The following is a 116,186-nucleotide window of genomic DNA, read 5'->3' as shown; positions in this document are numbered from 1 at the left end:
ATAACAGATAGCTTTAGATTAGGGGACGCAAGCGGCTTGCGTATGCAAGAACCGGGGGCCACGGTACTGCGCATGCGCAGACCAAGTAGTAGTCTGCGCATGCCCAGTACCGTGGGCCCTAGTTCTTGCGTACGCAAGCCGCCATCGCCCCCCTAATCGAGAACCAACACCGTCGCCGCACGTCGTGTGCTGTATGTGCGAGAGAAAGCACGCGAGGGAAGCCGTCGATCGCGGCTCAATCTATCGCGCGCGAAAGGAGAAAGCCATGAAGAAGGAGTAAAACCCCTTAAACTTCGTAAAGTAGCGCCACGCTTTGAAGAATGCCGCCTCCTCCTCGCGCGCTCTGGCCGTGGCGGCGCCGCGTCGCTATTGGCCTAATAACATCACGTGGGCCCACGCGCCTTGCTTCAGCGCCATTTTTGCTCGAGAAGCGTCTACGGAGTGGCGAGGAGAGCATGTTGGCGCCGTTGCTACGCTCGAGCATTGTAGGTGGCGCCACGGTCGAGGAGGGAGCGCGAAAGAGAGGAGAAACGAGGAGGAGTGAAGGCGGAGGAGGAGAGCGGCACTACTTTACGAAGTTTAAGGGGCTTTAAGAAGGAGGGCAAACGCGCCGTCTTGCGTCGCGCGAATGGCCGTTGGGGCACGGGAGGGAGGGAGAGGGCACGCTGTGCTCCGGCAGCAATTGCGCATCTGGTGACCGGGCGTCTGGGAAACTCACGATCGCGGCTCAACCTCGCGCGCCGTATATGGAGGAAAGCGCGTACGCAGCGCGGGAGGTAGGGGGCGCTGGCTTCGACTCTGCCAACTAAGTGCGTGCTTAGCACGGCTGTGAGAGCGGTTGCGCGCGCCGTATCTTGAAAGGCATCTCCCGACTGCTCATACCTTTGTGCGCACTGCGTTCTCGTTGCTCTGGTGTTGAAGCAATAGACCGCCCAAAGGTCACTTCGCTCGCTCCGGCTGCCGCGCTTGCTCACACCAGCGTTTTGACAGGAGTGTCCACGCTAATCGAGTGTGATGTGTGCATGTTTGCTTGTGCGCGCTGACACCGAGCTTGTTAATAAATTGGTAAGCGAATGTTTTCATGTTTATATTGCCGATAAGGCTACTATCCTTACTTCGTATTGCTGTCTACTAATTTGCTATCGCATCGATGGTTCGCCTTTCGGGCGTAGCTTCGACTATATGCAATACGAAGACATTTCTTCTCACACCATAGTGGGAACGACTACAACGTGCCAGCTAGGTTTCATTTTCGTTTCAGTTGACGTGCTCACGCCAAAAGCATGAAGTACACCAGAAATTGGATGGGCCAGTAGTCGAAGTTATACTGGAGGCCCATGATCACACAAAACGGCAGCACAGCACATTTTTTTTTTTAATTTAGGTCATACTGCAGGCCTTGTGTTCCGAGCAGGAGGGGCAAGGTACACTGGTAAGTGTAATATGCACACAAAAGGCTATATAATACGCTAATATAACATAGCAAGAAAAAAAAAGAAACCCTCTGAAATTTTTTTTTATTTACGCAAGTGTCTGTACATATATAGGTGAAGCGCCCCAGTGAGGATGCAAGATATTCAAGTAATGATTAAAGCAACCAAATTACATTTATGTAATCGGTCCAATAACTTCTGCGCAGAAATACACAAAAGAAATATGAAAACGTGCGTAAAGAACAAAAACAAACATCAATAAAGGTGACATATAATTAAACAGCACGTTTGTAATAATTTACACACAATATAGGAGCGCTGTTTAAGCATAGTTGAAGCAGAAGGGAAATAGCGACGAACAATGAAACAACATTAATGACGTCAAATGCTTGCGAAATGGAACACTTCAACTGATAGAGAAACGTTGTTAGCTGTTTTAATCTTCAAGTGGTCTTGCGTCACATATTTTTCACCAGTTAGAGAAGGGGTCCAACTTGGCAAAGTCTAACTGCTCATCCGTGCCGTTGCAGCGTCTTTATCACTTCTTAAAGCATGAAATGCTTTTAGCTCCCGTTGTCAGCGACCTTCAAGTGACCTTGCGCCCATAGAGTTAGTAGAACAACTCTAGAGGAAAAGCTGGGCCGGAAAAGTGGGAACCTCTAGGGCGCCGCCCTGTTGCTACTGGTCAATGTGGCCAGCGCAATTACTATTGAAAGAGCTGAGAACAAGTGCAGGTCACCTTATGCTTTGTCATCTAAAAACGCATACCTGATGGCTTTATGGAGGTGGTACGTTAATATTAAGTTTACAGAAAGCAATCACTAAGTCCGTGACCTATGTAAATCACGATGTACGCATTCATGCAATAAAGGATGACGCGAATTTCGGTTTCGAATATGTTTTTTGGATGCGTAGTAGTTTCGTTTAGGTTTGACATGCGATCGCGCGTCGACATAGGATGCTATGGCACACTCGTGCCTTATGTGCCACCGAAGCCCCGAAGTAGTCTGGCATATACCTTCACATGTAAGTAAACGAATTTATCCCCTTGTTGAGAATATCACGCGAGTAGGCAGCTCTTGTGGTGCATCACAATCGTTTGAGAAGCGTCACAGTATAGCATTTTTCTGCATGCGGAGCGGTGTTTTTATTTGCAGGTTTCCCTTCAGTAGGAAATTGCTGGACAGGCGGACCAGCGCACTGGAATTGTACTGGCGAAGCCACAAGCAACTCAAAGAATCTGTTTATTTGTTGCACTTTGAACAATCATGCTTGTACAAAGGCCATAGCAGAAAGCCTGATGCCGAGTATTTCTGTGCCACGAATTATTCAAGAGGCGAGTGCCTAATGCGGATGAAATCGAGTGCATCGAGACTTAGAATGACAGAAAGCTGAGCTAGTTGGTAAGGATTTATTATGCAAAACAGAAGTGAGGCGTGCAGACAGGACACAAGAGTAGAGAAGTGGACGGCGCTCGTGTTGCTTGCTTGCAAATACTCTACTCTTGTGTCCTGTCTGCACTCCTCACGTCCGTTTTGCATAACGAGTGCATCTACCCACATAATAATAGCGTAGGCGTTTTAGTAACTGTGCAATATTTTCAACACTTCCTTGCATGCCATTTCATGTGGAATATATTTTCTGGTCACAAATTTGTGCAGCGAATCTATTTGCATGATCGACTCCGGGCCTGTGGGACCGTTCACTTGCACTTGATGCTGTCTTTTACATGTATCCATAAACTGCAGATATGCATATCAGATCCCTGCGAGCATTTTCAAAATTCAATTATTTTCGACAACAGGCACATGTGCAATACTGACATAATCCCGAATACCACTAAGCAGCTGGGACACATTTTTGTTGACCATACTCGCAGGTAAAATAAGTACATCATGTGGACAGCTCCAGCTCATTTTCCTTAAAGGGCCCCTGAAACGGTTCGGACAAATTTTGTAGGCGCGTAGGGTACAGCTTAAGTAGAACATTCGCACCACAATTTAAGTGAAGCGTTACGTATTAATGGAGCTGCAAGCGATTAGAAGTTACCCTCCTCCCTAGCTATGCTTTTCCTCCTCAACTCGCTCGCCGAGCGAGCGGCGCTAAGCTCCGCCTTCACTGGTTCAGCGTCACGATGCGACGTCACATCGCTCACTTCCGGTTGTTTAGGAGCACGCCCCCTCCCGCGCGAGACCTCTCCGCTAGCCGCTTGGCCGTCGACCGAGAGCTATCGAAGCAGCGTGCGTTGCGAGCATTCTGTCGTAGCGCCGAACGTGTCCGGTACTCCGCTAAAAACAGGCAAGCTGGTCATTTCGGCAAATGACTGGAGGCATAAACTCAAGCTGATGAAGGAACTTTAGCGTAGACGTACGTGAGCAGCCTGATCGGTCTGCACGGTCCAGACACTTGCTGGCGCAGCGCTTAACCAGTCAAACAAAGCGCTAATATTGCTCTAACCAAGTGTAAAGCATTTTAAACATTTATAAATCAACGTGTTGATGATTACACTCTTGCGAAAAATACACACCAGCAGCAAAGAATACACTTCGTTGCTGCTACTGTGTATGGTTGAGCTCTGTGCCACCAGGTGGCTGCACCGTGCAGACCGTTCACATTTGCCCTTCTGCTGCTTCTGCTCATCTCGTGGCTCATCCCGGCACAGTCAAGCGGCCAGACCCTGTCCCCTTGCGCTTGCGTTTGCCCTAATACTGGACTCGCGGTTTGCAGGTCGCTAGGTTTGCAGTCCACAAGGCAAAAAAGTCGAATCATAGTGCTCGCGAAAAGACTGAGACCGACTCTGACCGCGGAGCTCTCGTCAAAATGGAGTACGTTGTAACACAAGCAGACACCGTGCAAGCAGACGACACTTGCTGTGTGCCGGAAGTGCTGAAGTGTACTAAAAAACTATTCTTGTGTATTCTCTTTAAGTTATTTTCTTTTTACAAAAACAAAGTAACTAACATTCCAACTATTACGAGCATCATTTGTTCACCATAAAGTTGGAAAAATTATCGACCACGCACCCTGGTCAGCCAATCAGATAGCTCGCCCATGTGACGTAATATGGGTTATTTGCATCATATGGGTAGGGGCGGCTTATAATGCCGCCGAGCAGTGCGCTGCGATCGGCAGCGATGTGTATTTTTAAAACCTTATAATAAATTACACGCTTTACGCAGAGCACTTAGATGCATCAATTAATGATCAGAAGAACCTACTCTAACGACTCAGTACGTTTGTAGAAAATCGCCAAAATCGTTTCAGGGTCCCTTTAAGTCAGTGTGTACAAGGGTTATGCAAAAATACTTTTTTCTCGCGCACCGATTATTTTGCTGTATAAGCAAGAGAACCCACCACGTTAGTGTAACGTATCTTGTGCATCACACTAATATGTGCTTTCATTTACCAAGTGAGATGAGTTACTTTTATGGCTCATTCAGTCATATCACACTGCAAGCTGCATTCATCAATCTTCAATTGGATTTTGCAAATGTGTAATGAAACATGTGTCCCTTTTATGCAGATATGCAATGGCAACCTCTTCCATGTGTTCCAAAAGTAAAATTTAAGCTCTAAATTAAAGAAGATATTTCTAGTCAGAAACAAGCAAAAATGGTGACTGCAGAGTATCAGAAGCCCAAGGTACAGAAATTATGAGAAGTGTCGAATGATTTTAAGGAAAGAGTCGTATTTGAAAATGCAAGACTCTTTAGTGGAGGTCAAGCAAGTCAATATAGGTAGAATACTCTGCAGAATTATGCGAGTGAGGGGAAGTCAAACAATGGGTCAGGAAATGCATTGTTTTTCTGCAAAACAAAAGCTGATTGCTATTACATACCTAAGTCACTTTAGCATCATGATAAATTCAGAAATAAACCAAAAAACAAGACACGCAAAAATAAAAAAAACATTTAATGATATTCCAGCAGAACTTTTTGTTGGGCTAGTTGGTGCATATTACTGAAGTACTATAGCGCCAAACAGACGACACAAGAAGAAGAGACACGGACATAAGCGCTCGTCCGTGTCTCTTCTTCTTGTGTCGTCTGTTTGGTGCTATAGTACTTCAGCCATTTAATGATGCTCTTTCCACACGGATAAATAAAAACAAACACATCACATTTAATGTGGACATATCAGATGCCTTGTGAAACACTAAAGGAACAATTCAGTTTCGAGCTATGGCACTTGCCGCATAGATGTGGGGGAGCCTTGCACCAATAGTGATAGTTACCACTGCATTTAGAAATTGAAAGCATTCGTGCAGACAAGGATGATTCTTTATGTTTTCGGCTACCACTTCAAATGCCTCCACCAAGTGTTACAATACTGCACGCAGCCATACTAAGGATCTCGCAGCAACACCTGCAGGTAAAAAGCAGAAGCAGTCAAAGTGCTGGTGTGTTCTGGACACTATGTTTGGAAACTTTTAGGCAAGAAGAGTGCAAGAAGCAGACATAACAACTGCATTTATTTCCATAATTCCCCATTTAAATGGCCTTTTCTTTTTGCTTAGACAATGCCTACGCCTAGCCACAGCAGCTCCCTCATACAGACTCCGCAAGCCAAGAGGCCGTGGAGGCAAATGCAGGTAAGAGGCAATAAGCAATAGCACTGGTATCGACATTCATCTAATTTCTTTTTATTTCGTTTAGGCAGCCAGCACACCTCGAACAGCCACCTTGACTGCGGGTGTGTCACCCTAGTCGCCAAGGAGACATTTGAGGGAAAGTGACAGGCAATGTGAACAGCCACTTTTCCATGTAAACAATACTCTTTCTCTTGGATGACTCCTACGCCTCGCCACGCCAGCACACTTGTGCACAAAGATGCCGCAGAGACACGTGCAGGTCAGAGGCAAGAAGCAGTGGCACTGGTGTCGACATTTACCCAATTTCTTTTTCTTACACTGAGGCAGCCAGCACACCTCGAACAGCCACCTTGACTGCGGGTGTGTTAGTAGATTCCCGTTGTACATATGCTCATAATAAACTTCAGTAAACTTGAACTTCATAATAAACTTGAAGGCAAATGGGACATTGACGCATTGTATGTTTGAACATTTATTGTACACATACAATATATGTTATACTTTGCAGTGCTACAGAGCGTATTTTGAAGCTTCCCCCGATATTTTGCACCTTTAATTACGTATGTGTTGTGTGGCCCTCAATGCAGTTCATGTTGTAGCAGCTGCTTTGTCTGTGTATCGCACATTGGCTTAAGCTCGTGATATCCACATACTTCTCTCACATATACAAAATAAAGTTCTATGTAGTCCTCAGTGTTACAACAAAAAATGAATGTAAACAATCCGATCGTGGAATTGTGTTTATTACAGTGGTTCCTACGACAGTTACTGACAAGTTGACAACTTGAACTGGTCAATCGGTCCGTAGCCTCCTCTATTTTTCAAAAATAAAGGAGGCTATGATCTGTCATGGCAAGGAATTGTATGTATACATAAAAAAGGGGGTATGTGTGTGTTTGGAGTGGGGGTATAGGATTAGGGCGGTACGAAAAAATGTACCAACACCGTGCTCTAGACCCATTCCGTTAAGGTACCGTAACAAAGCGTATTATGCATAAAGTTCATACAACCAACTCTGATATTACAGACGCCAGGCGACGCGAGCTACATTTGTCATGATGCATTCGCGACTGCACCGGATGCCCTCCACATTATTCTCGTTAATCGTGCTCACTGCGCCGAGGCAAAAGAAAGATCATGGGCGCAGGTGCCTTTAAAGTATCTCGACCTTGCGAGGCACGGCTGCGCGTGCCAGGGGAGCTGTCCGTGCGAACACTCCCTGGCGCACACCTGCCTCGGCGGCCCCAACCTATGTACCGTTCTGCTTCGAGCTTTGATCCCCCCCACTGTCCCTCGGGTGCCCTGGAGTTCCTGCGCCGCCTGCTCTACTATCATCTCAGGTGCTCTCCTGAGACTTCCGTTTGTCGGTTACATGTGCCCTACAGCTGGATCATTACTTATAATAATTAATAAAAACCGATCTATCGTCACGACGATAGATCGCGAAAGCGGCTTTTGCAACATACCGCGCCCGTGCGAAGAGAATTACGGAACGCCAACGAGGAATCTGACCACAGCTTCGAGCTCGTAACCTCGTCGAGTGACACTCCTGCAACAGGCGTGACCGCTGAAAACCGCATACCGCCGGAAACTTGAACAGGATCATCCCTCGGTTGCATAACTGCCAGCTGTACGGCCAACATGGACCACACCCACACCATCCCGCAACATAGAATAAAGAACCGACTTATAAAGCCCAAACACTCGGCTGCACGCACACATCACAACACTACAAGCGAGACGCCATGCTGCTACGCTGCTACTGTTGCCGGATTAAAACCGACTACTGTCACCAAGTCTAGCAAGCGTCTCAGGAGCTGGCAACCTCGGCGCGTAGCAACATGGCGGCGCTCTTGAGGTTCCCGATTTTAATAATGGGCCCTATGGGTAGCTTGTCCTCTAGAGTCAGTATAGTAACTCTATGCTTGCGCCAAAAACCAGAACCGTCATCCGTGCACTGAAACGAGAACATCCGGGCAATTAAGTTACGAGAGCAAAACGGGGTCTTCACACCCTTTGTACTGGACCACATTACAAACAACTTTTTAAAGAATATTGCTTCCAAGTTCTTCCTAATGTTTGTTCACTCAAGCTGTAACTTCCAGTACGTTGAAGCCTTATTTGTCATTTCCAATACCAACGTTTCAAAAGGCAGATACAGGGCGCTAAACAATTGAGTGTCATCTTTTGGCACTGCGACAGAGTTGTCCGTACTCTTTTCAACGCCAGCAGTTCGTGAGGCCCGCGGCGCGTCCCGGTAGTGCCCATGCTCGTTGCGTGCGGCGCAAAGCGGATGGCTGTTCGACCGAGACGACACTTGCAACGAGGTTCTGTATGTGACAGGAGGCTGTCGCGCACACGTGGGCCAGTGCACAGTGTGGCAAGTTGGTTCTTTATTCTATGGTGTGGTGTAGTGGGGTGTGCCGTATGCGAACGTGCGGTACACCCACTGTAAGATTGTGGCTAGTATCACCTTCACCCGATCTGCTTTGCCGGTTGCCATTTCATGCTAACACCTACTCTCGATTAAGGGAGAGCCGGTAATTTTTATTCGCGATTCGCGAACAGCTTGTTTCGCGCCGGACGCAAGTTTCGTCGTGCGCCATTGGAATAAGAAGCGACGTAGAAGACGGGTTGTTGCGATCAGTCAGGAAGTGGAAGATGGCGACAGCTCGATCGCTCTGCTCCAAACGTTTTAGACGTTGCATATCTGTAAGCATTCTTGTCGGCCAGCGTTTTGCTGCTTCAGAAGTGTTCTCCTGTTGCAGGGGGACCGAGCTGCGACAACGTCGACGATGTCCCGGAGCTGAATTCTGGCCCAACGATGCACTCGGAGCCCGCTGTCACTTCGCATTCTCAAATGGTTCGTCTGGCTGCGAGCAAACTTTTCACGTTGCGATTGTGTGGCGGTGTGCTGAACTGTTTTTCTTGACTACCTTTAGTCGCAATCGTTACGCTCGCATTGCGTGGTCTTGCTGCCAAGGCTTTCGTGTTCTTAGTAACATAAAAAAAAAGTAATTGTAGTAATGGTAGTTTTGACAGCACACCGCCGCTAGTCGTATTGCCGTTTCTTTTTCACTTTGCCGCTCCTCGTATTCACGTTGCCTACTGTTACGAACTTCCAACCGGTGCCACCAGTGTTACGACATCCAACCGGTGCCAGCAGTGTTACGAACTTTGCACCGCTGCACCACGATTACGGCTTTGTGGTCCCGTAGCGCTCGTCACCCGTTTCGTGACAGAGCGTTGGTAGCGAAGACTCCGAGCCTGGCGTCGATGAGAATAACAAAAGGGACTTTATACATCATATACAGGTTATCATACAGGACATGAACGGGGTCGGCACTGGGGCCGAGTGCTCACAACAAACGCGACTGTTCTCGCACGACGACGTCCGGCGAAAACGCGTGACACATCTCACCCCAGTCGGGAGCGACACTCTCTCCCGGTGGGGTCGGCGGATCCTGTTTTCGAGGTGGCGCGTCGCTTCTTTTATAATCCCCGAGGAACCATTGTTACTCAAACGGCCCAATACAAAGTCAGCACACGACGGGCGTCTGAGGGGTCCAACCAGCGACCGCGCTGGCCACCCGGTTCAAAGTTCGCGCGCGCGGTGACCTCCAGGCAAAGGGAGGCGCGGCGCCGGGCTGTCTGGCACACGCTGACACGTCCAAACTTGCGGCTTGCCGAGGCTTCTCCGCTTCTCCCGCAGGACCCGCTGCCTGACGGCTCAGCATCTTGACTGGTGAAGGGAGAATTAGGGCGCTCGCAGGATAGATTCTGCATCTTGCAGATTCGGAATCCGGGCTTGTGGTGATGGCACAACAGCATCCCCGCCCTCAGATAAGGCGCCGGGAAGACGAGCTGCCTCCACGTGGCTCGGATGCCAGGCGCGCACGTTCGTCAGGCTCGTCCAAGTTCACGTCCAGTGTCGGGACGCCAGGTAACTTCACGTGCCCAGGTCCGACTCGCCAGGACAGGAGCTCTGCTCACCGCGTCGTCGCCAAGGCACCTTGACCAGCTCCGCTCGGGTCGTTCCTAAGACCTTGCTTCTCGCCACTGGTCCCGCTTGGTCGTTCTGCAGCTTGCAAAACCGACCGGCAAAAGGCAACACCCAACACGAACAAGTGCCCTCTGTCTCCCGTCAAACACCAGACAAGGCCATAATCCAAATCAACCTAACTAAATAGCTATCCCCCTTTTGCTCCCGCTGCAACAGGAGGCAGGTGTACGATCTAGTACACAAGGCTCAAACAACCAGTTTTCAAATTAACAACGCAAGAAAATAGAAACAATTAATAATCAGCAATAATAATGACAAATAGAATGGTCCCCTTGAAATCACTTGGACCGAAAGCATACTTCTGAGGAAGCAAATGAGGTCATTCATTTTTCCCGGCGATATTTTCGCGGAATCCAAAGCTGCTTATATTTGCGACCCTGCTTATCCGTGTAGCGGCGGTACAATAAGCCAGATTCCTTGCCAAATGAAACCCTCTTTTTTTTCACTCCCCGTTTGACGCTCTTCCTCAGATCGGCTAATGAACAGTCTTCCTGTTGCTCGCGAATCAGACTTTCTCTTTCAACTGCAGCCTGCTCCTGCCGGCTGGCGGAAACCGGAGCGAGTGTGGAGCCCGCGTCGCCTAATTGCGGCGTCGCGTCTATATCGCGGCTAGCACTGTACGCGTCACTCCCACTCACTTCCAGGACCCGCTCGTCTAGGCCAGCCTCCGAGCTCTGCCTCTCCCGTGACTGCTCGCCACTCAAGTTACCGTGATCGGTCCGTGTGCCGCACCGCCTTTCGCTCACCGACGCTAAGTCAAGTTCCCTCGACAGCGGGCGCGCTTTGGATCGCGTGGGGGCCATGTACGCCACGTCGGCAAAGAATGATTTGCCCTGATCCCTCAGCAGCTGCTCCGAGCTATTTGAGAAGAGGTAGGAAAATTGCTCCGGGAGGGCGGCTGACACAGCGGCTTCGGTGTTAAGTTTCCCAAATTCTCCTTCAATGATAACCGTTGCGATCGGTAAACAGACACTCTCCTTCTCGGCCACTTGCCGTATCCTAACGCACTCTCCCGTAAAATCACTCGAGGAGACGAAAGACGGGTGAACAACGTCCATAGTTGCTGCAGAGTCCCGAAGTGCACGGCACTTCTTGCCGTTTACCTTAATTTCCTGCACATAGGGCTCCAATAGACGTATGTTTTTGTGAGTTTCCTGTATCGTTGCAAAAGCAATTCTCTCTGGGCAGCTTGCAGCGATGTGCCCTTGCTTTTTGCAATTGTAGCAGGTTAACGGTTTCCGTTTTTCAAAAAAACGCGTCGTATCATTTCGCTGTTTTGTTGCAAAAGCAATTTTCTCTGGGCAGTTCGCAGCGATGTGCCCTTGCTTTTTGCAATTGTAACATTTCCGTTTTTCGGGCTTTCCGGAAAACCCAACTCTCCCATCTGCCTTTTCTACGCGCACTGCCTTGCTGTGCAAGCTGCGGCGGGTGTAATACTCTTCCGCTAACTCTGCTGCCTTGTTTAGCTTAACCTCCTTTAGCCAATCTTGCAGCCAGAGCCGGACCTCCTCATCAATGCAACGGTAGAACTGCTCCAACGCGATGCATTCGACAATTTTGTCGCGGTCGTCGTAAACCTCTTCGCCCTTCAGCCATTCCACCAAGTCGGCTTTTAGACGAAACGCGAAGTCAACATTCGACTCCTTGCCCTTTTTTGCATACCGGAACCTCTGCCGGAAAGCTTCGGGCGACAATTTGTACTTCCGCAGTAGCGCTTCCTTCACATCACTGTAGCTCTCAAACGCCTCTTTCGATAAGCAAGTTATTACGTCTGATGCCTCCCCAGGAAGCAACGCTAACAGATTCTGTGCCCAAAGGGATCGCTCAATGCTATTCCGTTCGCACACGTGCTCAAATTTCACGAGGTATTTGGCCATATCCTCTCCGACGACAAAGGGTGGAAGTTGATCGCGTATTCTTGGAACATTAGAAGTGAGACTAGGCGCCGGCGAGTTATTTCGGATCTCCAACTCTTTCATTTTAAGCTCGTGCTCACGTCGCTCCCTCTCTCTCCTTTCCTCCTTTTCCTCCTCGCGAAGTTCCTTTTCTCTCCTTTCCTGCTTTTCCTCCTCGCGGCGTTCCTTTTCTCTCCTTTCCTGCTCGCAACGTTCCTTCTCCTCCCTTTCCCGACGTTCATTGATATCCGCCCAGGCCTCTGCGGCTTCCTCAGCCGTTACGTCCCCAGTCCTCATGACCTCAAGGATCGCATTCTTTCTTTTGGTTGAGCCCAACTCAATGCCCAACTCCTCACAAATTTCGAGAAGTTCCTTCACCTTGTACTTCTCCATCGTTCACACTGTCCTCCTGCTGTTTACCCTTTTTGAATATACCTGCCGTACGCTACTATAACACTACTAGTAAGACATATGCAAGTATTTCACACACTGCCCTGTTTACCCCCTCAGCATCCCCTGGTTTTCAAAACACTCTTACTAGGCTTGAAACACACAAGGTTATCACAATGCAACACCAAATCCTTCCCTAAGCTACTATAACCTGTGTCAGAGAAAGTCTGGTGTTTGAGGTAAACTTCAGGCACTCACCGCGCCGAGGTAGCTGATGCCGGTCAATCCCGTAGCTGCCATCCAGTGTTACGAACTTCCAACCGGTGCCACCAGTGTTACGACATCCAACCGGTGCCAGCAGTGTTACGAACTTTGCACCGCTGCACCACGATTACGGCTTTGTGGTCCCGTAGCGCTCGTCACCCGTTTCGTGACAGAGCGTTGGTAGCGAAGACTCCGAGCCTGGCGTCGATGAGAATAACAAAAGGGACTTTATACATTATATACAGGTTATCATACAGGACATGAACGGGGTCGGCACTGGGGCCGAGTGCTCACAACAAACGCGACTGTTCTCGCACGACGACGTCCGGCGAAAACGCGTGACACATCTCACCCCAGTCGGGAGCGACACTCTCTCCCGGTGGGGTCGGCGGATCCTGTTTTCGAGGTGGCGCGTCGCTTCTTTTATAATCCCCGAGGAACCATTGTTACTCAAATGGCCCAATACAAAGTCAGCACACGACGGGCGTCCGAGGGGTCCAACCAGCGACCGCGCTGACCACCCGGTTCAAAGTTCGCGCGCGCGGTGACCAGGCAAAGGGAGGCGCGGCGCCGGGCTGTCTGGCACACGCTGACACGTCCAAACTTGCGGCTTGCCGAGGCTTCTCCGCTTCTCCCGCAGGACCCGCTGCCTGACGGCTCAGCATCTTGACTGGTGAAGGGAGAATTAGGGCGCTCGCAGGATAGATTCTGCATCTTGCAGATTCGGAATCCGGGCTTGTGGTGATGGCACAACACTACCCATAGCAGTGCTGCAGCAACATTGAAATCAGTTGCTAGGATGGTTCCTTTATACACGGAAGGCTAGTGTCACTACTCCCCACGTCGCAAGTTGATGTCGCCGCTGAAGCTTGTGCAACAATAATCTACCGGGAAACGTATGCGAGGAGCGGTACGTGCTCTGCATTAACATCACTAGCGCCTTAAAACCAATTATGTGGCTCGGATGCTTGTTTCGTGCTTCTTGTGTATTGAAACGAATGCTGTTCTGCGTGCCGTATGCGTGAGTCCAAAGAATGCACGCACTTTTCGCTCCACTTTGCCGAGTGCTCGAAGCCTGCTTCACCTATACGTCGCGGGTCGGCCGGTCGGTCGGTCCAGTATTGCACTACCCCCGGAACCGCACCCACTCTTTTGCCCGCGGACAGGGACACGAAAAATGCCGACCGGCGAGAGGCTAACAGCTTCGCTGTAAAACGGTGCTCGTAGGTCGACGACAATAGGTCGACGTACGGCGCATGAGGTGGGAGTCGCCAACCTGTCTGACGGGGGATGTAACGTGGCAGACGCGCGCCGGCGCACCATAATTGGAATGCGACGGCGATTGGACGTGGTCGGGGTATTTGACTGATGCCAGTGAAAGGGCCCGTATTCAACAATGGTTTTGGGAAAGAGTTAGCTGGAACGCCTATAGGCGTTCCAGCTAACTCTTTCTAACTAACTCTATAGGCGTTCCAGCTAACGAAATATGTATACATATTTCGTAGCGCTTTAGGGCAGCTTATTTCGAAAGTGTTACTAGACTTGCTCAGCTTCACTTCCGAAATTGTAGCATATATGCCCTGAAGTTAAATACGAGAAATGTAATTAGTGAATATTCTTAATTAGCTACATCGGCATTGTGATTGGACGCGGTCGGGGTATTTGACTGATGCCAGTGAAAGGGCCCGTATTCAACAATGGTTTTGGGAAAGAGTTAGCTGGAACGCCTATAGGCGTTCCAGCTAACTCTTTCTAGCTAACTCTATAGGCGTTCCAGCTAACGAAATATGTATACATATTTCGTAGCGCTTTAGGGCAGCTTATTTCGAAAGTGTTACTAGACTTGCTCAGCTTCACTTCCGAAATTGTAGCATATATGCCCTGAAGTTAAATACGAGAAATGTAATTAGTGAATATTCTTAATTAGCTACATCGGCATTGTGATCCGTCGCGTAAGTAACGTCCGCCTCTTCCTTAAATACACCTGAAAAGGCGGAACAGCGCTGTGACAGTTTTTTTTTTTTGTCTGTCTGAATTAAAGGTGGAAAAATGTGTCATATGTGAACGCTTCCTTCCATATTTTGAGCATCAATGCACACTGACACAGGACAGAGGATTTAAAAAGGAGGTTCCATTGTTCCCTTTTGCGAATCAGTTGTTCAACATAAGTGAATACAAGAAAAGTGCATCACACTTATACGCGGTTTCGTCGGCGGTCGTCGGCTCCTCCCTTGAAATTGCAGAACGTGAACACGAACCTTGAGTACTCGGCGGTAGCGGCTTTTCAAGGTGCAATGGTTTTGCTATATCGCGCAAAGCCCGCGCAGTGCGCAATTTAGAGCCGCTGAACCAGCCCAAGCCGCGCACATTCTTTCGTGTCGCTTCAGCGCGGCAGCGTGCTCGTAGTGCCACCGAGTGGCAGCCACCACAGCTACAGTGTACTAGACACGACCTACTAAACTGCAGACCTTCACAGATGTCCCTCGCCCGGCACGCCTGGTCTAGTTCAACTGTTTTGCCGCTAGGGATAGCACGTACGGGAGGAGTGGCGCTAGTTATAACCTGTTCGCTGTCGTCTGCTTCTGCGATCTGTTCCAATGCCTGTGCTGCCATTTCGGCAGGCACAAAGAGCTTGCATTAGTGGTGAGTGAATGAATTCGCAAATGTAAAAGGAAAGCAAAATTTGCGAATCTTTTGCGTTTGAGTAGTGACGTTAGAGGAGGAGCAGCGGTGCAAGAATGGTAAATAACGAGCACAGGTGGAAGCTGCAATGCTAGACGGCATAACATTCCCTTTCCTAACTTCCGTAAGAGTTTGAAAAAAGTTGTTTTAAAGGATTCATTGGATAAGCTAGCTTTCTTGAGTTGATAACAGATAGCCCAATGTCAGAGATTACATTATAATTTACTGCTGTGTGCCGGTGACGAAAGGCAGGGTAAAGGTTTTCACAAGTAATTGCTTCGCCAAATGTACGTGTGCATCGCGTCTGTTTCAAGATATTTTTTTTATATTACTTGGTATCTAGGCGAGTTGAAATCTTGCAAAATGGGTCCCAGTGTTTTAAAACGTTCTACGCTGCAGGCCTTGTGTCCCGGAACTCTTTCTAAATTGCACGGAAAGCTTTCCTCCGTGGTACGGCGGCAGCATAATGGTGGTGCGTAATATATGTACGCACTGAATTCGAAGCTGTATGTGTAATTCTATTTTTGAACTCATGACACACTGTAAAAATGAGTGGTTGTTGTTTTGTCGTCGAACGCTACGGTGGTTCCAATTTTCTAAAAAGCGCGAAAGCGAAATTTACAATGGATACGGTCAAAATGTTGTGTATTTTACGAACTCTAGAAACAATATTACTTAATATGCAAGATATGTACGCTTTGGAACTGCATGACAAGGCAATAGGAGCGGCTATTTAACGCTATTTTAGAGAGCAGCGTACTACACGCACCGACATTTTTCAGGTTCGGGCAGTCAACATTGGAACGAAGTGACCCATAAAAGCCTTGTGACATCGCTGTCACTGTATTCGCAAAAATAATCAACTATGCAAGCAGTTCGTCACAACACAACAGCCGCCGTTCTAATTACAACGCCGCCCCAGTCAACCGTATACTAGCAGACGAACAGGTCATAAAAGCGACACCAACGGGCGAACGAAAGTAGGCGCGGCGACGCCCATAGAAGTCATTTATCTGTACAGGTCTGGCTGGAGTTACAGTAGGTCGTAGTACTAGGACGAGTGAGTGGATCCAGCGGCCACCGACCGGCAAGCGCCGAGGGTGATGCAAAAGAACGCGGAATTTGCGGCGACGCTGCTGTCGCTTCATCCGAAAGCTCTGGTTGTTTCGGCAACGCACAATTGTGGCAAGCTCCCGGGCGCAGTAGCTGTCGTCTGCTCGACGCACCCTCATTGTTGAGTCGTTTGCATCATTTCCGTCGGTCTTTCTCCATTTTATTGACTGCAAGTAGATGGTAAAGCTCCATCGAGCTGCGGTAGGGTTTCCGACGTGACAATCATCCAGCCGGCGCGCGGCGCCGCTCATTCAGGGGAAGGCGATGGTAGCGCTACAAGCTTTTCAACAAAAAAAAAGCCTCAATGGGAGCCCTCACTGGATCCACTGCTCTTATCTAGTACACTCCAGCCACGGTGGGCGGAGACGGTGGATTAGGGACTACCTGTACAACGTCGCTTCTGTTATGCAACCGTATCTGGTTGAAATAAAATGTGACCTAAATCAAAGTTATGCGACTCCATAGTTCATTGCAATTTGATTTTGTGTCTCGCGAGATTTCGTTAGTACCGCTTCAGCGGCTGCCGCACTGTGAGAATTCCTCATTTATTAAACGGGAAGTCCGAGTTATGGGCGTGAGACGTTGCACACCTACGGCGCTCACCTAAACGTCTATGCAGACTCGTAGCATCGTCTCCACTAAGCTTATAAACGTTATGGTTGGAAAAGAATACGTTCTTCCGTGTTAGGTGCAGAGCTAAACACGCACATACACACAGACGAGCCTTGGTCGATGAGCAACGCAACTGAAATGTTGCACGGCTTCGGCGCTCGCCTCGAAACAGCGTCGCTTCATCGCAGCTTAACGCAAGCATTCGCGCTGAAATAAATGTTGCGAGAAAAAAGATGATTGCGGTTTGGCTCAGCGGGGCAGCGTTATTACCTCGAGAGTTCATATTCCAATCAACGACGACGCTATCCCAGCGTATGGCGGTGCCTTGGAAGTGCCGGAAGTAGTTGCAACCTTTGAAGAGAGACATTTTAAACTAGACGCACTGCGTCGAAACAAACTCCAATCAACGACGACGGTATCGCAGTGCGTGGCGATGCCTTGGAAGTCTCGGAAGTAGCTGCAACCCTTGAACAGCAAGAAGCAGTGGATGGTTGCGCGGGCGTGTAGAGACGCCGCACGGATTCACGGCGCTCGCCTGCCTCCTAGAGAGTTTTTTCTTGCCTGTAATCGTATACTTTGGTGATAACGCGTGCGCCCATTCGGAATTGGCTCTGCTAGATATGATAAATATTCCCGATAAAGCTGGCGATACGAACTTGTCGCGTTGGCGGCTGACGCGCACAGGGGGGAAGTCGCGAACGGGGAAGCCATGGGTGAAGCCATGTTGAATGTGACGTCGTCGCGCCTTGCTACCAGTAATGTTTTTCGTCGATTTTGTCGACTTGGCTATGTGTAGGATTTTGTCGCAAAAAATATAATTTGGGAGAAAAAAGTGATTGCTTTTTGGGCTATCTGTATGCAACTTCACATTATCGACCGTTATGCTGTCCTACGTCACCGTGCTGTCGAGAGTATCTGCACGCGCATATTGTTGAATCTGGTGCTTGTTATTCCAATTAACTAATAAATTAAATAACATGGCGATATCTTAAACTAGAAGTACTGCGGCGAAAGAATCCTAGCATTCCCCAAAGCGATCATCTCAGATTGTGTGCCGCAAAAGAGGCGTTTTACTTGCACGTGCTGATGAGAACACTAGAGTTTGCTTTTGGGTTTGAAATGGTGTGTTCAGACCTCGGTCCGGTGCTTTTTATCGCTTCTCGGCCTTTTGGCTAAGATCAAAGTGTAGTATCAGGTGCTTTTTCACGTGCGTATCATCAGCCTGGGCACCACGCATTGCGTCGTGGTTGCTTAGGTGAATCAGCCATGGACAGACCAGCGCCTGCCCAACGCCCACCGAAAGCCCAGTGCTTTCTCTTCAATGTACCGGTTTCGACGCCGGTTGACGCCATCATCGACTCCATCGAAGAAGTCGTAGGTGCCGGAGGGTTGCAGTATCTGCAACATCACGGCGGCAACAAGTTCTTGGCAGCTGTCCGCTCCGCGGCCCAGGCAGCCAAGATGGCGGCAAAAGGTTCCCTGCTGCTCGCCAACAAAGTCGTACCGCTGGAACGCATGGGCACTCCAGTGGTTTATGTGACGGTCTACCGTCTTCCACCCTGTGTCAGTGACGACGCCCTGATTGCTGCACTTGCACCATATGGGAAGTGCCGCGGCGTTTCCGACGTCGTTTTCAAGGACAGGACGGACATCAGCAATGGCAGCCGACTGGTCAAGCTCGAGATGGTAAAACCTCCACCGAATTTCATCACGGTGACTGGCTTTCGGGTAATGCTAGAATACAAAGGCATGAAGAGAGTGTGCTCCAAGTGCGGAGCAGAAGGTCATTTTGGGGCCACCTGCACATCAGCTCGATGCGCCCGATGTGCCATTTTCGGCCATACGACTGCAACGTGCAACGCGCCGTGCAGACGTTGTAATGGCGAGCACGCCACTGTTGACTGTGTGTTGCCGCGTTCGTATGCTGCTGCAGTGAAACCAGTGACGCCCGCCCAGCCAGGACCGGGCGAGAATACCTCTGAAGAGGCAGCACAGACGCAAGCCACAGATCAACCAGGAAAAGAAAGTGCCCCAGAGGCGTCGACGCCAGCGTCCCCCGATGCCAGCGACGCTGCTTCTTCTCCCTCTACTGACGAAGAGAGCAACGAGACGCCACCAGCCACAATGGCGTCGTCTGCCACGGAAGACGATGAAGAGCCTACGTTAGACGCCCAGTCTACGCTGTCACAGCGGGAACGGCTCCTTGCATGTGCTCCAACACCGAACGCTAGCGGGAACGCGGCTGGACGCCATCGCGGCCTCCCCGAAGTCTCGGCCGGTCCGTCGAGGTTCACGCCGGTTGCCAAGACAACGGCCGTGCTTGCGAGTGGTGCTAGTACAGCGGTGAATGAGAGACGCACGCGCTCGCAAATAGCGTCTGAAGACGCCAAGAGAATGCTCTCTTCAGAGAGCTCTACGTCATCAGAACCAATGGCGACACCCTCCAAGAAATGCAAGAAAATGCCACGAGACACCACTACCATGGACGTTGTCTCCGATCCGGAGACGTACTAACAATGGCGCCCTGCACTGCATCTGCTGCCCGTAAGGGCTGCTTTTTCTTTACTCCTCGCTACGAAGCTCAGGCAGTGTTGACGGAACGATGTTTGGCGCAGACATCGCGTTTCCGCCCCTGTGTGAGCGTCTGCAACCTCGGTTTTTTAGTAATCAGCTTGCTGCCGACAAACTTGTGTGAAGAACGTGAACAGTGCCCGTTTCGCTTACGCCGCTGTGTTACTCCTAAGTCATTGCTGACTTTGCCGTGTTCTGGCTGTTGCACTGATGTACGACGCCGATTCAGTTCGCAACTAGTTGTGGTAAGCCATTTGTCTTAGTCTATTTCAGTATGCAACTAACTCACCATGTATTTGCACATAATGACACTTAACGCACAAGGATTTCGTAGCATAAATAAGCAGAGGGAAGTAATTCATTTTGCTCGCGAGGAAAAAGTCGACCTCCTGTTTCTTCAGGAGTGTAACTTGAGAAACAAGCAGGACGTTAAAAGATTTTGCGATGAATTTTCTGTTAAAGCTTATTTTTCATATAGCCCCGGGAGATGTCGCGGTGTAGGAGTGGTGGTTTTTCGTAGGGTGCTTCTACATGGAAGTCACCGCCTTTTTGACTTGGAAGGTCGTGTAATAGCTTTTGATTTTTTCTGGGGTGAGAGGAAAGTTCGGGCATTGAATGTCTATGGACCCGCCGTATGGTCAGACCGCAATGACTTCTTTGCGAGACTCTCCCCCTTTTTGTTAGACAACCACCCATTCTTTATCGTTGGCGATTTCAACTGTGTGCTCGACCCCATGCGCGACTCACGAGGGCCACGACAATACGCTTCCAACGCGCACGCAACTGAATTATCTCGTATAGTGAAAGAATACAATTTATCGGATGCCTGGGTCCATATGCATGGCGGAAGTTTTGGCGCCACATGGCAGCAAAGGCAATCGCAATGTCGTCTAGATCGAATGTATTTCCCCCCTGAATTAACAACGCAAATTGTCCAGTGCAGCATCCTCGATCTCCCCGCGGACGCTGGGCACATTTCAGATCATCGCCCTTTCGCTGTCATATTGAACCTCGAGGGAAGGCCAGGTGAACGCACTGACATGTGGAGACTAGACATTGCTTCTTTGCGTGACCAGGCGACTCTAACCGAATTAAAAGCGTCAGTAGCTACAGCAGTTTGCGATTGTGAATGCAATATCGAAGCGTGGGATACTTTAAAGGAAAGGTGGAGGTCAGTATGCATAGCAGCTAGCAGGAAACGGAAAAGAAAAGAGACCGAGCAGCTTTGTGAGTGCCTGAGAAGGATAAGAATAGTACGAGACGGTAACTCCCAAACACAGTTAATCCGCGAATACCTAGATCTTCAGCGTGAACGCTACCATAGACTTCTGAGCTGGTACTCTCGCACCTCTGCAAAGGCGTGGATGACCAACAGACCAATTTCCGACCCTGAGGTACTGCGGCTGGCTAGTGCGTCCAGCAGAAGGCAGAATGGCAGCTCTTTCATTGAAAGAGTTATAATAGAAGATGGCACAGAGAGTGGTGCGAGGCGAGATATCGAAAGAATTTTTTGGAACTGGTTCTCAGACGCATTTTCATCGGAAAAGATTTATGATGCAGAGCTATTGAGTGAAGAAATTTCAGACGTTTGCGCTAACCTACCTCAAGTAGAAGATACAGAAGGCCAGAATTTATTGTCTCCAACAAATCTGCAAGAAGTTTTTGATGTTATACGATCTATGAACAGCGGATCAACACCCGGTCCAGATGGCTTACCAGTCGAATTTTACCGATCTTGCTGGGAGGAAGTAGGCACTGCCTTAGTGTCGCTCCTTAACGGCATTCTTGCACGGGAAGGTATTCCTAAATCGTTTAATCGGGGTCGCGTAATGCTCTTGCCAAAGCCAGACTCCAACCTTGCAGAACCCTCATCCTGGAGGCCTATAACGCTGCTCAACACAGACTATAAAATATTCACAACCCTTCTTGTAAATCGCATGAAAATATTATTGCCGAAAATAGTCAGTGTACATCAAACATGTTCCGTGCCGGGTCGGAGTATATTTTCATCTCTCAACTTAACACGTGATATCATACAATACACAACAGCGCGTGAAGCTTCAGGAGTATTAGTAAGCTTGGACCAAGCCAAAGCGTTCGACCGCTTAGAACACCAGTACTTATTTGAGGTTTTACGATGCTATAACTTCCCTGACGAGTTTGTAGACATCCTGCGGATGTTGTATTCGCGAACAACAGCTGAGCTACTGCTTAACAGCATTTTAACACCTAGATTTGATGTGACAAGGGGAGTGCGGCAGGGTTGTCCTTTGTCACCCATATTGTTTGTGCTTGCGATTGACCCGTTGTTGAGGCGGTTTAGCGAGAGCCCGCTCATAAGAGGTCTTCCTATGCCGGGATCCGGGTGCATAAAAGTATCGGCGTATGCGGACGACATCACTTTGTTTTTACGGGATGGGGACAGTCTTGTAGAGGTATTTCGTATTTATAATCAATATGCTTCTCTGTCAGGGGGCAAAATAAATATGAGGAAATGTGAAGCATTAAATTTAGGTCGCGGCGAAATAACGCTACCTGGAGACATTAAACAGACCGAGCATATGCAAATACTAGGTATCAAATTTTGTACAAGTGGTGTTTCACCTCACACGTGGCGAGAAATTGTCAGCTCCATTAAAGAACAGTCAGAAGCAGTGACTGCGTCGCCACTGCCGCTGGCAGAAAGAGCTTTCTTCATTAAGAACGTATTGTGCAGTAAACTCTGGTTTGCTGCAAGGGTAGCTCTCCCGCCGTCACCAACAGTTCGAGTAGTAAACTCACTTATTTTCTCATGGTTCTGGCTAAACAAGACGCAATACGTAGCGCAGCAATTTTTGCGTCTGCCAAAATCCAGTGGAGGATGGAGCTTGCCGTGCATAGTTACATTCGGTAGGCTGTTGTGCACTAGGTGTACATGTGATCTACTTGATGATGATGAGTACCCTGGTAGGCCACTGCTCCTTTATTGGCTGGGCCATTACCGTCGAACGCTTATGCCACAGAGTACAGGCAACTTGCTTCCGACGGCGGTAACGCCGGCACCGCAGTATGCGGCGGCTGCGCGCTTGCAAAGCCAGCTTGTACAACTAAGAATCACAAAGTGGCGTGCGACACCAGTTTCCAGGCTTTGTGAAATGTTGTGTGAGACGGCTGTATCCCCACGGACAGCTACTACACAAACATGGACAGCTGTGCTTTCACCTGATTTGCCCTCTCAGGTGAAGGACTTTCATTGGCAATATCAGTGGGGCATTCTGCCTACAAAAGACAGGCTTAAACGCTGGCATATGGTAGCGAATGATAAATGCATATATTGCGCACAAACAGAGACCAACGCGCATGCAGTAAAGGACTGCGTTGTGGCACGCACCTTCTGGAAGCTAGTTGCAAGAATGTTCGGAATATCCATCGTGCGGCCACCACAGCGCCGAGATCGGTTTGCGAGTCTCGTCTACTACAGCGCTAGCTACATCTTGTGGTGCTTCCGTAACATCGCAGAACGATCTCGGCAGACAAATAGAGCAATGTACCCCAGATTGCGGAAACTACGGGTGTTAATATGGGGTCATCTTGAAGAACAGTTGTTCAAACTCGGTGAAGTCGAGTTTCTTCGCCGCTGGTCTACGCGGTACATAACCGTCTCCCGAGGCAAAGTCTCTCTACAGCCAGAATAATGCTCAATTCGGTTGCCCGAGTTCAGGCTGTGTCAGTATGTGCCCCGAGTGCCTTTCATAAATTCGAGGCCGACAACAATGCTTTTACGTGGAGGTGGTAATGAGTTTTGTTGTTGTTGTTGTTGTTGTGTGTGGCAAAGCCAGTGTCAAGAAGACACCATTTATTATTTCATTTGTGAATCTTTTTTGTTTACATCAAGTATGATGTATTACATGTGATGTCCCTCATACTGTACTTTTCGTTCCTACCACTGTTGTAAATGTGCCTACGGGTGAATAAATTTCCTTTTCAATCTGTTCTTATCAGCTTAATATCTGATACGGGTCCTATTTGGACCCAAGATATTAAACTTATTTTTGGAATGGGGCGGAGTGCTTGAAGCTTGCTTCACCTCCGCCACGGGTTGGCCCGGTATTGCACTGCCTCCGGGATCGGCCCACTCACCCCTACGGGGGTGGGAAACCCTTATTCAATCCAAAATCAGACTTGAGCAATAATACGCAGGACGTGAGCTGCTACATCGGAGGTAACAAAAGATGTTATTGCCCCCCGTCATTTTTGAAAAGCTCAGCCGCTGGGCGACCAAGCGATGCGGGAAAGTGAACTTGTAGTAGTAGCTTCTCGGCCTTTTGGCTAAGATAATGTAGTAGTAGCTTCTTGGCCTTTTGGCTAAGATAAAGTGTAGTAGCTTCTCGGCCTTTTGGCTAAGATAAAGTAGTAGCTTCTCGGCCTTTTGGCTAAGATAAAGTAGTAGTAGCAGGCCCCGTACACTCTCAAGTTCAACAAATGGCCACAGAGGGCGAAAAATCAATCGAGGCGCGTTTCAGCGTAAGCGCGCAAGTGGAGTTACTGTAATTTGGTCGAATACTTTAATTTGTGCTTTCTCTGCTAGGGGCGCTAAGCGTGGTGAATTTTTTACTTTACACAAACCATTGACATAAACAATCGAGGTGTCTAAAGATGTTTTGTTACCTCAGGCAAATAGGCAGTTGACTTTTTTAAAATTTGATTGTTGAAGCTGCTTTTTAGTCATAGCGTCAAGGTTTTTGTACTTGATTAACCACCGACAGCCGACAGCCTATTGGCATCGATGTGTTTCCTGGCCGTTGGCGTTCGAATACTACGGCGGTAAAACATTTTCGAAAGCATGCTGGTTTCGTCTGCGAGTCATTACATAGACTTGCTGTAAAGAAGTCTACTCTTGGCAAAAAATAGTGCCTGATTTTGTTTAGGCGTTGATTATCATGATGAATGCGGCGGAGGTTGAGGGAGTACGCTTGAAGGTACGTTTTTATGCCGTTGATCTCCATAACACCGTAAATACGCAAAGCGATGTCACAGAACACCCGATCATTGTGTGTCCTCCGTCATCGCTTGTTTGCTGTACGCCTACTAATTCTTCATTTCTTCAAGTGTTGTATCCTCCTTTTGTCCTTGTTCTCTTGTGCTTCACTTACAGTATGTCGTTCCGTCAGCTGTAATGCGCATTTGCAAAACCAATACGATTGATAAGACGCAGTGGTTGTCATAATTTCACTACACATGTATTAAGCTGGCACATATATGGTTCAGATACAGATGCCTGTATGCGGACTTGCACGACGTTGATGCGGAGATTAGGATAATTATGACAGAGGCAGCTGACGGCCGTAAGCTATTGCATTCTTTCCGCCAAACTACCCGGCCTGGTATAGTGCTGTAAAGATGCTGTATAAAAGTGACACGCGGTGACAGGGAAATTATTATACTAAGCAGCCGACCGTACGTTTTGTAGCTTAGGTCTTCTTTCTGGTGCGTTTGTGCTACCCTTATTAATGAGCCATTTCTTGCCTATGTTCTTGACTATGTAACCGCGTTTGTGTGGATGCGTAGACGTGTGCTTTTTTTTGTTGTTGTACTTGTAAAATGCAAATAAAATATTTTCAGGCTTACTCAATCTTTGGTGTCGTGTGCGTTTATTCCAGTGGAGGCCATCGTGCCACCTGGAAACCGCATTTTGTCAGTAGCCCTACACGAAATGCAACAGCTGGAGCGCGGCGGCACAACTCGGCGTAACGGCGGCGTAATAAACGAAAAACAGCTCGGGATGCCCTTAAAAGTCAGTTCAGAGTGTGCCTTAACTCGATATGACTCAGCGCTACATGTATTCTGCGCCTCGATCGTGCTCCCGCCAGTTTGGTTGTTGTGTGGCAAACGTAGCGCCTACTTAATATAGGCGCTACGTTTGCTACACAGCAACTAAACTGGCGGGAGCACGATCGAGGCGCAGAAGCCAGAAACCCAGTAAAGCCACAGAACACCTGGTAAAGCGTGTGCAAAACCCCGTTTCCGTTTCCTGTTGTACAGCGCCACCCGTGGTCACATACTTTAGTTCACGACGCCACCGCTACGCTTATTTCCGTAGCACTGTGGAAGGTACAGTTTCCCTTCTCTAAATTTGTATAGGTGTTCTGTGGTAGTAGCTTCTCGGCCTTTCGGCTAAGATAAAGTAGTATAGTAGCTTCTCGGCCTTTTGGCTAAGATAAAGTAGTAGTAGCTTCTCGGCCTCTTGGCTAAGATCAACGTGTAGTAGCTCCTCAGCCTTTTGGCTAAGATCAACGTGTAGTGGCTTCTCGGCCTTTTGGCTAAGATCAACTTGTAGTAGCTTGTAGGCTGGAGGTGTCATGGCCCCCTGTCATTTTTGAAAAGCTCAGCCGCTGGACGACCAAGCTATGCGGGAAAGTGAACGTGTAGTAGCTTCTCGGCCTTTTGGTTAAGATCAACGTGTACCGCAGCTGGCTTGCCCGGCCCTTACTACCTTCTGGAAGCGCCGGAACCTGCCCGGTTACAGCAGCGTCTTTCGCTCCCCTGAACTACTTTGTTCTTGATCATCCCTGCTGCTCTTGGATACCCCGGATCCTTGGATGGACCTGCTGTTTGCGTGTCAACATTGCCTGATTCGCTGCTTGCCTTCTTCTGTCTAACTTTTTCCTTTTTCTTGTTCGTTGATAAACTTAAATTCGATAGCGTTTTCCTTAAATTTCTGCATGCCATAACTCCTAGCCCAGTCGTAGCTCCCTTTATTCCCCTTTCTCTCCCTCCGCGGCACTCGCGCCGTAAAGGCTGCGTGCCTTCCTTTGCCTGTGCAACCTTTATCTCTCTTTCCATTATCTTGTTCACTTAAATTCGATAGCACTTTCCCTAAATTTCTCTGCATGCCATAACTCCTAGCCCAGTCGTAGCTCCCTTTTTCCCATTTCTCTCCCTCCCCGGCACTCGCGCAGTACAGGCTGCGTGCCTTCCTTTACCTGCGCGACTTTCATCTCTTTTTTCCTTTCTCTTGTTCGTTTGTAAACAAATTCGATAGCGTTTCCCTAAATTTCTGCATGCCATAACTCCTAGCCCAGTCGTAGCTCCCTTTCTCTCCCTCCGCGGCACTCGCCCGCGCCCCAGAAGGCTTATGCCTTCGATGTTGTGGTCCCTGAGGAGACAAGTCCCGAAGACGACGTCGACGCGACGGCTTCGATAGTATCCTTGGAGGAAGTGTATTGCGTCCAACATTTCGGCGGACGCAACTATCAAGTCACCCTGAAGAGCGAAGCCGCCATGGCTAAAATCGTCGACGCTGCCAGCCTCGTCATTGGGGATGAACGCGTCTCACTCGTTCCCCTGAGCCCGCAAGTCACCCAAGTGGCCGTCATGTTTCTACCGTGCCGCGTTTCCAGCGAAACGCTGGCTCAAGCGCTGTCGCCGTTCGGCAAAGTACTGCACGTCAACCGAGGTGTGATGGGCTCGCGTCCCACTGTCACCACTGGAACGCGCTACGTCCGTATTGAGATGAAGCCCGGCTCACCAGTCCCCAACTACCTGAAAGTGGCAGGCCACCGCGTGACCTGCGACTACAAAGGTATGCAGCGCGTCTGTCGGCCTTGTGGGTCTTCGGGCCATTTCCGTGTGCAGTGCACGGCGCCCCTCTGCGCAAGGTGCGGCATCTATGGCCACATCGGTAAGGGCTGCATTTTACCGTGTCGCCGCTGCGGGGATCCACATGCAACAGTCGCCTGCTCCCTGCGGCGAACCTACTCGGAGGCGGCGTCGAAGAACTTCCCGCCGCTCCAGTCGAGTACTCACGCACCTGATCCACCGACCGATTCGCCAGCCGCGTTGACTCCCGCCCAGGAAGATGCGCTACAAGCAGCACCAGCTGACACGCCGACAACGTCCGCCGCGAGCCCCGAACCGGAGAACTGCGAGAGCGTTCCGGAACCGGTCATACCTCTGTGCACCCAGGAGATAGCCGGAGAACACCGAGTCGAACCCCTAACATCGCGAGCGCCCACAGAGGACAACGCCCCAGAGGCTGTGTTGTGGCCTTGTCTGTCAGTAGAATCGGCGGCGTGCAGCCTTGTGATCGATGAAACGCCTGGCGAGGATGACGACGACGCGTCTCTGGGCGACGCATCTACCAGTTCCTCGAGTGCGTCGTCGTCTACAAGAATTGAAGACGACTGTACTGCTAGTGACGTGAACGGCAGCAGCCCGGACATTTTCGTGCCACCCTCCCTCCCCACCACTGGCACGAAGAGGCACCGCGGCTCAACCACCGACTCGGACATTCCGTCGCGTGACAGGAGCCCATTGAGGGCTTCCTCTCGACCCCGGAAGCCTCGCGCTTCTGCCGGGTCGCCAGCGCGGAAGAAATGAGACTCTCTGCGCCGATTTCGGCGCAATTGAACTCGCCCCCGACAGTTGAAGGTACCCCACCCTTTATCTACCAATATGGATCTTCTACTCAGAGTGATGACTTTTAATGTGCATGGGTTCCGTAACGTTCAAAAGCAGGCAGAGGTGGTCGCTTTTGCCCGTTCATCGGCTTGCTACCTCCTCTTCCTGCAAGAAACAAATTTCTTTAAATTAAGCGATGTCTTGATGTTCAAGCGCGCTTTCAATATTGACTGCTTCTTCTCGTACGCCACCACGCGTTAGAGCGGCGTTGGAGTAGTTGTTCTTAACCGTAATCTGTTGCGCGACCATCACGTAACCTTCGACGCGCTCGGACGCGTGCTGGCGTTCGACTGCACATTTCACTCTGCACGTATCCGATTTCTATGTATCCATGGGCCGGCGCAATCTGCGAATTCTAACGCGCTTTTCAAATCATTGGATGTATATTTCCTAGATTCGCGTCCGGTTATTCTTTTGGGCGATTTCAATTGTGTGCTGGATTCGGACGCAGATGTCCAGGGCCCTGGCAGGGGCAGGCCTAACGGCAACGCCAGGGAGCTAGGTCGGCTGGTGCACTGCGCTCCTCGACGCGTATGAACTGCTCCACGGTAGTACGTACGTTTGGACGTGGCGCCGCGGGGCATCGTCGAGTAGACTAGACAGAGCCTATGTACCGCGGCGTCTTACCAGCTACGTCCATGTCGCCGAGGTGCGCCCACTCCCTACGTCGCCTGTGTATGTAAGCGATCACCGCCCCTTCGAGCTGGTATTAGAGCTGCCCTCAGGGTCTCCGTCAGCTCGAGGCCCATGGCGTCTCGACTGCCGCGTCCTGCACGACCTTGACTCCAAAGCCGGTTTACTGCGAGCTGTTAGGGCGTCCCTCATCGGAGCCGTCCCAGATGACAGGGATACGTTAAAAGAGCAGTGGCGTCACCACTGCAGTGCGTCGGGCCGAGCCCTCCGGGCTCGCGTCTCCGGGGAAATGACGGCGTTGGTGACGAAGTTGCGCATCGCTCAGCGCAGCCCGTTTCCGACGGCAGTTATGTGCGCGTGGAAGAATGAGCTCGTCGAGCGCTACCAGCGGCTAGTGCGCGCTTCCTCGCTGTCGGCTGCCGCGTGGCGCTGTAGGCGTGCGCCGTGCGCGCACCCCGAAGTCCTCAGGTACGCTCGCCGCGCATTTATTCGTCCGGCGGGATTACCGGCCCATTCTCTGGATTCGGACGCCCCCCCGCCTGATGCCGGTTCCCGCGACTTTTACGACTTCGTCGCGCACCTCAGAAACGTGGCACAAAAGACTCTTTCCATCGACGCTGCCCGAGCGTCCGCTCATCCCCTGCTGAGCGCACTGCCACGCGTTGACAGCCAATCGTGTGAAGCCCTCCTTGCTCCGCCATCCAGTGACGAGATTAAGGGAACGCTGGATACAATGAAGCGTGGGTCGGCCCCAGGCCCAGACGGTCTCCCTGTGGAGTTTTATTCGGAGTTCTGGGACGCCATTGGACCATTGTTCACGCGAGTATTAGGACGGTGCTTTGAAGATTGCACCTTGCCGCTTTCCTTTGGTAAAGGTCGCATTTCACTGATCCCCAAGAAAGAACCCACATCAATGCACCCCGACGATTGGCGTCCCATCACTCTGCTAAACGTTGATTACAAAATTTTAGCCTGTGTAATTGTCCGCCGACTTAAAAATCTCCTCCCGTCGCTTCTCGCGTGGCACCAGGCGTGCTCAATACCGGGCCGCGCAATACATGCTCACTCGTGTGTTACACGTGACATAATTCAGTACATGATTGGTCGCCATAGTCAAGATCTGTTGGTCCCTCTGGACCAAGAAAAAGCATTCGACTACTTAGAACACGAATATATATTTGGCACATTAGACGCTTTCGGTTTCCCCCCAAGTTTTATTCATCTGATCCGAGCAATGTTCACCAATATAGAAAGCACATTGTTCTTAGACTCATGTGAAAATATGCCCTTTCCTGTTACGAGAGGGGTCCATCAGGGTTGCCCTATTTCTCCAGTTTTGTTTATTTTATCCTTGGAACCTTACTTAATAGCCCTAGAACGTCATCCGCACATTAGAGGCCTGCCGCTACCCGGTAGCTCATCCGTCAAGGTAACGGCATATGCGGACGACATTACACTGTATGTCCACAGCGAACAGTCCCTCCTTTATGCCCTGAACACATTTCAAGACTACGGTTCAATATCTGGTGCAAGGCTAAATTATTCCAAAGCAATAATTATTTCATTGGGTCCCCAAACTCACGTCTCCACATCGCCTCGCCATTACAGTGGCATCCTAAAATAAAGATTTTGGGTTTGTTTTTCGATACATCAGGCATTTGGGATGGCATGTGGTTGCCTGTCATAAATACATTAAAGAACAACGTTCAGGCAGCCCGTGATTTCGACTTGCCTCTTCTCGAACGGCGTTACCTCGTACAGTCGATCTTCTTGGGGAATTTTTGGTACTTGTGCCACGTTGCTAAGCCCCCCCCCCCCCCTTCATGTCTTGAGGAGTGTGCAAAGCAGTGCCAACTCGTTTTTTTGGGCGGGTGGCACTGAGCTTTTGGCACGGCCGGCGTTAGCCCAGCCCCGCGATCGCGGCGGCTTATCCTTCCCGAATGTTTCAGTGACAGCCTCCGTACTATTACTGCGGACTTTAATGCGGACCCTGGCCAATGATGGCTCCCCCGCGCAGACCCTTGCAAGGTACTTCCTTAGCACCTCACTGCGGGTTTTACTGCCTACGAGCCCCGTGAATCGTGGACCGCAGTCGGCGGAAGCTCCTGCAGTGTACAGGACAAGCGTAGCCTTCCGCAGGCATCTGTCAGCCACGTGTCCGGACGTCGACCCCTGCTCTGACAGGGTTGTAGAAATAATGGGCGCTGTCCTACTTCCTTTGGTGCCCCCTGACTGACGTCCCATAGCGCATTGTCTTCAGTGGAAGCGCATTGCCACGGCTACGCTGCCTGGCCACCTTCGCGATCTTATTTGGAGACTCGGCTGGGGACTGCTCCCAACCCGGGATAGGTTAGAACGCTGGGGCGTGGTGCGTGTCTCCACATGTCCAAACTGCACGTCGGTGGAGACAAACAGACACGCAACAATCGAGTGCGTTGTCGCACGCGTATTTTGGCGCGCCGTCCATGCGGGGTTTCGAGGCCAGGGCGTCCGGGATTTTGTGTCGAGCGGAAGGTTTTCGCGCGGGCGTTTCGCCGGCCTTCTTCTCGTGGCAGCCTTCTTCAGTCTGTGGCGTAACCGCTGTGAAGCTGTGGCAGGAAACTGTCGCCGAAGAGCACTGTGGACTATAATGGGCCGCTTGAGGAGAGAGGTGTTCTCTTTCCTCTCGGACGAACTGTTCTTCCTCGGGGAACAGGAGTTTCTCCGCCACTGGTCGTGCCCGTTTGTTTATGTTCGGAACGGCCAAGTGCATCTAGTCTTCCGTCCGGAGTGGCGATAAATATGCCACTTCAATTTCAACTTCATGTTACTATTTTCAATTTCATTTCTTTGTATTATATACAATGTTCCTTATCATCATACTATATGTAAAGTGTGTGTTTCACAGTGTGTAGTTCTGTATTGTCATTTTACATAGTGTTGATTGTATGATTCCTTTTATGCTGTCTTGTAAATAGTGTAAATAAACTTTTTCTAAACAGTATCTGTTCTTATCGGCTTAATATCTGATACGGGTCCTATTTGGACCCAAGATATTAAACTTTTTTTTGGAATGGGGCGGAGTGCTTGAAGCTTGCTTCACCTCCGCCACGTGTTGACCCGGTATTGCACTGCCTCTGGGATCGGCCCACTCACCCCCACGGGGTGGGAAAACCTTATTCAATCTAAAATCAGAAATAACGACAGTAAGCAACCTCATGAGGTGTCACATTAGTGACACACTGCGTAAGTTGAGGTGTTATTTACCCACGGTAATTTTTGAATCGCTCAGCCACTAGACACCCAAGTCGTGCGGGAAAGCCACCTTCCATTCCGAAGGGGCAGGTTATTAGCTCCGGGAACAACCTAGAGGGCCGCTCGCCTGTCGTATGCTGCAGTTCGGGCGGTGTCCGGACGCCTTCTGCAGTGTTTCCGTTTGTTCGCTGTCGTTCCCAATGCTTGTATGCTTATGACGGGCCTCTCACATATCTATTTTACGATGTTTTCGTTCGCGAAAATGTAATCAAGGAGCTTATTTCCTAGACGACAATACATTTCTCGAAGGCAACGCTATAGTGCCACACGAGGGAGCTCAGACGAGCCTATTGCGGGCTTTTTTGCGCGGATCTACACTTTCCAGTAGTAGCTCACGTGAATAATAATAGCATAGACGCAAAAGCACAGCACATAAGGCTCTAGTTAAGATTCCATACCCACCATGGTGCAATATGCGTGTATGCGCAGACGTTTCTTGCGCGACAAATCGCAATGTCCAGGTTGCTAACTGCAAAGATCCAGCAACTATTTATTTATTCACTCAAGCAAACGCCTTCCGATTGTGAAACTCAAGCCGTGCAGTATCGAAGAAGCCATGCATGTGCAGCAGAAATCTTGAGACAAAGACTGTTTTCGATCCAGATATCCGCCTCCGAGGTGTGCGAAATATTAATTAGCGTTGCACTTAAGATTCACTTGAACTGTAAGAAGTATGGTTTTGGGAAACTGTTAACCGGAACGCCCACATATTTCGTAGTTGTAAAGGATGTTGACAAACGGCATGGAGGCTGAGAAGTAATTTCGCTTCAGAATTGTCGAAGATCGCCGCTTTTGGGCCTCGCCGAGAGCAAGAGGCGCTCTTTGGCGGCAAAGAGCCCGCGTCGCCACCTCGGGCCATCTTAACCGGTTGCACGTGTAGTCTGGAAACGTGGGGAAGGGTGTGACGTTGGGGGCTGTTTGGCCCGGAAGCGAGGACGGAGGCCTGGGACGGACCACGGGCAAAGCGTCGTTAGGGCGTCAATGGGCATGCCGGGAGGACAAAGCGGCGACTTCAAAGCCAGAGGGATCGGTGACCCGACGTGCGGTCTCTTGAAAGGCTGGCGCCGCAGACACAATCCCTCTCTGCACTTAGTTTTATGGGCCCGCCTGAGGAGACGAACCACGCCGAAGACGGCATGGTGAATCGGTGGGTGCGCTTCGGCAGCGGTGCCCTTTGCGGCACGCAGTGCGCGATGGTTTTAATTAAGACGCGAGGACGGGGCGACGCAGATGTTCGTTCCCCGCAAGTGTACTTCAATATGTCGGGAGACTTTCCCATACATGTCGCAGAGCAGGACGGCTGCGATGCTATTTGTTTATTTGTTGTTTGGCGGTTTCTTTCTCTCCCTCTATCTCTGAATGTTCCAAGAAATGCAGACAGAGGGTGGGAGAGAGAGAGTGACCAGTGAATGACAGCCCAGTTGACCCAATCAGGTCACTGGGGTGTTGTGATTTGCCGTCAGGGGATACGGGAGGAGCAGCTGAAGGGTTAAAACCTGGCTTCCGGGCGCAGGAAAGGTGCTCTGCACTTTTGGCTCTGCCGATTTAAGGCGCTGGTCCCAGCAGGCACGTACCCAGGATTTTTTTTCGGGGGGGGCCCACCACCTCCTCCTCCATCATCATCATCATCATCATCATCATCAGCCTGTTTTAAGTCCACTGCAGGACGAAGACCTCTCCCTGCGATCTCCAATTACCCCTGTCCTGCGCCAACCGATTCCAACTAGCGCCCGCGAATTTCCTAATTTCATCGCTCCACCTAGTGTTTTGTCCTCCTCGATTGCGTTTCCCTTCTCTTGGTACCCATTCTGCAACCCTAATGGTCCAACGGTTATCTAACTGGCGCATTACATGACTTGCCCAGCTACATATTTTCCTCTTGATGTCAATTAGAAAATTGTCTATACCCGTTCGCTCTCTGATCCTAACCACTCTCTTTCTCTCTTAACGTTATGCCTAGCAATCTTCGTTCGATCGCAATTTGCGTGGTCCTTAACTTGCTCTCAAGTCTCTGCCCCATATGCACTGGCAAAATGCACTGGGAAATGCACTGGAAAATGCATTGACACTGGACATATTGCACTGGCAATATGCACTGATTGCACACCTTATTTTGCAATAATAATGGTAAGCTTCCAATCAGGAGCTGGCAATGTCAGCTGTATGCGATCCAACCTATATTGATTCTTCTGTGAATTTCCTTCTCATGATCAGTGTTCCTTCTGATTAATTGACCTAAGTAATCGTACTCCTTCACAGTCTCTAGTGGCCGACTGGCCATCCTGATCTCTGCTTCCTTTGCCCGGCTATTTATCATTATTTTCATCTTCTGCATAATAATATTCAACCCCACTCTTACACTCTCTCTGTTAAGGTCTCCAATCATTTGTTGTAACTCGTCTGCATTGTTGTTGAATACAACAATGTCATCGGCAAACCGAAGGTTGCCGAGATATTTGCCGTCGATCTTTACTCCTAAGCCTTCCCAGTTTAATAGCTTGAATTCTTCTACGCACGCAGAAAATAGCGTTGGAGAAATTGTGTCTCCCTGTCGGACCCCTGCTTTTCTTGTGTAGAATTAAGGTAGCTGTAGAACCTCGTAGATATTCTAACGCGAAAGACGAGTCAGTAAGACGAGAAACTATTTACAGATTATATTTAGAACAACGGTTGCAGCGCTGACCGGTTAGATTCACAGCGCGAGCCCAGTTCGTTCTTCCTCCTCTTTTCTGGAGTGATGGCGCCTTCGCGCCCAGTTCAAACAAACAAATACCTCACGCATGTAGCAATATTTTGCAAGCTTTTTACGTAAGCGTTCTGTACTCCTTGATTACGTAGTGCCTCTACAATTGCTGGTATCTCTACTGAAACAAATGCCTTTTCGTAATTTATATAAGCCACGTAGAGAGGCTTATTGTACTCTGCAGATTTCGCGATAACCTGGTTGATGACATGGATGTGATCCATTGTAATGTATCTCTTCCTGAAGCCAGCCTGTTCCCTTGGTTGACAAAATCCAATGTTAACCTCATTCTATTGGAGATTATTTTGGTAAAGATTTTATATAATACTGGGAGCAAGCTAATAGTCTCATAATTGTTCAATTCTTTAACGTCTCCTTTTTTTGTGGATTAGTATAATGTCTGCATTCTTCCAGTTTTCTGGGACCCTTGCAGTCGATAGACACGTCGTATAAAGAGCCGCCAGTTTTCCAAGCATTATGTCTCCTCCCTCTTTGATTAAATCGACTTTTATTCCACCTTATCCTCCCGCACTTCATCGTTTCATGTCTTGCAGGGCCCTTCTGACCTCATCGCTAGTTATAGGAGAGTTTCTGTATCCTGTTCATAACTGTTTCTAAGTGAACAATCGTGGCTCCTCTGGGTACTGTATACAGGTAAGCTTAGAATTTTCCGTTGCTTTTAATATATCTTCGAGATTGCTGATGATATTATCCTCCTTATCTTTTAGTGCATACATCATGGTTTGTCGTATGCCGGGTTTCTTCTTTACTGATTTCAGGCTGCGTCCATTTTTTACTTCTTCTTCAGTCTTTCTCATGTTATAGTTTATAATATAAATTATTTTCGCCTTGTTGATCAATTTTGACAGTTCCGCGAATTGCGTAACGCTGTGCGGCCGCCAGTCCCATACAACCGCGTCGAGCGCAGGACTCTGCGATTCTAGACGTACTGCGCTCACCGCGAAAGGTTAGAAAAACACCCACATAAGCACAGCAGAGAAGTGGCTACGTGAGGCGGTTCGACCGATAACTGTAGAAGCGTCATTCAAAACAAGTAATTGTACTCCACTTCCGGCGGCGTTTTCTCTACTTCGTTTTTAAGTAAAAAGATGTTGATCCATAAATATTCTCATTAACAACGGTTAACTTTTTTATTATTCGCTTTTGCTTGCAGTTTGGTTGTTGCTTTGGCTCTCTCCCTTAGTAGATCGCTGAATTTCTCAACTTCTTGCGATTTTTGTTTCCAGTTGCCAATTTTGCGCGAAAAGTGCTATACAGTTAGGGAAAAACAGACGAGGTAACGGGCGACAGTCATCTTGCTTATGGGTTTAAGGGCTATTGCAGGGTTTCATGATGGATGCTCTTTCACATTATTTTATTTCTCACCTTATCTAACCCATGTCACGTGTATATGGTTCCGGGCATCTCCCAGCGTCGCGGCGAGCCGTAACTCAAGGAAACAATGAAGCAAAGGGATAAGTTAAATGCAATTGGCGTTATCTCCGGCCGCAACTCGTTCCATGAGAGTACAGACCAGCCGATTTACAGCCGCATCCCTCTCCTGGTCCCAGGATCAGCCTAAACAAAGAAGGTTGAACTAACAAAAGCAACAGCTATGCGCGTGACGTTTGAATAGATGGTGACAGCTGAACGCATCTCGAGTTAATCGCGCGGGTGCGGAATCTACGAGAAAACTGTCCTTCACATAACAAGGGATGCCGATAACTACCGCCATCTAAAAGGAGTGAAAAAGGCAGCATAATGCTGACCAATGAACAGCTGCGAAGTCTCAACATTGATCTGGCGGCGCTTTAGGAATGTGTGAGGAGTGTTGGCGTGGGTGGGGAGGGGGGGGGAGGTGTATGCCACTTGATTTCGGGGGGGGCCCGGGCCCCCCCGGGCCCCCCCCTGGGTACGTGCCTGGGTCCCAGTGTAACTGAAGGGTCTTGACGTACGAACGGTGTTATGCACTATCGGCTATGTCGAGTTGTTACGTCAGACTCACTGTAAATAAATGTCGATGTAAATATTGTGTACATAAAGTCTTTTCTCTAAGTGCAAACGTCTATGGCGTCCCATACCTGATGGAAGAGGAGAAACGACGACGACGGCAGCTGAAGAGAAGTTTCTCTATGCTCGGCTTCAATTTCGAAATTGTAGCATACATGCCTTGAAGCTAAAAAACGAGAAAGTTAATTCGCGAATATTCTGATTTATATACACCGACATTGTGATTTCTCACCTAACGTTCGGCGTCGGCTCCTCCCTTTATGTTGCAGAAGTGAACACGAACATTGAGTACTCTGCTGTAACAGTTTTTCTCGGGTGCAACGGTCTCGCTATCTCGCGCAGAAAGCCCGACGGCATGCGCATTTTACAGCGGCCGAACGAGCCCAAGTCGCCCGCATTCCATCGCTTCCATCCATTTCGCGACAGGCGCTGCGACGCTGCGAGTGCTCGTGGCGCAACCTAGTGGCAGCCGCTAGCAGTCGCCACGGCGACCGGAAACGGCGGACGCGGGGAATACCTGCGCACCGCCGCTTCCGTTATGCTACACCGTGTCTCGTCGAAATCAAATTTGCTCGAAATGAAAGTTTATGCGACTGTTATATAATACACCACAACTTGATTTTCCCCTTTCGGTCTCGAACCGGTTCGGCGGCTGCTGCGCTAAGAGAATTTCTCGGCCTTTTGGCTAAGTTCAAAGTGTAGTGGCTTCTCGGCCTTTTGGCTAAGATCAAGGTGTTGTGACTTCTCGGCCTTTTGGCTAAGATCAATGTGTAGTGGCTTCTCGGCCTTTTGGCTATGATCAAAGTCTACTGGCTTCTCGGCCTTTTGGCTAAGATCAAAGTGTAGTGGCTTTTCGGCCTTTTGGCTAAGATCAAAGTGTTGTGACTTCTCGGCCTTTTGGCTAAGATCAAAGTGTTGTGACTTCTCGGCCTTTTGGCTAAGATCAAAGTCTACTGGCTTCTCAGCCTTTTGGCTAAGATCGAAGTGTAGTGGCTTCTCGGCCTTTTGGCTAAGATCGAAGTGTAGTGGCTTCTCGGCCTTTTGGCTAAGATCAAGGTGTAGTGGCTTCTCGGCCTTTTGGCTAAGATCAAAGTGTAGTGGCTTCTCGGCCTTTTGGCTAAGATCAAGGTGTTGTGACTTCTTGGCCTTTTGGCTAAGATCAAAGTGTAGTGGCTTCTCGGCCTTTTGGCTAAGATCAAGGTGTAGTGGCTTCTCGGCCTTTTGGCTAAGATCAAAGTGTAGTGGCTTCTCGGCCTTTTGGCTATGATCAAAGTGTAATGGCTTCTCGGCCTTTTGGCTAAGATCAAGGTGTAGTGACATCTCGGCCGTATGGCTAAGATCAAAGTATAGTGGCTTCTCGGCCTTTTGGCTAAGATCAAGGTGTAGTGGCTTCTCGGCCTTTTGGCTAAGATCAAAGTGTGGTGGCTTCTCGGCCTTTCGGCTAAGATCTTAGTCTAGCTTCTCGGCCTTATGGCTAAGATCAAAGTGTAGTGGCTTCTCGGCCTTTGGCTAAGATCAAGGTGTAGTGGCTTCTCGGCCTTTTGGCTAAGATCAAAGTGTGGTGGCTTCTCGGCCTTTTGGCTAAGATCAAGGTGTAGTGACTTCTCGGCCTTATGGCTAAGATCAAAGTGTAGTGGCTTCTCGACCTTTTGGCTAAGATCAAAGTGTAGTGGCTTCTCGGCCTTTTGGCTAAGATCAAAGTGTAGTGGCTTCTCGGCCTTTTGGCTAAGATAAAGGTGTAGTGGCTTCTCGGCCTTTTGGCTAAGATCGAAGTGTAGTGGCTTCCCGGCCTTTTGGCTAAGATCAAAGTGTAGTGGCTTCTCGACCTTTTGGCTAAGATCAAAGTCTAATAGCTTCTCGGCATTATGGCTAAGGTCAAAGTGAAGTATCTTCTCGGCCGTTTGATGAGACGCCAGGCCAGGACGACGACGCAGCGTCCCTGTGCGACGCATCTACCAGCTCTTCGTGCGCGTCGTCTACAAAAATTGAGGAGGACAGTGCTCCTAGTGACTTTAGCGGCAGCAGCCCGGACATTTTCGTACCGCCCTTCCTCACTACTACTGGCACGAAAAGGCACCACGGCTCGACCAGCGACTCGAACATTCCGTCCCGTGACAGGAGCCCATCGAGGGCTTCTTCTCGACCCCGGAAGCCTCTTGCTTCCGCTGGATCGCCAGCGCGGAAGAAGTGAGACTTTCTGCGCCGATTTCCGCGCAACTGAACTCGCCCCTGACAGTTAAAGGTACCCTAACCATTATCTGGCAGTATGAATCTTCACCTCAAAGTGATCACATTTTGTAGCGTCCAAAAGCAGGCAGAGGTGGTCGCCTTTGCTCGTTCGTGCGTTGTCGCACGTGTATTTTGGCGCGCCGTCCATGCGGGGTTTCGAGGCCAGGGCGTCCGGGAATTTGTATCGAGCGGAACGTTTCCGCGCGGGCGTTTCGAAAGCCTTCTGCTCGTGGCAGCCCTGTTCAGCCTTTGGCGTAACCGCTGTGAAGCGGGGGCAGACAACTGTCGCCGTCGAGCAATGTTGCCTATACTAGGCCGCCTGAAGCAGGAGATGTTAGCTTTCCTCTAGGACGAACTTTCTTCCTCGGGGAGCAGGAGTTTCTCCGCCATTGCTCGTGCCTTTTTGTTTGGGTTCAGAACGGCCGAGTGCATCTAGTCTACCGTTAGGAGTGCCGAGTGCCGGACCCACAAGAGCTAGCGGCTCTTGTGGGTCCGGCGGCAGCATGGAATGCACTCGCTTCAAAATCTTATGTTCTGCCTTGCAGATTGCTGCATGCACCGGAATCTTCTACGTTCAGGACGGCCCGTCCTGTTCAAGCCATCTCGATAGCCTACCTTCTTTGCCGGTCAGCAGATGCTTTGTCAATGCCTCGTGCGGTGAAGATGCTTGCAGGGATACTGCGAAGAAGCCTGATTTCCACCATATCTGCTGGACTGTCAATGCGTGGTCGAACTGCGCGTGGCGCGGTACCAGGACAACTACGAACACACTGGAGCCTATAAAAGCGTCGCATCGTGTGCTACTCTTCAGTGGGTCCGGCGGCAGCATGGAATGCACTCGCTTCAAAATCTTATGTTCTGCCTTGCAGGTAAGCTTGAAGTACAATTTCAAGAGCTATAGAAGTGACAATCGTTTTCTATTGCTGCTGCCGGACCCCCCTGCAGTCCTCGTAAATATGTTTCTTTCGCTCATAAATTCCTTAAAAATGCTGTTACTATTGTGCGGTGACGTGGAAACTAACCCTGGCCCCGATATTGAAAAAATGTTGCTCGAATTACTCTCGGGACAAACAAAAATTAGCCAAGAGCTAGCGGCTCTTTCCTCTAGGGTTGTTTCCTTCGAAGATCGGTTAACTGGTATAGAGCAGTCTATTGCACCAATTGCTGAAGTTGCATCGCGGGTATCTGAGCTTGAAAAGGCTGTAACTGACCTTCGAGTGATCGTTAATAAATTAAATCGCAAAAACGACGATTTAGAAAACAGGTCCCGCAGAAATAACTTGCTTATGTTCGGTCTTGCTGAAAGCTTCCGCGAATCTTCAGAGGAGTTGCTGAAAGCGGTAACTGAACTGATTACATCGAAACTAGAAATTAAGTGCAGCGATATCGAACGCTGTCATAGGGTGGGAATGCGAAAGAGCAATAATCCAAGACCTGTAATTATTAAGCTGCTGGATTTTAGAACTAAGGTTGCTATATTAAGAAACGCGAAAAAGTTGAAGGGCACAAACATATTTATAAATGAAGACTTCTCTGTTCGCGTGAGGCAGGTGCGGAGGGAGCTCTGGCAGAATTCCGCTGACATAAGGAAAAATGCGCAAAAAGCCCGGTTGCACTACGATCATCTGTTGGTGGACAATGTTCGGTACTCTTGGGATGATAGCAAAAAAGTTATCGTTAGAGAAAGCCGTCGCTTGACCGCTATAGACAACGATTGACAGTTCCGAGAGCAATGCTTCACGCTTTTGAATTTAAATGCACGTAGCCTCATTAACAAAATTGAAAACTTTAACTGGCTAATAGAATGTCATACTCCATCAATTATATGTGTGACTGAGACTTGGCTAAACGAATCCATTCTTGACCATGAGTTCTTGCCTCCTAGTTACACGGTTCTGAGAAAAGACAGGCCTTCTGGCCGTGGTGGCGGAGTAGCACTTTTTATTAAGAGTGGTATTGAATTCTCTTTACTACCTCAACTTCCAGATGTTGAATCAATATGGTGTAAATTAAAAATTGATGGTCTCGCTATTGTTATCGGTGCTATCTACCGTCCGCCAAATTCCGCCCCTGACATTTTTTCGGCTATCAGTGATTATATTGTCCGACATAAGCTTAACTGTTCTAAACTGGTACTAACCGGTGACTTTAACGCACCCGCTATAGATTGGCATTCGTTATCATCAACCGGCCGTGATAGGATAATTTGTGATTCGTTAATTGACATGTCAGTAGCTTTCGATCTATCGCAGCTGGTTGTCGATACAACGCGCGAAGATGCTGTCTTAGATCTTGTTTTTGTCAATGATGACCTGGTAAAGAATGGATATCAGTGCCATGTTGTTGACGGAATTTCCGACCATAAGGCTGTTATTGTTCGCCTAAATGTTGCTTGTGTACCAGTACGACCAACGTTTAAAACTGTCCTGAATTTTGAGCGTGCTGACGACACTTCTATTATTGCTAAACTTGCATCATGTTTTGATAATTTTGTGTCTTGTAGTGAACACTACAGTGTTGATATGTTGACTAACCAATTTTATGGTATAGCTAAAGAGTGTATAGCGCAATTTGTTCCTCAAAAAAGTATAAACGGCATGCTACACACCCGTGGTATACCAGACCAATTATACAACTCAAACGTCGCATTAAGCGACTGCGAAAACGACGCAATGCACAAAATAATGACGGGGAGTCCCTAAATAAATTACTTAAATCTGAACTAAAATCCAAAATGAGTGAGGCTAGAAGGTTCTATTTCAATACCACATTATCCTCTTTTATGAAAAATAATCCACTTAAGTTTTGCAAAACCATCAACCCTGCTACCTCCTGCCCGTCATCCTTCGTAATAAATGATGTGTCCTGTTCGGACCCTTCGACAATCTCGGAGGCGTTTAATGGCTATTTCAAATCTGTGTTTGGAGATGACAACGGTACCACCCCCGACATTAGTATTATCCAGGAAATGCCTCCGTTTCCAGTAATTGAAATGAGCTATACCGGTATTTATAACCTTCTCTTGAACATCGACGTCACTAAGGGTGCCGGACCGGATGGTATACCAAACATGTTTTTGAAGCGCTATGCAGAATGGAATGCTCATTACCTAACCATAATTTATTGTAAGTCATTAGAGACATGTACTGTACCGGCCATTTGGAAAATCGCCAACGTAATTCCTGTGTTCAAATCGGGTAATAAGCAACTAATTTCCAACTACAGGCCTATCTCGTTAACAAGCACTTGTTGCAAACTCTTAGAGCACATAATTCACAAACATGTCCTTCAGTATTTAACTACTAATAATATATTGTCGCAGAATCAACACGGTTTCCGCTCTGGTTTTTCTACAACTACTCAACTCATTGAATTCACTCATGACATCGCTTCGGCTCTAAATAATCGAGGTCAGGTTGATGCCATATTCATAGATTATAGCAAAGCGTTTGATATGGTGTGCCACAGACAACTTCTTCTTAGGCTCAGTAAAATTATTAACGATGATAAAATACTTGGCTGGATAGCTGATTGGCTACATTTAAGATCTCAGTATGTTACTTTTAATCACGCGCAGTCATCGTCGGCCACAGTCACTTCCGGGGTACCACAGGGCTCAGTCCTTGGGCCCCTGCTGTTCATTATTTATATTAATGATGTCACACAGGTCATTAGGGACACACCAGTGAAACTGCGATTGTACGCCGACGACTGCGTGCTCTATACCACAGTAACTAACAGACGAGATCAAGAGGTTCTCAACAATGTATTTTCGTCCTTTTGTGGTTGGAGCAATGCGTGGCACATGAGTATTAATTACCAAAAAACTGTACAAATGACTTTCACTAATAAAAAGCAGCCGTTCAATTTCAGGTATAGCTGTAATGGGCACTACCTAAATTCTGTGAATACCTTCAAATATCTTGGAGTTACCTTCACTCAAAACTTAAAATGGCAGCTTCATATTGAAACAATTTGCGCTAGGGCACTTAGGAAACTGGGATATTTAAAGCGAACCCTCAAATTCTCAACTAAGGACTGCAAATTAACAGCTTATAAATGCCTCGTCAGACCATTACTAGAGTACGCCTCAGTGGTTTGGGCACCATACACTGCACTTGACATTAGTAAGCTTGAAGCTATACAAAAGAAAGCAATACGGTTCATTTTTAGCCGATATGACCGCAACTTTTCTCCCTCATCTCACGCATGCGCATTATCAATAGAACCCTTGGCCCATCGACGCACACTTGAACGTATCACTTTGCTACACAAGATTGTACACGGTCAAAGTTGCATTGATGCCCCGATTTCATTCAGTCATCCCACTGGGCGTGCCACGCGCCGTTCACACCCACTTAATATTGTTCCTTTCCAGTCTTTTGTAAATTGTTTTAAGTATTCGTTTTTTCCAAGCACTGTTGAAATTTGGAACAACCTAGCTGGTTCCTTGCGGGAAAAACTTAATGAAGAGTTTGTGAAGAGTTTGTGAATTTGTGAAGAATTATCTAACCATATTTTGTAATTACGTTTCAAGTTCATTGTATGTTGTGTTGATCGAATCTCTGATGTATCCACTCCTGCTATGTCTCATGTATTGAGACAGCAGTATCTGCAAATAAATAAAATAAAATAAATGAAACTTCAGGTTACTATCTTCAGTTTCATTTCCCTGCATTATACACAATGTTCCTTATCATCATTTATGTAAAGTGTCTGTTTCGCAGTGTGATGAGCAAAACGAGAAGAAGGTGAAAGCGGAAGCCAAGCTTTCTACAAGTGGACTACTCTGTTTCAAGGCCGCTTGTCGAAATGATGGCTCCCGCTTTCACCTTGTTCTCGTTTTGCTCATCGTCTTGAAATTCCATCTCCCGCCTTCTCCCTGTTTTCCCTGTTTCACAATGTGTAGTTCTCTATTATCTGTGTACATAGTTCTATACATATGGCTTATTTTGTACTATCTGGTAAATAGTGTAAATAAACTTTTTCTAAACAGTATCTGTTCTTATCAGTCTGATATTTGACGCGGGTCCTAATTGGACCCAAGATATTAAACTTATTTTTGGAATGGGGCGGAGTGCTTAATTTCCCCTCTGCCACGGGTTGGCTCGGTATTGTACTGCCTCCGGGATCGGTCCACCCACCCCTACGGGGGTCATCAAACCTTACTTAACCTAAAATCATACTTAAACAACATTTTTCGCCTCACAAGGTATCGGCACACTGGTTCAGACGCGGCTTCCGAAATTGTTGCCCCCAGGATATTAAAAACCTCAGCCACTGGACGACTAAGTCATGCGGAAAAGTCACCTTAGGCTTCATCAGGATCACGGTAACGTCTAGTAAAGGGACATATTGTCAATTTCGTGGCCTTATAGAAATTTATAGTAACCTTTACTAAAGGTGCACATTTGTGTACCTATAAACCAAGAATAAGATTGTTACCTTTAGTCAAGTAACGTTTTATACAGGGGTGCATTCTCACAATTTCGTGCACCTATAAATTCAACGGTATATAATGCTTGAACAATAAGCGGCCTTTTATACAATCTGCCTATCGACTTCATTGGTCCCAGGGAACTGGAAGAATGTCAACATTATATTAATCCACAAATAGGGATACGTTAATGAGTTGAAAAATTATAAACCCATTAGCTTACTTCCAACATTACATAAAATATTCGCCAAGATAATCTGCAACAGAGTAAGAGCGACACTGGACTTTAGTCAACCAAGGAAACACGGAGGTTTCAAGAAGAGATACACTACAATGGATCACATTCATCTCATCAATCAGGTAATCGAGAAATCCGCAGAGTACAATCAGCCTCTCTGTATGGCTTTCATATATTACAAAAAGGTATCTGATTCAGTCGAGACACCAGCAGTCATAGAGGCATTGTATAAGCAAGGAGCACAGGAAGCTTACGTAAATATATTGGAATGTAACTACAGAGATTCCACAGCTACCTTAATTCTCTACAAGAAAAATAGGAAGACACCTATACAGAAAGTGGTCAGACAAGGAGACACAATCTCTCCAATGCTATTCACTGCGTGCTTGGAGGAAGTATTTAAGCTATTAAAATGAGAAGGCTTAGGAGTAAGGATCAACGGCGAATATCTCAGCAACCTTAGATTTGCAGATGACATTGTCCTGTTCAGCAACACTGGGGACGAGTTACAACAAATGATTGAGGACCTGAACAAAGAGAGTATAAGAGTGGGGATGAAGATTAATAAGCACAAGACAAGAGTTCAGGATTGCCAGTAAGCCTCTAGAATCTGTGAAGGTGTACGTTTACCTAGGTCAATTACTCACAGGAGACCCTGATCATTAGAAGAAAATTTACAGAAGAATAAAAATGGGTTGGAGCGCATTCGGCAGACATTGTCAGAGCCTGACTGGAAGCTAACCATTATCATTAAAAAGAAAGGTGTACAATCAGTGCATTCTACCGGTGCTGACACATGGGGCAGAAACCTGGAGACTGACAAAGCTCGAAAATAAATTAAGGATGGCGAAAAGAGCGATAGAAAGAAGAATGTTAGGCGTAACGTTAAGAGATAGGAAGAGAACGGTGTGGATCAGAGAGCAAACAGGGATAGCCGACATTCTAATTGTCATTAAGAGAAAGAAATGGAGCTGGGCAAGTCATGTAATGCGTAGGTTAGATAACCGGTGGACCATTATGGTTGCAGAATGAGTGCCAAAAGAAGGGAAGCGCAGTCGAGGACGGCAGAATACTAGGTGGGGTGATGAAATTAAGAAATTCGCAGGCGCTAGTTGGATTCGGTTGGCGCAGGACAGGGGTAATTGGAGATCGGAGGGAGGCGCCTTTGTCTTTGCAGTGGACATAAAATAGGCTTATGATGATGCTGGTGATGATGATGATTATATTAACTTTTTATATAGGTGCGCGTAGTCTTTTTGTATTGTAACCTTTATGTATTGTAACGACTCTTCGGCCATCCGTCAAACTTGCCCGCAATGCACTAGCCTAATTCACTGAACAGCGCTTTATTAAAATTCTATTTCAGAAGAGCGGCCGAATTTCAACAACTTTCACTTAACAACGTCAGGAGGATACTCTCCTGAAAATATGGGCATTTAAGGCACATAGTCGCAGCAACTACGACTAAGTGCCGTGAAAGCGTATGTTACCAGAAAAAAAATATTTCGAAGTAGGTAACGGAAGTTTCTTCAACTTCGGCTGACCGTCTGATATACCATTTTTTTTAAGCGTTACTCAATGAGTTACGTTAGTGCACTGCAGTGAAGTTCAATGAATGGCCAAAGGAGCCATGTACAAAATTCATGGGCATGCATATGCATATGCATATGCAAATTCATGGGCATATATATATGTATATATATATATATATATATATATATATATATATATATATATATATATATATATGGAGGTTGTACACCAGGCGATGACAAACTCGCTCCCCGAACAAACAAGAATGTTTTACCAACGAGGATGCAAATTTCGCAGACACTTCGCATCACATTATGCTATCATCCTTATGCTATCTTAAAAACATGATAATAAAGGAACTTAAATTTCGTTTACGAATTGATGCATTTATATAATGTATGTCGATGACCTAGCTGGTAAATGACTTGGAAAAACGAACAGCGCTAAAAACGGGGCCATACAAAAAAACAAGACAGCGCAGTACCGTGCGTCTTCTCGTTTGCAGGCCAGTCTTGTTGCAGCCCAGGTAACAGTGAAGATCACCGTTGTTTTCCAGCCAGATATTCAAGTGGATGGTACGGCGACGGCTACGTACGGGAGAGGGCGGGCACTAGATTTTTTTTTCTCTCTCTCTCGAAAGATTGCCCGCTCTGGGGGTGGTTCAGGGCGTGTATGTACATGGAAGGAGCGTGGAAGAGAGGAAAGAAGACGTGAGAAGCTCGTTTGGCCCTTTGGACCGCGTCGAATATGCACAATGCCCTCTGGAGCTCCCTGGGCGGCGATCGCCACATTAGCCTCTTGACAACTGTAATTATCCGGGACCGTGACCCCCCGCAAATTGCAGCGCTTAGCTTTCTACTATACCCAAGTCTACATAGAAGCTAGAAAGGATGATAGAGAGGAGGGGGCAGAGGAGGCAGAGAACGGGTAGAAGCGACGCAGTCCCGAAACGAGTGATTAACAGCCTTGGCATTCTTCGCTCGCAGTTTCCATACAAGGGGTGAGGGGTTGGGGATACAAAAAACGTGACGTGAGAAGGCAAGGAAACGCTGACACGATAGCGGTTGTGGGCAAACTGGATAAACTTAAGTTCTAGGTGCGGTGACATGACTATCTCCTCCTCTTCCTTCGGACTTTCCCTTTCATCTATGTTGCTCTTACGGAGCCCACCTCCTGAAACTTTCTGTTCCGTGAGAAAGGGTGGGGGGGGGGAGGTCTCGTTAGAAAATTTCGTGGACGGGGGGGGTGTTATCGACACCCCCTCCCAGGCTACACCAATGGCTCGTTTTCGGTCGTAGGTATCATCATTCCCTTGCATGGCTGACTTCGAAGCCGAGAAGTTCCTGGGACGTCCGGTCGGCTTCCGGATACTCTCCGACGACATCGCCATCGTTGACCACGCAATCCAGAGGGCCACGGCACTTCTGCCTTCCTTGCTGGCCCCCTGGCAGTGCCTGGACGCTGCCCGGACGTTCGTACTCCCGGTGATCAACTTCAAGATGCGCTGCGGTAGCCTCGGCAAGGACGACTGGCAGCGTCCACTCCTCAAGACTTATCTACTGGTCAACGCGGCAAGCAAGCACATTTACGGCTGTCCTCACTCGAGAGCGGCAGCAAATTGCAATGGTTCTAGTGCTGTTGAACATATTACGCTCTTAAAGGCGAGTAACAGCACTGATGACATCACTTCTAGAGTTGGCATTCCATTGTGCATTCAACATACGAAATAAGAAAAGATTATCCACGAGACACATTTTCTGTTATCGACATCATCAAACAAAAGGTACATCAATTGCCTCGAAAGGTACTTTAGAGTACGCAACAGACATTTCTCGTCCTCTTGTTTATTTAGTTATTGATACTTTTCTACAGTTGCATGCGCATTGCCATATAGATGCACATGAACTTTTACACACTTTTCCAAGCTCCTCCTGCACCAGGAATGTGACTGAATATATGTTTTCTTTTTAAGGTTCATCATCATCAGCCTGGTTACGCCCACTGCAGGGAAAAGGCCTCTCCCATATTTCTCCAACAACCCCGGTCATGTACTAATTGTGGCCATGCCGTCCCTGCAAACTTCTTAATCTCATGCGCCCACCTAACTTTCTGCCGTCCCCTGCTACGCTTCCCTTCCCTTGGAATCCAGTCCGTAACCCTTAATGACCACCGGTTATCTTCCCTCCTCATTACATGTCCTGCCCATGCCCACTTCTTTTTCTTGATTTCAAATAAGATGTCATTAACTCGCGTTTTTTCCCTCACCCAATCTGCTCTTTTCTTATCCCTTAACGTTACACCTATCATTCTTTCCATAGCTCGTTGCGTCGTCCTCAATTTGAGTAGAACCCTTTTCGTAAGCCTCCAGGTTTCTGCCCCGTAGGTGAGTACTGGTAAGACACAGCTATTATACACTTTTCTCTTGAGGGATAATGGCAACCTGCTGTTCATGATCTGAGAATGCCTGCCAAACGCACCCCAGCCCATTCTTATTCTTCTGATTATTTCTGTCTCATGATCCGGATCCGCAGTCACTACCTGCCCTAAGTAGATGTATTCCCTTACGACTTCCAGTGCCTCGCTGCCTATTGTAAACTGCTGTTCTCTTCCGAGACTGTTAAACATTACTTTAGTTTTCTGCAGATTAATTTTTAGACCCACTCTTCTACTTTGCCTCTCCAGGTCAGTGAGCATGCATTGCAGTTGGTCCCCTGAGTTACTAAGCAAGGCAATATCATCAGCGAATCGCAAGTTACTAAGGTATTCTCCATTAACTTTTACCCCCATTTCTTCCCAATCCAGGTCTCTGAATACCTCCTGTAAACACGCTGTGAATAGCATTGGAGAGATCGTATCTCCCTGCCTGACATATATATACACACATTCACTTTTGCTCACGGGTGTACGTAGGCGTACATGTGCAATTACGTCCGCTCTCCGACTGGGAGCATGGTGACCGCGAGGAGAAGGGCAGAGGCCGGCATTCGGTTTGAAATTGCAGCGCTTTCCGCGGCGCATAGCGATGTAATAGCAGACACGATCGTTAGTGCACATAGTATGCACGGCGCCTGTCAGCTCAAAATGGCCAGGCCTGGTGAGGGGCCCTTTAAGGGCTGAAATCGCCACAGGCACATCCGAAAAATGTTGGAAGGCCAGCCAGTATACTAAAGGCATATCGGTACTCGTCCTGTGGCAGGAAATGGCAGGTGCACGCGTGTATAATTAAGGAATACGTGCTCTGGCCCTTTACAATTGCCCCCTTACCACGCTCGTGCTTCACCGCGTAATATTTCTGTACTGAGGCGAAGCTGACTTTCGGGAACCGGCATTATGCAACGCTTTGTGCTTTCCGAGCTTCGAAACAAATCGCGAGGACCACAAAGGCGGAGTGGGCGCCGTTGCGAACAGCTGCGAATTCTTTCAATGAAAAAAAAAATATGCAGATCCCACACACGGTGGGAATCGATGTAAGGGAAGATTCCCGCGCTGGATATGCGTTGATCGACGATAATTAGCGGCTAAAGCTTAATTTCTTCAACGCTTAGGCTAACAGAAGAGTGGTGAGTTGGTGTTAAACGTTACCTTGCGTGCATAACTGCCGTTTGCGTAGTATACAGAACACACAGGGAGAGGAGTTTGCTTGAGGCGTTGTTGTACGCCATATTTTATAACCTCCGAGAGGGTTGAGCGCTGTCATTTCCTCACATGGCGCATCACATTGCGGCAGAAGTAATAAACTGGAATTAGATTATTGGGCTGTACGTGCCAAAATCACACTCAGATTAAGAGGTAAGCCGCAGTGGCGGACTCCGGATTAATTTTGACACTGTGATGTTCTTTAACGTGTCCCAACATCTAAGTGCTCGTGCGTTTTCTATTTGTCCCATGTCGAAATGCGGCTGCCGCGGTTGGGATCAAATCCACGGCCTCTAGCAATGCTATAGCCGCAAAGCTAACGTGGCGGGCACAGAAGTCTAGATTTGACGGTCGACCGCTTCCGTAGTGTCTTCTCGACCCTGCCGTGCGCTTTAATTAATGCGGCTCTGCTTCTGCACGCCCTGCGTAAGTTGCCCGCTTGACATATTTGCATGGCGTTTATTTCTCAGAAATAGCAGCAACGTACTGTACCATACCTTGAACTTAAGCCTGTCCTGTTTCCCCACGCACCGCTGTCATGGGGTTTCCTTGCCTTCTCATGTCACCCCCCCCCCCCACTCGTATATGGGTACTGCCTCTTCTCCTCCTCCCTCTCCTTCTTCTCTCTACAGTTCTATCTGCGTTCCTTCTGGCCTCACGTAATTAATAGAAAGGGAAGCGCTGCAGTTTCTGCAGTGCTTCTGAGGGGAGTCTCGGATAATTACAGCTGTCAAGCGGCTAAAGTGACGAATGCCAGGGAGCTCCAGAGGGAATTCTGCACATTCGACGCGGTGGAGTGAAAACGAGTTTCGCCCGTCGCCTTTCCACTCTTACTCGCGCTTATCATCTTTATACACGCTCTGAACCCCCCTCCCCCCAGGCGGTGTGCGCGACAGCAGCAGCCCACAGCAGCAGCAGAGGGAAAGTCGAAAGAGACAAAGAAATCTTCGCTTTAAAACACACCACAGAACGGCAAGAAGCTTAATAGCGAACGTCGATGCAGCTCGGCCTAGCGTTGCCGCGGTGATGGCTACGGCTGCCAGCAGATCTGCTTGCGAGAGCGCCGGTTCGAGGCGGCAAGGTAATCAAAATGGCGGCGATGGTGGTGGCTTTGATTAACGCAGTTTCGGACCGGCGGTCACGGCAAAAAGTCCGAAAATTCGGACGGCGAAGAGTTGTCGCGTCCGAAATTTCAGACGTTCTTATACATTGACTCTATGCGGGACGCGGTGGCGACGCAAAGCCGTCCAAATTATCAGGTGTCCGGAAAGTCGGTCGTTGACGGTACACTGGCAACTCCTCCAGCGGACGACACGGCGTGAAAGATAATTCGTTACGATTCCTGTTACTCGTGCCAGCATTACCGCGACTTTCGTTCCCTTTGAACAAAATTACTGCTCATTTTCCCTGGTAGAATTCCCTGAGTATTTCCAGACTATTCAAAATCCCTGGTTTTTCCCCTGAACATGTTGGATGGACACAGTAGCTTAAATTTTTTTAACTTGCTATACCTTGCTATGCTTATAACTTGCTACTGATGGGGCTTAGACAAAAAAAAAACATGTAAGACAAACACGGTGCTACTTCTAACTGGCATTTAATGAAGGCTTACAATATGTATTAAAATAAACAAGATAAAAGAAATAATGTTGCCATCAATGTTATAAAGGTGCACGTGCAAGAAACCATAGTTATTTGTTCGATGAGGACAGTAACGTGCTTTAGCAATTTAGAAATGAATTACCAACTTGCCCACGTTCACGCCTTCTTAACAGAAAACAATGTGTGCACTGTGTGGAGAATCGTGGTCTGCAGTGATTTTTATCGTCGTGCAGAAGGCTGGCAAAGAGGGGCACTTGCCCTCCTTTGCCCCCCCAATTTTGAAAGCAGGCACTGGAACTGGCTGCACACTGGAAAGCCCATTAAAATACAGCTGAACTACATTTTCTTTCTTAGTAAAGTGACCATATTAGTAATATCCCTGCTTGGACAACGACGACCATCTTTTGTGCCTTCTCGGGACGTCCTGTAGACGACACCTGGCGCTGGGCAGTTCCCACTCTAATAAACTATCAGCTTGAGCAGCTCGCATCATGCCCAGTTTTTTCTGGACGGCTACATCCATATTCCAAAACCCAATCAGGTTGTTACATTGAGTCTGTGGGCGAAGGGGGAGGTCCGGATAAAGTATTGTAATCAGCCGTCCCCAACGACTGGTGTGCCTATGGCCTGACTTCGTTGGATTATCAAACGCTGGAACTACTTAATCTCCGTCCGTAGCAGCGCTGCAGTCCCAGTTTCTTATCACCATCAGAAATCTAATCAAATATCTTACAGGCATAACTGTCGAATTTTATTGTGTAATCATGACTTATTGTAGATATGCTCGTAAAAATTAACTTGGTCGAACTCGCAGAGCCATTTCAATACCAATAGAACAGTGACTCAATTTTTTTTTTCTAAAGACATGCGTCACATCTGGCTGACGATTCCGTTTTCAGGCTCTTCTACATAAGAGCTCCACTATTACTTGTTTCCCGGCAGGAGCAAACATAGCAGATATTTAGTATTTTGAAAAAATGAGAGCCACTTTTTGCTGATGTGTACCTAAAATCTATACTGTGTAGGTTGCTTATGTACTCTGGAAACAGTGACTGACTGGTTGCTTTATCCCAATTTTTATGTGTTATGCATGGCATTTGGTTGTTTTTGCCCAGTATCCTCGGTAAAATATGCAGGGCAAGGTGTTTCTTCGACGTATGAAACAATGTTCCGAGTGACAAGCGATATATGTTTATTCTGTGTAGGTTCATTACAGCCTTTGTAGAAAGTTATTCATTGAAACGTTCCAGAATGTCATACTGCCGCTAATCTGGGTGTTTCCTAGACTCCCGAAATGACACATCAGATACGCACGTGAAATTCTGTGAAAATAAGAAAATTTTAGGCGCAATGCATTGTGAAACTTCCCATTTTGTGCTTTAAATGCAAATGTTGCAGATAATTACTAAACACTCTTGTTTTCTTCATATATTTTCGTGAAATGCCTTCAGTCACGAATTACGATTGACTGCCGATAAATCTGTGAAATTTACATAATTTTATCCCAAGGTGCTGGACACTCCATATAGAAAGCAAGTCAAGGGGGGAGAATGACTCTGCATTTTATAATGACCCATCATAGTTAAATAGTCATTAAATATTCATTTATTGTACAGTCAGTAATGCTACATTTTTTCATTAAATGTATTGAGTCATGGCTATAACGACATGTTTTTGAGGACAGGACACAGAAAGAGTGCACACAGGACAGTCGCCGAACTTCAACCATACTGTGTACATTCTTTCTGTGTCCTGTCCTCAAAAACGCGCCGTTATAACCATGTTCCATCAACCCAGCAACCAATTAGCCCATATAAGTCTGTTAACATTGAATCACCTGCTTCAATTACATGTGCAGGTTAACTTTTTGGCCTAACTATTACAAGGGAAGAAACATGCTTTTGCAATTACTACTGTTACGAACTTGCACCGCTGCACCACGAATACGGCTTTGTGGTCCCGTAGCGCTCGTCACCCGTTTCGTGACAGAGCGTTGGTAGCGAAGACTCCGAGCCTGGCGTCGATGAGAATAACAAAAGGGACTTTATACATTATATACAGGTTATCATACAGGACATGAACGGGTCGGCACTGGGGCCGAGTGCTCACAACAAACGCGACTGTTCTCGCACGACGACGTCCGGCGAAAACGCGTTACACATCTCACCCCAGTCGGGAGCGACCCTCTCTCCAGGTGGGGTCGGCGGATCCTGTTTTCGAGCGGCGTGTCGCTGCTTTTATAATCCCCGAGGCCCATTGTCACTCAAACGGCCCAATACAAAGTCAGCACACGACGGTCGTCCGAGGGGTCCAACCAGCGACCGCGCTGGCCACTCGGTTCAAAGTTCGCGCGCGCGGTGACCTCCAGGCAAGGGAGGTGCGGCGCCGGGCCATCGGGCACACGCGGACACGTCAAAACACGCTGCTCCGCCGAGGCTTCTCCCGCACGAAGGCGCAGCATCTTGACTTGTGAAGGGAGAATTATGGCGCTCGCAGGATAGATTCTGCATCTTGCAGATTCGGGATCCGGGCTTGTGGTAATGGCACAACAGCATCCCCGCCCTCAGATAAGGCGCCGGGAAGACGAGCTGCCTCCACGTGGCTCGGATGCCAGGCGCGCACGTTCGTCAGGCTCGTCCAAGTTCACGTCCAGTGTCGGGACGCCAGGTAACCTCACGTGCCCAGGTCCGACTCGCCAGGACAGGAGCTCTGCTCACCACGTCGTCGCCAAGGCACCTTGACCAGCTCCGCTCGGGTCGTTCCTAAGACCTTGCTTCTCGCCACTGGTCCCGCTTGGTCGTTCTGCAGCTTGCAAAACCGACCGGCAAAAGGCAACACCCAACACGAACAAGTGCCCTCTGTCTCCCGTCAAACACCAGACAAGGCCATAATTCAAATCAACCTAACTAAATTGCTATCCCTCTTTTTGCTCCCGCTGCAACAAGAGGCAGGTGTACGATCTAGCACACAAGGCTCAAACAATCAGTTTTCAAATCAACAACTCAACAAAATAGAAACAATTATTAATCAGCAATAATAATTACAAATAGAATGGTCCCCTTGAAATCACTTGGACCGAAAACATACTTCTGAGGAAGCAAATGAGGTCATTCATTTTTCCCGGCGATATTTTCGCGGAATCCGAAGCTGCTTATATTTGCGACCCTGCTTATCCGTGTAGCGGCGGTACAATAAGCCAGATTCCTTGCCAAATGAAACCTCCTTTTTTTTCACTCCCCGTTTGACGCTCTTCCTCAGATCGGCTAGTGAACAATCTTCCTGTTGTTCGCGAATCCGAGTTTCCCTTTCAACTGCAGCCTGCTCCTGCCAGCTGGCGGAAACCGGAGCGAGTGTGGAGCCCGCGTCGCCTAATTGCGGCGTCGCGTCTCTATCGCGGCTAGCACTGCACGCGTCACTCCCACTCACCTCCAGGACCCGCTCGCCTAGGCCAGCCTCCGAGCTCTGCCTCTCCCGTGACTGCTCGCCACTCAAGTTACCGTGATCGGTCCGTGTGCCGCACCGCCTTTCGCTCACCGACGCTAAGTCAAGTTCCCTCGACAGCGGGCGCGCTTTGGATCGCGTGGGGGCCATGTACGCCACGTCGGCAAAGAATGATTTGCCCTGATCCCTCAGCAGCTGCTCCGAGCTATTTGAGAAGAGGTAGGAAAATTGCTCCGGGAGGGCGGCTGACACAGCGGCTTCGGTGTTAAGTTTTCCAAACTCTCCTTCAATGATAACCGTTGCGATCGGTAAACAGACACTCTCCTTCTCGGCCACTTGCCGTATCCTAACGCACTCTCCCGTAAAATCACTAGAGGAGACGAAAGACGGGTGAACAACGTCCATAGTTGCTGCAGAGTCCCGCAGTGCTCGGCACTTCTTGCCGTTTACCTTAATTTCCTGCACATAGGGCTCCAATAGACGTATGTTCTTGTGAGTTTCCTGTATCGTTGCAAAAGCAATTCTCTCTGGGCAGCTTGCAGCGATGTGCCCTTGCTTTTTGCAATTGTAGCAGGTTAACGGTTTTCGCTTTTCAAAAGAACGCGTCATTTCGTTTCGCTGTTTCGGACCATCGTCATCATTCTGAGATGTATTCTGCCCTTCCCTTACAGTTTCTTTGGTAAGGGATTCGTCGTCCCGAAACTCGCGACGCGTGATTTGCTTCCGTTCGTCGGGCTTCCCGGAAAACCAATCTCTCCTATCAGCTTTTTCTACGCGCACTGCCTTGCTGTGCAAGCTGCGGCGTGTGTAATACTCTTCCGCTAACTCTGCTGCCTTGTTTAGCTTAACATCCTTTAGCCTATCTTGCAGCCAGAGCCGGACATCCTCATCAATGCAACGGTAGAACTGCTCCAACGCGATGCATTCGACAATTTTGTCGCGGTCGTCGAAAACCTCTTCGCCCTTCAGCCATTCCACCAGGTCGGCTTTTAGACGAAACGCGAAGTCAACATTCGACTCCTTACCCTTTTTTGCATACCGGAACCTCTGCCGGAAAGCTTCGGGCGACAATTTGTACTTCCGCAGTAGCGCTTCCTTCACATCACTGTAGCTCTCAAACGCCTCTTTCGATAAGCAAGTTATTACGTCTGATGCCTCCCCAGGAAGCAACGCTAACAGATTCTGTGCCCAGAGGGATCGCTCAATGCTATTCCGTTCGCACACGTGCTCAAATTTCACGAGGTATTTGGCCATATCCTCTCCGACGACAAAGGGTGGAAGTTGATCGCGTATTCTTGGAACGTTAGAAGTGAGACTAGGCGCTGGCGAGCTATTTCGGGTCTCCAACTCTTTCATTTTAAGCTCGTGCTCACGAATCTCTCTCCTTTCCTCCTTTTCCTCCTCGCGACGTTGCTGTTCTCTCCTTTCCTCCTCCTCGCGACGTTGCTGTTCTCTCCTTTCCTCCTCGCGACGTTGCTGTTCTCTCCTTTCCTGCTCGCAACGTTCCTTCTCCTCCCTTTCCCGACGTTCATTGATACCCGCCAAGGCCTCAGCGGCTTCCTCAGCCGTTACGTCCCCAGTCCTCATGACCTCAAGGATCGCATTCTTTCTTTTGGTTGAGCCCAACTCAATGCCCAACTCCTCACAAATTTCGAGAAGTTCCTTCACCTTGTACTTCTCCATCGTTCACACTGTCCTCCTGCTGTTTACCCTTTTTGAATATACCTGCCGTACGCTACTATAACACTACTAGTAAGACATATGCAAGTATATCACACACTGCCCTGTTTACCCCCTCAGCATCCCCTGGTTTTCAAAACACTCTTACTAGGCTTGAAACACACAAGGTTATCACAATGCAACACCAAATCCTTCCCTAAGCTACTATAACCTGTGTCAGAGAAAGTCTGGTGTTTGAGGTAAACTTCAGGCACTCACCGCGCCGAGGTAGCTGATGCCGGTCAATCCCGTAGCTGCCATCCAGTGTTACGGACATCCAACCGGTGCCACCAGTGTTACGAACTTGCACCGCTGCACCACGAATACGGCTTTGTGGTCCCGTAGCGCTCGTCACCCGTTTCGTGACAGAGCGTTGGTAGCGAAGACTCCGAGCCTGGCGTCGATGAGAATAACAAAAGGGACTTTATACATTATATACAGGTTATCATACAGGACATGAACGGGTCGGCACTGGGGCCGAGTGCTCACAACAAACGCGACTGTTCTCGCACGACGACGTCCGGCGAAAACGCGTTACACATCTCACCCCAGTCGGGAGCGACCCTCTCTCCAGGTGGGGTCGGCGGATCCTGTTTTCGAGCGGCGTGTCGCTGCTTTTATAATCCCCGAGGCCCATTGTCACTCAAACGGCCCAATACAAAGTCAGCACACGACGGTCGTCCGAGGGGTCCAACCAGCGACCGCGCTGGCCACTCGGTTCAAAGTTCGCGCGCGCGGTGACCTCCAGGCAAGGGAGGTGCGGCGCCGGGCCGTCGGGCACACGCGGACACGTCAAAACACGCTGCTCCGCCGAGGCTTCTCCCGCACGAAGGCGCAGCATCTTGACTTGTGAAGGGAGAATTATGGCGCTCGCAGGATAGATTCTGCATCTTGCAGATTCGGGATCCGGGCTTGTGGTAATGGCACAACACTACCAAAACACTCCACTCCAAGTGTCCCATCAAAGACAGTGGAGTGCCTTCATGAAAGCAGTCATGTGAAGCGATACATTTCACTCAGAAGTGAAATGGGTATACTTTAAGAAAGCAGAATGTTCCATTTACTCAAAGGTTAATGCTCGTTGTCTATTCGTTGCAATCACTACACAGTAATGGGCAAATATAAGTCGCGCTCAGAAAGGTGCATGCCGTGGCTGAAGGGGATATTACGAGATTCTTAGTTTGTTTCTCCGGTGTCCTCGATGAGCTGAACAAGGCATCTCGTTTATATCTAAGGGAGAACTAGGGGCACGGTATGAATAACGTGCAGGCAATGTTCCCAAATGGGCGGGTTAAATGCGCATTTTCCGGTTGGATACGTATGCAAGTGCTCCATAGTGTTATTGGTTTGTCTTGGGAGTGGTGTAAAACTTGGACGGCTGCACTGCCGTACAGCGACAACTGAGGTCAAATTTTGTGAACATAAGGAGAACAATACGCCAAGTTTATGTGCGATGGTAAATATCTGTTAAACAAATACAGTATTAAAAAGTTATAAGAAAGTGTTTGAAAGTATCATGCTAAGTACTGTCATTAGCTAGGTTTCCAAGTGTCCCAAGACAACTCTGCATTTCAGATATTTTATACCTTGAAGGAATAGGCAGCATATTGAGTGCAATGTGGCACATAGTTTTAATTTTTTTTGATTATTTAGAAATCTTACGAATAATTATTGAGCCCTCGTCTTTTTACTTTTTCAGGCGTGATGTATTAGCGAACATTGTTTAACTGCGCGAACAAACGAACCACAACGACAGAGAGGGACAAGGACGGGCGCAGACTTGCAACTAAAGTTTATTCCACAAAGTACACATATAAGTACACAGCCGACAAGCACCACTGCGCGTGCGCGAAAAAAAAGATAAACAAAGGTAAAAGAAAAGTAAAACCTTGTATAAGCGAAACGCGACCTACCTACGCTCGTCAATAAACCTCATCTCACTGTGATGTAAATAAACTGAGGTGTCACTGACACATTGTTGCCCCTTCTTTCTGATGTGGTACGCCTCGAGTACTCGGCTATCTAGCTCGCCCCGATGCCGAGATAGCCGAGCCAGAGAGCTACTCGAGGCGTACCACATCAGAAAGAAGGGGCAACAATGTGTCAGTGACACCTCAGTTTATTTACATCACAGTGAGATGAGGTTTATTGACGAGCGTAGGTAGGTCGCGTTTCGCTTATACAAGGTTTTACTTTTCTTTTACCTTTGTTTATCTTTTTTTTTCGCGCACGCGCAGTGGTGCATGTCGGCTGTGTACTTATATGTGTACTTTGTGGAATAAACTTTAGTTGCAAGTCTGCGCCCGTCCTTGTCCCTCTCTGTCGTTGTGGTTCGTTTGTTCGCGCAGTTAAACAATGTTCGCTAATATCTACCAACTCGCCCAACAACAAGTTCTACTAAACTACGTGATGTATTAGTTTTGCCTGGTGTCCTCACTGAACTACAGGAGGCAGCTTTAATATATTTGGTGACTGTAAGGACAAGTTAATAGGTGACGTGGAGGAGAAGTTCATGATAGATGGGTAATTAGGGCTTTCACAATAAGTTATGTATGCAAGCACTCCAGATGTGTTTGAGCAGGGACCAATCGAGTCCGCTGCCGTGGCAGAACTGTAAAAGCCGCCAAGACCAAATTTAGCGAAAATTGTTAGTACACTATGGAAACTGTATGTGTGAAGCTAGATATGGTTGGTTCAAACACAGCCTTTGTAAAAAATGTCTTATTCAATTGTTAGAGCATGTGATATTGCTACTACCAGCTATGCTTCCCAGTGTCGAGACATAGCTGTAGTTTACAACAGGTCTACGTTTGTGCAAAGGGGAGTGGGGACATGTTAACTGCAACGTGTGACAAAATTATTACATTTCTGGTCCAGTTAGAAGTGCTGCAAATAATGAATGAGCCATCGTTTTTCTTTCCGTTTTCAGGCATCATAGCAGTTTCCGTCTTAGTTTCAGTGATGTCCTCGGTAAACCAAAAAAGATATTTTGTTTACATTTGGCGAAAGTGAAGGGCACGATGTGGGCATACATAAGTAAACTTCAAAGATATAGAGGACTAAATATGACATTTTTAGTAAATTAAGCATGTAAGCTATCTGGAGCTTTATGAATGTTCTTTGCGAAAAAAAGAAAGAAATTATCCCGTTGCCCTGGAAGAACTCTGAACCTAACAGATATCAAATCTAGGGGGAAATGAGTGGGGTGAGGGGGGGAGGGGTATAAATCACTAAAGCATTGCATACCCCCTCAGCAGTTGCAGTGGTAGTTTTCAACAGATTTGCTGGACATCTATAGACTGACGCAGTGCCGAGATGGCAAATCATTTAAATATATTGTAAGTAATTTGTGTTGATTCTACGTTGTTGCTTATAACCTCAACAACACTATCACTTAAACTAGAGATACATTTATGCTGTAGACTTAAACAGCAAATGCATTCCTCTGTTGAATTCACATTCTTTGTGGCAAATGTGCATTTTTCATGTGCGCTGTCTTGCTGCTACTGGGCGGGATCTGGGACCACTGTGGGGCACTCAATGCCTTTCGTCCCTGTATCATCTTGAGATTTTATATAGTTGCAAGAGGTAAATGCAAATTGAGATCATTTTTTTGGGTTCCTTTGTGTTTGCCCCCTTCCCCCTCCCCCTCTAGAAGTACTTGGTACGTCACTGTGCAACGCGTCCTTGTATAAAAAGAAGTGTAACTCTATATCTGACAATAGCACATATAGTTCGTAAACAAAACAGGCGTGCCAAACAAAAACAACATGGCACAGCTTTCACCACTTATTTCCAGAGCTGGCGCACGCACGGATTCAAAGGTCGCGCAGGCTTCCAGAGTGCAATGGCCAACACTCCTGGAGATTTACGGCGCCTAGGCGAGGTTATAACACAGAACGCCTGGTTATTGGCCTCGAGCTCCACCACTGGAAAAGCTGGCGCCACCGTCGGCGTGACGTGCTAGGAGGGATCACGTGGACATAGCGGCCGCGTCGGCTGCTTCGGGCGCGCCGAAGCGAGCTGAAAACGAGTTTAAATTCCCTCGTACGCTGCGGTTTTCATTTAGTGGCGAAATTTTCCCGCTTCGAGTGTCTCCTTTACAACGCTTGAAAGCACTACAATAGGTAGTGGCTGCCTTTGAAGGCGCGCAACATGGTAGGCTACTGCTCGGTGCCGCAGGGCCGGACGCACGTGACGGAGTCCGGTGTCGGCCTTATTCACACGTAGCCGCAGGACAAGAAGCTGTGTGAAGCTTGGCTCGCGAAACATAAAACCGGCAGTCATCGGCTACAACTCGGGTATGCAGTAAGCACAGACGCGAGGAAGATTTCTGCTACGGCGCCCGGTCTGCGATGTTCTCAAAACGCGCACTGAGACGCTCGCCTGAGTCCGCTGCCCGACTAATGTCATGACGGTTTGGTCTATGAACTTGTCGATACTATAGAGACTGCCAAGTTCAGTGGAGTGGAAAGGCAGCGGTGAGAAGCACATTTAAAGAATGCATAGCATATAGTCATGTTTGTGTTATGAATTAATGCACTGGATTACAAAAAAAGAGCACGCTGAGAACGCCAATAAACATACAGTGCGACGCAACTCGAAAAATAGTATTGAAAGGTCAAAGAATTTAGAAGAAAAAAAAAAGATTGCATCGTCGCGACGGCACATCACAGTCCCCGTAGGCGTCGAAGTCTCTACAATGAAATTATTTTTGAACAACTCTGATAGCGCCCACGCAACAATGGTTGCCTGTATACTGTCAAATGCTCATATTCTGCGGCCTAAAGTTCATGGCACGGTGCGAAAACGCGCGCGCGGAGAAAGCGAAACAGTGCGCGGACAAGCATGCAGACGCGCAGTCGGTCGCTGCGAATCTGCGCGATCGCTGCATTGAGGCTTCATTCTATTACGCTCCATTTAGTTATACAAACACTATAAGAACATATTTCATATTGTTTGCTCTCGGCGTTTACCTACCTTTCACGCAAGAAGCCGGTTCGGGAGACTTCATCGCGGCGACCGCGCGCAGTGGCGTTCACTGTACGTATTCGGTAAAGAGATAGCGGCTGTAAACGATTGTGTGCTTTCAGCTTGCCCAAGATTATTATTTAGACAGTAAGAAACTTCTCTCGTTTCGAAAGTACTTACAGAAATGTCAGGGAGAGCTCGCGCGTGGTGTTTTCAGTGAGCGCTGACAGCAAAACCTATGAGGAGCGCGTCACGTGATCCCTCATACTACGGCATCGAGGCGCTTCCGATAGAGGGCGACTCCGTAACTCCTCGCCGCCAATAATGCTTGCTCCTTTTCGGAGGACGCTGCGACACAGTAATACACTTGCGAAACTCCACTTGCGAAAGCGGCGAAGGCATTCACTTGAACCACACCACCATAAAACGAGTAACTTCCCACACGACCAATAGCACATTCCAGTGTCCACAACTCTAGAACATTACAAGATTACAATCACACGCGAAGACCGTTTTCACACGAACTACTAGACCGGCCAAACCAAATTACAACGGCAGCGAAACAGAAACTAACCACGACACAGAAACACCTCGAAAATTTGTCGCCCTCACGGGCGCCGTTATGAAGCCGAAGGGAGCCAAGCCAAACGCTGATAATGGTTGTCTGTAACGCAGTGAGGGCCTCAGTTAGAGCAAGGTTTTTGTTAAAGTGTACTCACCAGTCAACGCAATTAAGAAAGAAAAATAGTTCTTTATTCTATGACTAGGACGCAACCAACCCACTCGGACGCTCGGCAGGGTGAGCGCAACTCCGGCCATGTGTGATTGGATCGTAGCCTCGGTCGGATATCCACAGTGGATTAGCGCGCTTGATGTGCTTCTGTACTCCAAGCCTCGAAGGATGCTCGGGGGAGTGCCGTGATACTGTGAAAACGCGCAAATTGGTGAGAGCGTGGAGGCGGTCTTTACAATTGGTCGCCGCAGCTTCAGGGGACACAGATCCCGCCCATTACTCTTGACGTGTGTGCCGTCGCTGTTGCGCGCCGACTAGGTGCGTGCAGCACAATGCCGCGCAGCTGTGTTGTCCCGACGTGCGAGTCGAGCTTCAGGAAGGACCGCAACCTCGGCTACCACGAGTTTCCGTGCGACGCGGAACGCCGGCAAGTGTGGCTGCGAAACATTTTCGGGGAGGGACCCGGCGGGAAAACCACGAAGTGGGTGCCGAGCGACAAATCGCTGGTGTGCTCCCTGCATTTCACGGAGCAAGACTACAGGGCGACCAACAAGCTCAGGCTGCTGCTGCCGACCGCTGTGCCAACTGTGTTCCCCGCTCATCCAAGCTGCACCACGACCCCCTCTGTAGAGGAGGAGGTCGTGAGCTGCACGAGCAAGAAAGCTGTCGTCAGAGGCACTCGTGCTCGAAAGAAGCGGCCGCGACCAAAGGGAACGGAGAACGTTAAGCGCGCTCGTGGAGCAGGCAAGCGGATAGCCAGTCAAAACGACACAATGCTTGACCGTCACGAAGGCGCCATAACGCCTCGTCAATCTGAACCAGTGGTTGAAAACTGCGACGAAAGTCCGTCCGTTAAGGATGAGACCAGCCCAACGCGCCGCCTTCAAGCAACGATCGCCCTTCTTAGAGGGGAGCTACAAACGCTGCAGTGTAAACTCGATGAAGCCGAAGAGCGAGCTCACTTTTATGAAAATAACAATGACATTGACTGTTTTATGAGGGTGCTCGACGCTGCTGCTCATGGTGACGAGACTGCCGTGTCTATTATGAACCAAGTCTACAGCTTCCATGGAGAGGCCGAATTCGCTATTTTGGGAGGGCCTGTAAGCATGCAAGAGCCGAGCCCCCTCAATGGTACAGACATGTTGGCCACTGTGGGAGTGAAGTTGGAGTCACTTCACTGATGAAAGACGGCACTGACAAACGAAAGTCTGCGTGATTAATTTCAGGATCTTGGTGCATAACAAGACCTTCATCCACCACATTATCAATGGGCTGGCCACAAACACGACAACCTTTTTGACCCTGTTGACTGGTTTTTAGAATCACTCCACAGTCCCCCCAAGTCATTTGCCATGTTTTGTTGCGAGAGGCTTCTAAATGCCTTCCTATGTCGGACATTTTTTTACTATATGCTTGAAAAGCAATGAACTTTTTTCCTTGACAATGGAAGTGCTGAAAGCGGCTGAGAAGGTGGGCCTTTGTGTTGCGAGTATCATGAACAATGCCCCTCAAAACCAGCATTGCATTTTTCAAATGTGAGATGGCATGCGGTGCTGCACCCCTTGCAGGTTGGCGACTCTGTCTCTTTATCATGCTCTACACAAACACTTGGATCAACTTTCTAGAAAGAAAGCTGATGGATGGTCATGAAGTCATTTGAGAATGTGTGTGCCACAATAAATTGACAGTAATATAAACTTCTTGCATGTCAAACTGGCAAGATTACTGTTGTGTTCTTATGAGAAGCCAAACGACTTCAAGAAAGATTGGCAAGGACAACCTGTGTTTCTTCATCCATCGTGATTGGGACACCCAAGTATCTTCAAGAAAACCGCCACTACCATCCAGGCACGGAGAAGAATTTCAGGAGTGCTTGGCCATATTGCCTTCGTGCATACGTGTCCGAAGCGGCATGTTCTTCATGCTATTCATAGTTGAGCTTCGCAGCCGACACATGAGATCACAGAGACAGCAATAGGAGCCTTTAATAACAACAGGCGATGATTGATTTTCGTGGAAGAAAGCACACCTCGTCTTCTTAAAAGGACTTCAGCATTCTGGCTGCAGATCGAGTGACCACCTCAATTGAAGCATACAAGGCTGCACTCCCGACTACTAATTCACAGTGGCATTGATAAAGTACCTTCTTTAGCATGTCAAGTGAGTGCCCTTCTGTAAACCTAATTTGCTTTTTTCTTTTTTTCTTGTGTTACACACTGCAAATTTCTCCCTCCTTTGGACAGAAGGCCTAAGGTGGCCCTGTGAAATCGCTGTTTGCCTTTTTCAGACAGTCGGCTGGTGAGCTGCCACATTCTATTACAGGATTGCTTCAGACAGCTGCTTCAGTATTGGAGCAGACAGCTGCTTCAATACTGAAGCATCTGTCTTCACGACAGAGAATCTTCTGAGGGTGCTGAATTCTTTAAAGGGACTCGCAACTGGCCAGAATGTGTTGTGAGACAATGATGGTAAAGAAATTACCGTAGCTCATAGTGATAGGATCCAGTACACTGTTCACAATTTAAGCGGGAATTGTGATTTCAATTTTGCAAAGAAAATCACAGAAACCAGGAAGTGGCGCGTGCTGCCGGTGAAATCACGGTCAAACAATCACTTCCGGGGTTAGTTCGCCGTGCAGCTCATTCTGTGCTCCACACAGAGACTCTAAGTACAGCTGCATGTAATCACTAGGGGTGTAGTGTATGAGGTAACTGTATGCAAGCTGCATGGCTGTTATGATGTACCGCACACTTATTGCTTAAGTTTGCGGTTCCTATATTAGTAGACACTTGCGATCTATTCTGTGAATATTATGAAGAAAGTCCATGCTAACGAAGGGCACAGGTGTCCCACCATGCATGCTATCATACACACATGAGCTTGCGAATAAGTACCCAAAGTTGTGTGGTCTCCCTGCGAGATACGAAATGCTGTAAACTAGTTATGCTGTAAACGGGTGCCAGCACTACAATATAAGCATACTCGTGGCTACTGCAACATGCTGAATTGCCCCTCAAATGTAAAAGCGCCCTTTCACTTTTGAGAGCTTAAATTGACTTGGCTAAAAAATCACTCTTGACTGGTTAATGACCAAAGCAGCTGGACAGGAAGCCACAAAAACACGTAGCTATTATTGTGGAAATAATTTAACACTTTGGAAAATGTGAATTGCAGGAACATCGGCTTCGTAAACTACTTTCTCACAGCTACGGCCACACTTGTTGTCTGCCTCCCACCAGTGCCAGCTTGTAATTTCTGTCGCGCTGACTTATCGCTGTTTTCAGCATGCTTCCAGTGAATGACTACGTCGTTACAGCAGACTGAAAAATTCTGATATGTTCCACGGCATTCTCAGCATTACCCGTTCATGATTAGACATTTTGAATGGTAAGCTTTCCATTGCACTAGGAAAAATGGGTACAATAAGTATTGGTTGTCGGTCCCTTTGAAAGAGTACTGAAATGCATTTCTGAGAAACTACCGCACATTTCACGCCCCCTGCAAGCATGACACTCGGCAAGTATGGAGGTTTGTAAACACTTGCCAGATGCACCTAATTACAAAGTTGCCTTTGAAATGCTGCACTTATCTTCAAAGAGAAAATTAAATTCTGTGGTTTTGCATGTTAAAACCACAATTTGATTATGAAGCTTCCCGTATGGAAAGCTCTGGGTTAACGTTCACCACCCAAAGTTCTTTAATGTACACATTATCTCAACATGACACCGGGCAAAAGTTGCTGACATGTAGATATAAGGCTAGCCGTGATTTTGTTGATAAAAATGTAAACTGTATGGTGCACATTTCTACCGGCTGCACTTGCCTGTGATAGCCACAGCGATCGCTGAAACGGAGAGACCTAATGTATTGTGATGCCATAGTTATGGGCGTTCACCCCCTGGGTAGCAAAACTGGAACTGATTCTTAGAAACAAGTATTCTAGTAAATTAGAAAAACCTGGAGCCCTCTGACACTTAATGGTATAAATGTTTAGTGGATCTGTACATAGTTTCAGTGCAAGAAAGCTATATGTAGAAAATGTCGTGACTGAGACCTGATTTTGAGGAAGCCAGAAGCGGGCTTTAGGTGCTCAAAACAGGCACTTAAAGGGACCAATTTTTAAGGACTTCACACACAACACTGTTTTTTATGGCGCAACACAAAGTCATCCTCGGTAGTGTTCACATCTGCAGCGGTTACTTCCAAAAGCACGGGAATTTTTAGTAAGCAGAATTTTTTTTATCTGAGCCGCCTCTAGAAAAGTAAGAGTCCCTCCTCCAGCAATGCTGAGAAGTGAGAGCGATGTCATTAGCCCACCTCGCAAATTGTGAAAGCCACCCGTCGTTCTGCTTTCGCAGGAGTGCGTGTAACTGTGGTTAACCACCTACGTCTTGACCTTTCCAACCACTTTTGAAAATAAAAAGCTGGTGCATTAAGTTCTAGTTGTTGTACAGACATTTCTTATATTAGTACCGCATTTTTTCCCAAGTACATGCCTATGTCATGGCTGGCTGGCTCCCGTTGTCGTCGTTCTGTCAGTAGACAAGCCAAGCCAACTGATCCGAAACGAAGGCGAAGGCAGCGCCACTTTTATGCTCACTACAAAGGGAGGCTTATCTGCACATTGTAAGTGAGGAAAAACTTATAATAATAAAAAGTATACTGCATTTCAATACTAACACAAAGACCAGGAACTGCATACACTAGTAGAATGTCACATGGCAGACCTCTTGCGTAGCTTCATACTTTTGCCATGGGGGGTGCCAAAGGTCATTTTTTTCAACTTTTAGTGATGAATTAAAAATATAAATCCAGGTGTAATGAGAAAAACATGCCTCGTTTTAGCCACTACGATAGGGAATGATTCCATTAGCAGTGTTGATTCATGTTCTGAGCAGTTGTCTGTCGCTTTAAGCCTTGTTTTATGCATGATAGGAACTGAAATAGGCAATATAAGTTGTCCACCAACTACGGCCTGCTTTATGTACTCGGCATGTGTGCCCCATTTTTGGAACAAGAAGCTGTTAACTCATGGGGTCTCAAAGGTAGCGTGCTGTTTCATGCAAGCAATCGAAGCAGTTCATGGTGCTTTGCTGGGCAGACTGGAGGCAGCTTTGTTTGTCAGCATGCTGGAGCCGTGTTTGTTTAATACCACTGTCCCTGGTGCAATGGGCTGATGATGTGCCTTTACTAGCTAGATTTTTCTTGCTTACAGTGATGCATAATGTAGGTAAAGCATGAATATGCCAAAAAATCTGCTAATCGCTTGATAGGAGAAAGAGAGAAGAGTATTAAGAAGATGGAGGGCAGTCCTTGTGGTGCTTCTAGCGAGATGTCTAGACTACATAGCTTGCTTTGCTCAAGAGGTATGGCTTAATCTTAGAGAAGCTAAAATTTATGCTTAACAGGCTAAGAGGCAAAGGAATGTTTCAATAAGAAAAGGAGTGTTCTAAAGTGTATGTTTACTAACCTTTGTAATCTTGCAAGCCGCGAGAGGAATGGTGACTGCGTGGGAGGAATGCTTTCACAGCTACCACTTTCTTGTTTTCTAATTCTGAATTCATGGTCGTGATTGCCCAATGGCTTGTGTCCATGGGCCGTTGCATTTCATGTATAATGTCATCGTTGGCACCACATAGGGTGTCAGAAAAAGCAGTAGCCCTGAAACGTTCAGGAGAGAGCAGTCTGCTTGTATTGCTAGATTGTTGGTTCTCTTTTGCCTGCGGCAGAGCAATATTGGGCTTGAATTTTGACAGCAGTGTTGTCTGCAGATTGAGAATGCTGTCTTACAGTATTTGAAAAGTGTTTCAGTGGCCCTTTATTATTTAAAATGAGTATCTTTTTTAGCATGTGTGTGCACGGATATCTCGACATGCTTATTCTTCACCCTACTATTCTTCAACTTTGTTCATATGTGCAGGTACAGGGCAAGGATCAGCTGCAGCTCCACAGCCAAATGACAGACTGTACAGATAAATAATGACATCAGCAGTGGTCACGTGAACCACCTAAGGACCAAAGTTATTTGAAATTGTAACTTGATGTGCACGTTTGTGCTCGAAGTAACAAAGTGTCCAGAAGGAACAAGTAGGAAAGTGTATGGCGTTTTTCTTAGCATTTCGGTCACACCTATGCAATGCTGGGAACTGACATGTGGAGCAAAAGATAACCACAGTGTAGAAGTTTATGAAGTTTCTTCAAGCTCTTGTTGGAACTGCTGCTGGAAAACTGGACACAAAGTGTAAATTTGTGAGTAGATGTGGCTTGTATGGCTAGCCCAGAAGCTAGCATCGAGCAAAGTTCGGTCCTTGTGATTCTGATGATAGTCTTCACGGGGAATATTTTTTGCCATAACTGGGCAATAAAATATATGCAACTTGTATCTTGGTGTCACATGTCTTTAAATGGTAAGCCTCTCCTATTGATAAACACCAATGTGTGCACTTTTCCAGTCGAGTCGCACGATCAGTGCCGCTGCAGAAATGAACTGTTGCTATATTTAGGTACCAGCACCACTGGCCATTGCACTTCCATGAAAGGGGCACGGTTGTCCAACTATTGTCATTTCACCATTGTAACTGAGTAACGAAGCAGATATGGCAGTGACACAAGGAAATTTGGCTCTCAACGCACATTCTGACGAGAAATTTCTGTTTGAATACTTTAGCTAACAATGCATGGGCGCTGGTTGCGCCTCACGATGTCTGTCACTTCCTTGTCTGTCACTTCCTTGAACTAGGCGAGGTTGCTGCCACACTTCTGTTTTACGTTGTTGGCATGCTCCCCAATTATTATGCCTAGGCTTGGCCTGGCCTACGTAGGATTGGCCGCAACTGCCATTCAGCTTCCGTAGAAGCTGGAGAGTACACCTTGCTAATTCTTTGAAATAGACTCCACGCAGGTTGCATGCAAAGTGTGGGAAATCTGTTTGGAAGAACAGAAAATGTTTTTTCATGACGTACACAAACACTCAAATTGAAAAAAAAAAATTGTTCCTGCTAGAGACTTGCTGAATATGGGCAACATTGCATGCCCCTAGGATGCAGAACCAAGCATGTGGCGGTGCTAAAGTCGATACTCTGGTATGTGGTTTAAATCTACATGTCACTGGTACTAACAACAGGTGGCACCACAGTAAGTCTTCGTGCCCAGTGTCTAAGGCCTACCACTACCAACATTGAGATTACCCTGTTGCTCGTTTGAATCGACACCATTAACCTTGTCTGGCTAGTTCTTGTAATTTTGCAACATATCTAGTCTGAGTACCTTAATCCGAATAGGATATTCAAAGGAGAAAAGACCTAATTTTGACTTCACGTGTAGTCGTTTGACAAAAACGTGTCTTTGTGTCACCACCTTTGAGTAGGTAAACAATGCTCTGCACACGAAGTGTCCAGCGAGGGTGAACATTTCAAGAAAATAGGATAAATGCGTTCATTAGGTGACCAAATTGCAGTAGTCCCTACAATACTGACTTAAATGACATTGTACACTACAAAAATGTGTGCACATAAAGGCATATTTTCATGCTAGACATGGCTTTCATTTTTTTAAAGCAAACGGCTTTTTCTTTGACCCTATCACCCATTTTTACAGCTGGTGATTGCTGGTTGGAGGTTGGAACAAAGATGCTGATGCAAAGGGCACACATTTGTGTTACGGGGCACGTTCCTTACTGTTCACCTGTACTACTGCTAGAGATGTGCTGGTTGCTGTGAGACGCCTGGTCAAGGCACTGTTTCTCATGTGCTGTAGCGGCTTGGCGTACTGCGTCGCGACAACATTTTGCCCCCGTGTATTATTATAGCCCCATTCGAGGAGCTTCAGCATAGCACAAAAACTTGCTGTCGCTTTCAATGTTCCAGCCTTCAGGAAAAAGTGCCACTTTTTCACGGCTGCCACAACAAAGGTGTCCGAGATGCACGGCTGCCATTATCAGAGATTGACAAGGGCTCCAATAGATAATGTTTGCATACATTCTACATTGTGTTTCGCTCACACAGGTAAGTAGCCCTGCCAATGAGCATGAAGGAAGCCCTTTATGCCGATGAGGGCAATAATTGACAGGGAGCCCTCGTAAAACGCGTAAAGAACCAGGCGTGCGGCTTAGACTGACAATTGCAACTCGGCAATGTGACTGTTCTGAGAAGCGTAAATGTCTGGCTGGCTCGTGTAGAGCTGCCCATCAGGAATCTGAACATTGTCCATTCGTGCGGTTACTAATTCATTTCATTTTAGCGTCACAATGCATAAATTATCTAGTGCTTCCAATCGTCTTTTCTTTATTCCTTAACTTTTTTTTTGCTTTTTTGCCACAGTGTTGCGTACTGACAGCGTTGACTTGATTCCAACTGTGAAGGATATCTGTGCCTACAATCAATAGCCATTCGCTGTGGCTTTCCCATCATCTTTTTCACTGTGTTCCAGTAATTTTGTGCTTTCGTAGCACATAGCAGTATAGAATCACTTGCATAATGTAAACATCTGTTAAAATGGCAAGCCACTGTAAGAGAATGGTATTGCATAAAGGGGACGCAAAAGGCCATGCAAATATACTATGTGAACCATAGCATTTTGTAGGATGCAGTTAACATTGAAAGAAGTCTTTCTTCTTTCTCAAGTGTGTAAGCTCACCTCACCCAACATAAAAAGGTGCCTTGATGATAGCTGTGCTAAGACCCCCCCTCCCCAACTAGAATCTTCAAAATGTAGCAAAATGCATTGATCTCGCCACTGAGCTGTGTGATCGGACAGTAAGCTCAGCACGACTCCAGGTGTGGGCCAGGAACAGCTAGCAGGCCATGCCTGTTCTCACAAATGGTAAAGTAAGGCAATGAGGGAATGGCTTAACCATAAGAGAGATTGAACTAGTGGATTTCCTGCCTAATGTCGCATGGCTGCTTAATGTAGCTCGGTGAATTAGGTGCATGTAGTTTAGATCATTTTCTCTTGGCACAAACTATGAGGTGCTGCCAGCAGTTGTCGCTATGTTTATAAGGTCCAGGGTCTTCTTTCAGCACGTGTGTAGCACGCAGTGAATTGCAGGTCTCTATAAAGATTTTACTTTTTTAATTACTATAAGTTGTACATGGTTTGTCAATCAAACCAAACACGCTGTGCTTGTTCTCCGGCCATACTGTAGTGCTGTTGAGCACGAGGTCACGGGTCTGGTTCCCTGCAGCAGTGTCCGCAATTCCGATGGTGGCGGAATGCTAGAACACTTCCACATGTGTGCTTACATTTAAATTAACATTAAAGAAGCCCATGCAGGCACTTAATATTTACCTGCAGCCCTCCATTACTGCATCTATCAAAATCTACAGCTTGCTTTGGGATGTTAAACAGACAGTACAGAGAGAGAGAGAGACAGAGGAAAGGCAGGGAGCTAAGTCAACTGGAAGGCAGTCTTCGCTTTTACTTTGCCGTTGCCCCAGACAACATGCATGTCTGGATATTTATTGGTCCACAAGGTTATCCTTTAGGACAAGAGTTCTTGCATAAGAAGAATGAATGGAAAGTCTGAAGGGAATACACATACACAGGACCATAGGCGCCGACAAGAAGGGGGGGGGGAGGCACGAGCCCATTCCGGTGTTTTCCGCCTCCGCTGTTTTGCCCCCACCAGTGCCGAAGCCTATGCCCCCTCACCCCCACACACACCTAAAGTGTCGTTACTAGAGCTTTTTCACTCACATCATTTGAGGTTTCTTTTGACTTGCCTCGACCTTTCCACTTAAAATTTTATTGTGGCTAGTAGCTTACTATATTATCATTGGAGCGAACGTGCATGGCTTTTAATTCACGCTTTCGCTTTATTTTTGCAAATCCTCACAATAGGAGGAGAAGTGCATTAGAAGCACCAGCGACGGCTGCCTCATCCGTATTTTCTCGCTTGAACCATGTTTTAACTTGACACTGTAAACACTATGCACATACGCAATGTATTTAAATATATGCACAGGAGAAATTTCATTATATTTTTGAAAGAGAAGGAGGTAGTTAATTAACAATTCTTTCTAAAGGCATGGCTAGCCTATGCCTAGGGGATGAATTTGTTGCTGTATGTTCTCCTCACTTCAAATTGCTTTGCCTGCCTATTTGACCCTGGAAATAACCGATAGACTTCAGTTATCCCTTCAGCAGAGTCTTTTATCAACAGCGTGTGAAATGCATGTGAATAATATGTATGTATGTATGTATGTATGTGTGTGTGTGTGTGTGTGTGCGCGCGTGTGTGTGTGTGTGTGTGTATATATATATATATATATATATATATATATATATATATATATATATATATACACACACACACACACATGCATGGGGTTAGAAAAGCTGGTTGCCCTCTCCCTCCCCTCCCGAGGAAAAATGAAAACTTAAAATCAAATGAAAACTTTCCGCCTATGCACAGGACAACGAGCACAAACGTGTTCCTATCCAGTGTGTGTACTCACTTTCAGTCTGTCCATTCATTCTTGCTCAGAAACTCCAGTATATATGTTTAGCCTTGCAACTAGGCCCCTGTAGAATTGTTCTTACCTTCATAAACTGATAATTCAAGACTGCATATTCTCCTAAGTGCCATGAGTCTGCAAACAATCTGCTTAGTTGTTTCTAATGAATGCTGCCTTTGTGCTTTTAATAAAGCATGCTTCATAACATGCAGAACAACGACAGAAACATTCCATTGTTGTGACTACTAGGACATGAAAATAGTTGGGTAAAAATGGTTAGAAAGCTGTACATCATTCACCAATGATTCAATAGTCTATTTGTATTTGATTTCTTCTCTAGCACAGCTATTCACGCACCCCTAAAAAATTGACATTGTCAGGCAGTATGTTACCAGTTCAGCTGCAATTGTATCTTAAATAGAAAGTTGGCTTGAATGTGTCACAGCGATCCATTGCTGTGCTTGTAAATGAGTTATCAGAAAGAATATGATCTTTAATAAAAAATTACAGCAGAACTCATCTCACTATGACTGTCAATGGTAACGCATATAGCAATCAACCAACGTAGTGACAGACCATATTACTGAAGTCAGATTTACGTAACATGCGTAGTGGACATGATGAGCATTTCATTGTTTCGGCTATATGCCACATACTCCACTATTACCCTGCTGCTATGGCACTCGCTTTCCAATGTAGCCCATGAGCATGGAGGCCTCACAATGACTGTATTAAGCCAATGCAATGAGGATGGAATGACGAAAAAGGAATGAAATCGATCGAACGACATAGACATGTAGCAGCGATGGCATGATGGCAATGAAATGTTGTTACTTAAATTATGACGATGGTATAACATCGACAACATGACTACGATGACATGAGGACAATGAGATGATTCTATGACGATGACCAGGTGACGAAGTGAGTATGACGAGAACCAGATGATGAAGCAGGAATGGCTATAATGGCACGGCCAATTGGATGCCATAGCAACGGCAGTATAACAACCAATGCATGATAGCATCTGTGTGATGACAGCACAATGACAAATACGGCATGACAATAGTGGTATAATAGTGGTATAATCACGATTGTATGACAACAGCATGATTACAATTGAATAACAAACAAGGAATGATGTTGATGGATCAACGAAGGTGGTGATGATCAATGGTGGTGATGACAATGGTATGACGATACTGAATGGTTGACAACGACAGTATGATGACAACAGCATGATGAGAGCCGGATGTGGAAGTTATGATGATGATGACGATGAAATCACCACGATGGCATTTCGACAACAGTATGACAACGAATGTATGACTGTCACAGACCGGCGCCAACCATGTTATATATATATTTCTTTAGAGTGTGTTTTTCGGGCATCCCGTTCCGAGTGTACGGGAAGAGGCCGCGAGAGAGGGCGGAGAGGACTGCCCGGGGTCGAGGGGCATCTGGAGACGGTCGGCTTTGTGAGCGGCGCAAGCGGCTGTTCTTCGGCGGCGGCTTCGTTGTCCCCTTCGACGGAGTCGGGGCTTGGCCGCGGTGTAAGATTACAAGAGTGGAGCAGGCAGAGCGCACGGTGAAGAAAGTTGTGCGCCCTGTTTCCACTGTTCGGTTGCTTCCGCTGGTCGGGATCGCGGAGACGGCCGGGCCATAAATCGACTGTGCGCATGCTGTCTTCGGTGGCGCCGAGAGAAAAAACGCCTGTAAATAACCGCTGGGCACAGCACTTCTTTTCACCAGCGCCTTCCCGCCGCCAGCTCGTTAGCAGTTCGGTGGGAAGGGGGACAGTCGGTTGGAAGCAGGCAGTGAAGAAGGTTGTGTGAGTCTTTGCGGCGTGCGGGGCCGAATTCCTGATGGCGAGGCGCGCGTTTCATCGCACCGGGCCCGCCGCCTTCGAGCCATCGCCGCAACGACTGCCACACGAGCCGTCCCCGTTCTTCGCTGCGCTACGATATGGTCTATCCGCCGGCTTGTCCTCTTCGTCTTTTCTGTTAACTATAAACGACTCGTTTGCCTCTAAACTCATTTGTTTACTGTTGTTGTAACCCTGCCTGATTGTGTGTTCTGGTCGTGTTCCCAATTGTGTGTACTTCTCGCCAATTCTGTTCATTCCTACTTTGAGTTCTTTGTTACCTTATTGTCCGTGATCAGTTTTGTGTATGATTAAATGCTTGTTATCCCCCTTCAACGAGTTGCTTCGTGATTGCCGACGCACCGATACACGGGCGTCTTGCTCGGGCTGACCAACCCTGAATAAATAAATGTTGTACAGAAACCTCTCGCTTGTAGGCCGGGGCGAAGCGTAAAGCGGACTCCCTGTGCTCCGTCGGCTTGCGCCTGGCAGCCGGATCGGCGAGCGAGGTGAAAGGTTTTTTGTGACAATGACAATGGTGCAATGGCTACGATGGCATAGCAACGGTATGAGGATAATGGAATGACGACAAGTGTATGATGGCAATGGCATGATGAGAGTAGGATGATGACGTTGGAGTGACAATGATGGCACGACGAAGATGCCATTACGTTAATGGACTGACAATGGAGGTATGACAAGACCAGCATAATAATGACTGAGCGTTGACAGTATGATTGCAGTGCAATGATGAAGGAAGATTAACATCGATGGAAAGAGGAAGGCGTTGCGACAATGACTGCATGACAACAATGGGATGACGTTATTGAAGTGATGACAATGCTAAAATGACAGCGTGACGATGATGGCATGATGAGTATGGCATCACAAGAGTTCGATGACAAAGCTGGAACAACAATGATGCAACGACCATGACAGCATCACGAGGCCGAACATTACTCGAAGGCTTTTGACCGTGCATCACATGCTAAACCGAACTTCAGCCTAAATCAAATACTTGCCGATGGTCCCGTTACGAGATGGATAGCCAGCTAGCTACTTATTGGAACACTGACAATATGTTCAATATAATGACCATGCCTCTAATATCGTGCCGATCTTTTCTGGAGTGCCGCAAGGCTCTGTGCTAGCATCATTTTCATTTATTTTATACATAAACGACATTACACATTATGGGGATGTAAAGATATGTCTCTTCACAGATAACTGCATGATATATAAAAAATAAGTACTCAAGAAGACCAAGTACGACTACATCCAGCTTTAAGAAACCTCATACAATGGTGTAATACCTTCTAATGGTGATCAATCTAGAATAAACGGTAGCAATGTCAGTCACAAATAAGAAATCAAAACTTAGCTTCCCCTATGGCTTTGGCAATGTCATTCTTACAACAGTAACCAAAAAGAAATACCATAGGTGTCATTATTTCTGATGACCTCAGCTCAAAAACCGAAGTGCAAAAGACAACAACAACAACAAAATAATAAAGCAGTGAAGAGTTTATGGTTTCTTAAGAGCACCTCGTGTTTTGAAACTTCAGATGCCAAGTTACATATAAGATCCTTATCCATCCTATCTTGGCATACAACAAACATCGTCTGGTTTCCATATATATATATATATATATATATATATATATATATATGTGTGTGTGTGTGTGTGTGTGTGTGTGTGTGTGTGTGTGTGTGTGTGTGTGTGTGTGTGTGTGTGTGTGTGTGTGCTCGAATCGGTGCAACGAAAAGCGGTTTGCTTTATCTAGAACAGGTACCGGTGCACTGATTCCCCCACGGAGCGGCTTTCCCATGCCTAGATACATTATCAAGTCATGTAACACTTCATAGAGTCAAGTTATTATATCGCTTAGTACATAATGCATTAAACATAGATCCTGCTACTTAGGTACATCAGTTTCAACCATTCTAGGGAAACACGCCACAAGCATGACTTTGTGATAAATGAATACTCTTGTGTTAAAAACATATATTGCTTCTCTTTGTTCCCCTGAGCCCCATGGGAATGCAACGCCCTAGATAAATTCACAAGTTCGCAGAATACCTTAAAAAAGTTCATTGAGCTCACAGTTGCATTAGTCCTGCGAACAGGCCAGACTTCATGACCATCGTCTGTCATTGATTCATGTCGTTACTTCCTCGATGTGTGCTTTTTGTATGAGTGAATGAATGAATGCTTTACAATCTCTATGAATGTTTGCTTTGATGACCAAAGCTGGGGTGGCTCTCTTCGGTCTCATATTACGCACTCTATGTGTTCACTTATGATTGGTTTTATTTCTTGTATTTTTACACGTACCTCATTGCTGTCTTATTTTATTATTGATTATAATTTGTATTTTCATATAATCCCACTCCTGGAACAGTCCCACGTACCTAACGGTATATTAAAATACATAAGAATAAAAATATGAATAAATAAATAAATACCTAGTGGCCTCAGCTATTAGACAACTTGGACCACGGGGTCGGAGTAGGGGAGACGACATTTGTATGACCACGGTGGCATCTCTATGGCGTTGCGATAACGTATGCATTACGACATTGTTGTGACGACGCCTGCATGATTATATGTAAGATGACAAAGCTAGAATGACGGTGCAACGACCACTAGCGGATACCTATAGTGGACCAAGCTATTAGACAACTTTTTTGATTGGGTCATTGGGTCGGGATAGACGGCGTGGTTACGACGGCATGTTGTCATTAAGATATCAAGAAGCTGGAATGACGACTATGGAAAGGCCATGACGCATCACGACCAGGAGCACATATCTAGTGGCTCGAGTACGCACAGAACTTGGGCCACTGGGTTGACTAAGAGCACGGACGGACGGACACTGACAGACAGACAGACAGACAGACAGACAGATTCAAAAAGGCTGAACTGGGCAAAGAATGCTATTCGCGTTAAAATGGGGAGACCTGGGCTTCGGGGTCCGTCCAGCTCGTTGTAATTATTACCCTTCTCATATACTGATCAGAGCGAAAATAAACGTTCTTCATATTGTGGGGGATTTAGTCCTCTGCTCCTAATTCGACATCCCAGTTGCTTGTAGCGCTTGAACAACGTGCTTTGGGCTGCACAAGCAACATCTAGCGATAACAGCTGGTTTCAGGTACGTAGCTTCTATCCGAGTGTGCGTGGCCGCACCCAATGGTCTCGCATCATCTTTTATCAATCGATTTGGCGGTCACCACGCCCTGCGCAGCTGCACTAGACAATTGCTGCACACCTACATACAACGGCTGGTCACCTGGAGGAGCCCACCAAGTATTTGGATAGGCTAACTTGTTCATTATAATACCTCAACATGTTTTTTATGACGGGGCATCAGTTGCAGGGAAATTCGCGACTAGAGCTATTCAAATCGCCCGCTTTGACTGTAACGGCCTGCTAGCACAGCTGATGGCAACCCCGCACCAACGTTGCGCCGCACCCGCAGTACCCTTTTCTAGCAACAGTTGACCAGTAAACTCGGAAAAAGAAAAATGATTATTTGAAAAGCGACAAAGACGCAAGCTTAATGTAGAATGATATACTGGTCATGGCATGTTTACGGTACTACCCTGCTACTGTATGTTTTCAGCATCGGTTATAATTAGAGTTCTATGACTACAGTGTCACACAATACCCCAATACCTGTATAATGGCATTGCCTAAAAGGAGGCAATGGTTACGGTTGGTTGATTAGGTTGATCAGCTCACTGATTTCTAGAGTGATTTTGAGGTTTGCTTATTAGCTTCTGTAGCTCACTCCGAGCGTGCCGAGCCGCGACGAGGGAGTCTCGCGGTACGTATTCCGTCAAAACGTACGAAGTGGGTCAGGGCGTGATAGTTGGTGTTACATTTCGTGTATTTTTTTCTTGACGTGTGCCGGCCTGCTGTGCGTGCGGCACAATGCCGCGCAACTGTTGTGTGCCGCTGTGCGGGACGAACTCCAGGAAAGACCCCCACATCCGCTACCACGAATTTCCGTGCGACGCGAAACGCCGGGAAGCTTGGTTGCGCAACATCTCCAGGGAAGGAGCCGGCGGGAAAGGTACGAAGTGGCAACCGACAGACAGGTCACTGGTGTGCGCCCTACATTTCACGGAGCAGGACTACAAGGTGGCCAACAAGAACAGGGTGCTGTTGCAGACCGCTGTGCCAACGGTGTTCCCCGGTTATCCAAGCTACATGAGAAAGAGGGCCCTCTTGAGAGCTGCTCTGGCTCGAACGGAGCGGTCGCGACCGGAAAGAACGGAGAATGCTATGAAGGCGCGCGGCGACGTTGCCTCACCAGACAAGCGCATTGCCGTTCAAGACGACAAAGTTCTTGACCGTCGCGAAGACTCTGAACCAGTGGTTGAAAAGCGCGAAGTAAGTTCGCCCTCTGAAAATGAGCCTATCCGAACGTCCTCCGAGTATGAAACGACGGCAGAAGGCTCGAAGGAAACAACGCGCCGCCTTCGAGCAAAGATCGCCCGTCTTAATAGAGAGCTGCAAACACTGCAGCGTAAACTTGATGAAGCCGAAGAGCGAGCTCGGGTTTACGAAAGTAACAAAGACATTGACTGTTTTATGAGGCTGATCGACGCCGCTGCTCATGGTGACGAGACCGCCGGGTCAATTGTGAACCAAGTCTACAGCTTCCATGGAGAGGCCGAATTTGGAATTTTTCCGTGCCCAAGCAAGGGGTAGGAGCACACAGGAACTGAAATAAAATTTTAAGCTGCCTTGCCCTCCTCAATGGCACAAAAACATGTTGGCCACTGTAAATCCGAGGTTGACGTCACTTCACTAATAACGATGACACTAATAAGAGAGAGCCTGCGCAATAAATTTAAGGATCTCTGTGCATGACAACACCTTTCTTTGTATTATTGATGAGGTGGCCACACAGCACAGCGTGATGTTCAGCCAATGTGTAGTCAAGTTTTTTTACCTTGTTGACTTGTTCTTAAAAGCACTCAGCAGCCCTGCAAGTCAATTGCTGTGTTTTGTACTGAAAGGATTGTCAGTGCTGTTGTAAATGATGTTGGATATTTCTTTACTATATTATTGGAAAAGCTGAATGCGGCTGTGAAGGTTGGCTCTTTTTTTGTTGAATGTAACTGTCAGACTGCACTTTCAAGTACCTGACCAAGGATGGCGCTCTTGAGCATGTGGCCCTACGCCCATTGCAGGATTTTTTCGTGTGATACGCAAGGACCTGGATAAACTTTCTAGAAAGAGAATTGATGAATGGCCGTAAAATGATTTGAAGAGGTGTGTGCCACAAGAAACTGCTTGTAATATAAACTTGATGCTTGTCAAACTGGTAACATATTGCGGTGTGATGCGGAGCTGAATGCCATCAAGAAAAAAAATAAGTGGTGACGACAACCCACGTTTCTTAGCCACTTGTGATTGGGATGCTCAAGCGAGGAAACCTCCACTGCCATCCAGCTGCAAAGAGGAATTTGAGGGACACTCAGCCGTATTACCTTCATGAATAAGAGTGCAAAGCGCTATGCGTTTCATATTATTGGCAGCCAGGCTTTGCTGCCAACGCATGAAATTGCAAAAACAGCAATGGCAGCCTTTCACCACAACGACAATTGCATGGCTGGATGCAGACGTCATCATCTTAATTTTATCCGACCAATTTTAGAACGTCAATGTAAACCATCTAGCAAAACAACAAAAATGGTGGCATGCTTGGTTCATTGATCCGGCTTCGTCTAGCACTACGATGTCAATGGTGATTTAAACGAACCTGTCACTGGCTGTGTACATGCCAGTCTGCCATCGCTTAGCAAAACAAGAGAATGTACATAGGACCATTTCCTAGCAGGCAGTGCCCATGGCATTGTGCTGACGCAGAGTTTGTTACTTTGAATGTTCAGAAGTCGTCCCCAACCCGTCCTTTAAGAAAACCAAGGAGTGCATTTACTTTCGAGGAGTTTTAAGGGCCTTTAGATCTCTTTTTCAAAATTCAAGGGTTCTCAAGGAGGAGTTCAAGGACGTGTACAAAACTGGCACTTCATGAAAGTAGTGCGAATGTATTGCACTGCAAAAATATGTGGATATAGAGGCACTCTTTCATACTAGATGTGCCTGTTCTGTTAAAAGCGAATAGATTTCTTTGGCTCTTTCACCCATATTGGCAGTCGGAGGTTGGAACAAAAAGTCGCAGTTTTGCCCGAAAGGCGAAGCGTTGACTGCGATAGCAAATTAGTAGACAGCTATACAAAGGAAGGATAGTAGTTTTATACGTCGTATAAACTTGTAAACATAGGCATACCAACTAAAATAAGAAGCACGTTTCACGCATGCACAAGCCAACATGGACACATCTCACTCGAAGACCACGGAAACTCATCAAAATGCTGCAGTCGGGAAACGTGGCAGCAGCAGCAGCGAGCGAATTGACCTTCGTGCAGCCGCTCTCATCAACGCGAAGCACGCCGCGAAAAACACAGCACGGACTCTGTACCCATCGCAGATGGCTTTGAAGATGCAGCAGCTTGAGTGGGCGGGCGCGGTTGCCCGGAGTAGAAGGGAGTAGAATTGTGACATGATACTACGCAACTTTCAAACGAACTTGACTGCCATTCCCAACCCAACGGCAATAAAGACACATCACAAAAAGCAGTAAAACATTTTATTGTGTGAGTGGCTGAAGAGAAGCCAGCAGTAGGCAGTACAAATGAGTAAACAGAAGTGTCAACATTATGTATAAGAAAAAGAATAAATTAAATGTATGTAAACATGTAACCTGAATCTAAATGAGAGCAATACAATACAAAACAATGATAGGGCAAAATAGATTGGCAGTCGGACATCACCTGCAGCAATTCAATATCTAGGGTGATCCTTTTTTTTCTATTTTTTTTCTTCTTTTTCTTTTTTGCACTGCAAGCTGCGCTGGGAAAGTGTGACCAGTGAACCAGGTATCTAAAGCCCTTGGCACAACCAGTGCATTTTGAGTACACTGACTTTTTCGCTTATGTTTCTTTGATTCACGTAAATAGAAGACATTCACCATCATGACCTGTCCAATTTGCTTTTTCAGCTTCCACTACTTAGGCAGGTATGTCATTACGGCAAGCCCAAGCTGAGTGCTGTTAAGTTACCTTGAAAAATATGAGCAACTGCTAAGAGGACTTCTTTCTCTTCATCTCCCAGTCCATGATGTCAATTGAGACGTGACAACCGCAGTACATGACAAGCAGTGTTGGCACCAAGGGAATTGGGTAGCCTGAAAGAGAAAACAAGCATGTCTAATGTACGCTTACTGATAAGCACAAACATTCCGTAAATATGGCACCAGGTACACTTGACTCCTCCGGTTAGCCAAAGGAGTAATCTTTCGTAAACATGGCATTGTTACATGTCATGGAGAGGCCACAAATTTAATGAAAAATCCTCCCGTGCTACTCTCCGGGCTTTTCCTGTCCCTCCGGCATGTCACGACACCAGCAGGGTGCTGCGCCTGACGTCACCACGGTAAAAATCTCTTGATTGGTCGTTCCGTGAGGCATGACAGTGCTGACATCATGAGAGTGGGTTACGTGTTCTGAGAATGGAAGGGGCTCGACCATCATGCGCCACTGAACCTTTTATGAAGCTACCGTACAGTTAGCTTTGTGCAGGGGCTGATTAGGGTGGATGATAGAAGAGCCCTTCTTCTGGCGTATTGACACAGCCCGTAGCTTTTGTTTCAATGCCTGGAAGAATGTGCGGTTGAGGAGGAGAGAGTGCCAATTGAGAGGGCAGCCGATGCGAGTGAGAAACCACGGTGGCTGCGCAGTCCTTTATAAAATGTCTGTAACCTTACTATTACAGCAACATTTCAAAAGATACTTGCGGCTGTACGTTCATTGTAGACTGATACACAGGTGCGACCATGTAACACATGTTTTTTTAGCTCAGAGTAGTTTGGGGCCCTTCAACTTTTGCACAGGGGTGGTATTTCGTAGTGGCCACATTTTAACAGCACATCTGAGTGCAACATGCACCTGTTTTGTCATTATTGAGCCAGAAGTATGATTTGTCAATACTGAGTCAGAAGTCGGAAGATGCCAAGCAAAATATGTAGAATCTGCGGGAACAGAACAGTGGCACCACATGTCATTGTAACAGTGAAACAAGACGCATGCCTTGTTTTGCCTGCAGCCTATGACTTCACCCTAACACTGACGGACGGTGCCCCTGTTGTGTTTCAGAAAATTCTACACTTCTTACTTGGCATCACTGGAGGCGATGCATATTTCTGATTTATTCTGAACAGGCAAGTATTGCACCCGAACATGCTGTTAAACTGGATCCACTACTAACTGCCACCTCAGTGCAAAATTTGAGGGCAAATGTGGCGGCGGTATAGCTGTAGAGGTCGTATGTGCCTAACGTTAAGAGTGAATTTTAGCACTTCCTACTGACACAGCACACCCATGTATGGTTCTAAAAGCCTCGAGTGAGAGACAAGCTGATTAGTATGTGTTCCTAATGTTCCATTTGTGCTTTTAAAGGGCCCCTCACCAGGTGTGAGCATCGCTAACAGATAGGTCCGGCACATAGATCACACAGTGGCCATTGTGTGCGCAAAGTATCGCACGGCTGTATAGCGCGTAAGCAGTTGACACATTAAACAGGAGCCCACGTGCCCTTTCTCTTGAGGGAGCCCTGCTTCCAGCCAAGGAGTCAAGGTTGCAGGCACAATGCCTCTATGCGAGACGCACTGCCTCCAACGTGGTTACCAATCGTGGCACGTGACCCTGGCCAATAGTCTAATGCAGAATGCACTGGCACGTGACCCCAGCAAATCGTCTAAGGCAGAAGGCATTGTAGTAGCGCTGCCGTCTGCAGCAGTGTGTCCAGCCTAAATAGATGACGATGGCAAGAGCGTGAGCTGAGAATGTTCAAGCCTCTGAGGCTTAGCAGGTGTGTCTGTCAGCCATTCTTGGCTCAGAGGGATTCTTAGAGAAACGTGGAAGCCCATGGTTTGCTGTCGACCCCCCACAATTTGGTGACCCCCAGATGTGAATACCATCACTGGGATTGCACTGTGCAGAAAAAAAGAGGAGGAGAAGAAAATAGTAGGAAGGTGGGGTTCGCGATGTAAACGCAACATGGACCCTCGGCTAAGGTACGGGAAAAAAATTTTGCGCTGCGACCTCGTGCTTATCAGTGTCATGCCAAAACCACTAAGCAACCATGCCGGGTTCCAGTGTGGGAAGGACAGGGAAGAAGGACGTTAGTCAAGGCAGAGAGAAAGAGTGTCTAAATTGACAGTGAAACTCGCCTCCTGGCAGCAGGCCACTGCTACATTTCAATTTCTCTTATCTAATGTAATAATAACCAATTTGAACAATTTTCTTGAGGCGAGACACTCCCGAGACAGTGCCTTACAATTTCTGGAGTACTATAGCCAAAATTTGTAAGGCACCTTGGAGAGGGACCCATGCTTCATAATGGGCAGCATAATGAGAAAAACTTGCAATTTTGTGAATATTTGGATGCGAACATAGTTTTTAATGGTGAATAATATTGTTTGTTACTTAAAAACCACTCTAAAGGTATTCAATAATTGATCTGAATTGGTCTAGAAATTATTATTTGCACATCCGTGCATGATTCTGTTCCATACAATTTAATAAGGTCCCAAATGGAAAATCGAAGCAAAGCAGTGCAGTGAATGAATCATATAATACGATGCCAATGCTGCTGTCCATTGAATTAATTTAACACTTTCTGAACAACAGTCACAGTCAGTTAGCTAAAAGTATTTATTTTTGCAGTGTAGGCTGATATTAAACATAGGAAAAAGTTACAGGGGGTTGGAGACATGCAGTGAGAAAAATGCAACACTTAACCCAGAAACGCTCTTGCAAGGTTTCATATGCCACATGTCCCGTTTTGTTTTTTCATGCATATCTGTGCACAAAATTGCCAGCGTGAGTTTGCCTCGCATTATTTACCAGACGGGCAAGCAGTGTTGGAAAGCCAACCTCGCAGAGTCCTGGCAGGAATACTGACGCAACTGCAGAAGAAAAGTGCACCTCAGTGACTCTGGCGTTGCGCAGCTGAGCACAAAGTCGACGGTTTGGTTCCTGCAGTTAAGTCGAGGTGGAATGTAAAAGCACACGTGCGCTTAAATTTGGGTGCACTTTAAAAAACCCCACATGGTAAAAAATCTGGAGCACTTCACTATGGTGACTTTCATAGCCTCAGTATTGGTTTGGGATGTTAAAACCTGACCGTCTGCCCGCCTGCCTTCCTGCCCGCCTGCCCGCTTGCCCGTCGGTCCATCCATTCATTCATCCAATCCATCTAATCCAATCAATCCATCCATTCATCAAATCAAACAGTCAATGAATCAAGGTGCATGTCAACAAGGAAAAGCGAACACAAGGGGTGTATAAAGGAGGCTACGACACAGATTGGACCAATGGACCAGTCCACTATTCCTGTATATATTCTTGCCTGACCTGATACTCGCATCTTGACCATCGTCAAGACATCCAGACCATCGGGACAGTGTACTCTGGTGGTGCTTTCAGAAAGTTACAATGGCAACAAGCAATGTGTTACCACCGCAATGTGCACCAGTACGGCTGGTGCTACACCAGCACACGGCATCGTCATCGACCTTGTGCCACACTAGTATGCTGGAATGCTTCACGATGTGGTGTCTGTGATTGCAAAGGAAAGCGAAGGAAAATGGGCAGTTGTTGGAAGAAAACTCTCACCACATATTATCCTCCTCAGGAAGATCAGCCCGATGTCCACGTTGCTAAGGAAGAACATACAGGAGAACATGGAGAAAAGGAAATGCGGTGCGGAGACGACAGCCCTGAGGAATCGCAACCACATTTTATTAAAGAAGGTTTCCTGAAAAGATACAAACCATCAATGCAATCAACTCATTCTTTTCATGCAACCACACGTAGGAGAACAGCCAACAATTAAACTTTGTAACGTGTCCGCGACGCCTGTGGCCATAACACCATTTTCAAACGCCTTTGAACTGGCTACTGATCAAGTCAGCTCCTGAAATGTCTTCTGCGAGGGGGCCAGCTTTTGGTGAATCCCCAGCAGATGGTGAAATGAGCTACAGAGAATGTGCCGAACTTAAAAGGCCATTAAAGGAAAACAATAACTCCAGCTTAGATGATACATTACACAAGACCAGCTACAATCACTGGGTACAGGGTAACAGATACCATAATACGCTGCTTGAATTCATACACAACACAGGCCTTACAGCACACACATAATACACACAAGACGTTATGCCTTAAGGCAAGCCCTTATTGCAATTAAAAAAAAGGAAGGAACTCCTATACATTTTTCAGAATTTGTTTTGTGCCAAGAATGGCTTAGTTATGGAGAAAACAGACTGCTGGGAGTCGATTCGACGCCGTCTACATTAGACATGCATTGTTCTACCAATTGAGCTACGGCGAAGGCTTTTCTGCAGCCTTGGGTAATTATGCATGTGTATAAGATCTAAACTGGGGAGTGTTAGCCCGCACCACTCACAGCCACGTCAGCGGACGTGGAACATCCTTTTGACCAATGGCGTCAAGTACAGTAGAACCTTGTTGGCATGATCCTGTTACGTACGATTTCCCGGTGCCAACATTTGCTATCGACAACACGAAAAAAATGACCCAATACAGTTATGCATTTTTTACCGGTTCATACGTTCCTGGAAGATGTCATTTTTCGGTGCTAGCGTTCAGTATATCGCCAAATTGCGATCTTATGATATGCTTTCCAGCCGCTACATCCCATGTAAACAAGAAAAGGTGTGAGGTGCGTGCGATCGAGAGCAGTAGCTACCTGCCGCAGCAGCTTCCTTGCAACACTCACTGACTCGTCTTATGTGAAAACACTGGCACAGACTCATTTCCCTATACCGGTACCAGCGAAAATCTCTTCCTGGGTCGTTGCAGGCTGCATTCACAGCTATTGCCACCAACCTTAGTGCCATAAGCATCTCCATCTATCTCTTTCACAACGCATAAGGTGTAGTGCCACTGGAAGCGTACTGCATGCTTTTAATATGCGATAACCCAAACGCATCGCTGTTCCCTGCTGCAGGCGGCATGAAGCGAGCATCATGTTTCGCTCTGGCAGCATCATAAGCATCATATTCCAGCGTCGCTCACCAGCTCGATTTTGTTTCCGTTTCCCATAGCCACCCTAAAACACTATGCAATAAGAAAACGACCAGTCACTCGGCTACCGCTAACTCGACGTGCCTTGGTGTTTGTGCCACTATGATTCAGCCAAGTGGGCACGTCAAAACTTGCTGCCGAAGTGCCTCGCTCAAGGAAGCTGCTGATCCAGGCTGAATTCGAAGAGTGCAAACGTAAACTTGTCGAAGCTGCAAAAACGACAATGCTTGTCTTGGGTCACTTGGGCTGCTCGGGCAGCCCACCAGCTCGGCGTGCGTCAGCATCTCGTGCTGCAACGATTCACGCAATGCGTTGCATTACTTAGATGTGAACTACAGTCGAGTCTCAATTTTTTAGCAACTGCAGCTCGTACATTTTCCTGGTTAGTACATTTTTCTCGCATTTTTTCCCAAAACATATGAGTGAAGTTCATCTGTAGTACGTGAACTTTTAGGAGCAGGCAGCTGACAATAAACCTTCACATGCTACCGAAGGTATCAAACCTGTTTAACTTTTGCTATTCAACAATCACAAAAATAGTCATGAATAGCCTGACTGGCAAGCGAACAAGAGTTCAGGATTGCCAGCCAGCCTCTAGAGCCTATGCAGGAGTATGTTTACCTAGGTCAATTACTCACAGGGAACCTTGATCACCAGAAGGAATTTCACAGAATAAAAATGGGTTGGAGCACATACGGCTGACAGTGTCAGCTCCTGACTGGAAGCTTACCACTATGATTGAAAACTCTACAATCAGTGCATTTTACCGGTGCTGACATATGGGGCAGAAACTTGGAGACTGACAAGTTAAGGTCCATGCAAAGAGCAATGGAATGAAGAATGCTAGGCATAACTTTAAGAGACAGAACGAGAGCGGTTTGGATCAGAGATCAAACGGGTATAGCTAATATTCTAAGTGACATTAAGAGAAAGAAATGCAGCTGGGCAGGTCATTTAATGCGCAGGTTAGATAACTGGTTGACCATTAGGGTTACAGAATGGGTGCCAAGAGAAGGGAAGCGCAGTCGAGGACGGCAGAAGACTAGGTGGGGTGATGAACTTAGGAAATTCATGGGCGCTAGTTGGAATTGGTTGGTGCAGGACAAGGGTAATTGGAGATTGCAGGGAGAGGCCTTCATCCTGCAGTGGACATAAAATAGGTTGATGATGTCGGCGTGAAAGAAGTTCGTTGAAGAGTGGCACATAAGTACACATGGCAGCACACTCCGTGACCCCAGTTGGCCTGACGGTTAGTTTTGAACCCTGTTTCCTCAGCACAGCTGCCCAATGAACTGTCCATTTGACCACGGATAACTGAGTGAAGCAGGTAGGCGGGAAGATGCTTATGTGCAAATATAAATACATACATAGATAGCTAGATAGATACTTGGCCCCTGGAAAGTGCGTGAGGTACCCTAAGAATGCTGACGCATCAAGACGTACCTCGATCCTCTTCCAGCTGTCTTTGTTCCTGATGACCTCCATCAGGAGCTCGGTGGAGATTCCAACAAAGTTGAGGGTGCACCACACCACCACTGCCCGGTCCATGCCGTGCCAGGAGCAGACGAAGGCAAAACTGGCTGCTGCCCCCAGCATGCGGCGTTTGGGCGTCCACCCACGAGCCACGACTGGCTGGTAGATGTACCTGCGGAGCATGCATACACTGGCTTCACAAGTGCAACGTATAAACCATCATGAATGAAAGTTTCAGATACAGTGGCGCTGATGAAAAATTTCCCTTGATTCGTACAACAGTCACATTATATTGATGTCCTAAATGTCCAAGTCTTGAGCTGGGACATGCAGTGCAGTTTTTTCTTTTTTCTTTTTGGGGCACATGCGACCTTTAGTTTCGATTTTAAATAAAGACATTGGAAGTGCTTTAACAGGTTAGCCAGGTTGTGTGGTGGGGCACAGAAATGGACGATGACAAAGAAGTCTTAAAACTGAATGGTCATACAGTTCCTACCTCCCAACCCTCTCATCGTAGACCAAATTTTTTATGCTGCACACTTATTTAGAGCAACAGCGCTTAATGTAGATGCTATTTGCAACTTATTGGTATGAACTGCACAGGATTTACTAAAACAAAAACAGTGTAAAGATGCCACACAACGAGGTGGTGACTAGCAACCATGACTAAAATAGAACAGCACAAAGTTATGTCACTGAATGAAAAAATAACACAGTGAAGTGTTATTAGCAACTGATTAGCAACCATGGTTGCTAGTCACCACTTCATTTCTTTTTTATTCAATGTCGTAACTTTGTGCGGTTTTATGAATGTTGCATCTTTGTGCTGTTTTATCCTAGTAAGATATGTGCAAACCGGCCCACATGGACACAATCCCACACATGGACTGTAGGTTGGTGATGGGGCAGCCAACAACAAAAGAGACGACGAACTAACAATGGCAGCAAGCAGGTAGGATTAATGGGCTGAGTGCTATCATGCCTGTTTGTTCTGCCAGTTGTAACTCTGGGAGCAAAGGATGGCTGCCACCTTGAGCACTGCAAATCCTGGTCTATAGATGCTACTGGCTTTGGGAGTAAGCTCCAGCTTTTAATTTTCATGTTAAGATACGCGTGCAATGTGGAAATGCCTTACAAAATCACTGCACTGATTTGCATGAAACTGACTGCATCTAAATGAACAAAGAGCTATACACTAGCAGTTACTAGATGCAAACTATTGCTGAAATAGTTATTTTCAAAAAAATTTATAAATATCAGTACTTTTGAAGGAAATTATAAAGAAGCACCAAGTCTTGGATTGTTTAACTCCAAAGCAAGAGCATATTTGTCCTTGAGCAACATATGACATAGTGCTTATGTTTACTACTGTAATAATTAATATTTCACATAGTACATTTACTTAGTCCTCGCAAAGTTGGCAAAAGTCTCACTAAAGAGACACTCGCACTATCTACAGCAATGTCTCGTGGGTAAATGTTACCTGCTCCAAGACACTGTAACAGATACTGTTGTCTAAATTGTGGTACTATTATGTTTAACCCCTATCGTGCCATGCCATTATCCTGAATTCTGACCAAAAATTGCCAAATTTCTTATTAAGGAATTTTTTAGGAGAGACATTGCAGGGAGTGTTTTTGGTGCTCATTTATTCAAAATATCAGCCATTATTCTAAAACTGACACCATATTATACCATGCAATATCATATCATATATTATATGATATATACATATATTATATAGCATACGATAGGTATGAAATAAGAACATAAATCGTGACAGCCGCCTGCGGAGCACATATTGAAATACTCCAATTAGTAGCCTGTGTCCTCATCGAACGCGCTAACTAGAGACGCCAAATACTGGAAGCAAGGTGGGAATTCAGGGGCTTTGTTTATGTTGATTCCGCACCACTACCCTGCGATGTCAGTCGCCAGAAACGCTGCTCTCAGAAGACGAGCTCAATGCACAGAGAATCTCGGTGTTTGCTTCACTCGCAGAGCAGTATGCTTCATCTTTGAAATCCCTCAATACATCACTGAAATTAGCCTTTTTCTTCTTTGTGAAGAAGCCAACGAAGCTTGAACTGCTGGTAGCGGCATTACTTAAGAGCCCCAGCTGCCAAATTGTTTTTTTCCTCTGCCATTCAAAACTTGCTCCTCCTTGTGCTGACACATACCAGAAGCGCAACAAAGCACTGAGATGAAATGAGCTTGTCCATGATATTGCTAGAAAATGAAAAGTGTTGTCGACGAGCACAACTCGTCCTTGGTCGCTATTGCAGGAAACGCGTAGACCAATCCAGCTTGTCCAAGGCACGGAAGGGGCCAATGTATCAGAGCAGGACTAGCCTCTGAGAGTTGCCATTGTGGAGCACTGTAGATTGATTCACATGGCTGGAGCTCTTAAACGTGCATGTATATCCAATTACAAAGGTGCTTTTGCATTCTGCTCCCACTGGAAAGTGAACAGTGAGGAAAGAACAGAATGAGTAATATAATGCTTACTGCATTATATTACTCATAATAATTGACAGATACTAGCACAAGGCACTGCTGCAATAATTCACTCACCTCTGTATCCACAGGTAGAGCCCTCGATCAAAGTGCCTGCGTGCGCACAGGATGAGAGCAAAGATGTGACAGAGCATCGATCCACGTGCAATTCATTCACATACTAAACATAAACTGTGTGAACTAAACTTGAGTGTAGGGTAAGCTGCAGCGGCTTTACCTAAGCAGGACTTTAGTTTGAAAGTTATGACCAAATCTAATGGCAGGTTCGCAGCAATGAATTCTGCTCTTTTGAAATGAAACTGCTTCAATGAAAGACCCAAGGCTTTTATCAGGCGTAGATCAATCCCTGGAGAAGCCAAGAATTTCCAGTCCAAATTTTCGGAGTGCACTGGAACTTTAGAATCTTGGGGTAACTTCGGAACCGGTTTAGCATCAGTGCTCCCTCGTTTCCTTGCTCTTGTGGTGAAAGCGTGCATTACAATTGTGAACTTCGTGATACCAGTCAAGCCACGATACTACAAACATGGACATAATGAATAATTAATAACCTCGAACCTAAATATTTATTGCTGGTATCAGCATGTAAGAAATACAGTCGATGTCTTTAAATTTAATGTCTCTTAATTTCAATGCGCCAGAAAGTGTCGGCGAGAAACCATACATTGCTATGGGGCGAAAACTCGTTTAGTTTGAATGCAAAAGCATGCTGCTTAGGTTACCTCGACCCTCACCTGATCCCCACATGCGTCTCCTTGTGCGTGCAGTGGTTACTAAAAGCTCGAACATGCAAGAAATCCAGCAGCCTCGTTCCTTAGGTGTGAAGCTGTTTTATCTTTATCTTTTAGTGGCCCAAGCTCCTTCCACCTGTGAAGCCATTTATTCCAGCTTGTTTCATGTCATGTCACAGTGAGGCAGCGTTTAAACATGTCAGTGTTTTTTGCCGCACGCAGGTTGAGTCATGCTTCAAGAGCATGAAGCGAAAAGATATTACAGGCTACTTCAAGCAGTAAGAAAGACTTGAATTCACTCATTTTGCCATCGTTTACTAATTCGACCTATTGTTTGTTAATGTGACCCGTTGCAGTACTGCAAGGGTTGGTTTACTGGAGGTCCACTGTAAATGCTTATGACGAATACCAGAGAATAGTACATGATTCCCCTTGACAGCTCTATAGTAATATGTCCACAAAAACCCTGTCTCAACATTAGAACTTGTCTCTCTCTCACTGATTATGACAAGCCAATTATTCTCTAAGGCAAGTGATAAAACTGGCAAATTAGCCTTCCGCCAATAGAAACCACCATTCTCTGGATCTGCTGTCTCAACTCTATCAGTTCAATTCACTCGCAGAATGCTGACCGCTATCACACTGGGCTCGAGCTGCTGCACAAAAAGGCACTGATCATACAATTTACTATTACAGAAGACTTCTCTGTAATAGTAAATTGTATGGTCACTTCGATCGTGACCGAATGTTCCTGCTGGCACCCATGCATATATATAGGCCCAAGCTTTTCTTACATTGATTCTAAAATCGACCTTCGCCGGTTAATTCAAACCTGGCCAGCCTGACCTATGTACCTGACCTGACCTGAAGCACCTGACCCCTATGGTGACCCCAACAGCGACCTCCTTGGCGGCAGCACCCGTCTCGGCGGGGCTTATGGGGCAGTGACTGCGTTGAACACACATTATATCCTGTCGGAAACGCTTATTTTTCAGCCTGCCCTATGAGGATTTTCAAGCAATAACCATCGCTCACAGTGTCTGATTACGGTATTTATCAAATTCTATCGGGTGTATTTCTTTAAAAAAAAGAAAAGAAAAGATGATGGGGCCACAAGTTTGTCTGCGCGGTGCAATCGGACTTGAATCCAAAACCGCCTCGAGAGCATTCATATGCTTTACCGCATAGCAGGGACGGATTGCGGCGAAGCTACCTTTGGGAAACCGGCAGTCAATGTGCAACACATTTTAGACTCTTGCAGTAAGCAGGGTAATATCATGAGCAATCTCGAAGATATAGAAAAAGCAGTGGAAGAATTCTATACTGAATTGTACAGTACTAGAAGCAGCCACGATACCTCCATGCGAAGTAGTACTGAACAGGTTACAGATGCTCCTTCTATAACTAGCGATGAAGTTAGAAGGGCCTTGCAAGACATGAAACAGGGAAAAACAGCAGAAGATGGATTACCAATCAATTTAATCGAACATGGCGGAGACAATGCTTGAAAAACTAGTGGCCCTTAATACGAACTGTCTATTGACTTCAAGGGTCCCAGAGAACTGGAAGAATGCCAACATTATATTAATCCATAAAAAGGGAGACGTCAAAGAATTGAAAAAATTATAGGCCCATTAGCTTACTTCCAATATTACATAAAATATTCACAAAGATAATTTCCAATAGAATAAGGGCAACACTGGACTTTAGACAACCAAGGTAACAGGCAGGTTTCAGGAAGGGATACTCTACAATGGATCACATCCATGTCATCAATCAGGTAATCGAGAAATCCGCAGACTGCAATCAGCCTCTCTCTATGGCTTTCATAGATTATGAGAAGGCATTTGATTCAGTCCAGATACCAGCAGTCATAGAGGCATTACATAATCAAGGAGTACAGGCCACATACGTGAATATCTTGGAAAGTGTCTGCAGAGGTTCCACAGCTACCTTAATTCTTCACAAAAAAGTAGGAAGATACCTATAAAGAATGGGGTCAGACAAAGAGACACAATCTCTCCTATGCTATTCACTGAGTGTTTGGAAGAAGTATTCAAGCTATCAAAATGGGAAGGCTTAGGAGTAAGGATCAATGGCGAATATCTCAGCAACCTTTGATTTGCAGATGACATTGTCCTGTTCAGCAACACTGAGGACGAGTTACAACAAATGACTGAGGACCTTAACAGAAAAAGTATAAGAGCAGGGTTGAAGATTAATGTGCACAATAGCCGGGACTGACAAAGAAGCTTGAGAACAAGTAAAGGACCGCACAAAGAGCGATGGAACGAAGAATGCTAGGCATAACCTTAAGAGACAGAAAGAGAGCATTTTAGAACAGACAGCAAACGGCTAGAGCTGATATTCTAATTGACATGAACAGAAAGAAATGGAGCTGGGCAGGTCATGTAATGTGTATGTTAGATAACTGATGGGCCATTAGGGTTACATAATGGGTGCCAAGAGAAGGGAAGTGCAGTCGAGGATGGCAGAAGACTAGGTGGGGTGATGAAATAAGAAATTCACAGGTGTTAGCTGGAATCAGTTGACGCAGGACAGGGGTAATTGGAGATCACAGGGAGAGGCCTTAGTCCTGCAGTGGACATAAAATAGGCTGATGAAGATAATGATGAATTTTTCGTGCTAAAAAATTGGGTGCGCATTACATTTCTACTTGGTCTGGGAGCTTTAATGTCCTTTACACATTCGTTTTTCTATTTCGGACGTACAGAAAATGGGGGCGTGTTTGGTTTGGTGGTGCATTAGAATAGGGAAAATACTGCCGAATTAATCAGCGCCGAGTTTTGGAATTTTTTGTGCACCTTCTTGAATTCGACCTGCCCGGTGATTGACCAATTTCGTCAGTCCCATCAGGGTTAAATTAACAGAAGTCGACTGTAGTCGCCTAAATACGCAAGCAATGTTCTGTAACGAGAATGTGGTGTTTTAGGGCAGTCCTGCAAGCAGATTATGCTACTGCTTTCATTCTGTTGGAAATGCTTTCAGAACTTGTTACACTGCTGATACTAAAATACTTACTATTTTATTTGCCATGAATCAAAAACAAAGCTACTGACAGCACTGATACGTGGCGACGGTTTTCAGTATCACTGTGGAGGAGGTTAACGTCGGCCAACATCAACTGTCATGTCCACGACAACTGGTGAAGGCATAAAAATTGAGAAGATGCCCCAGAAATCTCAGATACATTACAAAAGCGCAGTGGAACTTGCGTGCCATTTTAGGCTTAATTTAACAGCAACGATGGCGATAGCATTGCTAAAGGTGCTGGTTGCTCTCCGTTGCTTAAAGTAATGTTGCTCCCAGTAGCACAATAGCAGGACTGAGATTTCCATTAGCCGCTAGGTTGATCAGATTAGCATTCAGAAGTTGATGTAGAAGCGTTCATTTGATGCAGTATGCTCACAGCTGTAAACAACATGCCTAAGAAAGGAAGCCTTGCTCTCTCTCGCCATGCCTGCAGCCTTCGTTGACCACAGTTAACGAATGCGGAGGAGGGCTGTTCAGCTGCAAACAGATGGGATGACAGAAAGCTCCACCATAAGCAGAGGTGCTTATAGCATCTCATAGCAGTAGCTGCCACAGGGAAAGACAGGAGAAAATGGCAAACTGTTGCTTTTGTAATCGAATTGTTGCTGTGCGACCTGACACACACGCCAAGCATCTTAACGTGCTAGGTTGCATGAGGAAAGGACAGTGGTATGATCCTTATTCACTCATGTCACGAATGCGTCTCTGGCCTAGTGGGTGGAGAGTTGGGCTAATATGCCTGGTAGGCCAGGGTTCAAATCCCACCAATGGACACGTAATTATTTTTCTTTTCAATTGAGCAATGGTTTATGTTAAAACCCCTATTTGGCCTATCCAGCAAGACCACATGGCATATCCAGCAAGACCGCATAGCCTATCCAGCAAGACCGCAGCCAGACGACACTCTAGAACCTGGGGAGGTAAGGAAATACAGCTTCGCTTTAAGAAAGCAGATGTCTCCAGCCCTAGAAAAACGTGAAAAGATTTCCAGCTGGCCAGTGGGGCCCATTAATACTTCAGTCAGACGACCCCCTGCTGTGACCCACCTCCAAAGGTAAGAGCACAGGTGAATGCGGCTCACGCATTTCGGTGGTGGAGGGAGTTCCATGCCCTCGAGGCCAGCCACTGCCGACCCCAACCCGTAGAGTATCCGGTACTTCAGGAAGAACAGCACCGTGAGGCAGATCCCAAGCCCCAGGAGGCTGGGATCGTCCATCTCTGCCACGAGGTCAGGGTAGTATGCCAAGGCTGAGCTAAAGCATGTCACAAAAGCAGAAAATGTGCCACTTATGAGAGAGTATGTACACAAAAAAAGTAGATATCAAGCTATGATGTTTACCATCCCAAAGAAATACTACACTGGCTATAAGGGGCTCCGGATACATTTGGGCATGCATTTTATTTTTTATGCGCACCTATGTACCCGAGTGTTTTGTGCATTCCATCCCCTGTGGAATGCAACCACTGTGGTCATGTATTGAACCCATGACCTTGCACTTGGCAGGAGATTGCCGTATTGCGTCTGCTACAGCTTGCTATATTCTGGTTACAGAATATGGAACTACGACACAGTGTTGCGGCAGAAGCTGGAATTTATCTGTCAAGTAGTCAATTAAAGCAATTACCATAAGGCACCCACTATGGTGAAGGGGCCCATTATAATAGTCTGTGACTGGATTGTGTAATGCAACCTGTATATTGGATTTGCATAATTTTTTTTTAGTGTGGTGTACTACCAAAATGCCACAATCACTTTCTTTTCCTGCACCTAGGAAGTCCTTATTGTGTTGGCTAAAATCACAGCCATTTTCATTGCTGCTGCTGATATACAGAGTAATCAAGGTACAAGAAATGATGAAAACATGTAAAGTACAGTATATGAAATATACGTAAATCAACACATTTACACACAACTTGTGGTAAAACTTGCATGTGACCTAAAGCACACAGACACATGACGAGAGAAAGACGCGTGCGGATTCTTTTTTCCACGCAATGCGCTTCGATCAACTTATGATATGCTTTCTCAGAACCGCAATCAGCATGCACTGGTCGCAGCTCTGAAAGCATTTTGATTTACACACTATTTCTAAATGCTATTCTGAGACAGACTACGGCAACTTAAACTGGCAGAAAGAAACAGAAGGACACTGTCTGCTTAGCTTGCGTTTCTTCCATAGTGGCTAATTTGGTAAACAAGTCGGCTCTGTATGTTAGTACATTGTAACACATTAGTTTAAGACTCAGCTCGCTTGGGACTTCAATGCAGTTTTTGTATAGACTTATTGTTTTAGTGAATGATATGTTTTTACTTGCTTACATAGTACTTGAATGAATCCCAACTAGACTCAGGCTAGCGATTCAGTTGCATTAATACTATGCATCTTTGTAAAATATTTATTGTGAATAAAATCAATCAATCAATCAATCAATCAATCAATCAATCAATCAATCAATCAATCAATCAATCAATCAATAACTTTTATGTCCGCTTTTACAGCTAGATGCTGTGAAGCTTGAGTGTATGGCTCCTGCAAAAGGCCGGTGGATGGATAGAGCAAACCAGCCTGACATTTCAGTGGTGGCACAGCAGCTGGACACCATCTCAAAACATTGGATGCATTGCTACATACCAATAAGCCGACCTTACAATGAACTTCGCCACATCACTGCTGCCAAAAAGCCTGCTCGTGGCTGTGGCTATTATACTGGGCTAAGGTGACTATGGCAAGTGTTTGGCTCATCGAAAGAAAGATTCGATATGGTGCCCCCTCTTCGTAGGAAGTCATTTTAAATAGTTGATCAACCAATAGGGATATCAGTGTTGCCGGAATGTGCCACATGCGTTGTGTACATGTGATAATGATGGTTCCATCTCTCCGAGATGAGACATGCCAGCTTCTTTAAGGGGTTGTTGCAAAGGAAAGAAATGGTGACGGCAGAGAATAGTAAACTGGGCAAGCCTATACTCAGTAATGTTTGGAGAGTAGCACGAGAACATACACAAGATGAAATACACAGATTGTTCTGAGCCTTCATTTTGTCTTGTGTAGGTTTTCGCACTACTCTTCAAACATATTAGAGACAGTGTACAATGAAGCTTTTCACTAGAGTGACAAGCTTTGTACTTTGATATGTGTCCGTTAGTGTGTGCTATGGCCAATTAGCAAAATACAGAAGTGCAACTGGCAATAGACCAGTTTTGGCAATAGAGAACTTTAGTATGCGCTTGGGGCCCCAAGAAGATAGTGGGCCACAACTGAGCATGCGTAGAATGCAAGGCAGCCTTGGGTCTTTGTGTTAGGGTCAACCCAACGAGCTTAAGCTCGAAAAATAGCGTGGGTTCCCAAGCCGCCTTGGGTGCTTTGCGCGGACGAAGAGCAGTCGCATGATAGCCAAGAGAGACATACGAGCCGCAGCCATCCACAGCTCAGATTGCTCAGTCAACTTATGGTGCCAAGCATGACCGGGCACACAGCTTTGTATGCTCGGTTGCGCGTTACTCCAACTTAAATTGGCCTACAATGCTTGGCTGCAGAGCAAGCTTGCCATGTTCCAGGTGATTTTTGGCACATTTAGAGGCGACAGACACAGCGCAATGCAAGAAGATGCTAGCTAAGGTCGGGTCATCCCCCTTTGACTCCACCCCTTAGCTTAGAAAGGGCAGTAGCAAGTAATATGAATAATAACATAGTCATTATTTTTACCACAAACTTTATTCCAAGCCTTCTTTTTTATTAAAAAATGAATTCTTTAATGTCTTGCTTGTAAAAAGACTTGTTTTTTTGCTTTCAAGCATCTTCTATTTTCACCTCTGTGCCATACCAAGTGCGTAACCCAGCGTTGATCTTGTCCCAATCTAAAACAGATGCTCCTCCGAACCCAAGACCAACCAACGCAACGCTGCTTGAGGCCCCAAGACTTTCTAAAACTCTCTAGTGAGATTTAAGTTCCTTTGAATTTGAGCAAATATACGAGCACTATTGTTCTTCGAACAGCAGAACAGAATATGTGAGCTCCAGTGAGGCAACACTATCGATAGTACTATCGGTAGCACACTATTGATATCGATAGCATTATCAAGTACACCATCGATAGCACACTGTCGGTAATGCAAAATCACACAACATACAGCATTTAAACACTTCAAAGTAAACTGTGCGATGTTTCCCTGTTAAATTGTATGAACGAAGTGTTACAGATGGTCCGTTGGCGCAAAATTTCTGGCAATATAGACGAATCCCTATAATTCGAACTCGAGTGGGCCCGAAAATTTGTTCGAATTCAATGGAGTTCTAGTTAAAAGAAGCTCGGTAAATGGAGGACATGTGCCAGCCATAGAGTTTCATACAGTTACTAGAGGAAACTGTGGTGCTAGTGTCTACGGTAGCTGCAAGTAGGACTGTTCAGCCAGCATGGGAATGATGGGTAGTACATGGAGTTGCCTAAACTTGGTCCTTCTGGCTTTAAATGGCTTCTTGACTATGCAAAGTGATCACTTTAAGGAAGTGCTGCATCACAAATAGCTAAATAAACATAATTAATATCGTCCGACAGTAGTATTCGAACACAGGACCTCTAGCACAAAAGCCCGATATTGAAACCACTAACCCACAGGCAAGCGGAACCACTGCAATCAGCAGCGATTATGCGTGCTTGCAGAGCCTTATAACTTTTTGCATTAAAGAAAGCATAAATTGCTTTAAAATTGAGGCAAATTTAGACTATGATAAAGCATTATAAATTGAGCCGCAAGAACGTTTAAAAGCCCCAAGCACGGAGATGAGACAAATCCATGTACCACCCATCATTCCCGTGGTGGCTGAATGATCGCAGCATCGCAGCTCCCTCTAGTGATTGTACGAAACTCTATGCGTGTAGCCCTGTGTTATTTGACAGTTGTGCGGTGAGCTAACATGAGTGACGAGTACCAGAAGTGCCTTACTTCTGTGAAGTCACACTTATAGGCAAAATTTTTGCTGCTTTGAAGCGAAATTTGCCTTGAGCCAAAATTTGCATATAACCTATGCCCCGACTTTACTGGTAAATTTTTCTGAATTTTTGTAGTAGGTTATACAAGCCAAAACACGGTACTTGCGACAAGAGACGAGAGCAGCCGCTGGCACGCGGCCACACTGCCGAGTCAAAGGCGCTGCCATGTAAATTGGCGTGCTGCCAAGAGCATGGTTGGCAGCACAATATGTTTGAATTAACCATGGCAAATGCTTACACTTACGAATTACCAGGCGTTTTCAGACATTGAAACACTACACTTAATTTTGACAGGACCACAGTGTCAGTTCAAATAAACCAGAAGTTCGAATTAAGCGAGTTTGAATTTAATGATGTTCAACTGTGGTATCACTAGCCAAGAGTTGCAAAACTATTGATCACAGTGCCAGTAGGGAACTATTGCAATATTGCCGATAGTACTATGTTATCAATAGTTTTCGTAACACCATCGATAGCTTCACGAGGAAATATGGTAATACCATCGATAGTCCTCTTTGCACTACTGATAGTTTAAAAACCTATAGATACTGTTAATAGTCAAGTTACCGATAGTTTTTGCATCATTAGGGTGTACATGCCGTGAGTGATACAGTATCGATTCATATAGCTTCTACAATTTTTCAAATGTGCCCCTTTTATGCACTCACCTGTAGAAATAGTGAAGAAGGGCCTCAAGAAGAAAGTAGTAGAGTGTACACAACCCGACCTGAACAGCAGGGTACATGACATCTCGCGCTGACCAGGCTGTTTTTTGTTTTGTGACCTAGGTAACAAAAACGAAATACTTAGAAGTCATTTAATCCTGCGTGAAAGCAGCGGCAAAATGCAAGAAATTCAAACCAGCCTAGGTGAAAGTTACAAAGTAACACACATGTACCCCTACTTAAACATTCTGTATGCCATTAAAATATTTCTATATATCTTCTGTATGCTTTCCGTATAACTCTTATGTAATACGATGACTGAATTACGACTATGATGACCAAATTCAGCAACTTTCTCACTAATTTACCAACATGCTCTTAGTTGGTACCAACTAAGTTACACACACGTGCTAGCACTATCCCACATCGTTATCACAGCAAGGTCCACCCCCGCTGTTGTTTACTGTTGCAAGCAGATTGGTGCTGGTCAGTGCGAGAAAGCAGAAAGGAACATAAGTGAACTGGAGCGGTGTCGCAGAAGAGTAATGAGGCTAGCAGGTGAGCATGTACAGCTTTTGTCAAAAGTTTACGGGATACTCTATGCCTTCATCATTTATGTAGTTTGGCAGTGTGGTGAAGTGAGGCTGTGTGGTGAGTCACTCCAGGCCTCTGGGCAGTAAGTACGAGGGCTATTTTCATGCACTGGGGCATTGCAACTTTGGGCTTACCACATAAGCTACTAAAGAGGCCATATTCGGCCTAAAGGTCTCAGGCGACACAGGTCGTATACTTTTGACAAAAGCTGTACAGGAGAGAAGGAGTGTGAGAGAGATATGAGGAGGCTGAAAGTGTGGTAGAGGAGCCTCAACGTCACATGATGAGGCTGACACTTTCAGTACAAACAACGGCGTGACAAAAGCTTGAATGCAGCGAGTATCACCGCATGGCCAGACGGCATCTCCCTGTGATGGCACGCAGCTTCCCACTTCAAGAAGGTATTCCTCGACAAGTTTGCCACAGGTGACAGAATACACGGTTGCCTTTTGTTCAAGAACCATGTGCAGCCAGTGACAAAGAATGGGAAGGAGATTTCAAGCTCAGTGTTTTTTGTAGAGCGTGTGGGACATACCGGCTGGCAACGTGAATTACTATGCACAGCCTCTACATTGGAGCTATAATTACTGGCACCCCGAGATGCCTACACAATTACCAACGCTCAGTCGAGTAAGTGGACTCCTAATTTGCTGTTGCACACTGTTCATGTTGTTGATTAGAGTTGGATAGAGCAGATGAAAACGTTGCTGCTTGTCAGCCGTGGATGCCAACAATTTGCACAGGGCTAAAAATAAGTAGGGTGCGAGATTAGAAAAAAATTTCAAATGGCGACTGACTGTCTTGCTACTCAATTTGACCCTCAAGCCAAATAGCTACAATTTTATTGGGCTGTCAAATCAAAGAACTCCAACTAACAGACCGTTTTACTCATTTGCAAGAGCGCTTCTCAGCACTGCAAATTTGCCCTACTAATGGTGGCACCAGTAACGACTCGAGAGAAGGCAAGATGCCCGCTGCAAATGCTGGGATTTGTCTCTGATGCATGGCTTCATAACGACAGCCATGCCTATACTTTCCATGTCACGAGACAAGCAAACTGCTTGCACGTGCTGACTGCAAGAATGACCGCACCGCCATTAGCTCAGCAAACTGCCTCACAGGTAATTTAATTTTACAGTTAAGAAAAGGGTTCATTGGCAGTGGATTTGAAATAAATATGCATTACCTTCTTGTGAAGTTGTGAATCAGTGATCTAGTAATATACATAAAGCCAGCAAGCAACAGCAAGTTTGAAACTAGCCAAAATGCAGCCGAGCTTTATTACAATGCAGTCACAACCAGCACAAAAACGGATTCATTATAAGTATTACATGCTTATTATAAGCATTTATTACACGCTGATATTGGCAAGAAATATTATTTGTTTCGTTACATATATCTAGTACTTTTGTTAAATCAAAAACCCTTCTGAATAGTTTTGTTCGAGAACAATGCACTTCATATGTGGTTTGCTGCCATATGCGATTTGTGTTCATTTCAGTCTGAAGTATCGTGATTCACACACTTCTAAAGGTAAGAGCCAATTAAGCAACGATAAGTGACATTGTAATGATTTGCGCTAATGCTGTCAAATGCACTTCAGTCAAGCCAATATTTAGTGTACTGCCCCAAAACACATTGACAATCACTGTGGCATACCTGTACGACAAAGTCCGAGTAGTTCTGTAAGGGGCCTGTAAACAGTGCTGGCAAGTAGAGGATGTACGCAAGTGATGTGTCGATTTCTGGATTGCTCTTTGTGCTGGGTCTTGCGATGGCATCGATGGCAAAGCTCATGCACCGAGCTGCCGTCCACGAAAGCCCAACTTGCGTGAGGAAAGTCTCCACGCTGCCATGGTAAAGATAGACAGGCTGGAAGAAAGGGTAGGGAAATATATTTTCTACTCATCTTCTATAATTAACCCTTTCAGGTGCTGTGTACAAAATTGTGTACGCCAAGCTAGCGCATCAACAGCACTCATGAAAGTAATTGTTAAAATGTGTCGCATACATCTTCAAACTTTTCTGATTGGAATTGCGCTGCAAGTTTGAATAACGGGTGTAAAACGTTTCACTAGAACGAGTGGGAAAGTAGACAGTTTTGTGTTCTTGCTCAGTGCGATTATGTCATATGTAGTGGGTCCAGTTCTTTCATTGTTTTTCACAGGGTGCTGCACCAGGCATGATTTTCAACTGCCTGGATTGGTGCTTTTCAAGCCTGCTATAATTGAAATAGCTGATTGTTCTCATATCTAATGTTCCTGTAGTGAGTTTTTGCACGTAGTCCACATTGTGTAAACTTCACAAAACTCAGTAAAAAACTTAAAGTTGTTAATCTATTCCACAGATGTACACTATTTATGATACAGAAGACACAAGAAATGGGGTGAAAGTGAGTCTTCAATCAACAGAATCTTTTGGGATCTGAAAGGGTTAAGTGCCTGAGAACATAATGCCAGCAAGGCACTGATTTGTCTTCAAATTATCGTGAAACATATCTGCAGACTTCTCGAAGAACTTTGAAGGCGTACTGACAGGACATTTTCGACGTGTCATTTCTTTGCATTAACTGGAGGTACAAACTATAGAAAAAAATTCCAGCACAACCCACCCACGATAATTTTCCAGGTTATGCGAGAGCCACATTAACGAGAGCCAGTTCCAAGAGCCACGTTAACAGCACACATACTTTTTTGAGTTTCCATTACAGCCGATTGAACCGAGTGTGACGGTGCGTCTCTTCGGTTTTGTCGCTTTTGCAGCCAAACACACTGCAGGTGCCTAGAGGCCTCCTAACATCCACGAGCTGTGCACGAGTACCAATATCACGACAGCACGACAATGGCGATGTTCTTATGCTCTACTTTCACAGGGTGTGCACCCATTCTCAACTGTTGCCATGGCACCGAGGATAGGTACTCACCTACTATGTTGCAAGCCCAGCTTCAATTTCTTGTAGGGAATATACTTTTACGTGGCTATTACACCGAAGCCAGATAGACCAAAATGGGGCAGGGTAGCCAAAGATATACTCTCACATTTAAACACTGGAAAGTGTCAGAGTGCCCTAAATAATTTACTATACTAACAGTTGTAGCTACGTAGCATCATGAAGCCAACAGACAATAAAGCGAAGGAAAGCATAGGGGAAATTAAGTGTGGTTTTAATCGAAATGTAGGAATAAGATAAAGGGAAATGAAGGTGGATGAACTGATTACTTCTGCATTTCAATTAAAACCACAGTCCATTGCCCCTATGTTTTCCTTGCTTCATAAAGAATACTGTAACTTGAAAAGAAGGAAAAAGTAAGAGCAGAATCTATACAAGGCAATATATATATGTCACAAAAAATACAACATGCACATAAAAAAGTTAACTACACATAATGTCCATCACTCCAAACAAATGTGAGCAAAAATAAAAATACTTCGAATGTAAAACAGCGGATAAGCTATAAATTACAGCTAACAGATTATATGAATTAAGAATATTTGAATGAGAAATTGAATATTTATACCTAGAACGAAAAAAATATTAAAAAGTAAAAGACGTGTAAGATTACAACGTTGGCGAGGGACCAAAAATGAAACCCTGTGGTTTGCCTTTTTGTTGTCCATTGTTTATACATACACTTTGGTAAGAAGGAGATGGATGAGTCATGATACACTGCCTTGCTCTGTTACTGCAATCGTTGCAGCTGCCAGACGTGAAATGAGCCAGAAGAGATGCATGCAGCTCTCTTCTAAGCTTTTTTTTTTACATTTTCATAACTAACCTTACTGCTACATGGCGTCGCCAAAATTTTCTGTCATTGCACTATGACAATGCTGATGCCAGGTCCACTCTTTCGAGAGCAACTTTAGCATCAAAAACACATTTTCTGTTTTCCTAGTTGCTATGCATCATCCTTTGATGTGCGAGAAGCATGTGGTAGGATTTTTCTGCAACTTTGAAAATGTGCGTCAGTGCTCCTTTAAGGACCAGCTGCAAAACACGACTCACAGCGAGACTCCTTACTTCTGACTCATCCAAAGCAGCATTGTTGCCAATGTCGGTGTCAACTCAAACCAACTGACTGACACCGGTGCTCAAAGTCAGTGAGGCCTGTGGGGAAGGAAGGGGGGGGGGCGGCCCCACTTCGACAAGTCAACTTTTGCCCTGTAGCACCCATTCGATAAGCACTGCAGGTGATCTTATTACCAGTAGTGCCTTGTGCTGGGCAGTTCTAAGCCTTAAATTTTTCGATTAATGATTTATCACGATCAATCAGTTGGTGTTCCATAAGCAAAAACAGGAAAGCAGGTATTGTCATACTGCTGCATGTATTTCCCAGAGGCACTGCGCATCACGGTCACCACCTTTGTTGAACTAAGATTTTTGACACAGCGTGCTGTTTAATTAGCTGCCTCAGTGTGAAGCTATCTGCTCGTGAATTAGTGAGGGTTTCTATGTGCTTCTATTCTTTGAGCTGTTCTATTGCCAGATGCTGTGAGTCAATGCTTCACTGATTATATAAATATATATATATATAATGAGCACGTGTGAGTGTGCTGTACTGGTTGCCATCCTATGAGCCGGCCCTCCACTGAAGGGAGACTTTAAGCCCTGACTGACACATATTAATATGCCAAAGCAACACCAATGAGGGCTACTCTATCGGAGGACTTCATATTGACCATGAGCTTTCCTTGAATCTGAATTCAAGTTTCCAAATGTGGGCATTCCCACATTCCTCCCTCCACCACAACAAGGCCACCATGACTGTGTGTAAACCCATGGTGTTATGCATAACAACTGGACACCACAGCTGCTGCCACAGAATGACACAAAATCAAACGTTATGGGTTCTTGCACTGAGGCAACGTAATTGAAGAGAATGGTGTCATACGGGGCAGTCAGAGACAGGGAAGTGGACCAACGCAATGAATTGGGATTCAAAGGAGGATCACAGTTACTCGTGACTAGCATACAATATATACATGCTTTGGTGCTCATTAATATTTTTTTGCTTCAAAAACATAACCTTAGATGTCCAGGAAAACGCCTGCAAACTTAAAGAGGCTGCCTTCAAAACTGACAGCTAAACTGTCTCTATAATCAGCCGTCTCAGAGTTCCCTAAGTAAAACACAGATGGTCCAGAGGGTCTGACCTGGCTTGAAGTCGTAAAGAGCACTGGTGTGTCTAACACAATTGAAGATAAACTGCATACCTTTAGGAATGTTAGCACAGGAAAGGCTGAATGGATGATAACAGTGAGACCCAGTAGGTAGCACACCAAGGTACTTCTGTACTTTGCAGAAATGTAGAAGGTGATGTACAGGGTGTAGAAAGATGCAGTTGTCAGCCAGCCAACATTGTAGAGCAGGAAGAAAGTGCTGTACGCAGCATAAAAACTTGAAAGCCACTGTATTTGGGAGAAAGAAAAAAAAGAAAAAAAAAACGATTGCACAGATCTAATGCACACATTCGAATCTATGGAAAATAAAGCTTTTGTGGCACAGTTCTCTCACACACACACTCGCTATGCAACGCGATATACATGCCAATTCTCTCAAAGAGCTACTTGGCACAACAGAAGCATGTGAGCGATCATGGCCGAATGGTTAGAGCACTGGCTGGGGGGCCGAGGTTCGACGCAACCATTAGACGTGCAATTCACGTAATTTTCAGAGTGCGAGCAATTTAATAAAGCAACAGCACCCAGTAGCCACAGTTAGCAAAGTACAGGAAGGTTTGCTAAGAGAGCTTCACTTCAGCAGATGGATCTAATGTGAGCAGAGACTTTAATGGCATGAGCTGCTTACATCTGTCACGCATGGGTCAGGCATGCAGCAGCAACGTGGCTTTGGCTAAACAATATGAAATTACGGAGAAAAAGTTGAGTGCGTACAATTCAGCTGCCTGTAGATACAACATATTTGTTTTGCCTTTAAGATTAAGTAGCACTACTTACAATGAAGGAAAATATAGCCTTGCACTAAAACTACTGCCAAGGCTTGTTGCATCCTTGGGTTTGTTGTTTGTCCGACACGAAGAACGAGCTCCCGCTTCATTCGGCTAACTGTTTAAGCTCCCTCATTCTGCTGGTTTTGGAATATTGCGGCTCTGCCTGGGCACACAATCACACTTTCTTGCAAGTTAGCTCAGACACGCTCTGAGCTAGCTTGCAAGGAAGTACACTATCACTGTGAAGGACATACACCATCCTATATTGCAGCAACCTCACTGCACTCACATCCTACAGAGCTGATCCAGATGGAACCTTGCCGGGCAGTCGGCTGGTGCAGCCTGCACCACAGATGGCGTGTTGCCTCCCGCCACCTGCTCTGTGGACTCACGCAACCAGCTTATTTCTGTCTACCTGCCCGATCGTGCCTGAGTATGTGCACTAGCGACACGCAGCCTATACTTGCTCGCACCATTCATTACTGTGAGTCGTGTGTGGTTCGAGTGGCTGCTGTGTGGCACGGCCACCGTGCAGGCCCACGCAGGATGTACGCTCCTTCTGCAAGGACACTTAGGCCCTCCTCCGCGGTGTGGATGGCTTTGCCTGAGGCCCTGTCCACACTGACGTAAGAATTTTGTAAATTAATGGCTTCTAGTGCAATGCGCATGGTGTGAGCTTATTCCTGCCTTTTCTTTCTTGTGTGTGCATGTGCTTTCACAGTTGTAGCAGGTTATTCCAGCGGCCCGACACGTCTGCACGGGCTTACACCTCTTCGCTGAAGTTGTACTACCAGTCTACCCATCTGTGTTCTCACCTCTTAACTCTTTTTCTTTTAGTACATTAAGATATCAAAGTAGTGTATCTTTACTTGTTGCTGGGCCGATTGGCTGGCACTTATTACGGTGTGTTGGGATGCAAAACAAAGTCAAGTAACACCAGTACAGGGAATAGCGCCATTTGCAACTAAATTTGACAGGGCTAAGAAACGGGGCGGGGCAGCATGAGCTTTTTGACAAGAATAAGATTGCCGCACATTTATTTGGCCATGCATTGCGGTTCCCACATGTGGGAGCCGAGTTTGTCTAGCATCTACATACTTGGCAGAAGATGCCTTGGCACGTGAGTTAATGGAGGCACGTTACATTAAAAAGAAACACAATATTTGTACCAGTGATATGTCTGTGGCCCTGCATAGCACTAAACAACAGTTCTTTGATTGTGCGTTAGAATAGGCATGAATTTTCAGAATTTCATCTCTGTGGTGTCATTACGGTGCACAAATTTACTTGCGCAGTCTCGCACCTTCCCTGTAAATGCAAGCCTGTCTGCTATGAAAGAACTTAGTTGCGAGTGCCACCCTTTCCTGTCCTGGTCCTATTTCACTTTGTTCCACATTCTAACACACCATAATATCAAAGTAACAGCAGTTTAGCAGCTATTTTTAATGTTCACGCTGTACTCTGAGCAATTAGGTGTATGCTTGTACCACATTAATTTTGGCACTCCTTTCAGATAACTAAATAAGTAAACACATCATTGCACACCTTCGGATGCTTAGACAAAACAGAACACAGTGCTTCAAATAGGATTGTGCAAATAATGCCACGTATGCAAATGAACAAGCTTCTATATTATTATGCACATGCATAAGTATGGCTTACTTTGTGACATTTGGCAAAAAGGCAGTGGCTGATGAGGGGCTGCACCAAAACCCACGGCCAAAACCTGCGGATAGCAGTGCTGTAGCGGTACCATTCCTCGTCAGCAGTGTCCTGAGGGCAAACCCAACAGAAAAAATAATCAATGAGCAGTGGTGAATGCTGGATGGCAAACTAGAAACTCGTATACTGTACCTTGTCACGAGGGATACCGTAAGAACCGTCGACGAACTCGTCAGGAACAACTTCAGGCAACGTATAATCTAAGAAAAAACAGGAAAGAAACAGCAATACAACGCTTTTTCGAGATAAGAGCTCCAAATGTCACGCGCTCGCGGTAAAGAAATCACAGGTAAGCCCTTCAAGAGAGAGAGAGAGTGAGAAAGACGGAGAGAGACGGGAGGGAGGGAGGGAGGAAAGGCAAGGAGGTTAACAAGACTAGACATTTAACAAGACATTTCGTTAACCCGTCAAACATACCCATTACGAGTGTACGCCACGGACATTAACAAAGAAACAAGAACAGCAGCAGCAGCAGCAATCGGAGCAGTAGCTTTAACCCCTATTCAGACACTCACTCGTTTTGCATGTCACGAAGCAGCCCAGAACGTAAACCAATCCGGACGTCCAGACCAACCAATGAAAAATCCTCAGCAGAATTTCCCACTTCTTCAGAGTGGCTGGGAACCTAGTGGGAAGAAGGGAAATGTAGAGAAACAGACAGGAACACTTCATTTTTAACTGGCTCCTATTTCCCAGTCGTCTGTGTTCGGAAGGGTGGCGACAAACATATTCGGATGCACAAACATTCATCGGTGCCCGTTCAAACGTCGCTAGCAAGCGTGAAATAAAGTCGAGTCATACGCTGGAAGCTTCAGGACTGTGGGCTTACCAATTCTGGACTACTGTAGGCGTTTTCTCCTTCAGATCCTCGGCGTCGTAGTCGTGAGAGTCGTTCATGACAGCTCTCTAACGGAGCAATCGTGCCGGTTGTCTTCGTTAGGCCTCACGCTACAGCGTCGCCACCGCGGTTTCAGCGTGTACGATTAATGATAACGTCAGCTTTAGTTGAACTAAATGCGACGCTCAACCCAGCGGTACACTGGACATGAAATGCACGCATGTCGCGTTGAACCAACGCGATGTTCAGCGATGAACCATAGTGACAGTGACCGCACGGTCGCCAGCATCGGGATCAAAGGCAAGCTTCACTTTGTGTCGCAGCCTCGAAAAACGCGCCGTAAAGTTTACATGGTGTTAGATACGTGCGCTGGTAGCTTCAAAAACGATCTGGCTGTGTTTTTACACTTGTCACTGCCGGAACGAATTGTTGCACAAGTTTAGAAACCTAGAGTAGGTAAGTTGTAGCCAGCGCTGGCGTGCACTTGAGCAGACGCCCAAAGAGAGCATGTGGCCACCTATTGTCACTGTTAGAAAAAAATATCTATATTTCAGGAATGCAAACGCACGTGTTAATAAAAAGCAGTAATACTGTAAATGCTTTAAAATGTGTTATATAAGAGGAGGTAAATAGTCCGGTTTTGAAAATTCAATTCAACCTATATGGAGCCGCGTAATTTAAACCTGCCTGGAGCGTCTCGTTGCCGCCTTCGGTATCTTGCGCACTTGTTTGAACTTTGGTACATAATTAAGATGCCTAGATGTTAGAGCGGAGCTATCTTGATTTTTATGTTCACTTTCCGCGAACAACTGTCTGACCGAGTAAGACGGACCGGCCCCAGGAGTCAGGACAACGTAATCAAAAAGGGGGACTTGGTGGGTCTGATCAGACACTTGGGCTGCCGCGCATGATATGTGTTCTGGCAAGAGTTATAATGTGGTTCGCAACGTGGGCCAATCCCTGAGATACTGCAACGCCACAGGAGCGTCATTTTTTTATTTTTTTTTATTTATCGTCAAGATTTATGAGCATTTCCTGCCCTCGCTTAGGACACTTACTCTGCTGCGGATAAGGTCGCAAGACCTGCCCCTCTTTCTGTTTAATTAAGTTTTTGATAATATACTGCCCACCACCTTCAAGAGTCTTTCGTTTATAATGAAGTAATATAATAATAAAGAAAACAAATTATGGGGTTTTACGTGCCAAAACCACGATCTGATTATGAGGCCACCTCGCAGCGGGAGACTCCAGAAATTTGGACCTCTGGGATTCTTTAACGGGCACCTAAATCTAGGTATACGGGTGTTTTCGCATTTCGCCCCCATCGAAATGCGGCCGCCGTGGCCACGATTCGATGCCGCGACCTCGTGCTTAGCAGCCCAACACCATAGCCACTAGGCAACCAGAGCGTGTTTAAGAAAAGGGGATAAGAAAGTGGGCGAAAAGATAACGTGTCGCAGGTGGGGACCAAAACATTATTTTCTACATTTCAATTTCAACCACAGCTAATTACCCCGATGCTTTCATTGGCTTCATTGCCGGTTGGCTTTATATAGTCGTATATGCGTGTCGAGAATAGCTTCCCGGGAAACGTATGCTGGGAGCCCTACCTGCTTCGCATTGTTGTCATGAGCGCCTTATCGTCAATTGCGTGGTTCGGATGTTTTTCTTGAGCCTGCTCTTTATTGAATTGTACGCTGTTTTGTATGTTGTATGCGTGATTCCAAAGAATGTATACACTGTTCGCTTCACTTGGCTGTGTGCTCATAGCCTGTGTCTATGGCACCTGAGAAGAAGGTTCAACCCCATCTGGTGCCAGCGCGCACCAACCGTGACTAAGGGCTCAGTACAAAAGTTGATGCACTCTCTCTTGCGGGGTTATGAGCGATTGCATTTTTTGCTTACCTAAGGGGGTATGAGCCGTTGATGAGTCACTGCTTGTATAGCCTCTGCCTTACGGGGGCCATTGCTCTGCCCTGCACTGCCGTCCGAATCGGCCGCATATCGTTTTCTGTGGACGTTACGCCACGCAGAAATCCCGGGATCCTAGCCGTAGACAGCTTCGCCGTAAAAGACTGCCAACTGTAGGAGCAGATGTTCGATTATGTTTAAGACCGTTAATGCTATCACAAAACATGTTGAAAAAAAAGAGAAATAGATAAAAACTGAAGGGTTACTTTTTATAACTAACCTTATCGATAAAAATTACGTAGCACTTCTGTAATCTAAACTTGTTAATGAAGACATCAAAAGCGGACAAATTTATTAAGGTAGTTATACGCCGTTCTGAAATAAAGAAGTACGCCACTAAACTGCGAATATAGGACTTCTGAAATCATTGTACAAGTTATAGTATAAATACAATTCATCCGCTTTAGATGTTCCAATGTACACAGTTTACAGTACTGCATGAGACACGGGGGGGAGGGGGGGGGGCGTTTTATGGCCAACGGATTTGTAAACTTCCTGCTTCAGACAGACAGACAGACAGACAGACAATGAACTTTAATGAGGTCCTGAGGGACTAGCCGGTGGAGACCCGTTGGGGCCCCCGGCTCGCCGCTGGCTGCTCCCATGTCGGAATCGGGAGGCCAAGCCTCTCCGCTCTTTCACGGGCCCTCTGGACGGCCATGGACTGGAACTTGAGTTGCGTGCTAGATATGGCCTCGTCCCAGTCCTGTTCGCTGGTGAGGGACGTATCCCGTAACGCAGGACACTGCCAGAGCATATGAGGTAGCGTGCTAACCTCCCCACAATCCGGGCACTGTGGGTCAATTTCTGGATAAATCCTGCTTAAGAAACTTCGCGAGGGATATGACCTCGTCTGAAGCATCCTAAGCGTGATCGATTGTGATCTGCATAGATTTGGATGTGGAGGCGGGAAGCGCCTGCGTTCCTCTTTATAATGGGAGATAATCTCGTGAAATGTTAATAACGGGTCGCTGTGGCCGAGCTCCTCCGGATCCAATGTAGCCCCATCGCCGTCGCGGCGCGTTAATTCTCGCGCACGGCGGTGAGCAATTTCATTGGGGTTCGGACGGCCCGGCAGCACGTTGTCGCCCATGTGAGCTGGGAACCATGTAATATAATGCACGGGGTCACAATTAGTACCGGACTTGTTTTTCAGAATCACCTCCACCTGTCTCGCAACCATTCCCGAAGCGAAAGCCCTGACGGCCGCGCGTGAGTCAGTGTAGATATACGGCCTTTTTGAATCCTGCATCGCCAGCGCCACCGCCACCTGTTCTGCCACGTCGGCCGTCACAGCGCCTACCGAGGCCGCAGATAGGAGCTCGCCCTTTTCGCTGACCGCCGTGACCGTGAATTTACCGGAGCGCCCATATTGAGCTGCGTCCACGAAGGCTTCCATGCCGACCGTTTTCTTCAATATCGCCCTGGCACGAGCTGCTCGCCTGCCCGCATTATGTTGCGGGTGAACGTTTCTAGGGAACGGACTGACGACGTAGGTCCCTCTGGAGTTCTCGTCCAGCTGAACCACCTCGCTGTGATTGAAACGTGGCTGCAAGCCCGCAGCCTCCAAGAGGCGCCTACCGGCGCTGGAGCCCGAAAGCCTCGTGATCTGCGCCGCTCGTTGCGCCTCTATGAGTTCGAGGGTCGTGTTATGAACGCCGAGCTGCATTAGCCTGTCCGTGCTCGCCGTGATCGGAATACCCAGTACCTTCTTGACGCTTTTCCGCATCAACGTGTCAAGCTTGTCCCTTTCAGTCTTTGTCCACTGCAGGGCCGAGACCACATAGTTGATGTGGCTCATAAGAAAAGCGTGATGCACCCTAAGTAGGTTGTCCTCGCCTAGGCCCCCCTTCTTATTGGAGACTCTCATGATTAATCTGAGAATATTCTCGGTTTTGGCGGTCAGGTGCGCAATGGTTTTGGCATTACAGCCCCTGGCATCGAGCAACAATCCTAGAACTCTAATCGAATTCACCCTGGGGATCTTCTGGCCGTCCCGCGTGTATACATCTATGGGGATTTGCTCGAGCGGCACGAGCCCCCGAACCCCCTGCCTTGCCGGTCTGTATAAATAAGCTCTGACTTGGTCGGGGAGAGTTGGAGACCCGTGCCCTCCAGGAAGGACTGGGTCACGTCCAAGGCCTCCTGGAGTGCCTGTTCCACGGCCGCCTCCGAGCCTCCCGGACACCAGATCGTAATGTCATCGGCGTACAGCGCGTGTCCCACGTTTGGCACGGCGGCGAGCCGCTTCGAGAGTCCGTGCATTGCAATGTTAAATAGGAGGGGGGAGATCACCGCCCCTTGTGGCGTGCCTCTGTTTCCTAGCGGGAATGGTCCTGATTTGTTCTGCCCCACCTTGACGACCGCCGTCCTGCCCCTCAGGAAGGACTCCACAAACGCGAAAAATCTACCTCCCAAGTTCAATGCCGAAATCTCATTTAAGATGAAGTCATGCGACACGGTGTCGAAGGCTTTGGACAAGTCTAGTGTAAGAATGCCCCTGACGTCTCTAGTCCTGTTGTCAATAACCTGTCTTTTTAGCAGTAGCATGACGTCCTGCGTGGAAAGAGATGGTCTAAACCCTACCATATTGTACGAGAACAACCCCTCCCGCTCTATGTGTTTTGAAATCCTGTTATGTATAACATGTTCGGCAACCTTACCTAAACATGACGTTAGCGAAATGGGCCGGAGGTTGTCCAGGCTTGGGGGCTTTCCAGGCTTAGGAATCAGTACCACCGTCGCCTGCTTCCACGAGTCCGGAACACTACCTTCCTCCCATACCTGGTTGATTTCCTTTGTAATGGTGCTAATGGACCGGTCGTCCAGGTTCCTCAAAACCCGGTTGGTTAAGCCATCCGGCCCAGGGGCCGACCTACCATTGAGATTGTAGAGCACCTCCCTGATATCTGCCTCAGAAAACGGATCATCGAGCTTTGGGGCGTCCTCCCCCACGTATTGAGGGCATTCCCGTAGTTCATCCTTTCCTACCGGAAGATACTTTCTTGCCAGGTCTCGGAGGAGGGACGTATCGGAATGACCTTCCTGTTTTTGCTTATGCACAAGTCTATCTACGGAGAGTCTCTGATTACCCTTGGTCTGTTTATCATCGAGCAGGTGCTTAAGAAGGTTCCATTTTCCCCCCGTGCGCATTCGCCCGTGTGCTGCAGAGCAGGCTTCGTTCCATTGTTGCCTGTTGAGCTCCAGACAGTGTGCCTCTATGCTGCGATTAAGCTCCGCGATCTTCTTTCTCAGCCTGCGATTTAGCCTTTGCGTTTTCCACCTCTCCAGCACAGACCTCTTCGCCTCCAGGAGATGCGCCAGGCGCGCGTCCATCCTGGGGGTCTTAAGGTCCGTGGATATTTCCTTGGTGGCCCTTTCAACGTCTATCTTGACCTGCGCGAGTAGATCCTCCAGTGCACCGTACTCCGACTCATCTTCGTCCCGTATATTTCGGAAGAGATCCCAATCAACGTACTTAAATATCCTAAGCGGGGCCGCTCTGATCCTGATTGATAACGCCACAATGTGATGGTCGCTCCCTAAATTTTCTTGCAAGTTAGTCCAGGCTGCGTCAGTGTTTCTAACAAAAGCCAGATCTGGCATCGTGTCCCTCGAGACCGAGGTGCCTATCCTCGTGGGAAAGCGGGGGTCCGCCACTAGGGTCAACGCGCACTCTTCTGCCGTGCTCACTAAGTTCACTCCCTTCGCCGTTTGTCTATTATAACCCCAGGCCATGTGCGGGGCATTGAAGTCCCCTGCCACTATCAGAGGGCTGTCACCCGCTATGGCGACTGCCCTGCCTAGGAGTCCGCGAAAACTCTGCCTCTGATCTGTCGGAGGCTTCCTGCTTCAGTTTTTTTTTTTTACTGTTACCGATTTGCGGCAATTCCGGTACAAGCTATGACGCCATAAATAAACAAAAAATTGCTTCCTATATATTTGGTAGAATAAGGCTTTCTCCCTTAAATGCGACGCATTTGCTTTGAATCGGTTCAGCAGCTGTCTTAGATCATTCCTCCGTTGCCCACTCGTTTGAATAGGCAACTTGTAGTTGGTCCCAAGCTATGCGCCTTCTCTTGACATCCGCGAAAACCTGCTCTCGAATTTCAACGTTCAGCTTTTCTCGCGCCTTTTCTCACATAGGTCGCACGCAGCACTATAGTCTATAGTCTAGCTAGTATAGTCTAGCTAGACTAGCTACTATACTACTATACTAGTATAGACTAGTATAGTCTGTCTAGCTATAGCTGTCTCAACTCTACGGCGAAACACGATTTCTTCACTTCCAATGTTAGAAGAGAGTGTCGACCGAAATGAAGCGAGAACGATTTTATTTCTCGTCCAAGACGTACAAAAAACCCGGAACGCACGCAGGATGTCACCGTTTTAAGATAGCGCTGGGCGATCGATTGATTAACCTTTAGATTAATCGATGGATATGGTTTAATCGCGATTATATAACTCCCTTATCTCGCGATCAAATCTTTGACTGTATGAGAAAAAACCAGGCAAACGTTAGCGAGGTGACCCCGGCCCTGTCGAAACTGTTCAACAGCAAGGAAGAGAGAGCAAGATTGGGCTTTACTTAAGCTAACCCAATCCAGGAGGGCACATGGGGGTCCCACGTGACAGGAGCCACATGTGTATGTTGCACATCAAGTCACAGGTGGGAAAATCTAGCGCCCATGCATGGGGCCTCTTCAGTGCAGCTGGACTGGCTATTAATACTGAAAGGAAGTGTTTCCTATACTAGAAACTGTCAGCAAGCTCTTTTGCTTCCGCAACTGAACCTTGCATTGCGTCTGAGTGAACTTGGTATGCTTGATATGTCCACTCACGCAAAGTGCCGCTGATGGGCAACTGTGAATTCAAATAGCACTGATTCTTTTTTTTTCTTTTGCA

The 116,186-nt window shown here is 46.7% G+C and overlaps 3 protein-coding genes and 3 pseudogenes across 11 annotated transcripts; 5 read left to right on the top strand and 1 right to left on the bottom strand.

Moving 5' to 3' along the window:
* The first annotated feature begins 8,271 nt into the window (after positions 1-8,271).
* On the top strand, positions 8,272-68,657 carry LOC135904722 (uncharacterized). 6 transcript variants are annotated; one of them, XM_070522297.1, is made up of 5 exons: positions 8,272-8,404; positions 8,793-8,887; positions 39,508-39,831; positions 47,469-47,831; positions 68,196-68,657. In XM_070522297.1, exons 2-5 carry the CDS (start codon positions 8,849-8,851, stop codon positions 68,253-68,255), a joined length of 786 nt encoding a protein of 261 aa, XP_070378398.1. In that variant the 5' UTR covers positions 8,272-8,404; positions 8,793-8,848; the 3' UTR covers positions 68,256-68,657. The 6 variants fall into 6 exon arrangements, 4 of the variants coding, with proteins under 4 accessions (XP_070378398.1, XP_065291724.1, XP_065291727.1 ...); XM_065435652.1 differs by lacking the exon at positions 8,272-8,404 and adding an exon at positions 8,482-8,736; XM_065435653.1 differs by lacking the exon at positions 8,272-8,404 and adding an exon at positions 8,487-8,564.
* LOC135904801 (U2 spliceosomal RNA) lies at positions 23,570-23,734 on the top strand (annotated as a pseudogene).
* LOC135904800 (U2 spliceosomal RNA) lies at positions 31,617-31,822 on the top strand (annotated as a pseudogene).
* On the top strand, positions 43,942-44,107 carry LOC135904802 (U2 spliceosomal RNA; annotated as a pseudogene).
* Positions 68,658-78,530: 9,873 nt separating the features above from the next.
* On the top strand, positions 78,531-79,313 carry LOC135904765 (THAP domain-containing protein 11-like). Its single transcript, XM_065435744.2, has one exon. The coding sequence runs from the start codon at positions 78,531-78,533 to the stop codon at positions 79,311-79,313; it is 783 nt and encodes a 260-aa protein (XP_065291816.2).
* Positions 79,314-81,241: 1,928 nt separating this feature from the next.
* Positions 81,242-109,816, bottom strand: LOC135904721 (protein-cysteine N-palmitoyltransferase HHAT-like protein). 4 transcript variants are annotated; one of them, XR_011507425.1, is made up of 13 exons: positions 109,302-109,816; positions 108,988-109,097; positions 108,605-108,672; positions 108,413-108,523; positions 106,014-106,208; positions 102,462-102,674; positions 100,212-100,327; positions 95,598-95,804; positions 90,827-90,862; positions 88,223-88,424; positions 85,346-85,487; positions 84,575-84,706; positions 81,242-81,855 (listed from the first exon to the last, which is right to left on the bottom strand). XR_011507425.1 is itself a non-coding variant. In XM_065435648.2 (12 exons), the coding sequence occupies exons 1-12, from the start codon at positions 109,367-109,369 to the stop codon at positions 81,752-81,754; spliced, it is 1,572 nt and encodes a 523-aa protein (XP_065291720.2). In that variant the 5' UTR covers positions 109,370-109,816; the 3' UTR covers positions 81,242-81,751. The 4 variants fall into 4 exon arrangements, 3 of the variants coding, with proteins under 3 accessions (XP_065291720.2, XP_065291722.2, XP_065291723.2); XM_065435648.2 differs by lacking the exon at positions 84,575-84,706; XM_065435650.2 differs by lacking the exon at positions 84,575-84,706 and having other exon boundaries at positions 85,346-85,449.
* Between the last annotated feature and the right edge of the window lie 6,370 nt (positions 109,817-116,186).

The sequence above is a fragment of the Dermacentor albipictus genome, chromosome 7 (genome assembly GCF_038994185.2).
Source record: "Dermacentor albipictus isolate Rhodes 1998 colony chromosome 7, USDA_Dalb.pri_finalv2, whole genome shotgun sequence".
In the NCBI taxonomy this organism is placed as follows: Eukaryota; Metazoa; Arthropoda; class Arachnida; order Ixodida; family Ixodidae; genus Dermacentor; species Dermacentor albipictus.
Note: the sequence above shows the minus strand (reverse complement) of the source record. Positions and strands in the feature narration are given on the sequence as shown.

Bases quoted from the DNA above. Each gene is read 5' to 3' on its own strand.
- LOC135904721 (XM_065435648.2), bottom strand. From the start codon at position 109,369: ATGAACGACTCTCACGACTACGACGCCGAGGATCTGAAGGAGAAAACG. The intron at 106,209-108,412 runs GTAAGCCATACT...TCCCAAATACAG, and splicing joins TTTTTGCCAAATGTCACAAA to TGGCTTTCAAGTTTTTATGC. The intron at 85,488-88,222 runs GTACGTCTTGAT...GTATCTTTTCAG, and splicing joins ACAGCTGGAAGAGGATCGAG to GAAACCTTCTTTAATAAAAT.
- LOC135904765 (XM_065435744.2), top strand. From the start codon at position 78,531: ATGCCGCGCAACTGTTGTGTGCCGCTGTGCGGGACGAACTCCAGGAAA.
- LOC135904722 (XM_070522297.1), top strand. From the start codon at position 8,849: ATGCACTCGGAGCCCGCTGTCACTTCGCATTCTCAAATG. The intron at 39,832-47,468 runs GTAAGCTTGAAG...TTTCGGTCGTAG, and splicing joins TCTTATGTTCTGCCTTGCAG to GTATCATCATTCCCTTGCAT. The intron at 47,832-68,195 runs GCGAGTAACAGC...TCATATGTGCAG, and splicing joins AACATATTACGCTCTTAAAG to GTACAGGGCAAGGATCAGCT.